At 38.4% G+C, this 121,896-nt stretch overlaps 1 protein-coding gene and 2 pseudogenes across 1 annotated transcript; all 3 read right to left on the reverse strand.

Annotated features, from left to right (window-relative positions):
* Positions 1–11,207: 11,207 nt before the first annotated feature.
* On the reverse strand, positions 11,208–101,229 carry LOC134739828 (zinc finger protein 283-like). The gene is made up of 4 exons (XM_063667143.1): positions 101,121–101,229; positions 51,351–51,427; positions 27,169–27,312; positions 11,208–13,059 (listed from the first exon to the last, which is right to left on the reverse strand). Exons 2-4 carry the CDS (start codon positions 51,406–51,408, stop codon positions 12,914–12,916), a joined length of 348 nt encoding a protein of 115 aa, XP_063523213.1. The 5' UTR covers positions 51,409–51,427; positions 101,121–101,229; the 3' UTR covers positions 11,208–12,913.
* Positions 59,025–60,004, reverse strand: LOC134739827 (zinc finger protein 32-like; annotated as a pseudogene).
* A 7,418-nt stretch (positions 101,230–108,647) lies between the features above and the next one.
* LOC129040875 (large ribosomal subunit protein uL14-like) lies at positions 108,648–109,071 on the reverse strand (annotated as a pseudogene).
* Positions 109,072–121,896: the final 12,825 nt, after the last annotated feature.

Below are 121,896 nucleotides of genomic sequence, written 5' to 3' on the forward strand. Positions count from 1 at the left end.
TAACTTGTAGGGCTGTTATGAGGATTGAATCAGATGTTGTATTTAAAATGTTTAACAAAATACCTGGAACAATGTGTAGGCCTGCAGTAAATGTCAGCTCTGATCGTTCTTAGCTCCCAGTAATATGTTGGGAGGCCATTGACCTTGAACTCATTTCTCCTCTAATAGAAGTAATTCCTAGAAGACCTTTTCCACTTTTTGAATCTTGCAATGTGTCCCCAAAATACTCAGTTCCTTCAGGACAAAACATTAAAACAGACATATTCTAAATGGTGGTTTCACAAGAGAAAAACCGTTGGTTGTTTTTGACCTGTCTGTGTAACAGATTTCTTATTTGCATTTTTCATGACACTTTGAATCCAAACCTCAGATATGTTTTGCTGTATTCTCTTGAATAGTGAAATGGCTCTAATTATTATTCAAATGTAAAAGCAAGGTAGGGACTTCCCAAGACCTCATAGTTATCATCTATACACGTTCATTCTTCTTGCTCACATTTTCCCAAAGTGGAGTTCTGTCATAAGATGCCACTTTTTAAATTTACTTATTGATTCTAAGAAGCTCAAAGTACTTACAGACATCTCATAAATTTGTGCAACATTTCTGTGACTAACAAATCAGTGAGGAAGAATAAAGTTGAAAAACAATGAGGTATAGAGACAGCAGATGTTGACCAAGTTACCGGATGAAGCTATGCCAAGGTGGGGTGGATACCTGCCAGGTCACTGAGCCTTTCACCTGAGCCTCCACTGTGGCTGGGTAGTGTGGGCATTCCCAAAGTATGTGGCTATCTGATTTCAATATTCCTCAAAGTCCTTCTTATCATGACTCCTGCCTGTGCATGATGACCTCAATTAGGCTAAGATAAGAACTGATTTTACTTATTTTCTCCAGCCCACCATTAGATAGGCTAGAAATGTTTGGTTTTGTCTGTTTTTGCATGATGAAGAAAGCAAATGAACAAATTTGAAAATTATTGGATAGATTGTTCTCGTCTCTATAAGGATAAACTCTTGGGATTCTTGCCCATTTTTCTCCAAAAAGGTGGGAAAAGAAGGGTTTTGTTTTGTTTTGTTTTCATTTCTCATCATCATTTTAAAAAGATCTTTTTGTGATAATCTTGTATTTTCTGACTATTTCCAGCCTCCTTATCCCAGAGATACTACACAAGAGTGAAAGGAAGACAGCAATTATGTTTAGACAAAACTGGGCTTAAGTGCCACTTTGTTGGGCAGTGGTCTTAATAGCACTAACCCTTGGTTTGTTGTTTGAAACTTAAGTTTGGTGGGATAATTAAATGAGATAATTTGAGGCAGGCACACCCAAAAAATCACTTATGAATAGTCTCTTCATTTGCTCATTTTCCGTCCTCTATTTAAGTATCACTGTTTCATTTTTTTTCCCCAAAGATCCTCTAATTGTATTTATGCTTGGATCAATCCATTTGGTTTTTGTTTGTTTGTCTGGGGGTGGGGGAGGAGGAGGGAATGCTTTTATCTATTTAAAGTGGCATTGCCACCGGGCGCGGTGGCTCACACCTGTAATCCCAGCACTTTAGGAGGCCCAGGCAGGTGGATCACGAGGTCAAAACATCAAGACCATCCTGGCCAACATGGTGAAACCCCGTCTCTACTAAAAATACAAAAACTAGCTGGGCATGGTGGCAGGTTCCTGTAGTCCCTGCTACTTGGGAGGCTGAGGCAGGAGAATTGCTTGAACCCGGGAGGCAGAGGTTGCAGTGAGCCAAGATCGCGTCACTGCACTTCAACCTGGCAACAGAGCGAGAATCCGTCTCAAATAAAAAATAATAATAAAGTGGCATTGCTTTCTTACAAAAGTTATGCAGAGCGCCAGTGACCTGGAGGTTGAACCTACAAATGTGAAATATTTATTTTGGAACAATGGTGCTTATAGTCTGATTTGGCTCTAGGCAGTCTTTTATAACAGTCATTGTACTATTAATTTTGGCATAATGATGGGCAAAAAATAGGAATCATCTCATTCATGAGTAAGAGTCATCAGAGATGGTATTATTTTTCCCCTCATCCTATTTTAATGTTGGTAATTAAGAATAGGGTGGCATAAGGCATTTTGTCCTGTCAAATTAATTTACAGATTAACAAAGCCTTGAGAAACATTGTTTTACAGCAATAATTACACTTTGGACAGAACTAGCAAAAATGAAGAACCAGGTATTTGAACTTCTGTGATTATGTAAGTAGGAAAGCAAATTGACTAACTTCTTTCCTGTGAACAGCGTCCTCCTTGGGCAAGGAAGATGTTAGCAGTCATAAAACAAGGTGAGCGGATGGATTTTTCTTTTTATAGTGGCACATCAAAAATAAGACAACTTTCTCTTTTCTGTGGCTTTGGGGTGGGGTACTGTTTCCATCTAATGGAATTAGAAAGTAAAAGTATATTCTTTATATCATATTTTAAGCTCTAGATGAAAGTTGCTATGTCAAGATAATTGATAATATAACCTGAGATATTTCTTTCTATTGCTTCAAATTTTTGGGAATGCCCAGCAGGAAATAAATAAATAAATCTGTTTTTCCACTCATAAAATACCTTGAGTCTAATGCAGTTCTTTTCTTCATTTTTGGAACCTCAATATTTCCATCTTTGTTCAGGCAATTCCATTTCACTGCTCATCCTACAAGTCATTTAGGACACAATGAAAAATATAAATTTACAACAACTTTGATCTTCATAATTTTTTTTTAGAAAGTGGTGTAATTGGTTAACACCTAGTAACAAGTTTTAGGGCCAAAACCATGGCAGAAAATTTTATCTAAAATGAATTCAAATTAATTTACACATTTTTATTATAAACAAATTGTGGTGGATACCCCTAATCCAAAAGACCAAGCATTCAAAATGTTCAGATTGAGTCAAACCAACACCTCTCCTAAAAATCAGTGAGACCCCCTCCCCTAAGAGAATTCTCTTCTCTTAGAAGGAATGGCATTATAGGAGCAAGATCTACAGGGAATTCCTTTTTCTGCTTCCATCAGCTTCTGATTGGCATAGCCAGAGCTCAATGCAGCTTTGTTTGCTGCCACTGGTAATTATGACATCTATGACTAAAATGTGGAGGTTGACCTGCCTCACTTACCTTCAGTTAAAAAGCCTTCCTCAGGAAATGCCACCAACTGCACACATCAGTTTGTGAAAACTTACATGATTCTGACCACAAAATAAGCTATTTCTAAATATTTGGCTAGAGTTAGGCCAAGTACAAAATCTGAATATAAAGATGTACTGAATTCTCTTAATAAAAGAAACTGCTCTCCCAGAAATATGAAATGTGTGACCACTTTTTTTCTTCCTTAATCACCTAGAGGCTTGTGTTGAATTTGCACATGTGCCTGTCTCCTCCTGGGTCTGTGTTATACCTGCTTGCTACTTATTTCTCTCCTCAGGTTGCATAATTAACTTTTTTATTCAGCAAAATTATTATATTTTTGTTATTCTAAAGCCCCATTTCAAATAAGAGATGCTAATGGTGCTCAGAATTGCCTAAGCTGAGCTCTCATGCACTTTAACACAAGCAGTTTTTTTTTTTTTTTTAATACTTTTAAGTTCTGGGATACATGTACAGAATGTGCAGGTTCATTACATGGTGGTTTGCTGAACCCATCAATCTGTCATCTACATTAGGTATTTCTCCTAATGTTATCGCTCCCCTAGCCCCCCACCCACAACAGACCCCAGTGTGTGATATTCCCTTCCCTGTGTCCATGTGTTCTCATTGTTCAACTCCCACCTATGAGTGAGAACATGCAGTGCTTGGTTTGCTGTTCCTGTGTTAGTTTGCTGAGAATGATGGTTTCTAGCATCATCCATGTCCCTGCAAAGGACATGAACTCATCCTTTTTATGGTGCATAGTATTCCAAGGTGTACATCTGCCACATTTTCTTTATCTAGTCTATCATTGATGGGCATTTGGGTTGGTTCGAAGTCTTTGCTATTGTGAACAGTGCTGCAATAAACATACAAATGCATGTGTCTTCATAGTAGAATGATTTATAATCCTTTGGGTGTATACCCAGTAATGAGGTTGCTGGGTCAAATGGTATTTCTGGTTCTAGATCCTTGAGGTATCACCACACTGTCTTCCACAATGGTTGAACTAATTGACACTCCCATCAACAGCACAAAGTGTTCCTATTTCTCCACATCCTCTCCAGCATCTGTTGTTTCCTGACTTTTTAATGATTGCCATTCTAACTGGCATGAGATGGTATCCCATTGTGGTTTTGATTTGCATTTATCTAATGACCAGTGATGATGAGCTTTTTTTCATGTTTGTTGGCTGCATAAATGTCTTCTTTTGAGAATCTAGCAAGTCAGGCCAACATTCAAATTCAGGAAATACAGAGAACACCACAAAGATATTCCTCAAGAAGAGCAACCCCAAGGCACGTAATTGTCAGATTCACCAAGATTGAAATTAAGGAAAAAATATTAAGGGCAGCCAGAGAGAAAGGTTGGGTTACCCACAAAGGGAAGCCCATTAGACTAACAGTGTATCTCTTGGCAGAAACCCTACAAGCCACAAGCCACAAAAAACCCTACAAGCCAATATGCAACATTCTTAAAGAAAAGAATTTTCCACCCAGAATTTCATATCCAGCCAAACTAAGCTTCATAAGCGAAGGAGAAATAAAATCATTTATAGACAAGCAAATGCTGAGAGATTCTTTCACCCCCAGGCCTGCCTTACAAGAGCTCCTGAAGAAAGCACTAAATATGGAAAGGAAAAGCTGGTACGAGCCACTGCAAAAACATACCAAATTGTAAAGATCATCAACACTATGAAGAAACTGCATCAACTAATGGGCAAAAATAACCAGCTAACATCATAATGACAGGATCAAATTTACACATAACAATATTAACCTTAAATGTAAGTGGGCTAAATACCCCAATTAAAAGGCACAGACTGGCAAATTGGATAAAAAGTCAAGACCCATTGGTGTGCTGTATTCAGGAGGCCCATCTCATGTGCAGAGAGACACACGGGCTCAAAATAAAGGGATGGAGGAATATTTACCAAGCAAATGGAAAGTCAAAAAAAGCAGGGGTTGCAATCCTAGTTTCTGATAAAACAGACTTTAAATCAACAAAGATAAAAAAAGACTAAGAGGGCCATTGCATGATGTTAAAGGGATCAATTCAACAAGAAGAGCTAACTATCCTAAATATATACACACCCAATACAGGAGCACCCAGGTACATAAAGCAAGCTCTTAGAGACCTAAAAAGAGACTTAGACTCCCACACAATAATAGTGGGAGATTTTAACATCACACTGTCAATATTAGACAGATCAAACAGAAAACTAAAAAGGATATTCAGGACTTGAACTCAGCTCTGGACCAAGTGGACCTGATAGATATCCACAAGAGCTCTCTACCCCAAATCAAAAAAATATACATTTTTCTTGGTGCCACATGGCACTTACTCTAAAATTGGTCACATGATTGGAAGTAAAACACTCCTCAGCATATGCAAAAGAACTGAAATCATAACAAACAGTCTCTCAGACCACAGTGCAATCAAACTAGAACTCAGGATTAAGAAACTCACTCAAAACCGCACAACAATGTGGAAATTGAACAACTTGCTGCTGAATGACTCTTGGGTAAATAATGAAATTAAGGCAGAAATTAAGAAGTTATTTGAAACCAATGAGAACAAAGAGACAATGTACCAGAATCTCTGGGACACAGTTACAGCAGTGTTTAGAGGGAAATTTATAGCACTAAATGCCCATGGGAGAAAGTGGGAAAGATCTAAAATCAATACCCTAACATCACAATTAAAAGAACTAGAGAAGCAAAAGCAAATAAATTCAAAAGCTAGCAGAAGATAAGAAATAACTAAGATCAGGGCAGAACTGAAGGAGATAGAGACACAAAAAAACCCTTCAAAAAAATCAATGAATCCAGGAGCTGGGTTTTTTCTGGAAAAGATTAATAAAATAGACCACAAGTCAGACTAATAAAGATGAAAAGAGATAAGAATGAAACAGACACAATAAAAAATGATAAAGTGGCTATCACCACTGATCCCACAGAAATACAAACTACCATCAGAGAATACTATAAACACCTCTATGCAAATAAACTAGAAAATCTAGAAGAAATGGATAAATTCCTGGACTCATACACCCTCCCAAGACTAACCTGGAAGAAGTTGAGTACCTTAATAAACCGATAACAAGTTCTGAAACTGAAGCAGTAATTAATAGCCTACCAACCAAAAACAGCCCAGGACCAGACAGATTCACAGCTGAATTCTACCAGAGGTACAAAGAGGAGCTGGTGCCATTCCTTCTAAAACTATTCCAAACAATAGGAAAAGGGGGACTTCTCCCTAACTCATTTTATGAGACCAGCATCATCCTGATATCAAAACCAGGCAGAGACACTTCAAAAAAAGAGAATTTCAGGCCAATATCCCTGATGAACATCAATGTGAAAATCCTTAATAAAATACTGGCAAACCAAATCCAGCAGCACACTAAAAAGCTTATCCACGACGATCAAGTCAGCTTCATCCCCAGGATGCAAGTGTAGTTTAACATATGCAAATCAATAAACGTAATCCATCACATAAACAGAACCAACAACAAAAACCACATAATTATCTCAATAGATGCAGAAAAGGCTTTCGATAAAATTCAACACCCCTTCATGCTAAAAACTCTCAATCAACTAGGTATTGATGGAACATATCTCAAAATAATAAGAGCTATTTATGATAAACACACAGCCATTATCATACTGAATGGGCAAAAGCTGGAAGCATTCCCTTTGAAAACCGGCACAAGACAAGGATGCCCTCTCTCACCACTCCTATTCAACATAGTATTGGAAGTTCTGGCCAGGCAATCAGGCAAGAGAAAGAAAGAAAGGGTATTCAAATAGTAAGAGAGGAAATCAAATTGTTTCTGTTTGCAGAAGACATGATTGTATATTTAGAAAACCCCATCATCTCAGCCCAAAATCTCCTTAAGCTGATAAGCAACTTCAGCAAAATCTCAGGATACAAAATCAATGTGCAAAAATGACAAGCATTCCTATACACCAATAATAGAGAAACAGAGAGCCAAATCATGAGTAAACTCCCATTCACAATTGCTACAATGAAAATAAAATACCTAGGAATACAACTTACAAGGAATGTGAAGGACCTCTTCAAGAACTACAAACCACTGCTCAAGGAAGTAAGAGAGGACACAAACAAATGGAAAAACATTCCATGATCATGGATAGAAAGAATCAATATCATGAATATGGCCACACTGCCCAAAGTAATTTTTGAATTAATACTATCCCCATCAAGCTACCGTTGACTTTCTTCATAGAATTAGAAAAAACAACTTTAAATTTCATATGGAACCAAAAAAAGAGCCTGTATAGCCAAGACAATCCTAAGCAAAAGAACAAAGCTGGAGGCATCACGCTACCTGACTTCAAACTACACTACAAGTCTACAGTAAACAAAACAGCATGGTACTGGTACTAAAACAGATATATAGACCAATGGAACAGAACAGAGGCCTCAGAAATAACACCACACATCTACAACCATCTGATCTTTGACAAACCTCACAAAAACAAGAAATGGGGAAAGGATTCCTTATTTAATAAATGGTGTTGGGAAAACTGGCTAGCCATATGCGGAAAACTGAAACTGGACCCCTTCCTTACAACTTATACAAAAGTTAACTCAAGATGGATTAAAGACTTAAACCTAAGACTTAAAACCATAAAAACCCTAGAAGAAAACCCAGGCAATACCATTCAGGACATAGGCATGTGTAAAGACTTCATGACTAAAACACCAAGAGCAATTGCAACAAAAGCCAAAATTGACAAATGGGATCTTATTAAACTAAAGAGCTTCTGCACAGCAAAAGAAACTATCATCAGCGTGAATAGGCAACCTACAGAATGGGAGAAAATTTTTGCAATCTATCCATCTGACAAAGGGCTAATATCCAGAATCTACAAGGAGCTTAAACAAATTTACAAGGAAAAAAACAAACAACCCCATCAAAAAATAGGTGAGGGATATGAACAGATAGTTCTCAAAAGAAGACATTTATGCAGCCAACAAACATGAAAAAAAGCTCAATATCACTGATCATTAGAGAAATGCAAATCAAAGCCACAATGAGATGCTATCTCATGCCAGTCACAATGGCAATTTTTAAAAAGTCAGGAAACAACAGATGCTGGTGAAGCTGTGGAGAAATAGGAATACTTTCACACTGTTGGTGGGAATGTAAATTAGTTCAATCATTGAGGAAGACAGTGTGGTGACTCCTCAAAAACATAAAACCACCCAGCAATCCATTACTGGGTATATGCCCAAAGGAATATAAATCATTCTACTATAAAGATACATGTATGTATATGTTTACTGCAGCACTATTCACAATGGTAAAGACATGGAATCAACCAAATGCCTATCAATGATAGACTGGATAAAGAAAATGTGGTACATATACACTGTGGAATACTATGCAGCCATAAAAAGGAATAAGATCATGTCCTTTGCAGGGACATGGATGGAACTGAAAACCATTATCCTCAGCACACTAACACAGGAACAGAAAACTAAACACTGCATGTTCTCACTTATAAGTGGGAGCTGGAAAATGAGAACACAGGAACACATGGAAGAGAACAACACACACTGGGGCCTGTCAGGGGGGCAGGGGGAAGAAGAGCATCAGTATAAATAGCTAAGGCATGTGGGGCTTAATACCTCGGTGATGGGTTGATAGGTGCAGCAAACCACCATGGCACACGTTTACCTGTGGAACAAACCTGCACGTCCTGCACATGTATTAACTTAAAATTAAATTAACTTATTTAAAAAGGAAATTTTTGCTTAATACGTGGAGGTTATTATTTTTAAGTTAATAATGATAATTTTGTATTCCAACATCCTACTTCAGTGTATAAAATTCCTCTTCAAAGAACAACCAGGCACTCAGAAAACAGTACAGTACTTGGTGGGATTACCGTAGATGTGAAATAAAAGAACAAATAGGGGAGCCACCCTATAGGAAAAGATGAGAGGTCTGATTTTTATTTTTCCTAGTACTTTTATTTTTCATGTTTGAGCTGGTTTCACACTTGTCCTCCCACACACACACGCATGCACACACACACACTCACCAAATTCATAGATGATGAGAAGGCTGTGGGTAGTTTAACAGGAATTACTGACTGGTTTATTTTTCCATGATGCTAGTTGTACATACTGAGTTGAGTGACGTGAGTTATAAACACTAAATTGCCTAGAAAGTACAAGAACCTTGGCTAATATTCACAGAGTAGAGTACAATGCTTTAATACAGCTAAATGATTTAATGACAAGTAGGGAATTACTATAAAATATAACGCTGGGGAAAGGCTGCAAGCAGCGCCTGCTGGCTACACTAAGAGATCCAAAATGGATTCCAGGAAGAGAGCACAATGCCCAGCTGCTGCGCTGGTTGCCTGTTCCTCCTATACTGTTATTACTGTTCAACAGTCCTGAAATCTGAATGACAGTGGCCTGAGCCCTTTCAAACAACAGAAAGAAGGTCAATTTTTGTAATGAGGAAATGGAAGTGGTGGCGCCGAAGATCACTGACCCTTACAGTTTCTTGTGTGATGAAGGAGCAGTGAAGTGCACCAGGAAATTATGGTGTAGGGAAACAGTGACACCACCATCACAAAACACAGAACCAAGAAACAAGTAACAAATGCACTAAAATGTGCATAAATCAAATAGATGCTATCAACCCTGGGTTTATTCCTATTCTCAAACTGTGAAAAATTGGGCCCAACAGTTCTGCAAAGAAAGGACAAGGCAAAGGGCCAAAAATTAAGTTCGAGAGTGTAAAATGATAGTCTTAACCAGGGATATATTTAAAATATTGGGCAACTAGATTGTCTAGGTACTGACGGATCAGAACAGATGCTGGTTGAGATGCTAGAGCAGGATCCATGAGGCCTACAGCCCTGCCTGGGATCACCTTGTTAATTCCCAGATCTAGGCTTGTTTTAGTTAGGGGTTCAGGGAGAAGCTGAGGCAGCTCAGGCAAAGAGGTGGTGGTGAGTGCACTTGGTGCTGGGCTAGTGGTTGCTCACCAATGGGTGCAAAATTATTTCATTATTTTAATATCTAGTACCGGCTACCAGTGCATTTCAGTGGAACATCAGCCACTATTCTCACTTCTCGTTACATCTACACCAAACCTACTCAGACATTACTTTGTGGTGGAAAGCAAGGGAAGCATAGCTTCTTAGCATGGCTAATTGAAAACTTGTGTTTGATATCTCATTGCCTTCTTCATGTTTCACATTCTTTGGCGTTATGCTATCACATCATCCTCATATTCATAACCCAGGAGTTTCTAAACAAGGCAGGAGATGTGCTAAACTTGCTAACATAATTAATGAAGTTTATTTCACAGGGTAAGAATCTGATGCTTGATTATATGATGATTCAGGGAGCTCAAAAGACTTTTTTGTGAGGGCATCCTATACTTCTCTTGGGAATAAAGCAGAATTGTAATTCTGACTAGGTTAGATCAGACCTAACAACATTTATGGAGTTGACAGCTTTACACTTTTATTTAATTTTTATTGACCTAATAATTATGGTAATTTTAAGGGACAAAGTGGGAAATGTTGGCAAATGGGACATAGCATGAAGATTTGGAAATATCAAGACTTGTGAGGGGGTCAGCCATGGTGGCTCCTGCCCCACCTAGCATGCTCTTCCTAGCACTTTGGGAAGCTGAGGCAGGAGGATCATTTGAGCTCAGGAGTTTGAGACCAGCCTGCCTGACATAGTGAGACACTGTCTCTATTTTTTTTTTAAGATAACAGAAAAAAAAAAAGAGTTGTAAGGGACATAAAGGCCAAGTATTAGTTATCTTGTAATATGGAGAAAACGTGATCACTTCAAGATGATTCTACTGACAGTGGCTAAGACCTTAAGAGAAGCCTGGAAGGATAAGGAAACTGTAACAACAGCAATGATGTCCCTGAATTTTTTTTCCCCATGTGACAATGGAGGAAAAGCCCAGCCTAGTTAAAAAAAAAAGAAAAAAAAGGAGACACCCAGTCACCAAGAGGAAGCCAGGACACACGGCAGCAGAAGGACACAATGTACCACAAGCCTGGAATTTCATTCATAAACATCTAAAAGAAAGATTTAATGCCATGAGCTGAGCTTCCAAGCAGGTAAGTTTTCAACAGGAAAAAAAAGGTTTTTCAGGCTATAGACAGATGAATATTTCAGCCTAATTTTCAAAAATCTTTATCAAATCCTTGGAAAATGCCTTATGGAGCTAGACACTATCTTTGACTTGAAGTACAATAAGCAAATACAGAACAAGCATAGGGGTCGGTGGTGGAAATGGGTGAAGACATCATGTATACCTTCATCTACCTTGCAATGTACTAAAAATCAAAGTTTTTTTTTTTTTGAATAGTCAAAAGAAGATAACCTGAAGTTTAAACTTCTTTGAAATCTTAGCCTTCAAGAGGCATCTTCTCTGAGGCTACTAATAAAAGGAGGGACAAAAATGACCATGAACTTGAAAAACTAGGTACCCTCTCACACATTTCAAGCTGACATCTTAAATTAATCATAAGTGAGAAGAGTTGTAAAGAATGTAATATTGACATTTTAAAATACAATTTTATCACTCTTTTCAATAAATTCAATGGAATATAAATGCCACAGTGATTTCACATCTACCAATGGATCACTGAAAAATAGATTCAACTAATTCTTTTAAACAGTTGCCAATTTTGCATGATTCTTTCTTTCTGTTGAAATTGGGTTTTCACTCCTCTTTTTGCACACAATTTTATCTTACTGTAATAAGTGTTTAATATTTGAAAGCCTTTCATTGATTATGTTATCATATGTCTCTGCAACAACAACAACAACAACAAAAATATACACTGAAATTTTTAACTTAAAAAATGGCCTGCCATTATGAGGCTCTAAGCATTAGAGCCATCTGGATAGTTTTTATTGAAAGTATTAACAATATTCAATTTAACAAAACAATATAAATACTTCAAAAATATTGTTAGAGATTACTAAATATAAAAAATAAAATTTTATTGGGAGTGCCTCTCCTTAAAAAATGGGGTCAATAATTATGGAGTCTTAATCCGAGCAGGCTTCTTCCATACACCAATAGATAAACTGTCCCTTTGGATGGTACCCTGGGAATTTTAAACCCTGGAGCCACTGTGATGTCTACAACTTTTTGGTGTAATGTAATCCCAGCACTGTGTTATTGAATGCCCCACTTTCCAGCACAGTTTCCAGTGCCCAAAATGTGCACATTGATTGTTGGTTTTCTGGGTCTTCCACTGTTAGTTTTCTTGGTCTTCTTGTTTCTCATCCTTCCAGTTCCCATCCTTGTTGGGGAAACCACTAGCCTAACAACTATTCCATTTCCAAGGGCTTAACTTTAATAGGTTTTCTGAGATAAACAGGTATACATAGAATCTTCTCTTCATGTCACAGCATTTTCGTTACGGCAGGAAACAAAGATTTTTTTTAAAGGCTTATAGTATCGATGCACATTTAGTTAAGTGGTTAATGCAATATATACATATAAATTTCTAAGTCCAATTCTACGGAGAAATCAAGGAGTTCCATGTAAGAGCATTTAAATTATGACATTCATGGCAAAAATACACTACCGTCAAAAGCTCTATTTCTTTTCCAATGTTAAATGCTTACGGTATGTCAAGAAAGTAGAAACTGCACTTGCATATACAATACCTGAAACACTTGATTCATTTTAAAAGCCACAGATGGTGTTTCTGAAAATCTACTTTACCATTAGCATAAGTAGATGATGGTTTATTCACATGCAATGACTTCTGTGGCTACCCCTGCCTGAGTGTACCACCCACTACTGACACAGTCTGATTCTACACCTCTCCACTGGTCTCCCAATCTCTTGTCAGATGGTGAAAGGCACTCTCCTCTGCAGCAACATTTTTCAACTGGAAAAAATAATAATAATAATAATAATAATGGCTTATTTTCTTTTTTTAACCATAGATTATTTACCACTATTTTTTTTTGGCTATGATATTTCTGCTTCTTTTCTAAAGAAATGTGCAAAGTATTTAAAACCCCTTTAAAAAATAAATAACATTTTGTTTCAAAATACAGATGTTAGGAGAAGTTCTTTGTAAAGGCAAACTATTGCATTTTAAATGTCTTTATTTGTTAGAAGCCTTAATATAGCAACTCTGCAGTAATTGCTATTTTATAATCTCCTGAATATTGAACTCTTTATTATGCAAATTAATACTCTTTGGAGTATGCACTCGCCTAGCCATGGAGTTCTTTTTTGTTTACATATTTTACTTTTGCAGCTTTTGCCAGTCAGTGTAAAGAGGCATCTTGATATTTACTGATTCCAGGCATAAACAGATTTCTGCCAGACATGTGGCAGCTACGCTTCATGTTCTTTGTTTTTAAATTAAAGAAAGACATATGGCAGATTTGCAAAATGAGAAAGAAAAAAAATTTTTGGTAACAGCTACAAGTTTTCAGCAGAATTTTACTCTCATTATGACTGCAGAGCTCTGGGGCCATGCTATGACTCTGTAACCCACAGAAGACTGTGGTAGCATTAGAAGATGTATGAGATTGAGCCATGTAAAACTGTCATTTCGGGAGTCAAAAGTGGCAAATGGTATGATATCATATGCCTCAACCTAATAGTTGCTACATATGTGCCCTCTCCTCAGAGGACACTCCACAGCATAGACTTCCTCAGGAGACTGCAGAGGTACCACCCACCCCTCCCGCCAGGAAATATTTTCTACATTTGGTGAAACTTCATAATACAATTAATTTAAATAGTTTCAGTATATTCTACCCAATCATTTTATGAGTATAGACTTGGTACGGACAGTTTCATATATTCTACCAAATCATTTCATGAGTACAGACTTGCTGTTAAAGTAGGTATCTGTTTAATCCTGCACTGTCTTTCTTCTCCTGGGAGGAACAGACCCTTCCACAGTTCAGGAAGCCTCAATGAAGGGTCAGTGATGCTGACCTCAGGCCGAAGTTTGAAGGACTAAACAAAGCAGAATGAAATGAACTTACAAAAAAAAAAAAAAATATGTTGAACTTCTTGAAGCCTGGTTTGTGATAGCTTTACTGGCCTAAAATTAATTCTTTGCATTTGTAGTAGCACACCCAACAAGGTAAGCAAAGTGTTCTATTATTCCCATTTTACATATGAGGACGCTAAAGCTCCAAAATATTAAGCAACTAACTCGGTTACCAGTGAGGAAATGGCATAGCTAAGACTAGGATCCCATTCTGTCTGTCTCATAGTCGATTTCCTTGGAAAACAGTACTTGAACATTCAAAATACTGAAAAGAATACACGTCCAACTTCTTCTTTTAGTCCTCCTTTCTATCCTCCCCTCCTTAGTTCCCTGCCCACATGCTAATAAGGGAAAATGACCTCATTAGCGTGGCAGGCTGGATGGGACTCCACAGAGTCAAGCACTTCTCTACTTCTATGATAAGGCAAGAAATAAAAATGGTGAGAAACATATATTTCTTAGGAGAGAAGAGAGGGTAAAATAGAAAGTAAGCCTTTTATAGACCTCATGAGAATGAAGATCAAGGATTTTTGTATCAGCGTCAGACAAAGAAAGGAAGAAAAGACCCTTTCCCTTTGGCAGAGAGAGCCACAGTATGAAGTTTCCAGGTTTTATTTCCATCATAGTAACATGAGTTTAGTCTACCCTGTGGACAAAGCCCTGTGATATAAAAGAAATAACACACACCCTCACTGACCTAAGAAATGAGCTTAAAGAAACAAATGAAGAAATGCAAACCAAAGAAACATATGAGAGTTTAAATACTTGGGATGACAGATGTCATAAGAGATTAGCCGTAAAAACCTGAATAGAAATTGGCCCTCAAAAAGCTGAGAATTCTAAAGAGATGCTTAAAATTTCATATAATTGTCAAATACTGGAGCAAAGCAAGATCAATACAACACACTTTTCTTTGAGAAAAAGTGCTTACCTGTTTGAGGTGCCAAGTGGCCTGGAAATACCCAACAATACTTAACTTTAAACTCTATTCATCTAGCTTCACCATAACATAACTGTCAATAAAAATAACCTGAATTTGTGTAGTAACTTTCCTTGTGGACTCAAAGAAAAACACAGGAGAAAATGGTAGAATGTGTTTTAAATAAAGTCCATTACCTCTATCAAAAACATGCGGTAATCAGTACTTCCACTCCAAAGTGCCTTTTTAATTTTGCAATGATGTATAAAATTCTTGTCACATGTCGGAGTTAAATTAATTTTTAAAGTCAGCTAATTCTAAAGGCAGAAGATTCTCATCCTGTTGTCTACTTTTCTGTAAATATGACAGTTTTTGTTAGAAAGCACATTTACCCAGAATCCTATGGCTCCATGTTTCTGACTTTTTGTCCTAGATCAGTTTGTGTAGCCAGCTGTGTTTGTATGGATGTGGATAATAAACTTGACTCTTACCAAGAGAGTAAGATATGAAAGCTTTTGAGTTGTAAGAAATTTGTTTAAAAATAATATGCGGACTTATCCTGTCTCTGAAAACTCAGACAACCAGGCCACTGAAGCCTATGGAGAGAAAACAGCTCCTGACCTCTCCAAGTTAATCTCTGGGTGGGCACAGGAGTTCAGGGATTTCGTGTGGGTCTCCTTTTGTAACCTGGCACATAAATCCAGAAAATATAAATATGCAAGTATTCCAACCAAACTTAGACCAACTTCAGAGTTTACTAAACGGAGAATATCAGACAACTTGAAAATCTTAAATGTGTGTGAAACAATAGAAAATGTATTCATGCTTTGAATGTTTTTAAGTGGTTCAAGTGTCACTTCTAATTTTCATTGTGCACATTACCAAACTATTCTTGGCCAGAGCATTCTGGGGACCCTAAAACAGAGGTGAAATAATAAATCAACATTCTTCTTAGGTATAATGCAAAGGCCACCAGAACACCAAGCTTATATGTCACATCATGTATAAGTTCTTTTCTCTCCTCATTCATCAGATCTCAGTAATGTTCCACTGTGGGTGTCTCTCTCTCTCCCTTTGTGTATATCATAATCAATGCACACATATAATTTTATTTTCACTAGTCATATCTATCCCTCAGCCTAGTGTATTAAATTCCTAGGGCTGCCATAACAAAGTACCACACAACAGGTGGCCTAAAAAACAGAATGTTATTGCCTCCCAGTTTAGAGACTGGAAGTCTGAAATCAAGGTGTTGGCAGGGCCATTCTCCATCTAAACCCTGCTACTTGCCTCTTCCTGGTTTCTGGTGGTTTGCTGGCAATCCTTGGTTTTCCGTGGCTTTTTACATGCATCACTCCAATCCTTTGTCTTTACATGGCGTTCTTCCTGTGTGAGTGTCTGTTCAAATTTCCCCCCTTTAATCAGGACACCAGTCATGTTGGATTAGGTACCACCCTAATAACGTCATCATAATCTGGTTAAATTTGCAAAGATTCTATTTCCAAATAAAGTCACATTCTGAGGCTAGAATGCATTTTTTTAGGGAGGGACACGATTTAACCCACCACATCTGGAATCAAGTGCTCATTTAAGAAGTAATTCACTATCTAAATAATCCATAACCTCTTTAATGGCATAGTCTGTATCTTCCTCTTTGATTCTTTATGCCCAGTATAGTAGTTTGCATAAAGTAGGTATGTTATAAAACTTTACTGACTGCATTGAGAATGGGAAAAAAAATAATTCCAATGTTGAGATCCTAAATTCTAATCTCATAGGATGCCTCCCACTTCATGAATTCAGCATCGATTTTCAAATAGGTCAATGTACGGAACGGCTGGAGGGACAAGGAAGAATCCACGTCATGAGTCCTCACTCAGTGCAATCTCTGTTTCTGGTAGCAGCACCAGTAGTGAATATCCCACAGCACTGAATAATAATAGCTACCCATTATTATAGGCTTGCTGTTAAGCCAAGCATATGATTTATCATCTACATACAATTTATCATCTCATTTTATCCTCAGAATAACTCTAGGTGGAAGAAACTATTATTATTATTGTTCTCATTATTCCAATAAAGAACTAGATCTCAGTGCTAGAGAGCATTGGAGGCAGAGGGCAAACGCAGGTCTGTTTGCCTGTGCTCCCGCCCAGCAGGCGCGCTGCCTACTGCATGAAAACGGACCCAGATGGGACTTGAAGAGCTGTGTCAAGACCCTTCTTGAAGAAGCTGCCATAGCAGTTAACAGAGGCCTCGTGGAATCCCCACGGCAGGAATCTGTGGTGATAGCAACTGGATTCTTTAAAGCAGAAACAATGCCCTTCTCATCTGCCCGATGGAGCACAGTCCTGAGTTGATCTGCTGTCACCTTTACCTCCAGCTCAGGCCTAACAACTTCCTCTTTAAATCCTCAGCTGCCAGCATGTCGATGGTCTATGACCAGTCTTAACCCAATTTTATTTATTTTATTTTATTTTATTAGACAAGGTCTGGCTCTGTCCCCCAGGCTAGAGTGTGGTTGCACAATCTTGGCTCACTGCAACCTCCACCTCCCGAGCTCAAGTGATCCTCCCACCTTAGCCTCCTGAGTAGCTGGGACCACATATGTGTGCCACCACGCCCAGTTAATTTTTTGTATTTTTGGTACAGATGGGTCTCATGTTGGCCATGCCAGTCTCAAACTCCTGAGCTCAATTGATCCTCCTGCCTTGGCCTCCCAAAGTGCTGGGATTACAGGTGTGAGCCACCGTGCCCAGCCTGTCTTAACTCAATTTTAAAATGACATAAGCTCCTGCCAGGAGTGAGTGGCTGGAGATGCTGGCTCTGTCTTCTTCACCACGGTCACCATTTAACTTACAAACTCTAAATCAATTTTTAGAGCCTCAGTATGTCATCTAACAGGAGAGTGTTCGCGGTGAAAGAGACACATTCAGTTCCAGCCATTTCTTTAAAATGGAGGGAATCAAGGTTTAGAGTTAAGTAACTAGCCTGAGATTAGCAGTGTCAGAACTAAAATCTAAGTATCCCCAATATCATGCAAATTCCCAGAGATGATGAAACATCAGGAGATGTTTCTGATTCTTAGTAGAATCAGAGGAGTTAAATTAGTATCATTACAACAGGCCTGCACCAGCCTCTCAATGAATCAATCAACCAATCAGGTAATATCTTTTGATTGCCTATTATGTGTAAGACACTTTGTCAGATGGTGCAGATGATGCCAAGATCAATTTGACATTTTTAGCCCTGGAAACCAAACCTTCAGTTAGGATCCTAGGCTGGAGTTTGGAACAGCTCCCCAAAATCTAATATGACCCATCATCATAACCCATGTAATGCAGAGTCTTTTGACAGTACCAGCTAAGCCTAGGTCACTTAATGAATTTGCCCCTACTTGGTCAAGTCTGGGACCATGCAAGCAGGAAAAATAGAACAGACTTCGAAGGTGAACTGGATGTGAACCCCAGAACCATCACTTGCCCAAGGTAAGTTACCTACCTGTCTGAGTCCCTTTTCTCATCTATGAGAGTGGCGTATTAAATATCAACTATGCAGGATGACAAAGGCCCTGAGATAGTTCTGTAAAATGCCTAACATTAAGTAGGCATTTAATAAAGAGCAGCTGTGGTATCATTGCTGTTATCATCAATAGCACCCAAATCAAATCCTAGGTCCAGTTCTGAAACATACAGGTCTCTTGGGGCCCTCTAGATTTAAAGGGAAATACTCACGTTTGTAGAGACTTGAAAGAAGACTAATGGACAATTTCTATGGTAGGCTGGAACAAGGAGCAAGGACTGTTTTTCTCTCCATGTTCACAACTTCAACACACTCTGCTGGCAGGTTGTGTTAACAGGGATCTTGCTACCTTTTCAAGGCTGGAAAGCAATCCTTCCTGCTTCTGAGCCAGGTCCAGCTGTCATTACATGCTGTGGCCAGTGTTAGTTTTAACATCTTACAAGGATCATGGAGCTATTAGAAAGGTTTACAGAAGAGCATGCTGATTTAAGGATTAAAATGTGTCATGGTGATAGTTAATGTGTCAACTTGACTAGACTATGGGATGCCCACATATTTGGTGAAACATTATTTCTGGGTGAGTCTGTAAAGGTGTTTCAGGATGCGATTTATATGTGAATTGGTAGATTAAGTAAAGCAGATTGCCCTCCCCAGTGTGGGTGGGCCTCATTCAGTCCCTTAGAGGCCTGAATAGAATAAGAGGCTGAGTACGAAAGAATTCTTTCTCTCCGCCTGTCTTCCAGCTGGGACACTGATCTCCTGCCTTCAGACTCAGACTTGACTGAAACTTATATCATTGTATCTCCTGCTTCTTAGGCCTTTGGACTTGGACTGGAATTATATTATGGGCTCTCATGGGCCTCCAGCTTGCTGACTGCAGATCTTGGGACTTCTCAGCCTCTCACACAAGCCAATTCTTTTTTGTTTGTTTGGTTATGGAGACAGGGTCTCACGCTGCTGCCCAGGCTGGAGTGCAGTGGCGTAATCATGGCTCAGTGCAGCTTCGACCTCCCAGACTCAAGTGATCCTCCCACTTCAGCCTCCTGAGTAGCTAAGACTACAGGTGCACTCCATCATGCCTGGCTGATTTTCATGCTTTTTGTAAAGATGGGGTTTTGTCATGTTGCCCAGGCTGGTCTCGAGCACCTGAGCTCAAGCGATCCGCCCACCTCGGCCTCCCAAAGTGCCAAGTCACTGTGCCCTGCCAAGCCAATTATTTACAGTGAATCAGTTTCTCTGTCTCTCAACTGGGGTGTGTGTGTGTGTGTGTGTGTGTATGTGTATGTATGTATGTATGTATATCCTATTGCTTCTGTTTCTCTGGAGAACCCAGACTAACACAGTCAACTGTGAAAAATGGCAGATTACATATTCCAGGAAACAAGCAACAGGTCGCTTTGCCAGTGAGGCACAAAAAGTGGAAGGTGTCTGTATGGGAGCAGCCGAGCAGTTGAGCACCATGAGGTGGAGGAAATGGGTTTAAACACCACAAACTAGCCAGAAGAAAGAGACCTGACAGCAAGAGTGATTCAGTGCTGCATCCCACTAACAAGAGTTAGCTTGTAAGGGGATACCAGATCTGGAAGAACTTGGGAGAACAGACCATTTTTTGTTGAAAATTGAAGGGGGGATCTTGACTAGAAGTAGAATTTGAGCTGAATCCCTTCTTGAGTTTCCTTCTGATACTAAGATAGGTTTATTTAGCCATTTGGAAGTCCAGGGAAACTTCTAGAAACACTTAAGTGGAATGATTAAATACAGGCAAAAGAAGGAAATACTCATATAAATAAAAATCCAGGAGTTAGACAATTTGCTATCACTGGCCATGATTATTCTGTATTTATAAATAAATGTATACATCACTCAGACCAGAGGAAAGCACAGCTCAGAGAGTTCATTTTCTGGGAGCTACGATTCAATCACAGAATGCTTTACATACACTCTACCATTTTTCAAACTCTGCTGTTTGTACCTTAGGAGTCACTGTAAGGTATCTTTCCTGGAGGAAGAGAATTTAAACGGAATTGGTGGCCCTTGTGGAGAGGAAGAGTTGGTATCCCCTTGGGTCTTCTAGAATTTGCATAGAATGACAAGGTAGAGAATGAGAAATACCCTTAGCATAGCAATTTTCATGTTCTACTTGTAGGACAGAAGGGTTGTATTTTAAATTTTTCTAATAGACTGGTTCTCCTAACCACCTTTGTCCATTATTCTATTCATGTAATCCATCTTCAATGAATATATGAATATTTATGTGTCACTCTAATATCTATAGCACTTTAGCAGGCAATTCCCTTAAAGACTGCTGCAGTGTTCTATGAACAAATATCAGTGGGCTCCCATGACCCTCTTCTAGGCCAACTTTTAACCTGATTAATTGGAATTATAATATCACAAGGCAAAGTATAGTGGAGAAACAAAAATATGAGGCACAGTACCAAGACAGTGAGTTATGGACACAAGTGTGAGCCAGAATTCCAGCTGCCTTAACTAAGAAAGTGAGTTTCATCGATGTGGTTCAGCGGAGGGTAAGATAAAAAAAGTTAGCCTTAATACTAGTGGATTATTCCAGGAAATTCTTAAAGGTCTTCTTTGTTTTTACTTTCTATCTTAATGAACATCTAAAAACTTTATATTGCCACGAGATGAAAGCCCAAGATTTTTGCTTCCCCACATTTTATGTACTGTTATTTTGTTTCCAACAATTTTATGTTTTATCAAGAGTTATATGTAGACATCAGAGAAAGGGTTATATGTGTGCCCCCTTGTCCTCACCTTTCCTCTCCGATTCTATAGAAAACAGAAGCCCAAGTCACTGAACTAAAATATGATTGGTAGGAAGAGGGCTCCAATCAGTTATTCCCATTTCCCATCCAAGGTCAGAACAAATTATGACAAAAAAGGAGACTGGCAGATGGAGAATCCCTTTTCAAACTGTCAGCTTCATTACTGATCCATCACTGAAGAACAGTGCTAAGATGTGTGAGCACTGCTGGATTCCTATATTGCAGTCTAGAATTTGGCCAGGCCGGTTACCAGGTACTAGCATGGGGGCAGATGGTTTTACTGCACTGCAAATAACAGCTGAATGTGCTCAGCCTGTAGAAGGGAAAATTCAAAAATGGGTGCTTGGTAGGGATGAAACCATATAGGTATGCATCTATAGTTCATCAATTCCATGTGTCCCTGTCAGCCATATCTCCTTTGTTGGAAAAATGGAAATGGAGGGGCAGAGAAAGGTCAGGATTGTGTCTCTAAACTAGTGGTTCTCAAAGTGTGGTCCAAAGACCAGCAACATAAGCAGCAGCTCAGCACTTATGAGAAATGCAAATTCTCAGGCCCCACTCCAGGAATTTAGAACAGAGTTCTGTGTTTACAAGCCATCCAGGTGATTCTGATGCTTCCTAAGGTTTGAGAACCACCACTCTAAAGAGTGAATTACTTGGAGCCTTTTTAAATGTCCAGTTGCCTATGCCCTATTCCAGATGAATTAAATCAGAATCTCTGGGATAGGACCAGGTGGTGATTAAATATGAAGGCTTTCTGAACATAGCAGATATTTGAAACTAGCTGAATCATGCGCACATTTGTGAGTCTGAAGAAACCTTTCCCCCACCTACATTGCCAGGAATCTCTCTCCAGCAGTTGCTTAAATGAGTAGTTCTCAACTCTGGGCAATTTTGCCCCCCGCCCCCAGGGTACATTTGGCAATGTCCGAAGGCAGTTTTGATTAGCATGACTGGCAGAGAGTGTGCAACTGGCACGCGGCAGGAAGAGACCAGGAATGCTGCTACAATACTGCAATACACAGGCTAGCCTTCTGCACAAGGGAGAATTATCCAATACAACATGTCAATAGTGCTTGGGTTGAGAAATTCTGTTCTATGGCATATATTTCCGAGCCTACTAAATTGTACATATCAACATTTGGATGTAATAAAACTGCATTTTAAAATGATTTACAAAACCCTATCCTATAAATCAAGCTAAGTTTTCTCTGTTTAGGGTAAATGAAAGAGGTTATGGATCTTTAATCAACATTTTTTTCGGTCATCCCCTTCATGATTCCATTTCAGTGCAGATGTCTAGACTACAGGCTGACAAGGGCTATCTGCCACGTCTCTTTTCTCACTTTGTAAAACACCTTACACAGTGGCCCATGTAGACAGGCACTTGATAGATGCTATTTGATAATTACTAGATTGGCATTTCCTAGTTGGAAAATGCAACTCTTTTAAATGCTAGTGGCACCTTATGTCCTCTTAGTATAATTTCAAAAACATCTCATTATATGCAACCTTTCTATGCCAGGGTTCTGTAATTCTGCAGTTAACATTTCTTTCCACAACACTGGAATTCCAGAGTGGCTTCCTGTCAAGTGTTCTCAGGTGATCTCAATGTGCTGGGCTCCCTGAACATATCTTTCTCTTCTCTTTCATTTAACACTTTCAGGAGAATATTGATAGACTTCCTGCTAAATGTATTCTATTTAGGGTTGCCAGATAAAGTACAAAATTCCCAATTAAACCTGAATATCATATAAATAATGAAAAATATTTTAGCATAAGTATGTCCCAAATATTTCTTGGGACATATTAACACTTTAAAAAAAAATCACAGCTATTCATTGTTTATCTGATTTCCACATTTAACTGGGCATTTTGCTTTCTTGGTCTTTTTAGCTTTTTTGTTTTATTTGTTTTGTTTTGCTAAATCTGGCAACACTAAAGATATTCAAAATTTCATGGACATTTTATGACTTCTCCTTTAGTATATATCATTTCTTTGAAAAAATTTCTGTTATTTTTTCAGTAAAATTTCTAAATACTTTTATATTAGGATATTAGGATAAGAGCTGATATTTAGATGGTACACTCCAGAATAGCCATACTAGTTGTTAAAATATTAATATCTCCCATACATATTAGGGATAGACACTGCTCTGAGTATTTTAAGCGGCCTTTCAACTACTTCTTTTGTGTCAGCACTTAAGGGTTAACACCTGGCACTGGGCGGGGCATCTTCGAGACCCGGCTCAGGCACCTCCCCTGATGTCTCTTCTGATTGGTCAGTGCCCAGACAAACTATTGTTACATATTTTTCCTATCAGTACTAAGTGCAACTCTTAATTTAAAGCACATAAATGATTTCCCAAAAATAAAAATCCCAGTGCAGTCATACTTACATTTCATATATATATTTGAATAAACATATTTTCAAAGTTATGTACACCTTCATTTCCTTTTACCATCAAGTTTTCTCCCCATCTTTCTCCTTTCTAAGTAAACAGTGATGGTCCCTCCTTTTTCGAGGCTGCTTTTGCTACCATAACAATTCTCCAGCTTTCCCAAGGGATTAGCCATGGTGCGATTTACTTTTCAAGGAGGGCCGATTTATCTTCTCCCTGACAAATTTCAACACATGCACAGCTCTAGCATGAACATTTCTGCAGATTAATCCCTCACCCTTCTCAAAGAGAAGAATTATTCTTAAACAATCTATTTCAATACAGAGTTCCTGGTGTGAAGTTAATTTCCACAAACCTTGTGAGCATGCCACCAAAACACCATCTCAGTTATTCACTGAGAACAACAGAAGCCCTCTGGCTTGTAGTTTTTCATCCTTATTGTTTAAATGTAAACAGGAAAGACAGGCCAAAGCATGCTTTTTAAAAAAAATCAGTGTTTCCTACAAGAACTTGGAATGGTTTCTATGTACAACAGCCTGTGGTCATTAACTATCAATAAATATTTACTCAGCATCTACTATGCAATCTCTACATGTACATAACATGCTATGAAATGAATAGTGATAGTTTACTTATACATATAATCAGATAATATGTAGCTTTGGAGAAGAGCTATGCAAAATCAGCTATGTGTTCAAAACAGTATGCTAAAGACTCAAAGAGATAATAGTGCTTTATAAAACATGCCCATATTTTGCTGTAAGAAGATATTAACACTTGATTATTAGGAACAGCTAAAAAATATTTAATAAGGTAAGTACAGAGTAATATACTCTGAAAAAATTATCAGGCACCATGAATACATGATGGGGAACAGCAAGTATGAACAAATAAAATAGAAAGAGAACTAATGGTTGGCCACAGCCGAATATGAATCAGCAATTCAGTGCTATTGTGATAAAAGTCAATATGATACCAGCACAAATCAATAGGAGTAAAGTAGGCAAGGCTGAAACATAATTCTTCTCTCCTCCCCATTAGTCAAAGGGAAGAAACTATCCTGTTTTGGACAGCACACTGAAAAAACTGCAGAACCCAACCGCATTCAAAGAAGAGAGAGCAGACTAGCTAAAGGGATGAAAAAGGAGTCGGGCAAGGTGAGGTCAAGCACTTTTAAGAAGTGGCTCCAGGGTGACTCAAAGGCTGTTTTTGAGTATCTAGAGTTTTTGAGGATCATTCTGGCCAGGGATTCTGATGATAGTCATTCAAATAAGGAAATAAACTATTATTCTAAAATGAACCATAGAGGAATTGCTGCTAGACACAAAAACTCTTACCTGGACAACAGGACAATGAAAAAGACAAGTAGAGATTGCCCCCAAGAAAAAGATTGCTGGGTGGTCTCTTTATTTCTTGAATTTAAGATGTTTTAATGCTAATCTTTATGAGTTAATTATTCACATGAAGGTTAGGTGATCCCTTACAGTCTTGTTCAACCATATTATAACTGTTCACAGACTATAAGACTCACACATCTGCATGTTAAATGAAACTTATAATGAAGTGCCTGGAGTCCCATAGAGCAAAGGCAAGCTGGGAAGAGCTGGAATATATTCTACAGCAATTTCTCAACAAACACATATCACTAATATAAAAGCAGGCCATGCCCCTCTCCTGTGGACACCTACATATTCCCAAATTCCCCACTTCTGTTCCTGACCCAGGCACCCAGCCATACAATAATAGCATAAGAACTAGATCTAACTATGTTCTAGATCATCTGGCAAATTTGCCATTGGTCAAGGAAATTATGTGTGATCAATGTTAATATGTGGCATGCACATTTTTGTTATTGCGTAATAGAAAAATCATGCTCATAAATTGACTTTCTGGAAAATTACTTTTTTATGGTTCAATTTTATAATTTCATAGATGTTAAGACCACATTAAATAGGGCAGCAAGAAGGTGGTCTGTTATGATGTGGCCACAGCTTTTCTCTTCAGGAGTCCCTCAAAGATCTTTTTTATTATTATTATTTATTTTAGCATTCATTATTGTACTCTTTATTTTAGACAATCTGATAGGTGTATAGTGGTTTCTCATTATGTTTTTCTTTTCTTCAACTTTTATTTTAAATTTGGGGGTCCATGTGCAGGATGTGCAGGTTTGTTACATGGGTAAATGTGTGCCATGGTGGTTGGTTGCAGAGATCAACCCATCGCCTACGTATTAAGCCCAGCATCCATTAGTTATTCTTCCTGATGTTCTCCCTCCTCCCCCTCCACCCTCTGACAGGCCCCAGTGTGTGTTGTTCCCTCACATGTGTCCACATGTTCTCATCTTAAGAACATTTTTAAATATCATAAAGAAAATAATAGCACCTTCATCTTCCATTTTATTTTTCTCTCTTCTTGAAACTGCCTTAATTTTACACATTATTATGTTCATGTGAATATTAAGATACTCATACAAGGATTGGTAGACTCCACAGCCTGGATCATATTTTTAAGGTGATAGAGAATGTTATTTTGCTGCAGAGGATTGTACCAATGATTGTGCATACCACTTGCTAGAACCTAGCAGGTTTATATATAGCATATACTTGCTAGAACCCTAACAGGTTTTAGCTAGAATATGCTACTTCACATTACAAGCTCTTCGGTATTTGAGAATTCTGCCTAGTCTTAGATAAAATGAGCTAGGAATTAGCTCAAATTTTATCTGCACTAATATTTTAACACATACTTGTTATTTTGGCACATAAGGTCTGTTCTTGCAGTAATCTCACACATACTCATCCGACGGTCTAAGTAACAATCCCTTTCTAACCTATTGTGGTTTGATATAGAACAGCTGCATGTGAAGAAGTGGAGCAGTAAGAAATATCCTGCTCTTCTCCCATTTATACTTCCACTCTTGTTTTCCCGGAGCTTCCCAAAGAAACATCTTGGCAACTCCCATATGCCAGCTACTGCTGAGTATTAAAGAGAACTCAGAATTAAAGCAAGTAACTCAGAATTAAAGCAAGTGGGCATAGTGACTACCTGTACCCGGCAAGTACTGAATGCTTATGACAACGGTTCAGACATTGTATTTGACACCCTGTGAAGATGCAAAAATAAATCAGAAATAGATTCAACCTGAACAATTTGAATTCTGGTATTTGAAATACTGATTTTCAAAATTAGCGTTTAAGCCAAGCGTGGTGGCTCACACCTGTCATCCCAGCACTTTGGAAGACTGAGGTGGGAGGATTACTTGAGCCCGGGTGTTTGAGACTAGCCTGGGCAGCACAGTGAGACAACGTCTCTTCAAAAAAAAAAAAAATTTTTTTTTAATTAAAAAAATTACCTGGGCCAAGTTGTGCCCACCTGTAGTCCCAGCTACTCTGGAGGATGAGGCAGGAGAATCGCTTGAGCCCAGGAGCATGAGGCTGCAGTGAGCCATGATCGTGCCACTGCACTCCAGCCTGGGCCACAGAGCAAGAACCCGTCTCTAGGAAAAAAAAAAAATCAAAATTAGCATTTTATTTTCAACCACATTTTTCATGCTTATAATAACCTACATTTGAGAGTGCAAATTATTTGTATCTTGAGATAACCTCAATTCTCTTAACATTCAGATTTTCATATAAAGTATTCCCAGTTCAAAACCTATATACAAATAATAAATGTTTAGAAAATACTATGGGCAAATAGAGTTACATGGTATTTTTCTCACAATATCAAATTATGGAATTATATTTATTGGGAAAGATATTTCTTTTTACTCACCAACCTTCACCATTGAGAATCTTAATGGAGGATGTGTGAAGCCAGCAGTTGGGCTCACATATTGTGACTTCCCCCTGAGCAGTAGCTGGTAAAAATAGTGTAACATATGTTTCTGCATCAATGTATAGAATTTTCCAGACACGTCTCCTAGTGTGGTCCATCCTCTTATATCTTATAGAAAAGACATAAGACCCATAAGGGGTTAAATAAGGGGACACTTACTGAAACTATTGGGTGACAGTATCCTGGGTCAGAGACTGAACTGCAAGTCCTTGTATTTTCAACTCTTTCCCTTTTATTCACTTTTGCATTTTTGTCATATTCTGTCTCATAGGTATATACTTTTAAAAATCAGGTGCAAAACCATAATTGTCAGCTAAGCTTTCCCAATTAGCCCTTGCTACAGTTACTTCGGGCAGCTCTTTCAAGCACCAAAGTACCTAAGCCTGAAGTTCTGGTCAACAATTTAGTACATTTTTATTTTCAGAAAAAAACATCACACATTGTCATTAGGCAGTAAATTCTGAGTTCTAACTCTGGGATTGTCAACCTAAATGTATGTCACATTGGCACAGTCCTAAAATTCAAGCTATGTATTCTGAATGCACAAGATAGAAAGACTTTGGTCTGCAAATGAGTTAGAGGAATCAGTTATACTTTGTAAATGCAACATTCTAAACAGAGATTTTAATTTTCAATCCGAGAACACATTTTTTTCCTTGTTTTCTCATGGTTCAGACTAGTGACAGATCTCCACTTAAAATCATTTCTTTTTTATTGTTCCCTAAGATCCATTAAAAAACAAAATTTCCTGAAACCAACTCATCAAACCACCATGTCTTAGTTTTCTACTGCTGCTGTAATAAATTTCCAAACACTTAGTGGTTTCAATAATACAAATGTATTATCCTACCGTTGTGGAAGTCAGAAACCTGAAATGAGGGTTAAATTCAAAGTATCAGTAGTGCTGCATTCTTTATGGAGGTTCCAGGGGAGAATTTTTTCCTTAGCTTTTCCAGCTAAAGGCTGCCTACATTCCTTGGCTTATGGCCTCTTCTACCCTCTTCAACACTTATCACTTCAGCCTCTGCACCCACCATCCCATCTCCTTCTGCCTTTAATCCCCTGCTTCCCATTTATAAGGACCCCTGTGATTACCCACCCAGATAATCCAGGATAATCTCCCCATTGCAGAATCTTTAACTTAATCAAATCAGCTGTATTAGTCTGTTTTCATGCTGCTGCTAGAGACAGATCTGAGAGTAGGAAGAAAAAGAGGTTTAACAGACTTACAGTTCCATATGGCTAGGGAGGCCTCACAATCATGGTGGAAGGCAAGGAGGAGCAAGTCACATCTTACATGGATGGCAGCAGGCAAAAAGTGAGCTTGTGCAGGGAAACTCCACCTTATAATACTGTTATATTTCGTGAGACTTATTCACTATCATGAGAACAGCATGGGAAAGACTTGTTCCCATGATTTAGTTACCTCCTGCCAGGTGCCTCCCACAACACATGGGAATTCAAGATGAGATTTGGGTGGGGACACAGCAAACCATGCCATCAGCCAAGTCCCTTTTGTTATCTAAGGCAACACAGTCACAGGTTATGGAGAATTAGGACCTGGACATCTTTGATGGGTTATTATTAACCTACCACATACCATTTTACTTAAAATGCCACCCCTTTTTGGGTATTCTTCAGCTACTAAATTTTAATTGACATTTTGAGAAAAAATCACATACCAAAAAAGAACATACATTACGTATATGTTCAGTTAAGAACAATAGAGCAGCCATGTTCCTACCACCAGCCAAACACAGAGCATTACCAGGGTGCTTGAAGATACCTCTGTGATGTCTTGGATCTCAGCCTTTTTCCTCTCAAACCAGAGGTAACCTCTATCCTACCTTCGCTCTTTCTTATATGTTTCTTACCTTTGTGTATAATCCTTAACAGTATAATGTTTAGTTTTAGAATCATGCTATGTATGTTTTTTTTCACTTATGCTTTTTTTCACTTGACATTTTATGAAATATATCCTTGTCACTCTGGGTAGCTGTTGCTGGCTCACCCATTCTTTTACCGCTTTCCAGTGTTCCATTGTGCTATTTTATGATAATGACTTGTCCCTTCCTATTACGGATGTACATTCAGGTAGTTCCCTTTTTTCGTGATCATGGATCATGCTGCTGTGGACATATTTCTGTAGGACTCCTGAACACATCTGCAAGGCTTTCTCTAGGGTAGATGCCTAGGAGTAGAATTGCTGGGTCATAATATCTCACCTTTACTAGGACAATCAGGCAGGTTCTTGATAGGAAACAGAGGCACAGGCAGGGTTAAAGAACTACAAGAGATGTTGATAAACCTAATGGGAAAATATGGGAAGGAATTACCACTGCTAGGCCTGAAGATGGTAATTCAGGTCTAGTGGCAGTAATTCCAAAGAAAAGAGAGATTGTTGCTGAAACTCAGTGACACCTGGACCTTTGAAGAAAGGGGCCATTAGCAAAAGATGTAAGTGAAGAAAGACAGACGTGGCCAGATGAAGGAAAACATACTTCAAACTGTCTTCTGCCCTCTGGTCTCCTGCCATTGCTTTCCATTAGCCAAGACCAACCAGAAGCAAAGCAGTCCAGCTGATGCAGTCCTCAGCATCAGCCTTCCAGAGCCTAGAGCAGAAAAAAGCAGGGCAGAGAATGAATCTGACAGTAGAGAATAACCAGCACATGAGCCAAATAGCTTTCCAAAGTGATTATACCAATTTATACTTCCACCAGCATTGCATGATAGTTCCCACTACCACATGGCTGTGGACTGAATTGTGTGCCCACCACCCCGAATTCAAACGTTGAAGCCGTAGCCCCCAATGCAATGGTATTTGGAGGTGGAGACTTTGTGGGGTAATTAGGTTTAAATGAGTTTATGAGGATGGAGACCTCATTGTGGGGTTAGTGCCCTTATGAGACGAGAGCCATGTGAGGACACAGCAAGAAGGTGGTTGTCTGCAAGCTGGAAAGAGGGGCCTTACCAGCAACTGTCCATGCAGGCACCTTGATCTTGGATTTCCAGCCTTCAGAACTGTAGGGAAAAAAAATTCTGCTGTTTAAGCCTTGCAGCCATACAGATATTTTGTTATGGCAACCCAAGCAGTCTAAGACATATACATACCTGCCAGCATTTTATATTAAAAAATATTTGGAGGCAGGCACAGTGGCTCATGTCTATAATTGCAACACTTTTGGAGGCCAAGGCAGGAGGACTGCTTGAGCACAGGAGTTTGAGGTCATCCTGGGCAACTTCAGGAGACCCTGGTCTCTACAAAAAATTAAAAATAATTAGCTGAGGCTGCAGTGAGCATGATCATGCCACTCTGCTCCAGCCTGGGGGACAGAGCGAGATCCTGTCTCAAAAAAATAAAAATAAATTTAAAAAAAGACCAGGCACAGTGGCTCACACCTGTAATCCCAGCACTTTGGGAGGTTGAGGCAGGTAGATCCTGAGGTCAGGAGTTCAAGACCAGCCTGGCCAACATGGTGAAACCCCGACTCTACTAAAAAAAATACAAAAATTAGACAGGCATGGTGGTGTGTGCCTGTAGTCCCAGCTACTCGGGAGGCTAAGGCAGAAGAATCACTTGAACCTGCGAGGCAGAGGCTGCAGTAAGCCCAGAACACACCACTGCACTCCAGCCTGGGTGACAAAGCAAGACTCTGTTTTAACAAACAAACCAACCAAATAAAATAAAATAAAATAATGTTCAGAATGTTTCCAATCTGGTGAGTGTTAAATGATTTCATTGTTGCTTTTATTTGTATTTTCCTGGTTTCTGATAATGTTAAGTATATTTTTATATGTTTATTAGCTAATCCTCTTTCTATTCCATAAAAAACTTATTTCTTTTGCCACTTTTCTATTTGTAATTTGTATTTTTCTGATCAATTTGTGAGTGTTCTTTATGTATTTTATATATTATTCTTTTTTTTAATTAGGGTTTACAGTACACAGGGTTAGATTTCTTTTTATATATCTTTCTGGGATATGTTTGGACTTCCTGAATTTAAAGATTGGTGTGTCTTATTGTCATAGCCATTATCTCTTGGAATATTGTTTATTCCTCATTTTCCTCTCCTCTCTCATAGACCTCTGATTAGATCTATATTAAGCCTTCCACTCTTTCCAGTATGTCTCCTAACTTCTCATTTGCCCATCACTCTTGGTAATTTATTAAGACTGAGATTTCAGTTCAATAATTTTATCTTCTGCTGTGTCTAATCTGATTTTTAACACAAGTGTTCTCTTCTAGTCTCAATTTTTACAGTTTTCATTTTTAGAAGTTCTACTTTGTTCTTTTTCAAAAGTGTCTGATTATTTTTCTTTTATTTCTTCATCGTACCTTGAGAGACTTTTATTATTTTTAATGTATTAATCTTTTGTTTCTGCTCATTCCAAAATCTACACTTTCTGTGGGTCTCTTTGGGTAGTTTTTATTTATTATTATTATTTTTTTTTTTTTTTGAGATGGAGTTTCACTCTGTTTCCCATGCTAGAGTGCCGTGGTGAGATCTCGGCTCACTGCAACCTCTGCCTCCTGGGTTCAAGTGACTCTCTTGCCTCAGCCTCTTGAGTAGGTGGGACTACAGGCAGCCACCACCATGCCTGGCTAATTTTTGTATTTTTTTTTTTTTAGTAGAGACAGGGTTTTACCATATTGGCCAGGCTGGTCTGGAACTCCTGACCTCAGGTGATCCGCCTGCCTTGGCCTCTCAAAGTGCTAGGATTACAGGCATGAGCCATCACGCCTGGCCTATTTATTATTTTTTAATGCAGACTCTCATGCATAGTGGTTTGTTTTGTTGTATGCTTGTGATTATTATGAGCTCATATTTCCTGGAACTTTATTTATGGGAAATATTATGGTCTGGATTTAAATTTTGTTGCTCCAAAATGTATTCACATTTGTCTCTTCCAAGAAAAACAGACCCTCTCAGCCTGGAATCCCTTTAAACTACAAGTCAGCCCAAGTTTTTATCTTTTTTTCCCCCCACAGTAGTGTAATAGTATAAACTCTGGCCCTAAAGCCTTAGGAGGATGGGCTTGTGAGAATCAATTCTAAAAGGAGACTTTCTTTTTAACCCTTTACCTAAGGCCAGGATCAATATAGGCAAATATCTCTACTTCCTCCCCCTGGGAGACACCGTTACAGGTCAATCTGTGAACACCCTTTTGGTGTTCCTTCACCAGTCTCCAACCAAACTCTCATTGTTCTGTCCTCAGACGTTGCCTCTCGTCTTCCTACAGATGTAGTCCCAGCTCCCATGCCTGCAGAGATCAACTGATGTCTCAGGGCAGACTGGTTTCAATGCTGCCTCTATTTTTAGCATCCTTAACTTATCTTTGTTCCTGGCCTCCAAGGACTTTTCTTACTTTCCATTGAATCAAGCCATGCATTTAAATTATTATTTTAAAAAATTTATCCAGCATTCTTATAAGTTCTCTACTAGGAAAATGTCTCCAAATCGTTAGGCCACCTTAAATTAAATCCCTTAAAATCAAACATAAAAGAATAAGTCTTTAGATTTTAAAAAGTGCTTAAAATGTTGAAAAGCACGGTAGATAAATATGTATATAATCTATGTAGATACAGGTACTATATAGATATAAATATGTAGATATAGATGTAGATATAAAATAAAAGTGTACAAAACAGTTCTATCAATTATAAAGGGCATAACATTAAGCAGCATTGCCTAAGACAAACTAAGTGTTTTATTGGTTAATTCTAAGAATTTATAAAGAGGGAGAGAGAGGGAGAGAGAAATAGCCAGTAAGAGAGAGAGGGGACAGACAGAACTCAAACAATTACAAAGCCATTCAACAAGGGATTGAGTCCTAAACAAACTAGTCAACAGATAAGCTGAATATTCAGCAAGTGGATGTTAGATGATACAGTTGTTGGTGAATTGACAGTGAGCTGTTCTATATAGAGGTTTTCGTTGCATCTTCCTTCTGTATTAACTTTCATCTTAGTAGTTTATTTTTTTTCAAAGAAGTGTACACAATTATTTTGGACTGAATGACATGCAGACCTGCCCCACCATTCTATTGAATAAAATCCATTCTTTCCTTCACCAAATACAATAAATACTTGGAAAACCCCACTATGAGATGATTAATAAAAAATTAAATTTTATTTTACTTTTATATAGCTAAAATATAAAATATATATTTATTTTATATATGTATTATATATATTCACTGATAATATATATTCCCTAATAATATTTTAAACATACCAGCTAACTTCTATAGCATTTAATTTGATGATAGTATTGTTAGAGATACATGATTGCTATCAACAGAGAACTATTAACTTTCTCAATAACCAGCATCATAAAACAACTGGCCAAGCATCTATGTCATTCAATGATTCTGGCTCCCTCATTTTGAAATTGCATTTGAGTATTCAATGTTGAAAGATGATTGACCATAAGAGATGTTGAAATCTAAAAATACATAATGCAATTGATTCATAAAGCCAAGGTTGCTAATTGGGTAATATTGTGCCTGCCTATAAATTGGCTGTCATAAATCTGACTAAGGCACCTTAGGATATTACATGAGTCTTTTCACCCGTAAAGTATATTTCATTTAATTGGACATCACCTAGAACATTTTGTATATTACAGTTTAAACAAAACTATTATATTACCACACAACTATTTCTTGAGTCACTTAGCCAGCTACCACAAAACTCACGGACACAAAACACAAGTCATTACAATAGGAAATAAAAAACTGATTAAAATGCCAGAGTTCTGTGCCAAAATGTTTTTTTTTCCTAATGGCAATATTAGAGGTCTGACATAGTTTTCTCTTATTTGTTTCAAAAGATTTTTAAAAACAGCTCTCCTCTTACTTACACTGCCATAAATGAAAAATCATTTATAAGCAACATGCAGAAATTACATACTATTTTAATAGGATATTGTATTTTCTTTGCTCCTTCATTAAATATTGATTTGTACACTAACTTCTTTTTTTGTGCCAAAAGAAGCTAAGCACCAACTGCCTATGAACTGGTTACAGATATAAGCACTTCCATGTTTCCAAGTCGCTTCTACAGTTAGTGACTATTCAAAAAGTATATGTATCTCCAAATAAGGGGCATTATTGTTAGGATCCAAATAACTTAATGTGAAAGACAAGAACATATAACATAAATTCGCTACATCAGAAGATCCTTAGGAGCCAAGACTGTTCTCCCTTGGCTGCCTTCAGCATAGTGCCTTACATATAGTTGATACGTAGTGCATATCATTGTAACAAACTACTTAATGTTTAATATGGAGGAGCCAGTTCTTTAAAGCTTACTGTGTATTCATACACACACACACACACACACACACACACACACACACACACACAGGATTAGGTTTCCATATTTTAAAAGTATGCTCTCTACCTCAACCTCAGCTAACCTTCTGTAACTAAACCAAGACTGAAGAACATTTCAGTAATTTTTAAAAATGCAAACATCAGACATCCATCTTTTAAAAAGTGATCCTAGAATTCTCCCAGCAACAAATCCCCATTAAAACAGCTCCAATGCCACAGAAAACTTTATGTCAAAAAAAAAAAAAATTAACAAGGTCTATTTCCTATTAGCTAGAAGAAATTCATGATGAGCATCTGTGGCTGCTCCCTATTGTACCTCACTGTCTTTATTTGGGGAGGGGTATGCAGAGATGGTCAGAGCCATGGGTCTAGGGACAAATTTAAGACATATTATTCGTTTCTCACCAAAGACCCAGTCGTGAAAGGTTTCAGAATAGTGTTGTGAGAATCTACTTTGAAAATGAAAGAATGTTTATTGAATCTCCAATACAATAATCATGTGTTTTCTACCAGCTCCTCAACGGTGAGGAAGTGACTACTTCTTAAATTCAATGCGTGTGTCCAAATGACTCATGAGTCTGGAGACAAGAATATCAGTGTCTTAAGAACCACTTTTTGAAAGTCTCCCTGAGGCTACCCAAGTGTATTAATAGCCAAGACATGTGCTGGGATACTGTCAAATGAGAATTTAAGGTGAAAAAGACCCTATTTATCTTACCTGAAAAATGACTTTAGAAGACTAGTATTTAGCTTCATTTATTGACTTTTTGAACTTTCTAACAGCTGGTGGACTTCTTGTGCCTAGTTTTGCAATTTTCTGCTCTTTCTTCCAACCTTCTAAGCACTATATTTTTATAAGATTATTATTTCTCTGAGCTGAGATTGGAAAATGTTTTATTGAGAAGCATTTTCAGTTGCCTACAACTTGGTGAAAAGGTGCTTACTCTTGCTGTTGAAATTTTGTACTGATACGATATTTGGAGAAATATTGATTAATATGAGCATATTTTAAAACTGCTTAAGGTTCACCACAACTTTTAACCTTTCTTTAGGTTGCAGTCCCATAGCAAGTGCACTAAGGAATGATTTTTGCTACTACTTCTCCTCGTTCCTCCAGCTTTTTCTTTTCTACACTTTTTTACTTAAAAAAAAAAAAAAAAAACCTTTAAATTTTGCTTACAGACCCAGAGCAATCTGAAACAACCACCACAACCAAAATAACCACAGTAAAATAATAAGAAGTATGTGTGGGTTTATAGTTATTTCAAGCATTTCATAGACACTTTCCTGAGGTTAACAAATATACACAATGAACAATACGTGGTAAATTTGGATGAGTCATTCCTGTATATAGAATCTCTGGAAATCTCAACCACTGTTCTTGTCAATCATCAGCTGATTTAATTCTCATAACTCCTGAAGAAAATAATTTTAATTTCTACCATGAAAAATATGTTGCACGAAATGCATTTGCATGAACAGAATGGACAAGTTAGTAATAATGCATGAACATTAATCATGTAATTTACCTTTTACATTTAAACACTGTACTAATGAAAACATCTGTCATTCCCTACTAAGTTATATGTCACTCTCAAAATCAGGGAATTAAGATCCTTCTAAAAACCCAGAAGAATCTGGAAATTAACAATGCATCCTTTTTCTTTATTTTTCTATAGGCTATCACAAAAATCTCACTTAAGAATCAGAACAAAAGCTGTACTCTCAGTGTCTCAGTTACCCTTTGCTGCATAACAAACTACTATGAAATTTGGTGAATTAAAACAAAAAGTCTTCTCTGGGCTTTGTCTGAGCTCACTTATGTGGTTACACTCAGCTGGAGGATCAGATGGGCTGCAGGGTCCAAGGTAGCCTCACTCAACTGTCTGATACTTGGTGTTGGCTGTCAGCTGGGAAGCCTCAGTTCACCTAATGGCTTTTCATCCTCCAGTAAGCACAAGTTTCGTCACATGGAGGTCTCAGGGTAGCATTCTAGGAATGCAAAGGAAGAAACTGAAAATTCTGTTAAGTCCCAGCCTCCGGAACTCACACAACATCACTTCTGGCACATGCTCTTTGTCAAACAAGTCACATGATTAGGCCTGCATCTAGGTCTAAAGGAATAGACTCCACTTCTGGATGGAAGGAACAGCAAAGTCATATTGCACAGGGGCCTGGATACAAGGATTGGAGAAATGTGTGGCCATTAAATAGTCTACCACACCTGGTTACAAAGGCCAACTTTTCAGTTCGTAGAACAGATCGACATCTCATCCCAAGCATTTGAAATGGCAAATGTCCAATGTCAGTGTGCGTCAAGCATTTGAAAAACAGCTTGTATAACACTTACAAATATTCCATACAATTTTCAAAAAGACAGAAGACCAATCCAGAGCCATGTATGGTAAATAATGTTTTTCTGATCAAACCAAGAAGTTGACATCATTAGCATCAAGCTTTATGTGCTAATACAATATTTCCTATTATGTGAAAGCAACCTTGGTGTCCTGTAAGCAAGTGCAGTTGCTCCGAATTCACCAAGAGCTCACCATGGGCCCTCTGGGCTATCACTTCTAAACTGAACAGCACTGTAAATATTCTTTTAAGCAAGTTCCATATGCCAACAACTGTGATAGAAGTTTTTTCCTTAGATGGAAAAAATATATGAGGGGCATAATGAAATGGTAAAAATTTTCCCTGAGTGCTTTGTGAGGACGGAGGAAGGGAGCCTCATCGCCCCTAATCTGGAAGATAACTCCACTGAAACAATGATTTAACCACCATGAAGATATATCTTCTTTCTCTATTATCACCCTTTTTTTTTATTATTATTATACTTTGGGTTTTAGGATACATGTGCACAATGTGCAGGTTAGTTACATATGTATACATGTGCCATGCTGGTGTGCTGCACCCATTAACTCGCCATTTAGCATTAATATTATCACCCTTTTTACTATATTTTTAAATTTTAGATGATGTTCTAGAAAAACTACAAGTAAAAAACAAAACTTCTTTTCCCAAAATGATGTAATCAGAGAAGGTTGGGCAAAATTCAGATCCACTTTACGTTATTTAAATTTCAGCAATAGCATCTACATTTACAGCTTTTAGTAAGCTTTCACTAGCTATGTCTTGATGTATATAAAGACAGATAAATAACAAAATTAATAGTAATTATTTTGTCTCATTCAAAGATCTCTATTACTTGTGCTATAAATAACACTGGTCATTAATACTTGTCCACAAACCGTAAGTACTTTTAAATTGTATCTCATTACAGCAAACACCTACAAAACATAGCTTCTTGTCCTTTCCTTCTAGGTAAAGAATTGCTAGATTACAAAGAGGTTCATCTCCTACACATATGCATATGTCTTTGTCTACTGAAAGTGGAAGATTTCTTTCAGTTTTAAATGTTTCCCTTGGACAATGATCAATTTTTTTGTGAGTGGTGTTTTATCTTTTAATTTATTTTAACTGCTTGAAATGGACCAGCTGCAGAGTGGGAAGTGTGTTGACATTTATCTGAAGTCTTATCGTTATTAAATCACTTGTATTATTATACTACATAAACAACTTAATAAACACAGCAAATACTTATCTAACCGGAGTCAGTAAGTCTATTGAGCCAGCCAATTTACTCTTAATTTTCTGAAAAAGATAAAACCTCCTGTATCAGCTGAGTCACTGGGGAAATTAAGTCTTCAGTTATCAAATCTGTTACCAAATCCGAAGTACCCCCCATGAGTACCTGAAGTGCTTTTGATTCTTTCTTTTCTATAGACACCCAACAGAACTGGATAGTGACCTTTCTACTCATTCCACTTCACAAATCTAATTCTTTTTCCACCCTCCCCCAATACCTCAATAACTTTCAGTTGTCCTTTTGCCATACTAAAGGATGTTATCAAGAGATTGTTTAGTTTTCTTCAAATATTTATAGTCACATTCATAATGAAAGAACAATGTGATGGGATCTTCCCAAAGTGAAGTCAAACGGAAGGTTTAAAATGTTCTCTGTGGTCTAACACTAGGCTGTCCAATATGGTAGCCACTAGCCACATTAGAATTTGAATTAATTTAAAATGTAAATTAACTAAAATGAAATAGAATTAAAAATTCCGTTTCTCAGTCACACTAGCCACGTTTGAAGTGCTCAGTAGCTATTTGTGGCCTAGTACACAGAGACAGAATATTTGCATTATCACAGGAAGTTCTACTTTCAATTGCATGTTAAAGTACTTTTGTTGCATTTTTTAGTGCAAAAAAAAAAAGTCTATTGAAGCCTCCTTTGTCCCTCTCTTTAATTTCCTTCATTCCCCATGGGAATTGCTGTCATGAAGTTGAACATCTTTCCCACCCATGTTTTTAAAATAGATATTTTTCCTGGCCAGCGCGGTGGCTCATGCCTGAAATCCCAGCACTTTGAGAGGCCAAGACGGGCGGATCACGAGGTCAGGAGATCAAGACCATCTTGGCTAACACGGTGAAACCCTGTCTCTATCCGAGTAGCCTGTAGTCCCACCTACTCGGAAGGCTGAGGCAGGAGAATGTCCTGAACCCGGGAGGCGGAGCTTGCAGTGAGCCGAGATCGCGCCACTGCACTCCAGCCTGGGTGACGGAACAAGACTCCGTCTCAAAAAAAATAAATAAATATGACAAAGCTGACAAAAACAAGAAATGGGGAAAGGATTCCCTATTTAATAAATGGTGCTGGGAAAACTGGCTAGCCATATGTAGAAAGCTGAAACTGGATCCCTTCCTTACACCTTATACAAAAATCAATTCAAGATGGATTAAAGACTTAAATGTTAGACCTAAAACCATAAAAACCCTAGAAGAAAACCTAGGCATTACCATTCAGGACATAGGCATGGGCAAGGACTTCATGTCTAAAACACCAAAAGCAATGGCAACAAAAGCCAAAATTGACAAATGGGATCTAATTAAACTAAAGAGCTTCTGCACAGCAAAGGAAACTACCATCAGAGTGAACAGGCAACCTACAAAATGGGAGAACATTTTCGCAACCTACTCATCTGACAAAGGGCTAATATCCAGAATCTACAATGAACTCCAACAAATTTACAAGAAAAAAACAAACAACCCCATCAAAAAGTGGGCAAAGGACATGAACAGACACTTCTCAAAAGAAGACATTTATGCAGCCAAAAAACACATGAAAAAATGCTCACCATCACTGGCCATCAGAGAAATGCAAATCAAAACCACAATGAGATACCATCTCACACCAGTTAGAATGGCAATCATTAAAAAGTCAGGAAACAACAGGTGCTGGAGAGGATGTGGAGAAATAGGAACACTTTTACACTGTTGGTGGGACTGTAAACTAGTTCAACCCTTGTGGAAGTCAGTGTGGCGATTCCTCAGGGATCTAGAACTAGAAATTCCATTCGACCCAGCCATCCCATTACTGGGTATATACCCAAAGGACTATAAATCATGCTGCTATAAAGACACATGCACACGTATGTTTATTGCCGCATTATTCACAATAGCAAAGACTTGGAACCAACCCAAATGTCCAACAATGATAGACTGGATTAAGAAAATGTGGCACATATACACCATGGAATACTATGCAGCCATAAAAAATGATGAGTTCATGTCCTTTGTAGGGACATGGATGAAACTGGAAATCATCATTCTCAGTAAACTATCACAAGAACAAAAAACCAAACACCGCATATTCTCACTCATAGGTGGGAATTGAACAATGAGAACACATGGACACAGGAAGGGGAACATCACACTTCAGGGACTGTTGTGGGGTGGGGGGAGGGGGGAGGGATAGCATTGGGAGATATACCTAATGCTAGATGACAAGTTGGTGGGTGCAGCGCACCAGCATGGCACATGTATACATATGTAACTTACCTGCACATTGCGCACATGTACCATAAAACCTAAAGTATAATAATGATAATAATAATAATAATTAAAGAAAAAATAAATAAATAAATAAATAAATAAATAAATAAAATGAAATAAAAATAAAATAGATATTTTTCCTAAACTGGATTCATTAAGGAATAGTAGCACTTAAACTTTATATTAATAATAATCTCACTTAAATTTTTTACTCAACATTTTAATTTAGAAATTTATGCAAGTTAATAGTTTGTTTAGTATTTCAGATAGGTAGCTAGGTCTCAGATCATTTTGTATCCCATTGCATGAATATACCCTATTTATTTAGGCATATATGATTTTATTTATATTTTTATAATATCATCCCTCTCACAAATAGTCATTGTTGTGGTTAGGTGATCAGTATAGAAAAAGGTAATGAAATAAAAGTCATGTGGTTAGGTGGTCAGTATAGAAAAAGATAATGAAATAAAAGTGATTATTTCATTTGGCAAGTAGCTACTTCTCTCTCCTATTCCTCACAGCCAAAGCGCACTACCAAAAAGCCTAGGTAATCAGGTGCCGTTAAACATAAAGGCTTCTATGTTTCTCTTCCCCAAACACTGTTTATTTCAAAGACAGTAAACTATTACAGAGATTAAAGGTATAAGATAATTACAGCTGTCAGTGAAAAGAAAAAATTGATAATGTTATCTTGTCATACTTTTTTGTTTTTGTTTTTTGAGACGAAGTCTCGCTCTGTCGCCCAGGCTGGAGTGCAGTGGCATGATCTCGGCTCACTGCAAGCTCCGCCTCCCGGGTTCACACCATTCCCCTGACTCAGCCTCCCGAGTAGCTGGGGACTACAGGGCGCGTAGCACCACGCCCAACTAATTTTTTGTATTTTTAGTAGAGACCGGGTTTCACCATGTTGGCTAGGATGGTCTCAATCTCCTGACCTCGTGATCCGCCTGCCTCGGCCTGCCAAAGTGCTAGGATTACAGGAGTGAGCCACCGCGCCCGGCCGTCATAGTTTTAAGTAATGCTACTTACATTTACTTTTTATTCAGATGGAGGATAGGAATATGATCTCTCACATATGGCGGAAGGCACTTGAATAAATCACCGATGCAAGACTAAGGAATAATCATAGTGTAATCAGTAGGACTCAACTCACCCTCTTGGAGAACAGCAACAACAAAAAGTTAAATATTTATTTTTAATGTTCAAATTAGCCACTTCAGTTCCTGTAGTATCAAGTTAGCCTCTGCCTCCTCCCTGTGAATTGTGCAAGAACCAGATGAGTTTTCTTAGTTTGAAAATGGAACTACTGTTTCCAGTTGTGTCTCTAAGAGAGCTGGAGAATATGCTGAGTTTACCTCAGGTCCTGTTCACCTCTTCCTGACTTCCATACACATTTGGCAGCCATGTTGCAAATAGGCCATCCATACGATGAGAGACTGTCGGTTTTAAGTTTATTTTATACCAAGTATTTTACATATCTTATCTTATTTAATCCTTATAATAATTCTCAAAGGAATGTATTATTTTTATCCCCAGTTCACCTGTGACAAAACTAAGGCTCAGAGAAATGAAGAAATTGGCAAAGATTGTGCAGGAAGGAAATAACATTAAATTTGAGACATTTGTCTGAAATCAAAGCTCTTTAAACTGCATTTTATTCAATAAATAGTTACTGAGTGAAATATTTTATTAAATAATTCAGAAGAATTAGATTCTAGTCTATTTTGACCAAACTAACTACGTGAACCTGGCAACAATGTTAATAATTATAGGTCTTTCTAGTATTTTATAAAAAAACTTTATTCCCCTTAGAGCCTACATTGTCTCACCTATATAATTCGAAAATTAAATTAGATGATCTCTAAAGCCTCTTCCAAGGTTAAAATTGTGTAAATTTAAATGACAAAATCATTAACAAGTGCTGATTAAGAAGCATTTGTTGTAAAAAGACCTGTACAAAAGATAGAAAAACTTCCTGTTCTCAAGGATCCAGTAATCTAAAAAATGCCCACCAGTCACAAATACAAAATTAAAGATAAAGTAGACAGAAAGACAAATATGTGATATACCTTTAAAATCTAATGAATGCTAAAACTACAAATAAAAATAAATGCTGGAAAATATTAATTATAATTTAACTTTCCATTACGCATCATCAAATTTGACTTGTTTTTAACAAGTGAGACTGCAAGCTCCCTGAAGGCAAGGGATATTTCTTTTCGATTTGCTCCTCTGCATCGTATACCCAGGGCTTAGAATTATGACTCACATAAAATGGTCATTCAATAAATATTTGTTGATTGGGGAAATGAATAAATGGATAGACTTTATTAAATTAATGGGCAACAATATCTTAATTCATTGCCTTTTAGGGCCCTAGGTAGCTTGTTGGCCAGCAGAAAATAATAGTCAATAAAAGGCTGAATTATTAATGCCAGTTTACAGAGGTTATGAGATTGAGTTTTACATCTGTTCATTTACTTATACAAGGGAGATAAGAATAGGTACCGTAATGGACTTTTGGGAATGTTTTAGATGTTGTTTTGTTGGTTTGTCTGTTTTTAAAAGGTCAGATCCCATGTCCTCCTGCAGTGTGATATGGAGAGGAGCTAGAAGGTAGTGTATGATTATGGAGGATTATAGGCTACTGAGAGGGTCTACCTGGGAGAGCTTACCTGAGAGGTCTACACAGGACTGAGTTCTGTCACTGTGGTGGCATTGGTGAGTGCTCTCAGTACCATGCAGTGCCTGCCAGGGGGTGTGTCTTCATCAGAAGTTCTCACCACTGTGGGGTGAGAACCTGCTTTCCCAGTTTTCCACCTACATCTTCATGCATTGTGAACCAAAGGATCTGCACCTCTTCTCTGACATTTTGCTGAGCTCTATACTAACTACACAGAATACCATCAGAAAGCACATCCCTCAGAGGGCAGGACATGATAGTGTGTTGCTTAAAGCCCACACCCCAGGTACTGGGTGGGACCAGTGGATCAGAGAACCCACCTCAATTCCATTAGAGTTTCTAGATCTGAAATATTTCAACAGATAATCTATACCAGTGGTCCCCAACCTTTCTGGCACCAGGGACTGGTTTCATGGACAATTTTCCCATAGATGGGGGTGCAGGAGGGATGGTTTGGGAATGAAACTGTTCATCAGGTCATCAGGCATTAATTAGATTCTCATAAGGAGTGCACAACCTAGATCCCTCACATGTGCAGTTCACAATAGAGTTTGTGCCCCTATGAGAATCTAATGCCACTGCTGATCTGACAGGAGCTGGAGCTCAGGCAGTAATGCTCACTCACCACCACTCACCTCCTGTTGTGTGGCCTGGTTCCTAACCACAGATCAGTGCCAGTGCCGGGGGTTAGGGACCCCTGGTCTATACTACATGCTTGGAAGAGAAAGGAGACAAAGCCATAGAAACCCGACATGTCCATTCATCATGGATTGACATAAAATATAATATTATTAAGCAAAAATTTCTATCATGAAAAAACAGTTTGCAAAATAGAATGATGTTGGGTGTTTATTCTAAATTTTTTATTTGCTTTTATGGCTAATTGTAGTCAATATTTTTTAAATCCCAATATAGCGTGGGAAAATTTTAGAGCAATAACTTGACATAGAAAAATACCTTAAGAACCACTGCCCATTTCCACATTTTATGAACAAGAAACTAAGGTCTGATCAAATTAATGAAATAAAGCGAGAAAACAAGGTTAGAGAAAAAAAAATTAAAAAGAAATGAACAAAGCCTCTGAGAAATATGGGGCTATGTGAAAAGACCAAATCTATGTTTGATTGGTGTACCTGAAGGTGACAGGGAGAATGGAACCAAGATGGAAAACACTGTTCAGGATATTATCCAGGAGAACTTCCCCAACATAGCAAGGCAGGCCAACATTCAAATTCAGGAAATGCAGAGAATGCCACAAAGATACTCCTCAAGAAGAGAACCCCAAGACACATAATTGTCAGATTCACCAAGGTAGAAATGAAGGAAAAAGTGTTAAGGGCAGCCAGAGAGAAAGGTCGAGTTACCCACAAAGGGAGGCCCAAAAGACTAACAGTGGATCTCTCAGCAGAAACCCTAGAAGCCAGAGGAGAGTGGGGGCCAATATGCAACATTATTAAAGAAAAGAATTTTCAACCCAGAATTTCATACCCAGCCAAACTAAGCTTCATAAGTGAAGGAGAAATAAAAATCCTTTACAGACAAGCAAATACTGAGAGATTTTGTCACCACCAGGCCTGCCATACAAGGGCTCCTAAAGGAAGCACTAAACATGGAAAGAAACAACCGGTACCAGCCACTGCAAAAACAAGCCAAATTGTAAAGACCATCCATCCTATGAAGAAACTGCATCAATTAACAGGCAAAATAATCAGCAAACATCATAATGATAGGATCAAATTCGCACATAACGATATTAATCTTAAATGTAAATGGACTAAATGCCCCAATTAAAAGACACAGATTAGCAAATTGGATAAAGAGTCAAGACCCATCAGTGTGCTGTATTCAGGAGACCCATCTCATGTGCAAAGATGCACATAGGCTCAAAATAAAGGGATGGAGGAAGATCTACCAAGCAAATGGAAAGCAAAAAAAGCAGGGGTTGTAATCCTAGTCTCTGACAAAACAGACTTTAAACCAACAAAGATCAAAAGAGACAAAGAAGGCCATTACATAATGGTAAAGGGATCAATTCAACAAGAAGAGCTAACTATGCTAAATATATATGCACCCAATATAGGAGCACCCAGATTCATAAAGCAAGTCCTTAGAGACCTATAAAGAGACTTAGACTGTCACACGAAATTAATGGGAGACTTTAACACCCCACTGTCAATATTAGACACATCAACGAGACAGAAGGTTAACAAGGATATCCAGAACCTGAACTCAGCTCTGCAACAAGCAGACCTAATAGACATCTACAGAACTCTCCACCCCAAATCAACAGAGTATACATTCTTCCCAGCACCGCATCCCACTTATTCTAAAATTGCCCACATAATTGGAAGTAAAGCACTCCTCAGCAAACGTAAAGAAACAGAAATAACAACAAACTGTCTCTCAGGTCACAGTGCAATCAAATTAGAACTCAGGATTAAGAAACTTACTCAAAACCAGACAACTACATGGAAACTGAACAACTTGCTCCTGAATGACTACTGGGTAAATAATGAAACGAAGGTAGAAACAAAGATGTTCTTTGAAACCAATGAGAACAAAGACACAATGTATCAGAATCTCTGGGACACATTTAAAGTAGTGCTGAGAGGGAAATTTATAGCACTAAATGCCCACAAGAGAAAGCAGGAAAGATCTAAAATCAACACCCTAACGTCACAATTAAAATAACTAGAGAAGCAAGAGCAAACAAATTCAAAAGCTAGCAGAAGGCAAGAAATAACTAACATGAGAGCAGAACTAAAGGAGATAGAGACACAAAAAATCCTTCAAAACATCAATGAATCTAGGAGATGGTCTTTTGAAAAGGCCAACAAAATTGATAGACTGTTAACAAGACTAATAAAGAAGACAAGAGAGAGGAATCAAATAGACACAATAAAAAATGGTAAAGAGGATATCACCACCGATCCCACAGAAATATAAACTACCATCAGAGAATACTATAAATACCTCTATGCAAATAAACTAGAAAATCTAGAAGAAATGGATAAATTCCTTGACACATACACCCTCCCAAGACTAAACCAGGAAGAAGTTGAATCTCTGAATAGACCAATAACAGGCTCTGAAATTGAGGCAATAATTAATAGCTTACCAACCAAAAAGAGTCCAGGACCTGATGGATTCACAGCTGAATTCTACCAGAGGTACAAGGAGGAGCTGGTACCATTCCTTCTGAAACTATTCCAATCAACAGAAAAAGAGGGAATCCTCCCTAACTCATTTTATGAGGCCAACATCATCCTGATACCAAAGCCTGGCAGAGACACAACAAAAAAAGAGAATTTTAGACCAATATCCCTGATGAACATTGATGCAAAAAATCCTCAACAAAATACTGGCAAACCAAATCCAGCAGCACATCAAAAAGCTTATCCACCACCATCAAGCTGGCTTCATCCCTGGGATGCAAGGCTGATTCAACATACGCAAATCAATAAATGTAATCCATCACATAAACAGAACCAACAACAAAAACCACATGATTATCTCAATAGATGCAGAAAAGGCCTTCGACAAAATTCAACAGCCCTTCATGCTAAAAACTCTCAATAAACTAGGTATTCATGGAAGAAATCTCAAAATAATAAGAGCTATTTATGACAAACCCACAGCCAATATCATACCGAATGGACAAAAACTGGAAGTATTCCCTTTAAAAACTGGCACAAGACGAGGATGCCCTCTCTCACCACTCCTATTCAACATAATGTTGGAAGTTCTGGCCAGGGCAATGAGGCAAGAGAAAGAAATAAAGGGTATTCAATTAGGAAATGATGAAGTCAAATTGTCCCTGTTTGCAGATGACATGACTGTATATTTAGAAAACCCCATCATCTCAGCCCAAAATCTCCTTAAGCTGATAAGCAACTTCAGCAAAGTCTCAGGATACAAAATCAATGTGCAAAAATCACAAGCATTCCTATACACCATAACAGACAAACAGAGAGCCAAATCATGAGTAAACTCCCATTCACAATTGCTACAAAGACAGTAAAATACCTAGGAATCCAACTTACAAGGGATGTGAAGGACCTCTTCAAGGAGAACTACAAACCACTACTCAACGAAATAAAAGAGAACACAAACGAATGGAAGAATATTCCATGCTCATGGATAGGAAGAATCAATATCGTGAAAATGGTCATACTGCCCAAAGTAATTTATAGATTCAATGCCATCCCCATCAAGCTACCAATGACTTTCTCCACAGAATTGGAAAAAAAACTACTTTAAGGTTCATATGGAACCAAAAAAGAGCCCGCATTGCCAAGACAATCCTAAGCAAAAACAACAAAACTGTAGGCATCACGCTACCTGACTTCAAACTATACTACAAGGCTATAGTAACCAAAACAGCATGATACTGGTACTAAAACAGATATATAGACCAATGGAACAGAACAGAGGCCTCAGAAATAACACCACCCATCTACAACCATCTGATCTTTGACAAACCTGACAAAAACGAGAAATGGGGAAAGGATTCCCTATTTAATAAATGGTGCTGGGAAAACTGGCTAGCAATACGTAGAAAGCTGAAACTGGACCCCTTCCTCACATCCTATACAAAAATTAATTCAATATGGATTAAAGACTTAAATGTTAGACCTAAAACCATAAAAACCCTAGAAGAAAACCTAGGCAATGCCATTCAGGACATAGGCATGGGCAAGGACTTCATGACTAAAACACCAAAAGTAATGGCAACAAAAGCCAAAATTGACAAATGGGATCTAATTAAACTAAAGAGCTTCTGCACAGCAAAATAAACTACCAGCAGAGTGAACAGGCAACCTACAGAATGGGAGAAAATTTTTGCAATCTACCCATCTGACAAAGGGCTAATATCCAGAATCTACAAAGAACCCAAACAAATTTATGAGAAAAAAACAAACAACCCCATCAAAAAGTGGGCAAAGGATATGAACAGACACTTCTCAAAAGAAGACATCTATGCAGGCAACAGACACATGAAAAAATGCTCATCATCACTGGTCATCAGAGAAATGCAAATCAAAACCACAATGAGATACTATCTCACACCAGTTAGAATGGCGATCATTAAAAAGTCAGGAAACAACAGATGCTGGAGAGGATGTGGGGAAATAGGAACGTTTTTACACTGTTGGTAGGAGGGTAAATTAGTTCAACTATTGTGGAAGACAGTGTGGCAATTCCTCAAGGATCTAGAACTAGAATTACCATTTGACCCAACAATCCCATTACTGGGTATATACCCAAAGGATTATAAATCATGCTACTAAAAAGACACATGCACACATATGTTTATTGCAGCACTATTCACAATAGCAAAGACTTGGAACCAACCCAAATGTCCAACAATGATAGACTGGATTAAGAAAACGTGGCACATATTCACCATAGAATACTATGCAGCCATAAAAAAGGATTAGTTCATGTCCTTTGCAGGGACATGGATGCAGCTAGAAACCATCATTCTCAGCAAACTATCACAAGGACAGAAAACCAAACACTGCATGTTCTCACTCATAGGTGGGAATTGAACAATGAGATCACTTGGAAACAAGGTGAGAACATCACACACTGGGGCCTGTTGGGGGGTGGGGGACTGGGGGAGGGATAGCATTAGGAGAAATACCTAATGTAAATGATGAGTTGACGGATGCAGCAAACCAACATGGCACATGTATACCTGTGTATCTAACCTGCATGTTGTGCACATGTACCCTAGAACTTAAACAATAATAATAATTAAAAAAAGAAAGAAACTAAGGTCTACAGGGTGTTAAGTAACTTGTGGTATGGTCGAGAACTAAATTCTCCCTTTGGCTATATACTTGACATTTCTCTTGCTAGGAATTCCTTTACTGCCCAGCTAATAAAGGTGTGTAATCCTCCAAAGATCTCAAAAATTTCTGACTGTGAGTCATTTTGATTCTGAACTCATCAAACCATCTCTGTTTTTTAATACCATAAATCATGAGATATTTCTATAATAAATAAAGCAATTACTCCTCTACTCCCAAAATGCATGGTACCAACTCATGGCCACTGAGCATTTTTTAAAATTCTAGCTGTGTTGTTCTGATTCCAATTATACACAGTTTTTAAAAAGTCTTTGCTTATAAGAAATCTAAGCCAGGAAAATTTTTGGTAGCTTTAAATAGGAGATTAATAAGACTCTTAGAATGACCTGAGTATGACCCCAAACACTTTAGAATGGCACCTTTAAATATCACTGCCAAACAAGCTTTAAGAAATGATGTCCTTAAAGTCATTCATGAACATCTCAAAGAATTAAGAAATGGGTGAAGGAGGTCCTTGTCTTGATTCCCATTAAAGAAAACTCTAGCTATAATTATAGTCTTTTTTCAGACAGATAGAAATTGATTACTCACTTCTATCAGAATTAAATGTGTGGGCACAGGAGGCATCAGGCTTAGGTTGGAATTATGGAATCTCAGCACTAATGCATCTAGCTCAGCGACCTCAGGCAAGTTACAGCATTTCTCTCAGTTTATTCAACTGTAAAATGAGAGTAATAATAATAACTTCCTCTCAGGATTAGTGTGAAGACTAAAGGAGTCATCTGTAAGTGCAATAGGTTGAATTGTGTTCCCCTCTTCCCAAAATGTATGTTGAGGTCCTAACTCCTAGTCCCTGTGAATGTGACCTGATTTGGGAAAATTAGGATCTTTGCAGATGTAATCAAAGTAAGATGAGATCATTCTGAATTAGAGTAGGCCCTAATCCAAGATGACTGGTGTCCTAATAAGAGAAGACACATGGCCGGGCGCGGTGGCTCACGCTTGTAATCCCAGCACTTTGGGAGGCCAAGCTGGGCGGATCACGAGGTCAGGAGATCGAGACCACAGTGAAACCCCGTCTCTACTAAAAATACAAAAAAAAATTAGCCAGGTGCGGTGGCAGGCGCCTGGAGTCCCAGCTACTCGAGAGGCTGAAGCAGAAGAATGGCATGAACCCGGGATGGGGAGCTTGCAGTGAACGGAGATCGCGCCACAGCACTCCAGCCTGGGTGACACAGCGAGACTCCATCTCAAAAAAAAAAGAGAAGACACACACAGGAACGAACACCATGTGAAGATGGAGGCAAAGACTGAAATGATGCTGCCAACAAGCCAAGGAATGCCAGAGGCTACCAGAAAACGAAAGAGGCAAAGAAGGATCCTCCCCTAGAGATTTTGGAAGGAATTTGGCTCTGTTGATGCACTCGTTTTGGTCTTTAAGCCTCCGGAGCTCAGAAAATAAATTTGTGTTGTTTTAAGCCACCCAATTTGTGGCACTGGGTTACAACAGCCCTAGCAAACTAATGCAGGAAGGTTCTAACATAGAACTTAGCACATAATAAGAGCTCAATAAATTATTATTATTACTACTACTCAAGAGTGATGTTATATCAAGGTGTCAATAGAAAAAAGAGTGATGTATGTTATGCTTTACACAGCAAGGGATAAAGATACATTATAGATCATATCATAAGCTTCAGGACCTTTCTTTAACACAGATTTCTTAGAAGGCCCTACACTACACCTTATTTTGTATTCTGAAAGTTGTATAAGCTTCAGGCCCCACAAAATCATGATCCACTCCTTCCTCTGACAGTTTGGAATTCCTGACTTTGAATTTTGCTGTTTCCAGTAAAAGCATGGGCAAGCTGCCTTTTCCCTGCTTTCAAGACTGATGAAATCTTATGGCCCTAGCCTTGCCCTTGCTGTCTCTTGTGAAGCTGCAGCTCTTTAATCACTTACCAGTACCATGGGTAGGAGCTAAAACCCCTGGTTTGGTGTCCTTGCCTCCGAGTCTCATGAACTTGCTTCGTTGACTCCTGTGAAGAGAAAAGTAAAATGGCCCACAGAGAGTCACATTTTCAGCCTCCAGTGCTCTTAAGATTTGTCTCATTTCATCGAAGAAGTACGACTATGAGTCTGTTGTTATGTAGTATCAAGGGCTGGAGAATCCCTTTCAGCCCATATTTTCCCAGAAAGTCTATTTCTAGCTCATTCTCAAATTTCTCATAACCATCATGCCCCCAAAACTACCAGTGCTGCTCTACAAGAAGTGCTAGATTCCGTAGTTATGTAGAAAATTCACATATCTGTTTGTGGCTGCAGGCCCTTAGCTAAAACAAACCGCTCCCCGTTCAGAAGACCCTTAAACATTTAAAATATAGAAACTCCTTCAGAACTAAGCAAATGGATGTAGCTTTCCTTTGGTTTCTCACAGGCTCTCAAGGGGGTCATTATTTTGTTTTTTTTTTTAAAAAAAAGGTTAAATTTGGATTTTCACATACAGAGTTTTCTTAAAGCAGGTCGATCTGCCCAGAAGCTCTGAGAAAAAATTTATATGAGTGTCTATCTTGCTTATTAGGGTACACATGTATATGATTAAAAATATGTAGAAAAGCATTTGGGGATGAATTGTTAAGTCTTTCCTCTATTCTTTTAGTTTTTACAATTTAACATTGCACAAGCCAGTAACCTTAAGTTGGGGGGGATTACCCAAATTTGAATGCAGTATTCCAAGGCAATCCCAGCCAATCAGCTTTGTTCACCAATTAACAAGGCTGCATCTTTATTGCATGGTCCCAAAGGAAACACTGAAGAATTCGATCCCTTCTCCAATACATTTTGCAAATAACAGAGATTCCTTGGAAATTGCTAAATCACCTCTTAACTAATATCTTTCTTGATTAAAATGTGAAAATTTGTTTTACCACATCACTTTGTAGGTGAGTAGGGAAGACTTATAGAAAAGTACTTCCTTCACTAGGAAGTTTTGGGATAGAAAAAAAGGAACACACAAAGGATTGGAATAGTATCTATGTTCATCCCAACCCCTGTTTATTCTACCACCTCCACAATGAGACTCCACATTTATTTCACATGCAGAACTTCCTTTTACTTCAAAGGGAATTCCACCTCTTCCAGGAATAAAAAGGGATAAGCCAGCAAGGTGCAGTTGCTGTGATGATGAAAACACATCCTAGAACCATGATGTAGTACCTAGAAGTAACGCAAACTTGATAGCACTGGTACATGCATTTTCATTTCAGGTCAGAACACCAAGATGAAGTTCTAATTGTGTTCCAATTCATTTTGACCTGAAATAGATTAGCAATTGGATTTTGAAAAATGTGTGCCATGCTACATTGTTAAATCACTGTAAATCAGAGGATGATGAACTAACCTGATGATAATTGTGAATATTGCTTCCAGGCCTCATTTCTTTAACAATGTGGAACTATGCTTTATTTTCAATAGCTTTTCCAATATGCTTAATTGCATATTATAAGTGAAAGCTCTCTGTAAAATTCTAAAGCCTTATCTATTAAACTTTCTTCCATTATTATTATCTACATTCAATTTTCACACAGAAAATCTTCCCATTTACTACCCTCAAATAAAACCTTAGTAATTGTCAGTCTTTCTAATGTAAATATCTTTACAAAGCCCAATAAACTCCCCTCTCTCTCCTTTTTGATTCATAGAGATTTTAATCTGATAATACAACTCAGAAGGTATACACTTTAATAAGTACTGAATGTAAAACACAGAAACTTTCATTGTTAGAATATTCCTAAATCCTTTGATTGAAAAGATCCTAATACTAAAAGCATTTTCAAAGGAAACGAGGAAAGACACAATCCCATTATTACATTATTTTATTGGCATTAAAAAAAAAGTTCCATGACCCACTTTATTAGTGGTTTTCCTAGTCAAGCTTATAATGATTTCTGGCCTCTGCCCTTGGGTGCTTTCCGAGGGATTTAGAGGCATATATCACCTTGACTGATATGCGATATAACTATTTAGTACAGCTATGAAATTAACTGTTCACCCTTTAGCCTGGGGCTTAATGGAATACGGGCTGGATATCACGGGCATTATTTAATAACTCACACTTTATCCCTTCCCTTTATGAAGTTCAACATTTTAACAAATGATGACCACTTGTTGCTTTTGCTGAGATTCTCCTATGTTAGCCTGACAAAGAACATTCTTCCTTTTCATTCATGAATTCATTCAACAAATATTTGGTTAGTACCTACTGTGTGCAGGGTGCTAGGTGCAGGAATTAATGGTGAACCAAAGAAACCCACTCTTCATGAAGCTTACAGTGAGAGCCTTTCCTAAAAATTATGTAGCATTCAAGGCCGGGTGTGGTGGCTCACAACTCGTAATCCCAGCACTTTGGGAGGCCAAGGTAGGCAGATCACTTGAGGCCAGGAGTTCGAGACCAGCCTGGCCAACATGGTGAAACCCCATCTCTACTAAAAATATAAAAATTAGCCAGGAGTGGTGGCGGTCACCTGTAATCCCAGCTACTTGGGAGGCTGAGGCAGGAGAATTACTTGAACCCAGGAGGTGGAGGTTGCAGTTAGCTGAGATCATGCCACTGCACTCCAGCCTGGGGGACAGAGCAAGACTCCATAAAAAAAAAAAAAAAAAAAAAAAAAGGCATTCATACTCTTTTAAGGTTCCTATATAGTCTCACCTACCACATTTAGCTAGTCCTTGTTTATCTGAAATTCTGTGTTGTTTTTTCAGTCATCTCAACTTCCTGTGTTTACAATATAGTATTATATTTCCATGGGAGAAAAGTTTAAAAAACAGTCCAAATAATGCAGTTTGTTGTGAAGACTTTGCATTAGATGTGAAACCATATTCCTACACCAAGCATTTCCCAGACAGTCTCAATTTATGAGACTGCATTGAATTCAGTGTTGATATTGTGGTGTTTTGGAATCATCATCTTGTTCCATGACTTTGCCTCACTGTTTCTCATGAATTGGAGGTGGCAGGGAGGCAGGAGAGAATTAAGAAAGTTAGCAACTTTGTTTTAAGGTATCACAAGCATTTTTTGCTATGTGTCCCCACAGTACTTAACATATGAATCTGTATATTGCATATTATTTTCTATAACCTGCCTTTTTCATTCCAATTTCCAGTTCCTACCCTGTAATTTCTAAGTACACATAATTACTGCTTCAGGTGCTAAATTCTACATTCACAAGTATCTACACCCCAGCCCTCCAAAACAAAAGACATCAGCTAGCTAAATACAATTACCATATTATAAAATGTACAAATTTCAGCAATAACCATGGCTTAAGAATATTCAAACATAGACACTCTTCCTCAAGGATTTCTTCCTAGTGAAATATAGGCTTTAACAATTTTGACTTCAGGATACCTCTTTAATAAGTGGCCAGTCTCCATGACTGGGGACAGTGGCTCACACCTGTAATCCCAACACTTTGGAAAACCAAGGTGGGAGAATTTTTTGAGCCCAGGTGTTCAAGACCAGCCTGGGCAACATCATGAGACTCCATCTCTGCAAAAAAAAACTTTAAAAATTAGCCAGGCATGGTGGTACATGCCTGTAGCCCCAGCTATTTGAGAGGCTGAGGCAGGAGGATTGCCTGAGCCCAGGTGACTGAGGCTGCAGAGAGCCGTGATTGTGTCGCTGCACGCCAACCTGTGTAACAGACCAAGACCTGCATCTCTAATAATAATAATAATAAACAAGTGGCCAATCTCCAAATGTCAGGAAACAGAAAATAGATGTAACAAGAAAAGTAAGTGTGACTATATGAATATTTACAATTTTTCCTTTTCCTGGTAGGGAAGACTCTATATTTCAGTTCAATATTTATATATGTATTCAGCAAGGAAATATTTAGTTACCATTACCAGACATTTTTCTAGATGTTGAAGATATTATTGTGGGGAAAAAGAACAAAACAAGTTCCTGCCCCCATGAAGTTTACCTTCCAAAAGAAGAGGCAGATAAGCCCCCTGTTTGGTCACTTTTTCAGCTACATCAGGAAGGAGCTCTACGTGATGTTAATGTTGATAGACAATATTTAATTTTTCTTTGTAATGAATAACATAACATATTCAATATACTTAACATGCAGTCTAAATATAGCACCTCTATGACTACAATTCACCAGTGGTCTCAGGTAACATTTTATTGGTAATAACGATTATTTAAAAACCATCGAGAGTTAGCTAATTCTATAAATAGGAATAGTAATGGAAAACTATAGTACCTGTCCTCATAACTTATTTAAAGGAGGACAATCAATTACATCTTTGAAGAGCAGTTTGACAATATTCTCATTTGACATGATATATACATACGTATATATATTTGTGAATGCATTGAACGTGTCTGTGGCAGGATATGCAAGAAACAGGTAGCTGGCTGTCTTCAGGAAGATCTTAGGTAGCCTATTACCTAATACTTCCAGCTGTCTACAGCCAACATCCATTCTGATGGATTGGAGTCTGTGCCACACTGATTGTTAAATGCCCAAATATCACACTGGCAAAGCTTATCAAAATTTTAATTAAACGTATTCTTAAACCCAACAATTCCACGTATGTGTATATCCTAAAGATATACTTGCATATGTAAGAAATAATCTATGTAAAATGATATTCATTAAAATATTATTCAATATAGCAAGGAATTGGAAATGACCTCAATGTCCATCAATGGAGGACTGCTTAAATAGATTATGCTACATTGATAAAATATTATGTAGTTTTTTAAAAGCATGGAACAGGCCAAGCATGGTGGCTCATGCCTGTAATCTCAGAACTTTGGGAGGCCAAGTGGGTGGATCACCTGAGGTCAGGGGGGTTCGAGTCCAGCCTGAACAACATGGAGAAACCCCGTCTCTACTAAAAATACAAAATTAGCTGGGCGTGGTGGCATATGCTTGTAATCCCAGCTACTCGGGAGGCTGAGGCAGGAGAATCGCTTGAACCTGGGAGACAGAGGTTGTGGCAAGCCGAGATCGCACCATTGCACTCCAGCCTAGGCAACAAGAGTGAAACTCCATCTCAAAAAAAAAGAAAAGGCATGGAACAACTCTGCATGCAATGATATTAAAAAAACTCTTCAAAAAGCATTATTAAATGAAAAACATCAAAGTAGAAGACACTGTGCAACATGCTATCATTTGTGTATGTGTATGTGTTGAATGCAGGTGCGTAATATATATATATACACATACACACATATTTACATACGTATATGTATTTGTGAATGCATTGAACGTGTCTAGGGCAGGATATGCAAGAAACAGGTAGCTGGTTGTCTTCAGGAAGATCTTAGGTAGCCTATTACCTAATACTTCTAGGAGGGAGGAGGATTACTTTTTGCCTCAAATCCCTTTTGCTACCTTTTAAACTTATTACCATATGCATGTATAACTTTTTATACTATTTTTTCAAAGAAAATCAATCAAATAAACATGGTGACCCTTATTTTCTTTATACCTAGAGAAAATTTTAGCTTCCTAAACATTAAAATGGGGAACAAAAAAAATCAAACATTCTCAAGTAGCTTCTACTCTAACCAGAAAGTATGGCATACATATTCACACTGTGGGGTTTTTCCCTCTTTGTCTTTAATTCTAACAAAATGTCATTAAACTGTATATTTTACATCTTTTCACTATGTATATGTCAGAGGATTGATAAGCAATCTGCACATAGTTTAGAACCAGTGTCTGATTTTCTTCTTTTGGGTTTAATGTTGTCAAATGGGGTATAAAGTTGCCTGCATTCTCCTCAGTAAAAGTTGGTTCTTGGGGACTCTGCATCAAGATGAGGCTTATTACTCATCCCTTGGCATATCAATTCTCACTTTCTACTCAGAGACATACAGAAAAGACTTCCACATATTGGGCTAGACCTCTTGTTCTCAGAAAATTCAGAATTTCTTTAGAGGGCACCAAGGTAGATCCTTGCAATGGCTTTAAAAACAAAAAGAAAAGAAATGTAATTCAATTATTTTAAGGGCAATGTCTTTAATTTTTCACTTTACTTATTGTCAACCACTGATGCATATTGACATAAGTATAAATAGATTATTTTCAAAGACTGTCAGGGAAGATTTTTAATCTATAATAAACAAAGAAAAGTTCGCATCTCCAGAAAACTAATGAAACTTTGTGTCAAGATGAATTTAGCACATTAAATTTGTTGCAGATTTAAATCAATGCAGATAGTGCCAAATAAAACAAAACAAAAAAAAAAAAAATACAAGGGAAGATTCAGAAACATTGATCATGGCCAAAATACGCCCCAACACTGTTAAGAGGTTTACTTCAGTAATATCTGTGGTCATTGACTAGATCAATGAAACTCATTCTCTCAAGAGCATCCAATTATCAGTTTACTGTAGAGTGAGCATTCTAATAAATCAGCATACTTTACATAGAATTAGACAAAGCCAACATGTAGGTTAATAACACCATGCAAAAAAAAAATCTAGTATGCATTCCCAATAAGTCCAGAAAAGTAGTCTTGTGATAAATTATTTTATTTAAGTTTGACTCATACATGCAAACATTTCCAAGCCATGCCATTCTGACAGGTAGTTTATGGCTAGCAGTATTAACAGAGTTTGATTAAGCACTTAAGAGATCAATATACCTCTGTCATATTTACCCAAAAAAACCCAGCATGTTCAGTGAGTGCAAATGAACATGAATTGAGGTACTATATTATTCAGAAACTTAACAGTAATATTTTTTACAATTGCTTTGGTCATTTGGAAAATGGCCCTTCCTAATAGAATTCAACAGCTTAGATGCAATGAACTGAAAAATGAATAAAGTAAGAGAAATATCAGAAACAAAATAAATCAAGTCAGTTAATATTGGCTTGAGATTTTTTTCCCCAAGAAATATCCACTGATTATAGGTAAAGAAGATTTTGTTGACAGCTAAGCAAAATACTAACAATAACAAATTGTCTAGGACATTTTCAGTCACTAGTAGGCCAAAAGAGAAAATTCAGATGTGAAACTAAATTTTGTTCTGGAACATCATAGTCCCTCTTATAAGGTGCATTAACAGTTAAAATGCATTACAAGAAATGTTTTGTTAAAATTGAAATCTGGGCCAGGCGCAGTGGCTCACGCCTATAATCCCAGCACTTTGGGAGGCCGAGGTGGGTGGATCACCTGAGGTCAGGAGTTCGACACCAGCCTGAGCAGCATGGAGAAACCCCGTTTCTACTAAAAATACAAAATTAGCTGGGCGTGGTGGCACGTGCCTGTAATCCCAGCTACTCAGGAGGCTGAGGCAGGAGAATTGCTTGAACTCAGGAGGCAGAGGTTGCAGTGAGCCGAGGTTGTGCCATTGCACTCTAGCATGGGCAACAAGAGTGAAACCCCGTCTCAAAAAAAAAAAAAAAAAAAAAAAAAATCTGATTTTTATCCAGTCAGCCTGCTGGATATGATGGCCAATTCTGATCATTTACATCCCAAAGTGACTGAGACACAATGTACTGATTAATTTAATTCTTTTTTTCTATGATAATAAACAAGACATTTATTTTTCATACTCTTTTGGGGGAAAGGAGAAAAGTCAGTTTGCCCTACCTGATGACGGTCTTTCTGAAAGATTCTGCATTCATTCCATAGAACTGGATAGTTTGCTTCAACTCAGAGGATTTTGTACTCTTAATTCATAAAGAGAACTTCTCTTCAAGAGAGTAGTCAAAGGGTGAGCCTCTGTGAGCAGCTTCGCTGGTGCACGGCCAGACTCCCTCTCTGGGTAAAGCTTTTTCCACATTGGCCGCACAGATAGGGTGTCTCTCCTGTGTGGATTTTGCCATGCAGAATACAATTCCCCCTGGTGTGGAAACTGTTCCTGCACTAGGTACAGGCATAGGGCTTCAGGCCTGTATGGACTCTGATGTGAACAATTAAGCTCCCTTTCTGACTGAAGGCTGTTCCACACTGATCACATCTATAGGGCTTCTCACCACTGTGAACTCTCCTGTGAACACCAAGGTTACTCTGATTCCTGAAGCTTCTCTGACAAACAGCACATTCATAGGGTTTCTGTCCAGCATGGAGTCTCTTGTGGACAGTGAGACTACCTCATTGGCTGAAGCTTTTCCCACACTCCTTGCACTGATAAGGCTTCTCTCCCGTGTGTATCCGCTGATGTGTAACAAGATTGCCTTTGGCCCTGAAGCTTTTTCCACCGTGGGTGCACTCAAAAGGCTTTTGACCAGTGTGGATTCTCTCATGTAACGTTAGACTACCTTTTTGCCAGAAGGATCTTCCACACTCCTGGCACTTATAGACCCTTTGTCTCACTCCAGGTGAATCTTCCTGTAGTGTCTTCAGATCTGGGGATTTTTGTTCCAGCTTGTATCCAGAATTTTGGATATCCCAGCTTGAGGATCCTGTAGCCTCAGAGTGGTCATATTTGTGGTGGGCTTCAGTCATCACATTGAAGAACGCTACACTCTGGGCACATCTTCCATGACAGTCCAGCAGGGTAGCTGTTGGAAATCCAAACATGTCCACTCCTGCTTACGACCTCAGTCACCACCTCTTCATATGATTCTTCCATGGGCTGTTCCTGAGCACCCTGCTCTCCGGTCCACGGGATCCTGCTCTGCGGACCGCCGACCTCTCCGCTCGCAGCTGGCATCCCTTGGGGCCCAGGTCGGCCAGGCCTGCTCATTTCTGTGGCAGCCGCTGGCATAAGGCAGCCACATGGAGGGCCCGGGACAGCGGCCTGATGGCGCAGCCCCACCTTGCCCCGGCGCTCTGATGAATTTAATTCTTGATGATTCAAGACAAATATTTCCAGAAGAGAAAAACAGTTTCTAAAAATGAACACCAAGAAGCTCATGGTAATTGCTGTCATTCCTCTAGGATTGGAGGCACTGGAATGCTCCCAGGAGCTTAAGGGTTTGGCCTTGAGGACTTGGACTGGAAGACACAGTCTTGGTCCCAAAAAGTAATCCAATAGAACTGGCTCATGACTATATTGAATCTAAAATTTAGGAGCTGAAGTATTAGACAGAAATGCCAAATTCCAATGCTGGCTTTGCCCTATATAAGCAGAGGATCTGATATTGGGAAGGGGGTGAAAAGAGACAGCTTTTGAAAAGCAGTAACAGTAGAGTGGAAAGATTATGAACTCTGGAGCCCAAGAAATCTGGGTTGATTCCACTAACTATATTCCTGTCATGCCTCAATATTCTCATCTATAAAATGGGGATGGATACTAATTCCACATTTTTGTAATGTTATAAATGTTTAATGAGTGTGTATGGAAAATATCTTACCAATGACAGGACTCAAAAGTGGATATTATTTAGGCAGTCCACATGTTTTCTCAGACTATGACTCAGAGGTACAAAGGAAATTTAGTTTCATTAATGCCGTGTAGTTGGCCCTGTAAATACTGCTCTTGGTATTAAATGAGATGTTGGCAGTTTTCCAATGTCGTAGCCATATTTTTCATTATTTTGTCTTTATACATTCTCATAACTGGAAGTAAAGAGAGAACTGAGAATAGACCAATTTGTTTTAAAATGTGATGATTTCAAGAATTAAAACCAATGATTCTCATCCATAGCTACTTCTGAGCTTTTACAAGTATCAATGCCTTGTCTCACTCTAGATTAATTAAATCAGAATTTATGGGAGTAGATCCCTGATTTCAGTATTTTTAAGCTCCTCAGTTGAATGTAATATACCATAAAAATGGAGAACCACTAATTTATATAGTCTCTATAAGTATTTTTTAGTCATTTGAATTACTTAGACACTCAAAAGGCTGGGCACAATGAATGCCCCACAGTCTGGATTCTGTTAGCAAGATTAGAAGCAGAGAATCACTGTTGGGTAGACAACCAATGCCATCTGCCACATTTGCTAACCATTTGGTAAAGCGATTACCAGTGTACTCTAGCATCCAAACCTGATTTTAAAGACCATTCCCAATGCTGCTCTCTCCTGCTTTGGGGCAACTAACCTTATGACATAATTTTGGAGGCAGATGTCTGCAAACATGATTTAAGAAGAAATTAAAATGCATCAATTTAATATTTGCAAAATTTTATTCCCTACACAACATTTTAATACCAGCAATGGGAACCATGGCAGCTAGAGTCTGTGTGTGTGTGTGTGTGTGTGTGTGTGTGTGTAAGTACACAAATAAAAGCACGTTTTTGTCACATTTCCCCCTTTATTCTGCTGCCCTATTTCCTCTGACAAACCATGAGAGCAGTATGCTGTTTGTAGATGCAAAAGTTGCTGTACAGTAAAATGCTTTAAGAATTAGAGTTAAAATTACAGGGTACAAAACTCAAGTACTGTGGTCATTCTGTCAAGTATTAGGGAAGAATGCAAATTATTTAAAAACCAGAACAATCAATTAAAATTGATCTTGGTTTGCTCCCCCATTGATTCCCTGGCTGAAACTTGGACAAGAGGGAGTGCCTCCAGGACAAAGTAACTATGAAATAGTGTTCCTCCCACTCATATTCCTGGGTGCTGTGGTATATTGAACTCCCTTTATAAATGGCAGATACTTCAAGATGCAGATCATTTAAATGTGGAAAAAAAAAACCTTATCTGGAAAAAATGCAAGAAAAAGAGATGGTTCCTGTGAGACAATATTCAACAATATTCCACTCTATTAGTAATCTATCACTATTATTTATATGGTAAGAGAAAACCAGAGATAACATTACTAGCTAAGAGAGGTGTCAATTGATATGATCTGATATTTGACTAGTTTAATGTATCACTGACCTGTAGATTGTTATTCTGTAAAGAGCTTGTTGCTGTTGTTGGTTTAGCCTCTTATCCAGGTGGTTTCTTAGGCTTAGCTACTTCATCTCTGACAGCCAAATTCTGCAAGGACTACCTTCAATTATTATGCTCTAGCATCCACACTCTTGGTTTCACTACTTTGACTGTCCCTGGGTTAGTCTCTCTAGAATATCTATTGTCATCCCTGCATCATCTGGGAACTTGATAGAAATGCAAATTCTTCTGGCCAAGCTTAGATCTACTGACACAAAAAACTCTGGGGATAGGGAGCTCCGCAATCTCTCTCTCTCTCACTCTCTGTGTGTGTGTGTGTGTGTGTGTGTATTTGTGTTTTGGGACAGGGTCTCACTGTTGCCCAGGCTGGAGTGCAGTAGTGCAATCTTGGCTCACTGCAACCTTTGCCTCCCAGGCTCAAGCGATCCTCCTGCCTCAGCTTGCCACCCATAGCTGGGACTACAAGCATGTGCTATTATGCCCAGTTAATTTTTATATTTTTTTGGTAAAGATGGGGTTTTGCCATATTGCCCAGCCTGATCTTGAACTCCTGGGCTCAAGTGATCCGGCTTGCAATCTGTGTTTTAACAGGTGGTTCTGGTGCATGCTAAAATTTTAGAACCACTGCAATATAACAAACTTTTCTCTGAGATCTTTCTGTGAGTGGCCATCTCTTTCCATTTGAGGGTGAGTGTGGATAGCCCTGTGAATACTCCTCTTGATGTCACATGAGATTTTGGCAGTTCCCCCATGTTATAGTCACATGATAGATTGGCTACAATTGCTGCTCTGTAAACCTTTACTTTAGGCTGAAGATCAATGGAAAATTAATAATACATTCCTGTATCTTGTGCTCGAAAAGACATTTTGAACTTCTTTTCTTTTTTCTTTTTTCTCTTTTCAAGATAGGGTAGGGTCTCCCTCTGTTGCCCAGGCTGGAGTGCAGTGGTATGATCACGGTTCACCACTTTTTTCTTTTTTCTCTTTTCAAGATAGGGTAGGGTCTCCCTCTGTTGCCCAGGCTGGAGTGCAGTGGTATGATCACGGTTCACCACAGCCTCCATCTCCCAGGCTCAAGCAATCCTCCCACCTCAGTCTCCCAAGTATCTGGGACTACAGGTGCACACCACCATGCACAGCTAATGTTTACTTTTGTTTTTTGGTTTTTGGGTTTTTTTTGTAAAGACAAGTTCTCACTATGTTGCCCAGGCTGGTCTCGAACTCCTGGGCTCAAGCAATCCTCCTCCTTCTTCCGCTTCCCAAAGTGTTGGGATTACAAGCATGAGCCACAGCACCTGGCCCTTTTGAACTTCTTAATATAAATTTGTCTTTGTCTCTTGGATGGGTGACAAATGGTTGATGAGTGGGCATTAGTGGAGAACTAACATTGCATGATTTGCATATCTCCTTGTATAGCAGATGGAAGGGTTAGATTATCAGCAAGCAAAAGCTTCCAGATAATTGTCTCTAGAACTTCTCTTGAAGACTGTAATGTATAGAACTGAAAGAGCTTGCCAGAGAATGAAAGGCAGCTGCCAGACAAGTCTTCCAGGTAACGTGGTACTTCCTCAATATAAGCTGTATGAACTAGAACAGCTAGGACTATCATGTCACCCTCATGCTTACAAAGATGGTCAAGTAAATCAGGAAATATAAGAGATATAACTTTTGCCTTAATTTCAATCATGACACATAGGCTGCCTGTCAAGAACAGCTGATGTCAGTCTGGGTGCAGTGGCTCGCATCTGTAATCTCAGCACTCACCTAGAATAAGTAAAACTGTGCTCACCTTATTTACAAATAAAGCATGGCTTTCATGGAATGCTGACGGCAGGAATCCAATCAGCCACATCTTTAAGCAATAGACTTTGAAACTGCATGGGTCACCTTAAACTCCTAAACATAAAATCAGAGGATTTGGGGACTACAAGGAATCTTAGGCCGGATGTGGTGGCTCATGCCTATAATCTTAACATTTTGGGAGTCCAAGGCAGGTGGATCATTTGAGCCTAGGAGTTTGAGACAAGCCTGGGCAACATGATGAAACCCTGTCTTTACCAAAAAAAAAAGAATCTTAGTAAATATAATGCACTTCCTTCATTTTATAGGCCTGGCAACCAAGGAGCAGAGATGTTAGAGTTGCTGAGATCATGCAAGTAGATAATGAACAAGCCAAGACTAGAACTAGAATTCTGTCTTTTACCCATTGTCCTAGCACTACACCACGCTGAGACATCTGAGACCAGCCAGGACACAAAACTGCTTGTGCTGAGGGAATGCTCTTATTAACTGACATCCTGACATCAACTGTTCTTTTTTTTTTTTTTTTTTTTTTGAGACAGAGTCTCACTCTATCACGCAGGCTGGGGTGCAGTGGTGCAATCTCAGCTCACTGCAACCTCCACCCTCCAGGTTCAAGCAGTTCTCGTGCCTCAGCCTCCCAAGTAGCTGGGAATACAGGCATGTACCACCACGACAAATCTGTTGTCATCCAGCATTTTTTTGTATTTTTAGTAGAGATGGAGTTTCATCATGTTGGCCAAGCTGGTCTGGAATTCCTGACCTTAAGTCATCCGCCCCTCTCAGCCTCCCAAAGTTTTGAGATACAGATGTGAGCCACCGCACCCGGCCTGACATCAACTGTTCTTGACAGGCAGCCTATGCGTCAAGATTGAAATTAAGGCAAAAGTTGTATCTCCTATATTTCCTGATTTACTTGACCATCTTTGTAAGCATGAGGGTGACAGATAAAACACTGAGCCAATTGCTGCCTAGTAATTTCTCTTCTTAGAATAGAGTCTGAGAAAATTTTTCAAAATGTGAACAGTGATTTATACCTTTAAACGTGGAAAATATTATAGTTGTGAGACAATAGAAGGATGATTACAGAAATTTTACAACTTCTGTAAAGAAATTTTTAATGATATGGTTTAAAAAATGTTTAAGCATAATGACAAGTAAAGAAAAATAAAATATAAAAAACTATATATAATACAATTTCAATCATATTTTGAATTATATAAATTTATATTTTATATTTAGAAAAATCCTAGAAAGAAATACATAAAAATATTAATACTGTTTATCACAGTTGTTTAGAGGGATATTTTCTTTTTACTTCATGTATGATCTACATTTTATAATCTGAACATTTATTACATTTATATTTATAATAAAAATCTTAGGAGGGAGAAAATGTGAGTAATTATTCTCACATTGGTGTTTTTTTTCTTCCTTTTTTTTTTTTTTGGAAATGGAGTCTTGCTCTATCACCCAGGCTAGAGTGCAGTGGCATCATCTCAACTGACTGCAGCCTCTGCCTTCTGGGTTCAAGTGATTCTTCTGCCTCAGCCTCCCAAGTAGCTGGGATTACAGGTATGCGCCACCACGCCGACAAATTTTTGTATTTTCAGTAGAGATGGGTTTTGCCATGTTGGCCATGCTGGTCTTGAACTCCTGGCCTCAAGCAATCCACCCACCTCAGCCTACCAAAGTGCTGGGATTACAGGCGTGAGCCACTGCACCCAGCCATGGGCGTTTTCTTAATTCCCTTACAGGAAAATAAATGTATCTTCAACTTAAACATCTATGTGTCCACCACAAAGCAGCTTTTTAAAAACAAATAAATAAATAAATTTAAATTACTCTCAAAAGTGCCTTTTAAAAGTCCACTGAAGAATTTAAAGTTTAGTCTTCCGAGATAAATCAAATTCCGAAACTTAAGTGGATGACTAATTATGATAAGACAAAGACAGCCTGCAGGAGCTTCTCCTTAGCCTTAGGAATTACATGCCTTAAATTAGAGAAATATAAAATTTCAGAAGTCACACATGTGATTGTTTATACTATTGAATACAATTTTTAAATTAAGTAATGACATACCTACAGTACTTCAACAATTGTTTCAATATAAAAACGCTTCTGGTAGGTTTACCAGTTGTATATGCATGAGTTATGTGCCCATAATTTAAAACCCTCCTCCAATATTTTGGCTGGCCACTAAAGAACTATAATGTAGTCACAGTTAAGTGTCTAGAATCTTCTCTGGAATAAAGTAGAGTATAATTAAATAACAAAATATAGGGTTTTTTTTTTAGATAGTCCCATGCTATAACTGAGAAGAAATTAGTTCCTGAGAGAGGCAATTCTGAAGAAGTAAAAGAAAGTTCAGATTAGAAATATCTCTAACAATTATATCATCATAAATCACTAGGTTAAGGGAGAAAAAAGGAAAAAGAAGAAATATCTCTGTATCCTGAAATCTGTTGTCATCCAGGCATCTGGTGGGGTGGAGTGGGATCACATGGGTAATCCTGGTGGGGAAGGGTGCTCAGAGAGAAACTAGATTCAGAATGAAGCCAGATTAAGAGCAGGTAAAGATATGAGTATTGTAAGATCATCAAGGCTGAAAAATCAGGGGCTGCTCAAGGAAGAAAAAGTGTGAGTCTTAACTTCAGGGATTCTCTGTGAGTGAAATGAAGGAAACTTCATTGCTGCATGTATTCCACTTACTCGAAATTTATTAAATGCCTACTCCAAGCGCTGCCATATGCTGAAACGTTATGTGTGTGTGGTGTGGAGAAGTTTGGATAGGAAATAGTAGGTAGGATTCTTCTGAGACTAAAATAACTGAACTTAAAAGATCATGTTGGAATTGCAAAGAACGAGAAGGAAACATAGCAGCCTATTGTGGCCACCCATACCGTGCAGTGCTTTGTGGCTATGAAAAGTGACAAGGAAGGCTTCTAAACTCTGTGGTGGAGGGAGCTCCCAGGGTATATCATTAGGTGAAATAAACAAGGGGCAGAAGAGTATATGTATTACTGACTACCTTTATGTAAGAAGAGGAAAAGATATTCATGCACTTGGTAGGGTGTGTGTGTGTGTGCACGTATATGTATGTGTATTTGTGCTTGCTAAAGAAACTGTGGAAGGATAACCCAAGAAACTAATAAAAATGGTTACCTACATGAGAATAGAAAGAAAAGAAGAGAACTAAGGTGGAAGTTAGAGCTCTCTAAATTATTTTTATGGTTTTGACTTGGGAAGTATGTAAGTTTTTTACATAATTTAAAATAAATTTTTTTAAAAGGGAGTCATTTAAAATTGAAAACATAGTGAAACAAATGAATCTAGCTATACATTATTATGATAACATAGTCATGTTAATTATTTCAAATGACTTTAAAGTGAAGTAAATGATGATACAGTTCTAGTAATATATATCAAAAAAACAAAAGGAACCATAATAAAATATTAAACTGCATTCAGTTTACGAGCTCCTTACTGCATTCATTTTAAGAGCTCCTTACTAAGAGCTGCTAGTAGAAATATTATATGTATGTATTTATATATATATATATATATATATATACACATATACATATGGAAGGAGAGAGAAAAAAGAATAAAGCAAATAAGTGATTACGGGTTATGTCAATGTTATTAGGAAACATTTTCTGTTACAAGAAAAGAAATACAATCATACATTTTTTTAAAAATCAGTTTAAAAACTGCAATTTTATATTTGGATTGAAAATAATAAACATTTGTAATGTATTTCTCTCTTTCTTAAAAACATATCATATCTGCCTATTAAAAAGATTAGAAGCAATGACGTACAACCAGTAGCAGTAAGCACCCCTAAGGCCCAGATTGTGATCTTTAAATACCACTTCCCAATAAAAAGGAACAAGGGCTGATTCCAGGACTGGTATTACACAGAATGTGCCTATGATATCTGAAAGCAAGGATACTATCAAAGTCTACTAGAGTTATATCAAAAGTACATAGCAGTCAACCTGAAAAGGGTCTCCCAGCTGAAAATGGGCCAATGTCAGTATGGAAAACAATAATAGCTACAATGCACTGAAAGCTGTTAAAATGCTACCAAAAGAATTTGAGTTATCTTTAAAAGTTACTAGAACATCAAATTCATTACTCTGAAAATTGGTAGGCAAAAAATCCACCATTTTAAATATTTTCTTAACAAACTGATTCAGATCAATTAAATAGTTGATGAGTAAAAGCTCTCCTTTATAAAAGAAATCTAGCTAATAAGTGCAGAAGGAATGACTGAATTAGAATATAACCATTTTATAATCCCTGATGAAATAATTGACCTTGCAACTATCCAATGGCAGCTGAAGCCATCAGGTAAAAGGTTGATGGGGAACTTTATAATGGAGGTTTCAGACTGGAAATACTTGAACTCACTGATAAATCTTATTCACTAAAAGCAGGATAGCCAGGCATTATGTACCTCCTGCTGTGATACAGTAGAAAATACACACACCTACAAAGAATGCTTGCAAAAAATCAAAATCCATAGTAATCAACGGCCTAGATCTTATTGGCAAGTTACAGAAAATACAGAGAATAGAGAATATGCTAAATGTCAGGGGATTATAAGCAGCCAAATATAAAACATGGGTAATTCTATAGGAGAAATAGCCCCATAGTTTCTTCAACAAATAAATAGCATGATAAGAGGGAGGGGGCTGATATATATCAAAAGAAACATCAGAGCCACATGGACCAAATGCAATGCATAAACCTTATTTGGATCCTGATTCTAATAAGCCAACTCTAAGACTTTTTATACAATTTGATAATCATATTAATAAAGAATTTTAAAAATTGTATTAGGCATGATAATGGTTTGTGGTTTTGTTTTTTAAAAAGCCCTTTACAATTAATAAATCAAGTTATTAGATTATGCTTAAATTTATCTGCCTAGAAAGGTCTTATTATTCCAAGATTTCTCCAAAGGCTGGCAAAGTACTTTTGCACATTAAAAGGTTGGGATGCACTGGAGAATGGTGGAGTTTGAAAGGAGAAAGGCCCACGGATCCCAGGACATCAGGTTGTTAAAATTATACCCATGAGGCAGGGCGCAATCGCTCACGCTTGTAATCCCAGCACTTTGGGAGGCCAAAGCGGGTGGATCACTTGAGGCTGGGAGTTCGAGACCAGCCTGGCCAACATGGCAAAACCCCATCTCTACTAAAATTACAAAAATTAGCCAGGTGTGGTGGCACACGCCTGTAATCCCAGCTACCTCGGGAGGCGAAGGCATGAGAATTGCTTGAACCCAAGAGGCAGAGGTTGCAATGAGCTGAGATTGCATCACTGCACTCCAGTAAAGATGACAGAGTGAGATCCTGTCTCAAAAAAAATGAATAGATAAAATAAAATTCCACCAATGGTAAACTGGACTAGTCATCCAGGAAGACTCCAACCTGGGTTGGTCCCAGGACAACATTCATGCCAGTTTTGATCTATTCACAAATATTAAGACCTGGAATGTGCAAAGTTTGGCTTACTAAGGGTAACACGGGGAATCAGCACCAGAGAAACTGCTTTTGGCAGTATTGTTGACCTGCTTTTACAACCTTTAGAAACTATGAGTGAAGGGTATGGAGAGGAGCCAGGTAGAGGGGACCTCCTATTTCAGGCATTAGAGCAAGCCTTAGCAGCCTTGACTGCACTTCAAAATCACCAGGAGCGCCTTTGAAAGTACCCATGCCTGCAAGGACTTCATGTCTAAAACACCAAAAGCAATGGCAACAAAAGCCAAAATTGACAAACGGGATCTAATTAAACTAAAGAGTTTCTGCACAGCAAAAGAAACTACCATCAGAGTGAACAGGCAACCTACAAAATGGCAGAAAATTTTCGCAACCTACTCATCTGACAAAGGGCTAATATCCAGAATCTACAATGAACTCCAACAAATTTACAAGAAAAAACAACAACCCCATCAAAAAGTGGGCAAAGGATATGAACAGACACTTCTCAAAAGAAGACATTTATACAGCCAAAAGACACATGAAAAAATGCTCATCATCAATGGCCATCAGAGAAATGCAAATCAAAACCACAATGAGATACCATCTCACACCAGTTAGAATGGCAATCATTAAAAAGTCAGGAAACAACAGGTGCTGGAGAGGATGTGGAGAAATAGGAACACTTTTACACTGTTGGTAGGACTGTAAACTAGTTCAACCCTTGTGGAAGTCAGTGTGGCGATTCCTCAGGGATCTAGAACTAGAAATACCATTTGACCTAGCCATCCCATTACTGGGTATATACCCAAAGGACTATAAATCATGCTGCTATAAAGACACATGCACACATATGCTCATTGCAGCACTATTCACAATAGCAAAGACTTGGAACCAACCCAAATGTCCAACGATGATAGACTGGATTAAGAAAATGTGGCACATATACACCATGGAATACTATGCAGCCATAAAAAATGATGAGTTCATGTCCTTTGTAGGGACATGGATGAAACTGGAAATCATCATTCTCAGTAAACTATCACAAGGACAAAAAAACCAAACACCGCATGTTCTCACTCATAGATGTGAATTGAACAATGAGAACACATGGACAGGAAGGGAAACCTTATACTCTGGGGACTGTTGTGGGGTGGGGGGAGGGGGAAGGGATAGCATTAGGAGATATACCTAATGCTAAATGACGAGTTAATGGGTGCAGCACACCGGCATGGCACATGTATACATATGTAACTAACCTGCACATTGTGCACATGTACCCTAAAACTTAAAGTATAATAATAATAATAATAAAAAAGAAAGTACCCATGCAAGGCCCCAGGCATTTCCCCAGAGATCACGTTTTATTTTTAAAATTCCGCCAAGTGATTCTAATAAGAAGCCGGACTTTAGAACTATAATGATCAAAGATATTGGAATAAAAATATCACCAAGTCTCTTTCAGATACCAGGTTTAAGAAACCAGCTTTTGGGCCAGACCACCTGAGCTTGAATCCCAGTTTCACTATTAAACAGTTATGTGCTCTTGGACAGGTTATTTCATCTTGGTGCCTCAGCTTCCTCATGTGTAAAATGGGGATCAATAAGCAAATACACAACATTTTGTCTTCATGAGATTGTAAGATTAATTTATGTAAGCATGTAAAGCATTTAGAACAATGGCTGGTATAAAATTAGGGCAATTATTACATCTTGCAGTGTCTCTAAAAGAGAACCACCTACATCTCTTTAGCTTATTTAGCTACTTAGCGTGGGGATGGATTTTAATCATGGACATTAAATACTCTGATGCAAGCAGAGGAGACTAACTACTCCTCAACTTTCTAGGATGCTTTAACTGATCTCTTCCACCTCTCAGGCTGGGTGAATGTCCTTCCACTCTGAACTCTGCAATTTGCCATTTGTATTTCTTACAATATTCTGAAATACTTCTTTTCATGTCTAAATCATCTCACTACACTAAGTTCTTTGGGGCACTCTAGGGTGAACAAAATGTTAATAAAATCTAGAACTGGCAATAATGTAGAGAAATGAATACATAAAAATCAACCAATTGACCCCTTAGTTATCTGTCCCTGCAAAAAATAGAGAATGAGAGATTGAGGAATAAATTATAAAAATAACTGTTAATGGCAGAGAAAGAAAAGAAAGAGGAGAGAGCAATTGAGAAAAGAGACTACTAATACAAGCTAATTTAGGACATCACCAAGGAGAGGAGTGTGTTCACAGAAAGAGTGAGGTTGATGACAGGGACAAAAAGGTAAACCTATTATTCTTCGCAGTACTACAAAGGGTGCATAGATTCCATTTCTCCTAATGTTTTAGTTAGAAGTTTACTTAGAGCCCGAATCTTGCATAGCTAGCTTGAATATGATGGAGGGTTAAAAAGTCAATAAATCAAAACAGCACACCAATAAATTAATACCCATCTTCAATTATCTCAACTGTGAATGTTGTCACAGAACAGATATATTCAGAGGAGGGAGCAGTTCACAAGCAGAAACCACAGAGACACTTGGTACCATAAAATATAATTCAGACTGCATGCTTTTTAATTAATGAGCATATTTCTCAACTTTTTGTTTAACCATCACCATAGATCCTGTATGGAGAGTAGCATGATTGCATGTGATTTTTTTCCCCTAAGTTTTACTATATGCTTCATCGGAATATTTCTTTTTACTTAGGCAGCGGCATAAACTTGCATTTTTCTTTTTAACCATGCTACAGTCCTTACCTCATCTCATGCATAAAAAATAATATGGAAACTCTGAGTTCATTGCATCTTTACGCATTTCACACATTCATTCATACACATTTTTAAAATGAATTAAACTTAATTCAGAGTGAAAACTGGAGATGATGACTATCAATACAATTTACTGCCAGGCACGGTGGCTTGTGCCTGTAATCCCAGCTACTTGGGAGGCTGAGGTGGGAGGATTGCCTGAGCCCAGGAGTTCGAAGTTGCAGTGAGCTAAGATCATGCCACTGCATTCCAGCCTGGGTGACTGCGAGATTCCTTCTCAAAAAAAAAAGTTTAAGATACAAGTTATTGCCTGATATGTATTTTTACTATTGATAATTTGTTGATGTCTTCTGTGGTTTGTTTTCTATAACACTCTGTAACATGTTGGGAAATGTCAATTATCAATATCGATTTTCTATAGGGAAGGCTGGCCACACTGAATGAAAGCACAGAGCACCTTTCCTGTGCATCACTAGCAGAAAGCAGTGACTGTAGAATAACTAGGAAGAAGAAAATCAGATTAAATAATTAGTGTCAATTAGCTGCAGCAAAATCATTCTATAAACAATTGGTCTCCAGTGCCCTGCTTAATTATGTGAGACTTCTATGTTCCTTACCAAGCCTGCTTTGATTCATGTTGACTCTTGAGTTTCCCAGAGGAATAATTAATTATTGTCTTGTAAATAAACCCTTAGTAATTAATGGCGGCAGAAAGCAATATAGTACCTTTTTTAAAAAAGTATTCAAGGAGAGGACCTTGACCAAGTGAATAATCTTTGCAGTATTTTTCAGGGGAGACCCATCATATAATTAGAATAAATGGTTGGGAGTTATAACAGAAAGCTGACAAGTAAAATGCATCCTTCCTACTTTACATACCAGCAAAGAAAACACTTTATGTTGTATCACTTTCGAAAATGTTTGTTATTCACTAGACATCATTTTAATTTGATCTTGGACCTAATTAAAATACATTTTAAACACCCAGTTTAAATCATTAAACAATTTATTTTGAGAGTCTTGAGATAGCACATTCACAATCCACAAAACAAAAAGACCGAAATTAAAATATCATTCCATTATTCAGGTGTACTCTAAAAGCTGGCACCTGGCATCATCAGCTCTTAAATGGCATTCTAACCTCCTCCCAAGAATGGTAGATGTCAACCAGGTTATCACTCTCAATAAACATAGCTCAGTATTTTGTACATCAGTGATGGTCGTTTCTTTCATGTGTATTTCGATTCTATAAAATATTACCCTGGGTTTTTTGTTGTTGTTGTTCTTAAAAACATTACAATATCATATGGGAGTTCATTTTTAAAAGAACCCTTAATGCTTCCAATGTCATAGGACATTAGACACATAAATCCAAATATTGGAAAATTCCAAGCCATGGTCAACAATATACAGTTGTCATAGTAGGACATTTAAGGAAGTTTTAGAGCTCTGGCCAGATTACTGATTGGCATGTGTACTCACAAGAATCTAAAACAAGTACAACATGGAACCTACTCACTAGATTCCTGCAGCCAAAATTTTTATTTTAAGATTGCATGCAATGTGGTCGTATTTTTCTTGTCATGTCCTCCCTTGCAACAACCACTGACTTTATGGCTGAGATCTTGGCCTCTAGTTCATTGCATCTCATAAATCTTCTGTGACTAGGAGAGCTTACTTTTAAGTGACAGTGATAAAGCATGATTATATCGAATTCCATGTATTAGATAACAAATAAATAAATAACACGAAATGATAAATTATAGCTCTTTAGTTTTGTACATGGAAATATTTTATTTTCTTAATAAGTTGTCAAATTGTATTCAATAGTAATAATATTAGCAAATTTAGTTTTGTGAAATGAATTAATAAAAAAATTAAATAAAACTAGAAGTCAAAATCATAGCTCTTATGTTTTTAGATAAAGGCTTGATTATGTCCAGAAAAATCAAGGTAATAGAAAAATAAATTTCTGAAGCAGAAACACCAAGCATTTCATCATTTATTATGTCTGGTATATTTTTCCAAATGACATGGAAATGTTTGCAATAACAATTTTTTTAAATGGCATTCCAATACATGATAAAATTATGAACAATCTACTTCAAGTCTCAGTTTTGCAGTTAATATTTGCCCAAACCTTATCCACTTTAAAAATGGATACTATATAAGCAGATAGTAATGAGAAAACCACTGAAGAGAGAATGATGAGAAAACATTTCTTGCAAATATGTACTGTGAAAGTTATAGTTTAATAAGAGTATTAATAACTAAGAGTATTACAAATTAACATGGATTGAGTTAAGAATTTTGATATTTTTTCCATGTCACATCAGATTTTTAAGACATATATATATACATATATATAAAAAATTAGGGGAAAGAATAATTCAAAAGAGGAAGAGTTTTCTGGTAAGTTTTATTTTATATAGTGTGGGGAAAACCCACTAAAAAGTCAAGAAACATTTTTTGCCCCCAAACATTAAATAATTTATACGAAATGCCTAATGTGTCTGAAAAAAAGTAGGTCTACATAATGGAAAATGTATAGCAAAAGGAGTAAGAGGGATGCTTCTGTGTAGAACTTAGTGGCATAAGAGATACAACTTTGAAACTCCAGGCTGTGCACAGTCAAAGCAGACAGCAGGCACAATGACATGTTAAATTACCCACATGATGTATAGCTTAATGAACCCCCTTGTGTTGATCACGCTTGGCATTAATCAAGAGCCATGAACAGATTCCCTTATTTTCTCAATGCTGCTCTGATAAACTGCAATTTCATTTAACCTTGGACAGCAACTTTAATAGCTTCCATGGGACAACTGTCGATATCTTCCTGGGTATACAGTGATTAAACCGCAACCCAAGATGCATGTCATGAATTTTCTTCATTTGAAATTAGAATTTGTATTCTTAACGACTATTTGCATAAAATATGCTGAAGACACTGAGATGTGTAAAGATTTGCATTTATCTGAAGTCTAAATTTTCCATGCCATATTATAAAATATAATTAATATTATATTCATGAGCATTTTCCTGGTGTGTTTGTTTTACTTCTTTCAAACAATCTGCCCTGGACAGAAGAAACAGAATGAAGAAATTCAGAGTCAAAGTTAACTTTGAAGCAAATTCCCTCAACTGATCTACTGTGCCCAAGACATATCTTCCAGGTAGATGGAGACAAACGGGCAGATCTTCCCATCAAATTCAATTAGGAAGTGAATGATGCCTTCCCTTCCTTTAAACTGCACATATAATGGCCACACCATATGAATAAATCTGACTAAAGATGGATTGTAAAATAAAACAAAGCTCTCCAGTTTCAATTTCCCTCCTTGATCTCAAATTTATATTTGTTTGCTAAACTTATCTAATGGCGGCCGGGCTCAGTGGTTCACGCCTGTAATCCCAGCACTTTGGGAGGCCGAGACGGGCGGATCACGAGGTCAGGAGATCGAGATCATCCTGGCTAACGCGGTGAAACCCCGTCTCTACTAAAAATAAAAAAATCAGCCGGGCGTGGTGGCGGGCGCCTGTAGTCCCAGCTACTCGGGAGGCTGAGGCAGGAGAATGGCATGAACCCGGGAGGTGGAGCTTGCAGTGAGACGAGATCGCCCCACTGCAGTCCAGCCTGGGCGACAGAGCGAGACTACGTCTAAAAAAAAAAAAGGGAAGAGATGAAGAGATTAACATCTACCATAGGATAAACTATGCCAGAATTTGATTCCCTCTATAAGGAAGGAGAAAATTAATGAGTTGAAAGATACATAGGGTGAACAGGGTGGGGGCAGAGGGCAAAAGAGAGTAAGAAAAAAATAGGTATGGTCACAGAATATACATATTTCTCTATTTTATGAGAAAATACTTATATCGGTCAGTGCATTGTGGCCAGTATTTTCACAATTTAAAAACTGACACCTGTGTCTATAAATTGCATTTCAGGTATTCAAAATGAGCAGTTTTTTATGAAGTATTCCAGATTAGATACAATCTTATGAATCATTTTGTTTTCAATAATTTTTTTCTTTTTGATATTGGTATAAAAATTTGGTTATTTAGGGGCCAGTAAGGCTTAATGGAAAAGGCACTGAATTGGAAGTTAGGTTACTTGGTTCTGAGCCCAGCTAACCTCTGACTAGCTGTGTGACACTAGACAAGTCATTTAATCTCCATCCATAGATAGAGTCGTTTAACCTGTTTGGGACTGCCTATCTATAAAATGAGAGGATTTGATTTCATTATCTTAGAGCTTTTTCTGGAATTCTTATTCTATGATCTATGACTAACTCCTTTGAAAGTCCTTGGGTTTTGGTTTGGAGTTGCATTTTTTTTTTTTTTTTTTTTTTGAGACGGAGTCTCACTCTATTGCCCAGGGTGGAGTGCAGTGGCCCGATCTCGGCTCACTGCAACCTCCGTCTCCCGGGTTCACACCATTCTCCTGCCTCAGTCTCCTGAGTAGCTGGGACTATAGGTGCCCACCACTGCACCCGGCTAATTTTTTGTACTTTTCGTAGAGACGGGGTTTCACCGTGTTAGCCAGGATGGTCTCGATTTCCTGACCTCGTGATCCGCCTGCCTCGGTCTCCCAAAGTGCTGGGATTACAGGCATGAGCCACCGCACCCGGCTGGAGTTGCATTTCTTTATCATGAAGGAGATGAATGTTCTATAATAGAGTTCTAACTTCCCACTGGGAATATGTATGACTTCCACTGTTCAGCATTGGATTTCACGCATATGCTCAGACCCTAGATCATTTGTGCCACTGTTTAAGGCTGTGGCTGGTTGGTTGTCAATATTTTAGAAGACATCAAAAAACTGAATTTAACATCGATTGCCTCTAAAGCTCAGCTGCTGTCCTGAAGGGAAATTATTTTGTCCTTCTCTATGCAAAAGAAAGGAAGCCTAGACCAGGATCAATGGCATCTTCATAGTTCTTCCGGTTACTTTTTATTCTGTGCTCAAATTCTTACACTGCTAAATAGAAATTGTAGCAGTAGTGGAAGTTTTTACTAGGGAGACAAAGTTATTCTGCTGTGGCTCATGTGCCACTCAGATTCCAACAAGAAATCTCTTAAGAGCAGAAATTCCTGAGTCCAATGTTGTGAAATTGGGCCTATGCAAATTGGCAGGGGAAGGGTTGTATACTTGGAAGCCAAGCAGAACTGCACATAAGCCAAATCCTGGCTTTTCAAAGCACAGGCAAATAGCTTTTCATTGACCAGCCAGGTTCACGAGTTAGCCTGGTCAAGGACTCCAACACTCCTGGCCTTCATCCATATCCTTGAATATGCCAAGCTTTTCCTGCACTGGAGTCATTGCGCATGCTATTTTCTCTGCCTGAATTGCTCTTTTCCTCCTTCTTGGGCTAATTAATTCCTTCTCAATTTTCAGATCTCAGCTTCAATGTTATGTCCCCAAAGAGGTCGCCTCCTGATAGTCACACTCCCACACACCCAACCACCAATCAAATCTAAATTATTTACAAGATAAATAAGATGTATTTTAAAGAAACAAATCAGTGAAGTGTCTCGCTGGAATCCATATAATGATTTGAACAGGGCACTAAAGACTAGTATCCATAAAATAAGGGTATTCATTTACAAAGGCATGATATTAAATCAACTCAACAAATATGTACTGAGTTTGTAGTCAACAGTCAGTGGAAGGTGTAAATTGGTTCTGCTTTTTGGTTAAATATATTATTATAAGTAGAATATTGATGTATTTTGGGGAACAGGATTGTATTTTGCATGCAACATAAAACAAAACAAAAAAACTCCTCAAATATGGGTATTCAAGATGACATATCAATTTTAGTCACTTAGACTAGAGCTTTCTGTTTGACTTCAATATTTAAAATACTTGAAGTTGCAACACATTTTATTTAAATCATAATTTTATTTTTTAGTTGAGGCCTATCAAGCAGCAGTTAGAATACATCATTCTAAAATGTGGATACTGGCTGAGCACAGTGGCTCACGCCTGTAATCCTAGCTCTTTGGGATGCCAAGGTGGGAGGATCTCTTGAGCTCAGGAGTTTAAGACCAGCCTGGGCAGCAGAGTGAGACCCCATTTCTACAAAAAATTTAAAAATCAGCAGTGGCGTGCACCTGTAGTTTCAGCCACTTGGGAGGCTGAAGCAGAGGATTGCTTGAGCTCAGGAGGTCGAGGCTGCAGTGAGCCATTTTCATGCCACTGCACTACAGCCTGGGTGACAGAGTGAGACTTTATCACAGATACTAAGTTGTTAAAATATTAATTATGTTGGCCTGGCACGGTGGCTCATGCCTGTAATATCAGCACTTTGGGAGGCCAAGGGAGGCGGATCACGAGATCAGGAGATGGAGACCATCCTGGCTAACACGGTGAAACCCCTTCTCTACTAAAAAAAAATACAAAAAAAATTAGCCAGGCGTGGTGGCGGGTGCCTGTAGTCCCGGCTACTCGGGAGGCTGAGGCAGGAGAATGGCATGAACCTGGGAGGCGGAGGTTGCAGTGAGCCGAGTTCGCGCCACTGCACTCCAGCCTGGGTGACAGAGCGAGACTCCGTCTCAAAAAAAAAAAAAAAAAAAAAAAAATTAATTATGTTATGTTAATGAAAAAACAAACACTTTTTCCAACACCAAAGCTTAGATTCTTTGAATATAGTAATAGGAGCCCAAAGGTTTTTTTCACACAGATGAAACCCTCCAGATCTGCACTAATGAAAAAGAGAAACAGGCCGGGCGCGGTGGCTTATGCCTGTAATCCCAGCGCTTTGGGAGGCCGAGGCGGGTGGATCACGAGGTCAGGAGATGGAGACCAGCCTGACCAACATGGTGAAACCGTGTCTCTACTAAAAATACAAAAAATTAGTCAGGCGTGGTGGTGGGCACCTGTAGTCCCAGCTACTCGGGAGGCTGAGGCAGGAGAATGTCGTGAACCCGGGAGGCAGAGCTTTCAGTGAGCCGAGATCGCGCCACCGCACTCCAGCCTGGGTGACAGAGTGAGACTTCGTCTTAAAAAAAAAAAAAAAAAAAAAAGAGAAACAGAGAAAAATTTCTTTAAATCCGAAAGTAACAGTAAAACACATACTTAAATAATTTAACATTTAAATTCTATTGCTGGAGGAAATTATAATCTATAAAACAATAACAGAAAAAATTTTCTACCTTCTCTGTATAATACAAATTGATATTTACTGGGCATTTTCAATGTGTTAGGCACTGTACTGTAGGTACATTATAGCCAATGTTTGGTTTTATCTACATAAAAACGATGATACAGATATTATATGATGTGAATGCATATCTTTTTTTTTTTTTTACAGATTAGGCTGATTAAGTATGCTTCCTAAAATCATACTGTTAATAAGTTGCAGAATCAAATTTTCAGCCAGAGCCTGTTTCCAAAACAACGGCTCTTAATCATAAGCAGTACTGCCTATTACCTTCCTTCCATCATTGAGAAAGAGCGCTAGAAAAAAGAAAATCCAACAGAATTCAGATGGCTACCTAAATTATCATATATTATGATTTAATGAAGGACAAATCATGCCAATTTGCCACATAACTAAAATCAACAAGGCAAGTTTTCAAAGGAAAACACCAGATCCCAAAAGTCAACACATGGAATTTCTAGCCAATTGCAAGTTGTGCCTGTAGTCCCACTGCTCAGGAGGCTGAAGCAGGAGGATCACTTGAGCCCATGAGGTTGAGGCCACAGTGAACCATGATCATACCTGTGAATAGCCATTATACTCAACTCACTGCACTCCAGCCTGGGCCACAAAGCGAGATCCTGTCTTAAAAATTAAAAGTTAAAAAACATAAATTCTGTTCTCCCTTATTCCCTTATGCCTACTGACTTATTAATTCATCTTAAAGAGATTGGTTCTCAGATTGTACAAATGTTTTTCCGTTCATTCAATAAGAATAGTGGTAAATATCTTTCAACTACCTTACAGGAAAGTTCTGAAAATTAATAATGTCTGAAAAGGCTTTCATTTCTCTGAAGAAAGAGATTATATAATACTATATATTTTTATCCCAAGCAACCAAAGTGAGTAGCAACAAAAACTCATTTTAAAGGTTTAGAATTGTCACTGCTTTATAGTATGCTAAATTAAGAATGGAAAATTAAAGGATGAAATTCATAACCCATCAGTAAGAATTGCTCGATGGTACGTTAGCAAACTTAAATACCAACCACACCCATAAAGAATCTGAAAGAATGCTGGCTTGAAAGGCTATCTGACGGTCCAATTAAATATCATCAAGATATAGATTTTTTCTACTTTGATATTTACCAATGACCTATATTTATATTGTGAGATGTCTTAACTTTTATTTTGTCCTTTCTTATTATTGATTCTATTGAGATTTTAGCATTACCTTAACTTTGTTAATATATTAAATAAATAAAAAACATTTTTATAAAACAATTCATGGTTTATTATAAAAAGTAATAATTTTAGCATACTTTTCCTTTTCTGATCTTAAACCTTCTCATTTAAAAATCTCTATTAGGTTTTAAGCTCTAAAAAAAAAAATCTAAAACAAGTCTTGTATTTCTTATTTATGGGCATTATCTTACTTTTCCCTTCTGTATCTATGACATTATTCAAATGAATCAAAACAGTTTCTGTCATGTTCAGCAGAGGTGAAAAGAAACTAGATTCCCCCAATTTCGTTTTTTAAAAATTTATTAATAAATAAATGAAAGAAAAGTAAAGGAAACTTACTACCAGTCAAATTGCATACATCACTCACTTTTGAAGTCACAATAATTTGGCCTGGTCACTAGAGATCCACTTAGTGTCCTGGAAGAAGTAATTAAATAAATGGGCCCTTGTGGCCCAAAGAAGCTAATAGAGCTGCCTTTTCAATAATAAAACATACCATTTCATCCTGACAACATAGCAGTTAATTTCTAATCTGCAAAATAGGAGCTGCCAGAGTTGGCTGTGTTGTTCCTTTCAGACATGTTGTTGATGACTCAGAATTACAGTTTTTTATCCAACTTACCTGTATTCAATTTTAAACTCTTCGCTGAGTTTAGATGAAATAGAAAATGTGAAGACGCAAGAGATCTGTATTTCTAAGCTTCCGACTCCATTCCTTTAATGCCACCACATGATAATTTTCTGCTTTTATGCTCTACATATTTAATTTACTCTGTTTTAAGGAGTAACCGCCATGCCTGGGTCTGGTCCTGGCTAGTGCAATGTTGTCAAGTAATTTAAGCTTTGGGGCTTCAGAAGGAGGGAATGAGTTATTTGGTTGCTTTTGAATCTAAAATTATCATAAGAGTCATATTAAACCCTGACAATTGTTTCTGGCATGACATTCCATACCTTTTTACATGGTTAGTTTCTTCTCATTCTTCAGGTATACATTATTCTCTCTAGGAGAGGACTTCCTTGACTACCCAATTTACAATATCATATACGCAAATACCCAACCCTCAGCCCTCCTTTGCCGCATATAGAAAACATGCATTCATACACAGACACACACAGGCATGCATGCACACACTTAATTTTTAAGGCCAATCACTCTGGGCACTTTTCCTTCATGGCACTTATCAAAATATATAGTTGTTTTCTTTACCTGTTCACTCATTTTTTTTCTCTCCTCTACAAAAAATATAAGCTCCCTGAAGGCAGAGAATCCACCTATCTTCTCCACAGATACATTGCTGGAGTCTCACACTGCCTGGCTCATGAAAGACCCTCAATTCTTTATTCAATGAATGAGACAAACATGAAATCACACAGCACATATTCTAAAAGCAAAGTTCACATCTCCTAATCTATGAGGAATCCACGTCAGCAGTATGCATGTGTGGATGTGTGTGTATAAATAAAACATTGTAATGAGCATTTATTGAACACTTTTGATGTGTCAGGCACTAAATAAATGTTCTGGATAAATTAATGAATTAATTAATGAATCTCAGAATTTCAGTATGTCACCATAATCAGGCAAACCAGACAGAATTCTGAAGACTAAGCTGTAATCAAATGTTGCCTCAATTTAGGCTTAAGTTTCTTAACACGAAGTCATCAATTATTACCTTTGTTTCCTTTCATGTACATTATGGTATAAATATGTACAAAAATTTACAAGATCTCTAGTTAGATATCTTACATTGACTTTAGTGTATGTGGGCCATTGTCTTTGGTTACATATTTTTAGAGCTAAAACTTCATAGTCACAATATTTTAAAGTTATCAATAAAATTTTAAAAAAAAATTTTTAATTAAAAATATAGATGAACAAACCAAAAATGTCACGAGGCCACAAAAAGTCTCAAAAATTAATCTATGAGGAACAATTATTCTATTAATAGTTTATTCTATTAATAGAATAAACAATTATTCTATTGTTCTATCCTAGGAACAATTATTCTATTAATAGATTCTAATTAATCTATGAGGAAAAACTAATCTATGAGAAACAATTCTTATAAAACTATCAATATTATACAACTTTATACTCTGAGTTGTTCTCATTTAAATGCAAACAAAAAGGAAAAAATATGACATAATGACATAATGAATAAAGCAGAGGGCACTAGTTAATTCACTGACTTTTCAGCCCATCACTAAATTGATCAATAGCTGAATACACAGATTCACTGGTTACTTTATGTGTTCTTTTAAAAAAATCATTAAAAATATTTTCATTGCCTTATATATCAGCACCATTTTGTAAAGAGAAGACACCTGGTTCTCATACTTTTCATAGCATCCTTCACAGAAACAAATCTCTTTCTGTCCTATTTTTGTTTCAAATAAGAATTCAGCTGTCTTTCATTAGAGATGTTTAACTGACTGGCTGTATATATGTAGAGTTTTACATGCTTAATAGAAGATTTTAATACAGTTTTAGCTCCTACTTGAGATAAATCAAACTCAAAGTGACAAATAAGCAACTGTGCCTGCAAGAAGTGGGGGGGTTGTCTGATTTAAAACTCTGAGAGGTTTAGAAAGCTTTCAATCTCAAGTTGCACAAAATACACATTTTATTCAGCAGGACATGATAAATGCTTTATTGCAGGTTGTTCTTTTTTAAATTCAGTAGATGCAACTGAGAATAATCTGAAGCTATAGTATATTAATAAAATTAGCCAGAAATGGAGAGAGAAAACTAGTAATATAAGTAGTATAATTTATCAATTGCTTTAGAAATTTTACATAAACATTTTCTAATCTTAAATGTCTTATCCAGTTTCCTTGTTTTCATTTTTCTCTTCTATTATACTTGGTACCAAGCTGGGTTTTTTTTGTACAGTCCAAACATTTTCCTGATTATTATGGTGCATGATTGTGTATAAATGCAAAGCAGTTGGAGATTATGCAGGGGAAAATTGTTGATGCACACATTTCACTTCATAGACCTAACTTATTACCATCTTGCTGCTTGATGAAAAATTCAGGGTATTCTTTGCAATAGCTTTGTTCTTCAATGGGGTTATTCTTTTCTTTTGCTTTTCCAGATTAATTACCTGTAATAACATTTTGCCTTTCTGGTTGTCTACAGATGTATTAATTCCCTAAAATAAGCTCTTATATGCTTTTAAAAATAATCACTGGTAAGAATTTCTGCTTGATCAAATTTTTAAGAATCAACATTTGGCAGCTAACACAGTGATCAGTGATTTAGGCTAAAATCATCAATAAATGCCATAATCTCTGGGTAAAAGTTGGGAACACGATCCAAGTACCTCCTCTTGGTTTACATATTAACTACCAAAGGGAATAATATCTTTAAAGTAGAGACAATAGTAAACACCTCCTTAAGGAAGTGATAAAGTTAGCATCACCAGTAATGGGATAAACTGGCATCGCATGACACTTGATAGGATACTCGGAAAAGAACACACTACTACATATATAGTACTCTAACAAAAATGCACACCCTGATTGTAATCATGAAGAAACCACCAAACACAAATGATCAAACACAAAACAATTGGCTTGTTCTTTTCAAAATGTCATGAACAACAAAAGGATTGATGAGCTGATCCAGATTTAAGACTAAAGAGGCTAAGCACCATATGGAATACTGAATCAACTCCTGAACTGGAAAAAAAAAAGAAAAGTTTTTTGTTTGTTTTTCTCTAAAGGGCATTATTGGGACAATTGGAAAAAATATGAACTATATATTATGTAATTTGTGTTGTACTAATAATGTTAAATTTCCTCAATTTGACCATAAGACTGTTGCTCCAGGCAAGACTATAAGGACACATATGTTGTATGTATTTAGGGGCAATTTATTCTCAAATAATTCATCATCATAAATAAATTAGTTAGATGGATGATGTGTACATATTCATGGAGAGATAAAGCAAATGTGAGAAAATCTTAACAATTGGGTAACGTGGTGAAGTGTACACAGGTGTTCATTACCCTACACTATAAAGTCTTCTATTACTTTTTTGTAGATTTGAAATTTTTCAAAATAAAAATTAAAAAAATAAGACAAATTTCTGCAAATCATGTAACAGGGAAAAATATTCTTAAAGAAAAGGAGAAAATCAAGGTTAAAAAATTAAGCATTCTATAATTTAGTGAATTTATTAATCTTCCTGCTACATTAAAATATATTGTCAATACTAAATATTTTTAATATATTTACTTTTTCTGTAAGAGTTCAAGAACTTTCCATTTGTTCAGCCTGGCATGTAAATTAAGATACCATCTTAACTGACAAATCTCCTAATTTACTTTGGCCAATTATGAATTATACTTTACGATCACATACTTGAACATCTGAGGCACTTTTCAAACATGTTTTCTCAAATCCTGTTTCTTTCATGGAGGAAGGTATCTTTTCCAAAATAGTGAATTTCAATATAAAAATAAAGTTTGGTTAACATTTTATGTCTTTACAGAATCTTTTTTCACCTCCATCCATCCATTTGTCATTCTTAATTCTGTGTTCATGTGCATGTGTCTGTGTGTGTTTCAGAGAGCTTTAACATGATTACTTTCTAACCATTTGGAGAAAATATTGACATACCCCTAGGTTTGGTTTGTTCTTTCATTTTTACTCTTCACTTTAACCTAAGAATCCAAAGAAAAACACCTTTAACCATGCTTTTCCTCAAGTCTAACTACTGTCATTTCTTTGCTAACTTTCCTGTGAATCCTTATAAATTGACTTAATTATGAGAAGTAAATATTTTGTTCTAGAAAAATTTCATTTTTTTCTTTTACTTTGGAATCAATAAAGAATGAATGAGAAATATACAAAAGGAATTATAATATGCTCTCTCTTCCCAAGAGCCAATTATTATACTAAAATGTTTTACTTAGTAAAGGAAGAAACTTCAGTTTGAGCTGGCTTCATTATAAAGATGGAAGCTGCCCTAAACCGTACTGTTTATTCAACTGGGAAAGTGGGCAAATGACTAATAAACCCCAAAATACTCTATACTTTTTTGTTCAGAGATAGGGCTTCACTCTGTTACCAAGTCTAGAGTGCAGTGGCATGATCATAGCTCACTGTAGCCTTGAACTCCTGGGCTCAAGCCATTCTCCTGCCTCAGCCTCCTGAGTATCTAGGACTACAGTTGCATGCCACTATGCCCAGATAACTTTTTATTATTATTTTTCTAGACATGGGGGTCTCATTATGGTGCCCAGGCTGGTCTTCAACTCCTGGCCTCAAGTGATTCTCTTGCCTCAACCTCCCAAAGTGCTGGGATTACAGGTATGACTAGCTGCCTACATTTTTCTATTAAACTCCAACTTCAAACCAGCAATGCTTTCACTAATCCTTAGCAGCACTACAATGTAAAAAGATTTTACATTATACTGAGCAGGTCATGTTTCCTAGATGTGAAAAGCAAAAAATTATTTTTAATTATCTTAGTTAATACTAATTTTTCTATTTTTAAAAGAGATAATGTCATAATTCATGAAAAGCTACTAGCATAGTGTCTGTCACATGACTGATACCCCATAAACGTTAGATAGTATCCATTGTTGTTATTTTTCACTGTGTTTGCCTAATCTCAGAATTATTTTTCTTTCCATCCTCTTGCATTTTTGATAGCTCAGCCTCCAAAAATCACATGCACAAATGTATGTAGTACTGATATTTGGTAAATTCTCTTCACCAAATTTTAAGTCATTACTTGAATTTGTGATGTTTGCGTCAGCTAGTTGCATAATCAATCACTCTAAATTCGCAGTTTGAGCAAACTTCATGGTTTTTTTTTGTTTTTTGTTTGTTTGTTTTTTCTGCAAGCTGGCAGCCCTTTTGCTGATGCAATTCCTCTGGAAGTTTGATAGGCTTTCTGTATGTCAGATTATAGTCTACTCTATTTAACATAAGCCCAGTAGATTGTTGCAATAATGGTGCCAACTTTGTTCGCAATTCTCTGAACCCATCACTTCCTTCAATGTAAGCCTGGGGGTAATTCCCTCCCAAACTCAACGCCGGTCTAGACTTAGCCATGTAACTTACTTTGGCCAATGTGACAATAGTAAATGTAACACAAGTAGAGAGTTGAGAAGTATTTGTACTTTGGAGCTTCTCTTCTCTGACTGATCTTGGAATCCCGGCGACTCCTACTGTGGGAGCAAGCCCCGACTAGCTGGCTTGATAACGAAAGACATATGGCCTGGTCTCCATGTTATCCCTCTCAACAGCCAGTCAACACCTGAGGCCAAGCCTCTTAACTAAATGTTAAAGACTACAGATTCTAGAGCGAGCCCACCCAAGACCAGCAAAAGTTCCTCTTTAATTAGCTCAGCCCAAATTTTCCAACCCACATACACAAATGATTGTTTTAAGTCACTAAATTTGGGGAATGCCTTGTTTGCAATGATAGATATTTGAGAAAGACATTGGTACCTAGAAGTGGGGCGTTTCTGCAACAGAAACCAAAAACGTGGCATTTTGGCTTTTGAATGATGTGATGTGGCTGGTCGAAGCTGGAAAAGCAGCAAAGCAACTATGAAGCCTTGAAAAATGGTAAGCACACTGTTAGCAGAGGCTGCAAAAGTAGCAAAGAAACGACTATGGCAGGCTAGAAAAATAGTTATTTGAGATTGGTAGTTGTGGAACAATTGGTAAAATGTTACCTGCGGCAACTAATGAACTTCTGGATTTGATGAATGGAGACAGCCTCACAGAAAGTTAAACTTGTTAATTGCCTTCTTTTAGCTGCCTATGATAAAGTACTAGAAAGGAGAGATGAGCTTTAAAAAATTCTGTTTATAAGCAGAACTTAGGAGAAATATAGAGGGGCTGGACCATGCTGGGAAGAAAATAAATTGTTCCTTATCTCCAATCTTCCCTGTCAGTAAAAAATTGTCAAGGTAAGAAATGGCCTCAGGGTAAAGATCAAATCAAAGTGTGACTGTAAGTCCCTTTGTTAAAAACTCTGAAAAATTTAAGATTATACATAGTAGACACTCAGATAAAAATGGCTTTTAAGATTTTTAAAGATTGTTTTCCCCAGCAGGCTGACACACCAAAGTAAAAAGTCTCTCTCGGCTGGGCTCGGTGGCTCATGCCTGTAATCCCAGCACTTTGGGAGGCCCAGGCGGGTGGATCACCTGAGGTCGGGAGTTCAAGACCAGCCTGACCAACATGGAGAAACCCTGTCTCTACTAAAAATACAAAATTAGCTGGGCGTGGTGGCACATGCCTATAGTGCCAGCTACTCGGGAGGCTGAGGCAGGAGAATTGCTTGAACCCAGGAGGTGGAGGTTGCGGTAAGCCGAGATTGCGCCATTGCACTCCAACCTGGACAACAAGAGCGAAACTCCATCTTAAAAAAAAAAAAAAAAAAAAAAAGTCTCTCTCAATAAAAATTATGGATGTGGCTTCTGGGGTACGGATGAACCTGAATCTGCCTTGTAGGAAGTTCTAAAAACACTGAAGTCAATTGTGCCAACAAAAGCACCACTATCTTGGACTGAAATATTCACGTCAGCTTGAAACAAAAAGAGGCTTCTGGGCTCCCAACATTCTACAGGAATGAAGGTTGAGGAAGGTATTCAGCTGCATATAGAGGCCATTTCTTATTAAAAAGGAATGACATTTCAGAGGACAGAGTCAAGAACTGTGATGCACAATGGACTACAATACTACTTCCAGAGAGCAGTAGAAAATAAGACACTGGAGAAACAGCTGCCAGAAGTGGAATCTTAGCCCAATCAAGGAAAATTTTCTCACCTTGAAGTACAAGGATCTGAAAATCTATGCCCGGCTAGGTTTCAGAATTTCTTTTTTTTTTTTTTTTTTTTGTGAGACGGAGTCTCGCTTTGTCGCCCAGTCTGGAGTGCAGTGGCGCCATCTTGGCTCACTGCAACCTCCGCCTCCCAGGTTCACTCTGTTTTCCTGCCTCAGCCTCCCGAGTAGCTGGGACTACAGGTGCCCGCCACCACGCCCGGCTAATTTTTTGTATTTTAGTAGAGATGGGGTTTCACTGTGTTAGCCAGGATGCTCTCGATCTCCTGACCTCATGATCTACCCACCTCAGCCTCCCAAAGTGCTAGGATTACAGGCATGAGCCACCGCACCCAGCTCAGGTTTCGGAATTTCTATGAACCAGTGATTGCTATGTGTTTCCAATTTTCCCTCCTTCCAATAGCAGTGTCTACTGCAGTTATCATGTGTTTGTCTTCTCACTGCATGACTTATCTTTTTAATGCAGCTGGATCAAGAGGATCTGCATCCAAAAAGTCACTCCCAAACATAATTATCAAACAAGAGATCCTGCACGTTGAGTATGATGCTGTGATTGGATGAGATTTAGGGGGTCTTGGGAGGAAATATATTATGAATGCAGAAAGGATATAAATCATCAACACTAGAGGCCTTCTGTGATAAGACGTGGCAGTAATAGACCCTAATCATTCATGACTGCCTGTATCCATATGCTTAGTTTTTCCCCACACTCTGGACTAGACCAGATGACTTGCTTGAAACAATGAGACAATTGCAAAGTGACACCAGCAGAATCTCAAAAAGTGCTCGCACATGGGAGCTTGCCTGTTTTGGCTAATCCTAGAACCAGCATGTGAACGAGCACAGGTTAGCCTGCTGAATGATGAGAGACACATGGCCGTCACCTTTGTTGCCCTAGCCAACCACCTCCCAGAAACGGAGCCAACTAGCTGACCAATAGTTGACCACAGTTGTATGACTGAACCTAGTCAAAAACCACCCAGTTGAGCCCACCCAAATTGCCAGCCAACAAATGGCAAGCTAAACAAGTAAACGGCTGTCATGTTAAGCCACTAAACTTGTGATGTATGGTAACATAACAAAAGACAATGTTCTCATTCCTGATCAGCAAACCACAGCACTCAGACCAAATCCAGTCTACCTCCTTGTTTTTGTACAGCCTACAAGCTATAAATGGTTTCTGTATTTGTAAACAGTTGAGGAAAAAATCAAAAGAAGAATAATATTTTGTGATATTTAAAACGTATATGAAATTCAGATTTCAGTGTTCATAAATAAATGTTATTTGAACATAGCCACACCCATTGGTTTACATCTATGGCTGCTTTTGCACTTCAGCAGCAAAGATGGATAGGTGCAAAAGGAGTATCTTGCTTGCAAAACCTGATATATTTACTATCTGGTCCTTTACAGAAAGAGTTTGATGATCTCTCTTCTAGCTATGGTTCAGTTGTTTACATGTGGTCAAAAACAGCACAGCCAAAGTTTGGCAGGAAGAGGGAAAGAGGGTGTGCCATGTCTTGGCAGCCCAGGCACAAGGTTCAGGCCACCATCCACACTCCCCTGAAACTGCCCATATACTAACTCTGAAATTTTATCAGAAGAGCAAAGGTGTACAACCAGTCACCAAGGACTCTCCAGCAGTGACCAAAAACGTATGGAGAAGGAAGCAAGACACAAATGACCTAAGAATCTGTGTAAGGATTTTGTGTTCGGGCTGTCACTAGCTCTTTCTCCCTCCTTAAAATATTGTAGCTGTAGCAACACAAGTATTAGCAGAACTCCAGCTTTAGCAATTCAACACAGCTACCTACTACAGGGAGGAAGTCTAAGTTCCATCAAAACAAGCAAACAACTAAGGTTTCTAATCCCATTGAAAGTATTCCACAAGCATAGGCACAGTCAAAGAGAAGACAGCCGACTAGAAACAAATGACTGACAACTTTTAAGGCCTTCATTTCGTTTGTTGTTGTTGTTGTTGTTGTTGTTTGAGACAGTTTCGCTCTTATTGTCCAGGCTGGAGTACAATGGTGCAATCTCGGCTCACCGCAACCTCCGCCTCCCAGGTTCAAGTGATTCTCCTGCCTCAGCCTCACTTGTAGCTGGGACTACAGGCACACGCCACCACGCCCAGCTAATTTTTGTATTTTTAGTAGAGACAGGGTTTCACCATGTTGACCAAGATGGTCTTGATCTCTTGACCTCGTGATCCGCCCGCCTTGGCCTCCCAAAGTGCTGGGATTACAGGTGTGAGCCACCGCGTTCGGCCTCATTATTTTCATAGTAGTATCTTTGCTTATGCATTTTCCCACGTCCTCCCTTTTCTCTGACTCTCCCTTTTGATTGCCCTTAGAAAACAAAACTGATAGAAACTCATTAAACTTGAGTTTGACTAGCTATGAAGAAGAAAGGGGGCAGGATATTTACCACCAGGTGCTCTATGTCCCATTGTATTCACCCTGTTCTCTAACAACTCACTGTTATAGATATGGAAATAAGAGCCAACAGAAAGGACAGGCAGACATAAAATGAGAGAAAGAAAAAAGAGGAGGACGATGAGAAAGAAAGGATGAAAACTGAAAAGCAGAATCCTATTCCAACCTATTTACACAGGATCAGAAATAGTACAGAGGAATTTCAGCTACCAAAAGGAGGACAGAAGGTCAGATGCGGTGGCTCATGCCTGTAATCCCAGCACTTTGGGAGGCCAAGGCGGGCAGATCTCCTGAGGTCAGACCAGCCTGGCCAACATGGTGAAACCCTGTCTCTATGAAAAACAAAAAAAATTAGCCGGGCGTGGTGGCGCGTGCCTGTAGTCCCAGCTACTCAGGAGGCTGAGGCAGGAGAATCGCTTGAACCAGGGAGGTGGAGGCTGCAGTGAGCCAAGATGGCACCACTGCGCTCCAGCACGGGCGGCAGAGGAAGACAGAAATGTCATTCTCTATATTCCCAGTTTCAGAGGATGCCTCAGATCTGAGTACAGAAAGGATGGCAACAAATTAAGACCAAAGTCACCAGGAATTTTAAAGCACATTGGTCACTTACATACCTGGAATATCTTCTAAGTTGGTAGAAAACAGCTGGAAAGAGAGTGACAAGCTTCTGATGGAAGTTGCCACAACATATGCCTTATTTTATTTTTATTATTTATTTATTTATTTATTTTTATTTTCAGTTCAGTTTTTGAGACGGAGTCTCACTCTGCCGCCCAGGCTGGAGTACAGTGGCATGATCATGGCTCACTGCAGCCTCGATCTCCTGGGCTCAAGCATCTTCCTGCCTCAGCCTCCCACGTAGCTGGGACTACAGGTGCACAACACTGCACCCAGATGTATTTTTTATTTTTATTTTTGTAGAGACTGAGTCTTGCTATGTTGCCTAGGCTGCTATCAAACTTGCAGATTCAGGTAATTCTCCCACCTCAGCCTCCCAAAGTATTGGGATTATAGGCATGAGCCACCGTGCCTGGCTTATTTTAACTTAAAGCTGTTTGCTGATTTCCAATGACAGATCAAGGTGGGATCGTGGAAGCACTCAGCCTGGGCACCTGAGACACATGAGTCGCAAATATTAAAACAATAGAAGTGAGTAAAAATCAGTCTGTTCTTTATTACCAGCATGCATGGAAAGCTCTAAGTGATATCCATGATAAGATATTCCTTTCTACCAAAGCAACTCACCCAACCCAAACACATTCCGCCTCTTAGTACTCCACTGCTTATTTTAACCAAAACTCTAAAAGATTTCCGCTCTTTCAAACCCCTGGACACTTTAAAGCCAGCTTCACACATACATTCAGAACCAAAAACAAATATAAACACTCCAAAAGCACTGAACAACTGAATTCTACATGAGGCTCTGTTGGGAGGCTAAAAGAGGAGTTACATAATGGACAACGTAACCAATCTTTTTTTTCTTTTAGGTACAATTCCCATTTTCTTTTTCTCCAGAGGATAATTTTTCATCAGTCCTTAAGGACTGAGCTCCTTACATGGGCTTTGGTGGGGGTCATGGGGCAGCACCCGCAGGTCTAAACTGGGGTGAAGGTGTTCGGTCCTTGCAGGCTTCACAAGATCGATTCCTGACTACCTTGCTGTGAATGGCACAACTCACAGTGCAACATAACTTCCCACACAGCTTGGGAAGCACTTCGCTGTTGAAGATGCTCACTTTAGAAATGTCCCTGACAGCTGTGGCCTCTACTATGTTTCGAATGATGAACTTTTTAATAGCATTGGGCATGCATTAGGCACAATTTGTGCAGCAAATAGGCTGCACATGGCCATGGCCCTTTTGGGCACCACCATTGTTCTTTCTTTTCTTTGTCGTCTTGCAAGCAAGGACCTGAGGGAGGGAATCTTTTAAAAAACCCTTTCTCCTCTATCTCTCATCTCCTTTCTCCTTTTTTGAAATCCCTCAGGTTCTCTTCCCTTATCCTGTTACATGAATCTTTTTCCTTTTTTCTCCTCAAACTCTTAGTGTCTCTGTCCCTTTCTTCTTTGAAGAAATGTCCCAAATTTGTACCTTCACCCACTAGGCCCCTCCACAAACAAATGTAATAAAAATGTTCCTGGGATTATATGCCATTCTTAGAGAGTCTTAAAAGGCCAGGATGGAGGGAGGGTGTTTGTGAATAATTAATAATAATGTAACACATCCAGTTGATAAAATAATAAAAATGTGAGCAACTACATTGTCAGATATGTATTGGGTGAACTATAGCACTCATTTAAATATATTATAAAAAATCATCAAAGGACTAAAGTGTGAATGGAAAGTATTTTCTAAAGGCCTTTCCTTTTATTTATATTACACCTTCTACTATGAAAATAACACATATTTCAATTATGTTGGTTTAGCATTTGTGGTGTCCAATCTTATAACATCTATAATATCAAGGCAAAATTCCTGATAAATTAAAAGAAGGTTTGCATTTTGAGACTATATAGCCACCTCAGGTGCTTACCACAGAGCATGTTTTTCTATAGTATTCTTCTTTATACAAATTGCTTATCGTGAAATTCTCCAATAGTAAAATGGAATAGGAGGCTTAAATTGCTTCAGCACAATTCAGCAAGGTTTCAATCCACTTACTGAAATGCACTTTTGCCTACAAGCACGTGCCCCTGTTTAATGATGCACTCACCATACACTGTACAGGTGAGAAGTGCTTGTACTAAAATGTTCCCTCTCTGCTTTCCCAGAGAGCAAGAATGAGAAAAATAGTGGGTTCCCTTCCTGAAAGCTACAATGACCAGGAATCTCTGCTGGATGAAGTTTAGTTTCTCCTTGCTAATGTTTCTCACAGCATCAGCCCAAAAAAAAAAAAAAAAAATGAAAAAGTATAATTTTTAAAAAGTAATTTTGTCAAGATGGTTTATTTTCAAGATAGAGAGCTAAATGTCAATTTAGAATATAGAAGAAAAAGATAATCTATTAAGAAATTGCTATCCTTTGCAGTCTATGCTAAATAGAATTCTCATAAGGCACCATACATGTATAATTATGTTATTTTAGAGTAGACTCTAACAATATCAACTTCAAGTGATCTGCCAAAAGACTGATCTAAGCCAGGACCCCATTCTGTCATCCAAGAAAGGCCTGAAACACTATGTTCCTGCTCTATAGCCCTGTCACCAATGGGCAATCAGAAATACATTATTTCCCACACAATGACAAACATGGAAGATACTCTAAAAGGTCCTTGAGCTAGGCACAGTGGTTCACGCCTGTAATCTCAGCACTTTGGGAGACCAAGGTGGGAGGATGGCTTGAATTTGAGAGTTCAAAACCAGCCTGGGCAACATGGTGAAACTGTCTCTACAAAAAATTAAAAATCAGCCTGGTGTTGTGGTGCATGCCTGTAGTAGTTCCAGCTACTCAGGTGGCTGAGGCAAGAAGATCACTTGAGCTTGGGACGTTGAGGCTGCAGTGAGCTGTGATTGCACCACTCTACTCAGGCCTGGGCAACAGAGTGAGACCCTGTCTCAAAAAAAAAAAAAAAAAAAAATTCTTGATATTCTAGAATTTTGGTCTCCCAAGTTTTTAGATAATACATTCCATTAGTAAAAAATGTCCAAGTATGAACTGCAAGTAGTTGTAAATTTTTCATTTTAAAATCGTAGGCCAGGCACAGTGGCACACGCCTGCAATCCCAGCAACTTGGGAGGCCAAGGCACGTGGATCACCTGAGGTCAGGAATTCGAGACCAGCCTGACTGACATGGAGAAATCCCGTCTCTACTAAGAATACAAAAATTAGCCAGGCATGGTGGCACATGCCTGTAATCCCAGCTACTCAGGAGGCTGAGACAGGAGAATCGCTTGAACCTGGGAGGCAGAAGTTGCGGTGAGCCAAGATAGCGCCATTGCACTCCAGCCTGGGCAACAAGAGTAAAACTCTGTCTCAAAAAATAAATAAATAAATAATAAAATTATATACATGTGCTGTCATATTAGGTATATCTAAAATAAAAAAGAAAATTTACCAAATAAAATAATAAAGCATACAGTATTTTATTAGGTGATAGTATTTTTAAAAACACAACTCTTGACCAGGCACAGTGGCTCACACCTGTAATCTCAGCACTTAGGGAGGCTGAGGTGGGCGGATTGCCTGAGGTCAGAAGTTTGAGACCAGCCTGGCCAACATGACGAAACCTCATCTCTACTAAAAACACAAAAAGTAGCCAGGCGTGGTGACGGGCGCCTGTAATCCCAGCTACTTGGGAGGCTGAGGCAGGAGAATCGCTTGAACCAGGGAGGCGGAGGTTGTAGTGAGCCGAGATCGCACCACTGCACTCCAGCCTGGGTGACAGAGCGAGACTTCGTCTCAAAAAATAAAAAATAAAAAATAACTCTCATTAAAAATACAATATTAATGGCCGGGCATGGTGGCTCACGCCTATAATCCCAGCACTTTGGGAGGCCGAGGCGGGTGAATCACCTCAGGTCGGGAGTTTGGGACCAGCCTGACCAACATGGAGAGACCCCGTCTCTACTAAAAATACGAAAAAATTAGCTGGGAATGGTGGCACATGCCTGTAATCCCAGCTACTCTGGAGGCTGAGGCAGGAGAATTGCCTGAATTCGGAAGGGGGCTCAGTGAGCTGAGATCGCGCCACTGCACTGCAGCCTGAGCAACAAGAGTGAAACTCTGCCTCAAAAGAAAAAAAAAATACAATATTAATTAAATTAATACAATAATATGTTTGAATAGTTTCACAAATTTTGGTTTAACACCTTGTGACAGGATTTGAAGTTCTGCTTCTAAGTTCAGTTTCTTTTGCTATGATTTTTTAATGATAGGTGAAAAAGATTTCTCATAAATATATATAAATCCCAAATGGAAGAACTGCATCATTTGGCTGTGCTTACTAAATCACGATGCAGTTATTTTTTTTGTTTTTTTTTTGAGACATGGTCTCGCTCAGACTAGAGTGCAGTGGCACAATCATGGCTCACTACAGCCTTGACCTCTGGGCTCAAGCCATCCCGCTACCTCAGCCTCCCAAGTAGCTCAGACCACAGGTGTGTGCCCTGATGCAGGGCTAATTTTTAAAATCTTTCATAGAGACAGGGTCTCCCCATATTGCCCAGGCTGGTCTCAAACTCCTGGGCTCATGGGATCCTCCCACTTCAGCCTCCCAAAGTGTTGAGATTACAGGTGTGAACCATCTGCCCGAACGTGATGCTCATATTTTAATCCCTCACCCAAATATGATGATTTTTGGTGAAATTCAGCCAGTAAATTTCCATTTTCTCTAATGTCCAATCATTGTTGCAAACTAATCATAAATGTGTTCAAACACATAAAAATTACTAACTTGGAAGAAATGAAAAAATATTTTTAAGTTCTGGTTCAAAATTTATTTTTTTTAATTTATGGTTCAAAATTTTTGAAGTGTGCCAAAATAAACAATTTCTTATGTAACACATCATTTTCTGCAAAATCATATAACAATGGAAACATTTCCCATCATTTATTTTTAAATGCTCCTTAACAAAAAAAGAAAAAAAAGAAACATTCTCACTTACTGTGAAAACTGCTGCTATTTTGTGGGTACAAAGGAAGTGAGCAAGTATGTGTGTGTACATGCCTATGTTAATTTTCTACTGGGTAGCATTCTACTCACAGCTACTTATCACACAGAAAGGTCAGCCTACTTGGAAACTTGTATTTTGTAAAAGCAATGTGAACTATTTGTCTTTAAATTTGACAATTCCAAATGTTTTGTCTCAAAGTAACCACTGAACTGTAAGTAAGGCATAAGAGATTTTCATGGTCAACCCCCCATCTTATGACTAAACACTGAGAAGATTCTATAATATAACATATTCTATAGTATAATCCATAGATTCACTTAGGATAGACACATGTAAGCTAGGTGGCTCTGAAAGGAATGAAAGGAGAGAATGTCCACTCCTCTTTACGTTAGACAGTCCCTTTTATTTGAAGGATAACATGCTGAAAAAATCACATGAGCACCTAATACACAGGATATCAATCATAGTCAAGCATAATTTCTTTATAATTTTTTTAGACCAAAGAAATACAGAAACAGAAATTCTAATATTTTCTTCATACTTGACAATAAATTTCTTGAATAATCCCTGGGAGTACTTCAGAGTAATGGTCCTGAGTGTGGTTCTGAAAATACTACCTGGCATTGAATTATTCCAGGACCTTGTTAAACTAGCAGATTCCCAAGCCTCATCCAAACCTATTGAGTCAGAATCTCTGCAAGAGGTGCCAAGATCTCAGCATTAGTAACAAGCAGGTCATGTCAGTTATTTACCACTGCATAAACAACCATTCCAAAATGTAATGGCTCAAAATAATGACTGGTTTTTTTTCTTGCAATTCTGTGGATTGGCTAGACTTGTGCTCCACAGTGATATCAGCTGACTTCACTTAGATGGCTGCATTCTGCTGGGAGCTCTACTGGACGGAATTATCCAAGAGGGTCTCACTCATGGCACTTGGTGCTGACCATCAGTGGGGCACCAAAGTCCTCTTCCATGGGGAATCTCTCTCTCTCCTCTAGTCCCTCCCCATTCAGTAGTCTACTCTGTGCTTCTTCACATGGAAGCTGATTTCCAAGATCATAGACATGAAAATTGCCAGGTCTCGGCCGGGCGCAGTGGCTCACGCCTGTAATCCCAGCACTTTGGGAGGCCGAGGCGGGCGGATCACGAGGTCAGGAGATAGAGACCATCCTGGCTAACACGGTGAAACCCTGTCTCTACTAAAAACACAAAAAATTAGCCGGGCGCGGTGGCGGGCGCCTGTAGTCCCAGCTACTCGAGAGGCTGAGGCAGGAGAATGGCATGAATCCGGGAGACGGAGGTTGCAGTGAGTCGAGATCATGCCACTGCACTCCAGCCTGGGCGACAGAGCGAGACTCCATCTCAAAAAAAAAAGAAAAGAAAATTGCCAGGTTTCTTCAGAGCTAGTCTCAGAACTGACTCAGAGACTCTTCTGCTCCTTTCTGTTGATCAAAGCAAGTCATGTGACCTGACCAGATTCAAGGAAAGGGAAACAAGACTCTACCTTTTGATGGAATGGGCACCATGAATGTACAGGGTTAGGAAGAGCTGTTGGTAGCCATCATTGGAGACTAGTACTACACAGATGATAAAATTTGAGAACAGCTATTTTAAAGTGATAAATCCAATAAAGACTGTTGAATTTAACATAAGAGCAGTTTTTAGTATTCTTAATGAGTTTTTGCATCAAACTAACTGTTACTAATAAGAGTAACAACCCTAGACTGAAATATATGTACACACAATGTAGAATACTTTAGAAGAGTGGTTTCTTTCTCATAATGCTAAATTGTATTATAGTAATTAATTTTTAGTTTTTTAATCATTCATTCCTGAGACATTGGTTTCATCTTTGCAAAATATAAAATTGTAAATAAATAGAGTATTTGGATTTAAAAATTGTTAATGAAAGAAAATATCAAAACTGTTTCAATATCATGGTTTTATCTTAATCAAACCAGCCACGTGTATTGAGGAAGCTGGCAGGAGCTGCTCTCAGTGTAAGACCCTACCATTTAAGGCCTTCTACCTATCATGAGATTAATCCCTTCAGTTGGTTTGTTTTGGTTTTTTGGGTTTTTTAGAATGAGAACAAAAAGGACCACAGAGAACTTTCCAAATCAATGAGAGTTAACCCAGCTTTCAAATACAGGAAATATTGGCTGTAAGGATATCAGGCAGTTTCCATCAGAGATCTTGAGACCCACGGCTTAAAGGAATGTATTATTTTTCTAAATCCTGAATTTGAATCATGTAGTTACAAAGAGCAGTGTTAAGGGCTGAGCATGGCTGGCTGTCCAGCATCTGCTTTTAATTCAGCTTTGCTGCACTCTACTTCTCACGACTAAATTTTATAGGAAGGAATTAAATGCTTTAGATCAGAGGTCAAAAGCTAAAGACCCACAGGCCAGATACAATGACAGATGTATTTAATTTGGCCTGGATGTTTTTTAAAAATTGAAATTAGTTGTCATCATTAAAGAAAAAAAAACAATACTTCAAACTTCTCAAAAAATAAAATCAGGAACACTTAATACTGAATTTGCATTCCCCTATGACATCACAGGACTAAAGCTGATTATGAGCTGGCCCCTGAAGATAGGTCATGCGCTTTCCAGTGAACCATAGTCCTCACTCTTCTCTGTTGTCTTCCTCTAGAATTACACCATTTACATTCTCTACATGACATTTGGAAGTACTAGATTTTTAGTTTTTTTGCAGCCAAAGCACTATTTAGAAATTCAGGGATTTGAAAAGTGACTAAAAGATTCATTTGTAAATATTTATAAATATCACAGTTCTACTCTATTTCAGGCTAAACTTCCCTGATATATATCCTAGCACATATTTTGATATACCTTGCCTGCACTGCAAATTGAAACCCATTTTTATTTCTTTTTAAAGAAATTAAGTCATTTTTAAAAGCTGTCATACATTAAGAAGAATAATAGCATTTCTAAGAAAAAATCAAACTAATGAAATTTTTTATGTAGAATCATATTTTGGGTTTGTTTTCCCAGTTGAAGAGAAAAAGGGGGTGGGGAAAAATACTCTGAAATAACACAAAGAGCAAAATATTGATGCAGCAAAATTTGTTAAATTTTTTTTCTATCACACAGCTATCCTACTTAAGGGCTGCTATCATCATCACAAAATCTAAAACAAAACACAGGAATTTGTCCACTTCTTGATATAGCACTGTCATTAATATAATTTCCGTGCTTACTAAAACTGTCCTACCAATACACAATTAATATTTTTATGTAAAGGATAGTAAGAGTACCAAAAGAGCACTCAAACTGGGGTAACCAGAAGACACGTGGATGCAAATTCCAGCTCTACCAGTTACTCTCAGCAGATTTTGGGCAAGTCAACTTACCTCCATATACCAGTGACATGATACAGCTGAGACTCAATATTTAACATCCAACTAATTCTTATCTTGTAAGATTTTAAAATTTATTATTCTAAGAAACTTTCTCCCAATCTGACTTGTGTGTGACTCTCTCAGAGTTTTACTATAACACCTTTAAGGAACTGAATTTAGTTACTGATCTACTTCGACTTCCTCAAAAGAGAGCTCCCCATGTAAGTTAGTGTTTGTATTAGAATGGGGCACAATATTTTAAAGATATGGCATTGGGGAGCACAGCATTGGCATTAAAATAAAATAACATTAAGCTCTAATATGAGATTTGAAAAACACAGTCTGGGCAGAGGGTCCAGTGAATCTTAGCAGGAATAACCAGTCTTCAGCACTATCAGCTTAGTGCTGACTGAAGAGTCATTTGGCTACATGTGATTTTTACACATCTGTTAACTAAATCAGAGCTCCAAATGAAAAATCTGGCACATAGAAACATTATGGGGATTTGTGAGTCCCCCTGGAGAATTTTGGGTCCATAAACCAATGAATAGATTACTATGACACATAAATAGAATATTTTCATCTGTGACAGACATAATCTCGCCCTGGTACTCTTTGTGTCATGTTGCAGAAAACTATACTCACTGTCCTCAGACCTGCTTTAGACGCCCATGCTAAAAGATGAGTGACAACATTAAATACGGAAAACATCGGACGGGCGTGGTGTCGCGCCTGTAATCCCAGCACTTTGGGAGGCCAAGGCGGGCGGATCATGAGGTCAGGAGATCCAGACCATCCTGGCTAACACGGTGAAAACCCGTCTCTACTAAAAATACAAAAAATTAGCCGGGCGCGGTGGCGGGCGCCTGTAGTCCCAGCTGCTCGGGAGGCTGAGGCAGGAGAATGGCGTGAACCCGGGAGGCGGAGCTTGCAGTGAGCTGAGATCGCGCTCCAGCCTGGGTGACAGAGCAAAACTCCGTCTCAAAAAAATAAAGAAAGAAAGAAAAGAAAAGAAAACACCTAAGGTTAAAGAACGGAACCACTTTTGGGAAGACCTAAATGCAATCTCTGTCAGTACCACTAACTGTGGCCTCTGAGTTAGCCCACTAACTCCAGTCCTAATATAAGTACATTACAAATCACTTCAATGGTCAAGACCTCATTCATCGTCCAGCAAACCTGTGCCATAACAGGTTTTACTAGTACAAAAACTGAGGCTCACTGTGTTTGTAACTTACCTAAAGTCACATAGGTGATAAAGGTGTCCCTGAATCCAAATCCACGTATTCTTTCTATTGAGACAGGCAGGTGGGAAGGGCTCCCTGGCAAAACTCCAATCGGCCAGTGCACTGGGAGGAGGGCGCACTGGGATGGAGCCACAGAAGTTCGCGCGTTTGCTGCGGGAGGAGCCTGGCCCCTCCTCTTCCTGGGTGGAACCTGGGATTCGATCTGTGAGGCGGGAAGCCCAGTGGCAGGAAGCACACTCTCTCGCTTTGCTAAGAGTCTCTGTTTCCCCGTTTCTTCCATTTCACCCAATAAACCCTGCCCTCCTCTCGCTTCAAATTGTGAGCCTAATTTTCGAGGCCATGTGATAAGGAACCCTGTCTTTAGCTGAACTAAGGAAAAAGTCCCACAACACTATCATGCCATAAAATGTCTTTAATCTATAAAATTAGAATATAGCAAGTCCTTATTGAGTCATGAATTTCATTTATTTATTCAAAAAATATGCTTATAACTTGAATGACTCAAAACATGGGTATATAAAAAAGAGGAATTTACATGTCTCTAGAAGAAAAAGAAGAGACTGCAAGGGTAATATTTAGTGTCCTTTTGAAAGTACATTAGTGCCAGGCACTACAGAAGTCTTCCTGAAGGTGGTAGTACAGGCAAAGCATGCACTTCAAGCTTTGGGAACAATTTTTAGAAAAATTTTTGAGGTCTTTATAAAAATTGTCAAGGAACTGTTAACATAATGACAGTAACATATACAAATGTCTGGAACACTATCCCATATTTTAAATCTATTTTTTGATATAGATCTATTTGGAAATATTATGTCAGCCTTTCAAGAAGTATATAATTTTGAGATTGAATAAAATCAGGCTGTCTCCATGTTTACTTGAATTAATGAGATGTTTGATGTTGTCCATCTTCTCCCTTGTTGTCCAAACCCTAGTCAGTGCTCTGACTTGAAAGCCAAGTTCTCTGTGTCTGTAACCGAAGAGAAAAGCTCATCACCCTGGTTAGACAAAGTTCACGGCAGCCACAGCCTTCTGAAATGCCACACTGCCTCCATCAGTGTTCCTTCTTGTGTTCTCTTTGTGAAGAGTATGTTTGGAGTTCCTGCAGTTTTTGGTCATCAGTGAATGACGATATATCTTTAGAAAGTCTCTGTAAGGGTACCCAGGGCTCCCTGAAGATATGTAAAGTCTCTGCACAAGTTTGAGCATTCTTAAGGAGCAAATTACTAGTATTTTGTATTTTTACATTTGTACAATGAGAAAACTTTCTATAGATTTGATATTCTTTCCTGGAAATACTTCCACAAGAAAACAGTATATGGAAAACCCATTTTTAAGGCAAGTTTATGTTTTTACATTAAACAACAATTGAAAATAAAATATTTCCATTGGAATATTGGGATCTTGACTTTAGTCCGTTTGTCAATTTAATAATTAATGACAGAGCTTAGCAATGACATACAGCTAACAGCAAAATGCTTGTGGCAGTACCCTAATCTTCCCCCTTCTCTCATGCTAAAGAATAAAACAACATATTTCCCAAGTTAATGGTTCCAATTTGGGGCCAATTTTATTTTCAAATAATTACAGAATTGCAAGAAGTTGCCAAAATAATACAAAGAAGTCCCGTGTGTATTTCACCCATTTTCACCTTCAAAGATAACATCTTACATAACTAATACAATATCAAGACCAAGAAAATGATGTTCGTACAAGAACAGTCTTATTCAGATTTCACCAATGTTGACAGGTACTTGTGTGTATGTGCATATGTGTGTGATTCAGACAATTTTATTACATGTAGATGTGATAAGGGTACAGATCTGGTTCATTACCACAAAGATCCCTAATAGTTCTATTTTATAGTTATACCCATCCATCTCCCTCCCAGAGACCATCTCTATCCTCTGGCAACAACTACTCTGTTCTCCATCTCTATAATTTTGTCATTTGGAGAATATTATAGAAATAGAATAATACAGTATGTTACCTTCTGTTTATAACCTTTTTTTCACTCAGCATAATTGCCTTGAGATCCATCCAACTTGTTACATGTGTAATAATAGTTGATTCCTTTTTGTTGCTGAGTAGCATTCTATAGTATGGATGCAACACAGTTTGACCATTCATTCACCCATGGAAGGGCATCTGGGTTGTTTCTAATCTTTGGCTACTACAAATAAAGCTGCTATAAACATTTGCATATACATTTTGGTGTCCATAAGTTTTCTTTTCTTTGGGCTGAATGCTCAGGAGTATCATTGCTGGGTTGTACAGTAAAATGTGATTAGATTTTTAAGAAATGGCCAAACTATTTTCAAGTGGTTGTACCATTTTGCATTCCCACCAGTAATGTATAAGGGATCCAATTTCCCTGCATTCTTGCCAGCATTTGGTGTTACCACTTCTTTTTTTAAAAATTTTAGTCATTTTGATTTCAACTGGATTGTTTTACTACTGAGTTGTTGTTGTTGTTGTTGTTTGGTTTTTGTTTTGTTTTGTTTTGTTTTTTGAGACGCAGTCTCACTCTGTCACCCAGGCTGGAGTGCAGTGGCACTATCTCGGTTCACTGCAAGCTCCGCCTCCCGGGTTCACACCATTCTCCTGCCTCAGCCTCCCCAGCAGATGGCTGGGACTACAGGCACTTGCCACTGCGCCAGCTAATTTGTTGTATTTTTAGTAGAGACGGGTTTTCACCATGTTAGCCAGGATGGTCTTGATCTCCTGACCTCATGATCCACCCGCCTCGGCTTCCCAAAGTGCTGGGATTACAGGCGTGAGCCACCGTGCCTGGCCTACTACTGAGTTTTGAGAGTTCTTTATCACATATATGGTTTGGAAGTGGTTGACAAATGTTTTCCTTAAATCTGTAGCTTGTATTTTCATCTTCTTACTAGCATCTTTCATTGAGCAAAAGTTTTTAGTATTGAAGAAGCCAATTTATTTGTTTTCTTTTATAGAATTATAATATTGGTGTCATGTCTAAGAATTCTTCACCTAGCCCGAGGTTCTGAAGATTTTCTTCTATGTTTTCTTCTAAACATTTACACCATATACCATATCTCATGGGCTAATGCTTTTACCCTAATTCATATCCCATATACTTAAGGTCTCATTAGAAACAAATGACACCCTCCAACAGACAATTAGATAAAGCTTAATAAAGTGACCATTTACAAAGTTGCGGGAAGAGAAAAGAGAAACCAAGAAGGGTGAAGCACCCTAGGGGTAGCAAAGAGGGGCACTATTACCACTCCTAGGCCTGACTGGGCAAGAGGGAGAGGAGGTACCAGGGAGCTATAGCTGCAGAAGTCCTCACAGCAGGAGCTGTGGCCTGCCTAGCAATCCACTGGGGAGGAGCCAAGAGAATACAAAGCTAAACTTTCCTCTCTTCCTTCCTATCAGTTGGCACCAGAGAACACAACAGCTTGTTTACATACTTCAAACAAGACATGGTATCAAGAAAAGTTGGATTTTAAGAAAGGTACCAGAATCCCTACATTTACATTCTTAAAGTACAAATGTCAATAAAAAGAAAAAAAAAAAGAGAAAGAGGAAAAGGGAAAATCAGAAATTCCAGTGTCAGCTTATTTGATCATACCAATGCTGCATTTGAAATAAAACATGTAAAATACAAGAAATGCTTACTCTAATAGCAAAGCAAGAATTTCAAGCTTTGCTGAAAGTACTAACTATCCACTATGTTTTTCTTTCTTCCAAAGGCAAGCGATCCTGATCAGGGAGGTGTAATGGCATTGCCTTCTCCAGCCTTCCAGGACTTTCTGGATTGTCAAGCAGTAATTATCTTGGTTGGGGGTGGGGGGTAGGCAGAGAAAGCTGGGAAGGAAAGAGAGCCAGTAGATGGCAGATGGTTGTCATTTAGGCATTTTTGTCCATGTGGAACAGGATCCTTGCCAAGGGCAGGCCTTCAGTTCCCAGGCTGGAGAGAAGGAGGGTGTTAGAAAACAAGCAGTGGCATAGTCCTAAAAACTAGGACTAATAGAGGAGAGCAAAATGGTGACCTGAGATCTCTGCAGAGTCTCAAGTTTATTTGGGAGCAAAGGATTCCAAATCCCCGATTTTAGGGCCGGCTGCAAGATTCTGTCTCCTGATTTGCATAGGGACCTGCAAAACCCAGGGCTGGGCTGGTGACCACCATCTGAAGGGAAATCTGAGGCTGTTAACATATTTGATTAAGTTTAGTTTGGTCAGGAAAATGGGTGGCTTGAACATACATGATTCAGTGTGGCAGCTGAGGAAAGCAAAGATGGGGTGTTGGCCCAGAGCTTTAAAAGGTTACTACGGAAGGGAATGTTTTGTTGTTGTTGTTGTTGTTTTGGGGACGGAGTCTCACTCTGTTGGCAAGGCTGGAGTGCAGTGGCACGATCTCGGCTCACTGCAACCTCTGCCTCCTGGGTTCAAGTGATTCTCCTGCCTCAGCCTCCTGAGAAGCTGGGACTAGAGGCATGCACCACCATGTCTGCCTAATTTTTGTATTTTTAGTAGAGACAGGGTTTCATCATGTTGGCCAGGCTGGTCTCAAACTCCTGACCTCAGGTGATCCACCCACCTCAGCCTCCCAAAGTGCTGGGATTACAGGCATGAGCAACCACACCTGGGAATGTTTTTTATTCATTCAGGAAACAAATATTTATCAAGTTTGTTCAAAGAGCCAGGTCCTGTGTTGAGTCCATGGGACACAGGGTTAAGTAAGGTCCAGTTCTCCTAACCTTAAAATGGAACTTAAAATTCAAATAGAAAATGCCATCAGGCCAGGCATGGTGGCTCACGCCTGTAATACCAGCACTTTGGGAGGCTGAGGTGGATGGATCACTTGAGGTCAGTAGTTTGAGACCAGCCTGGCCAACATGGCAAAACTCTGTCTCTACTAAAAATACAAAAATTAGCCGGGGCATGGTGGTGTGTGCCTGTAATACCAGCTACTCGGGAGGCTGAGGCAGGAGAATTGCTTGAACTCAAGAGGCAGAGTGTGAGTTACATGGATGTGCTTTGGTCAAGGATAGGCCAAGGCAGACGTCAGGCCTGCATGCCTCAGTGAGTCTGGTGCACAGGCGCACACCTCCACTTGTTATATAACCTGTCTGTGTAAGTTCATACTTGGCCCTAAGCCACTATTGTCTGTAAAAGGTATAACTGTCCTGTTGACGCTCTACAGGGGCTCTTGGCTTGGTTCCTGGGGCTCAGCTCAGCTCAACATGGCTTGACATGGCAGGCACGCTGGCACCCAGAGAAAGAGAGAGAGAGCCAAAGCTGTCCGTCTTGCAGACGGACAGAGGGGAGCCACAGCACAGTTTGTGCTAGTACCCAGAAAGAGAAAGAGTTAAGCTGCTGACCCCGAAGGCAAGGGAGAGCCCGCGGTGCAGCTGCAGGCATGGGGGTGGCAGGAGCCTCAGAGCCGGAGCAAATAGCTGAGACAAAGGTGGACAGTGTGAGAGAGCTAATGTGAGTATGCTACTGATGAGAAAGCTGCTGAATAAAACTCCATTTCACCTGCCTACGGCCCCCCAAGTACTCTTTCTGCCCATCCATCCACTCCCCTCAGACTTCAGCATGGGCTGAACCCAGACCCCGGCATTTGGACCTAACACAGAGGTTGCAGTGAGCTGAGATTGTGCCACTGCACTGCAGTCCAGGTGACAGAGCACTCTGTCTCAGGAAAAAAAAAAAAAAAAAAAAAAAAATGCCATCAAAGAAAAAGAGAAAGGAAAGATAATAATCTCTAAAGAGTGATAAATGCTATGAAGAAAACAAAAGAGGGCAATTTGATAATAGCTGAAGCGAGAGATGAGAGAAATGGTACTCTAATTTCATAAGACCTCTCTGAGAAGGTGACATTAGAGTTTAGGCTTATTGACAGGATGGAGCAAGCCCCTCACAGGAAAATCTAGGAGAAATGCAAACAGCTGGAGCAAAGGACCTGCGACAAGAATGATTTTGGCCTATTTAAGTAACAGAAAGAAGGTGGTGAGGCCAGAAGAGAATGAGCCAGGAAGAAATCATTTAAGACAAAATGAGAAAGGGAGGAGGCTGTCACCAGATTTTAGCCTAGAAGAACTGAAACTCCTAATTTGATTCAAACCTCAGCTGCAACATCAGCCTTAGGTGCTGACCAGGTGTAACTCACTGAACAACGCCATTGTTGCCTCTGACAATTACCACCACCAAGCTGATGAATTTGTAGTCAAGAGGCTCCCTAAATCAACACCATTATGCCTTATTACCTCCAAGCAAATCAGCATAAAGGGATAGAACAGACCATTAAAAATGAGCCAACGGTTTGCTAGGTGACTGTTCAATAAGATTAGTTAGCTCTTGTGTGGATCAGCTTCCTGTATGTTCACCATTAGGAGCCTGTCCCATTTAATAATTCTGGGGGCTCTGCATCAAGGTTTGCCTCCATCCTGACCATGTCGATTCAGAGCCAGGACAAAATAAGAGTGCACTTTGAATGCTGCTCTTAAGAGAATTAACCAGGTTGGGTGCGGTGGCTCATGCCTGTAATCCCAGCACTTTGTGAGGCCAAAGCAGGTGGATCACTTGAGATCAGGAGTTCGAGACCAGCCTGGCCAACATGGTGAAACCCCATCTCTACTAAAAATGCAAAAATTAGCGAGGCATGGTGGCAGGTGCCTGAAATGCCAGCTACTTGGGAGGCTGAAGCAGGAGAATCACTTGAACCCAGGAGGTGGAGGTTGCAGTGAGCCAAGATTGTACCACTGCACTCCAGCCTGGGCAACAGAATGAGATTCCATCTCAAAAAAAAAAAGATGAGAGAGAGATTTAACCTGAAGACTTGGCTTTTGCCCAGATCATACATCTCTCACTGTGACTGAAGGGTATGAGACTCACCAGCTGTGGACAGATGTGCTGGCATCAGGTTGCCATGTCAATACCCTCTCTAGGCATTCATCGTAGGGGGCCATGGAGAAGCAGAACCACCTGACATGCCTCCTTCAGTGTTCTCTAGTGGTGTTCCTTTGACCAGAGTTCCTGAGCACTGAAAAGAAGCAGAATATGAAGGAAGAAATATGTCTTCCTTGGCCACTTTCACTGCTTAAGGTAGTCATTGGACTCACAATCATTTAATCATCACACAGAGCAGTTTCTTAAACACATACTCTTCTTTTGGCTAAAAAACTCAGAGAAATGGTCATGCCACATAGACAAACATGTCTATTGGTGTTAGGATAAGAGTTTTTTTCCCTGTGGATTATTTTAGCTGCAGGCTACTCATGAATTCCCCTCCATTCTTGCCCCAGAGCTCTCCTACTTTTGAATGAATAGTGAAGGTTTAACAATTACCTGGTCGCTGTTGCCTCAGTCCCTCAAAAATAATTTTGTAGGACATTAAAATAACATAAGTATTTACAAATCGGCTTCTATTAAAGTGTTTTGACACTACTCTTTTTTTTTTTTTTTTTCTGGGAACAAATACTTTTTAATGGGTTTAAAGTTTTTTTGTTTGTTTTTTTTTTTTTCTTTTACAAATATACTGGAGAATCACGCAATGCTGCCAGCATTGGACACAATCCAGGGGCCACAAGTCTGCACACTCCTTTGCTACTGGTTCTGTAATGGCAGAACCTTTTATCTGGCCTTTATTGCTCACTAAGACCACTGCATTATCTTCAAGAGAAAGAAACACGCCATCTTTTCTCTGGTATGACTTTCATTGTCAAACGACCACTGTTGGATGTACCTTTTTTCTGAGCTCTGGTTTGCCTTTCTTGACTGTAGCCATCCCCATGTCACCCACACCAGCAGTGGGAAGTCTGTTCAGCTGTCCCTTGATCCCCTTCACGGAGATGATATACAGGATTTTGGCTCCTGTGTTGTCAGCACAGTTGATCACAGCTCCCACCGGAAGACCCAAAGAATTCCGGAATTTCACACCAGAGGACCCACCACGTCCTCGCTTCCACATCTTGAATGCTGGAAAGAAGGAAAAAGGACATAGATTTTGACACTATTCTTAAACAAATTATAGGCAAATTTATCATGTTTAAAAAAAAGAATAGAGTTCTCACCTCTACGACCAGCAACTCCACATATTCAGAACTTTGAATATCTTTGCCAATTTGTTAAAATATAAGCACCAGAAATAGGCTCATGAGAAAAAAAGTATGTGGCTAGTAACGAGTCTAGTAATATTCTTTAAAAATTCAAAACTACAGTATTCTCTAGTACTGAATATTTGCAACATGTTCATGAAAAAAAGACTTATACAATCTAATATGATTAAAACACACTTCAAGATTAAAATATTCATTTAAATGGTTCATATTGCCTGACCTTCCTTTGGAAAGTCTAAGGCTTTTTATGGAAAAGCCCTTCTTAGAACTCCCTAAATTGAGTAGTCACCGTTGAATAGCCATTTTCTACATTCCACTCAGAGTCAGGTTGGCCTGAGGTTTTCAGATGTCATCAGCTTGTCCGGCAAAAACATGCCTCTTTGGAGTGCTCCTTCCTACTCCGTGAACATGTAAAGTTAAAGCCACCCTTTCAATGAAGCTTTCTTCTCTGGGAAGGTTGGCCTGGTCCCTTTCCTCCCTAAGGGCAGGACTATCACCACCTGCGAAGAAAGATGGAAAGGGATAGGAGAGGGAAAAAGAAATTCCCTGCCCCAGGCCTACATAAGGGAGGGGAAAATTTCTCTTTTCTTAGCAATTCAGAGATCCTGACTGGCATCACCTCCCAGGACTCCAAATGCTTCCTTTCTTGTTATAATCCTCTTAAGTTCTTTTTTTTCCCATTCCCCCTGTGATTCTGTCAGTGTTTCCCACTCATTCTCACTGGGCTTGGCGCCCCTCCTCCACACTGCAAACCTCACCCAGAAACAGGGAAAGAGGCCTGGGGGCTTTCAAGTTTATGGCCCATTATAGGTGCATGCTGGGAGGTGTTGAGCAGGGCTGCGGAACTAATCAGTTATCTTAACACTGCGGACAGTAGGGCTAGCATTTGTGGATTACCAAATGTCACTGCTTATTTCAACTGTGGAAAAAAAAAATCAGCTTTATGAATTACTGATCAGTGCTTTGAATCCCCCCCTCAAAAAATCTACAAAATCACCTACCAGCGCTAACCAATTAAAGAAAGAAAGAAAGAAAGCAAAACTCAAAAGAAAATTCTTTGCTCAGTGAACAAAACTAAAGGCAAAGTAAATCAATGCTATTGCAGAAATTGTAAATGAAACAAAGAGACGTGCTTTATGTTCCAATGAGGCTCATATGAAACCGACACTAAGATTCCATACTCAGGGTTAATCACAAAACCATAGAATATGAATTAAGCTACTGTGAAAGGTAAAATACAAAGCAACAGAACAGAGAAATTTTAAACAGGAACAAAGATCGCCATAATCCCCAAATGGGTTTGTTTTTGAAAGAAGAGACATTTGTAGAGGACAAACATTCTTAAAACAATAGGAGTGGTGTGTAAAATTAACCCAAGTAAGATCTAGGCTAATGTTTGGGTGAATCAGGGTAGGTACTTTCTACAAGTCACGTGTTTGGCACAAGACTAACTCTATGCATCTGTTCAGTACGGTCTAATTTTTCTAAAATTAGAATGTAGTTCTTTGAAGGCAAGAATTTCTTCTTTATGCTTTATAGCTTTTGGTACCCAAGGATTATCTAATTTTAGAAAATTAGTTCACTCTCCTAATACTTTTTTTTTTTTTTTTTGAGACGGAGTCTTGCTCTGTCGCCCAGGCTGGAGTGCAGTGGCGTGATCTCAGCTCACTGCAACCTCCGCCTTCCAGGTTCACGCCATTTTCCCACCTCCGCCTCCCGAGTAGCTGGGACTCCAGGCACCCGCCACTACGCCTGGTTAATTTTTTATGTTTTTAGTAGAGACGGGGTTTCACTGTGTTAGCCAGGAAGGTCTCAATCTCCTGACCTCATGATCCGCCCGCCTCCGCCTCCGAAAGTGCTGGGATTACAGGTGTGAGCCACCGCACCCGGCAATACTATCTTATTTTTTTTGGACATCCTTACAGTATTATTATTACCGAAAAGCTCCTCTTCCGCTCGTTTTTTTTCCTGAAGATTGGTAGAAAATTCCACATAAACAGTGCAAAAATAAAAATCATAGGCAACTATAAGAAATAATTAGTTTGATAACAATCACACCAATTCAACGATAATAACAGAGCATATTATGAGAAAAAATAAGATTTGTTTTCTTTTCCTGAGAAGAGACAATATGTTTGCAGGTATCTTCTCACCAACCAAAATAGGCACACCTCTGTGGGACAAACAAGCTCATTTTGTCAAGAGACTTGTTTATAGAATCATTGTTAAAAAAAAAAATTAGGATTACTTTTTCAAAGAATATTTCCAACATTTTCTAGAATCTTGGATGGAAAAGCCAGTACTACAATAAACAAATGTAAATTTTAATGTAGCTTTTTTTTCTTCTTCTTCTTCTTTTCTTTTTTTTTTTTTTTTTTTGAGACAGAGTCTCACTCTGTTGCCCAGGCTGGAGTGCAGTGGTGCGATCTCAGCTCACTGCAACCTCCACCACTTGGGTTCAAGCAATCCTTCTGCCTCAGCCTCCTGAGTAGCTGGGATTACAGGCATGCACCACCATGCCTGGCTAATTTTTGTGTTTTCAGTAGAGACAAGGTTTTGCCATGTTAGCCAGTTTGGTCTCCAATTCCTGGCCTCAAGCAATGCACCCACCTCAGCCTCCCAAAGTGCTGGGATTACAGGCATGAGCCACTACTCCCGGGGTTAATGTAGCTTTTTCTATAAGAAAAAGAATAAATTCTAAGAAATTAACATAACTTGTGGGAAACCAGTATGTTAGCAACATAGGAAATTTGGTAAGTTCCAGACAAGAAGCTAAAAATGTGTAACTATGTAGATCATGGTAATGAAAGCATAGGGTTTAACTATATTATTCATTTCTGTGACAAAGTCTGTTGTAATTATCATCACATTTTAGTCAGCTTAGCAGATCACACTTTGAACTCTCTAGGATAGGCTAGAAAAGTAAACTGCAAAGTAAAGAACAGTGTCTTTGTAAGATGGCCAACTGCTTGTTGAGCCAATACACATAATATCCTATAAAGAATGGACGGCTGACCGGGCGTGGTGGCTCACGACTCTAATCCCAGCACTTTGGGAGGCCGAGGTGGGCGGATCACCTGAGGTTGGGAGTTTGAGACCAGCCTGATCAACACGGAGAAACCCCATCTCTACTAAAAATATAAAATTAGCTGGGTGTGGTGGCACATGCCTGTAATCCCAGCTACTCGGGAGGCTGAGGCAGGAGAATTGCTTGAACCCGAGAGGCGGAGGTTGCAGTGAGCCAAGATTGTGCCATTGCACTCCAGCCTGGGCAACAAGGGCGAAACTCCGTCTCAAAAAAATAAAAAATAAAAAAATAAAAATAAAAAAGAATGGACCGCTAACACTTAAGTGATAATAATACTGTAATAATAAAAATCTTGCATTTATAGAAAGCTTTACACTTTTCAAGTGCATTTGTTTTAGCTTATTTGATATCCCCAAATCATGAGTATTTGTCTTTGAATGCTGAGGAAAATGTATTCTTCGTTCGAAAGACTCTTGGGCTATCTTGCTTTGTGCGAGGAAACAGTGCAAGTCAGCGAGTACTTTACTCCCAAGCATGAATTTTGCTTTTCTCATAGCACAATATAATAGGAATCCAACAGAATATGAAAGCAGGTTTAAATTGCTATGAATCAGTGAAAGAAAACCCTTATTGAAATCACAAATTATTTATCTTAGAGATACAATTCTCCAAATGAACAAAATAATATATTGGATGGAAACTGCTAGCTGTCTACCAAAATCTATTTTCCTTCTTTTCCTGGGCATATGACTACCAGGGTAGATCACATTTTCCAGCATCCTTTGTGGTTACTTGTTGCTATAGAACATGAGAAGTAATCAATTCTACTACTTGGCCTGAGCTGTAGGGCACAGGGTATGTTTCTTCCTGTTCTCTTTTCCTTTTTCACTTGAAGGAGATGATTGGCAATCTCACTTTGCCATGCATATGGCAACAGTGCCCTAGGGGATGGTTGTGCAAGCTGATGGAAGGTACCTGAGTCTTTGACTGATATCAGGGAGCCAAGCTGCCCTGGACCATTCTCTGTATACAGTTAGTAAAAGAAACTTTTGCTTTCTTTAAGCAATTGTATTTAGCATCTGTTTGCTATATCAGCTTATCTTTACTCTAATATGTTTTCCTTAAATAGAAAGATTTTTATCATGAGAATGAATGTCGTGTATCTGTGAAGATGTAGATAAAAAGATAAGGGATACAGCTCATCCTTGTCAAATGGAGCAAAGTTCACACATCCATGGTGATATCCAAACCATGCTTAATAAAAACCAATTCAGTTAGTCATCTATGAGTGCTTATAAGTTTCAGTAATAGTAATAAGTGAATTTGTGTCATCTTGAGCAATTAAATACGTAGTGTATGAAATGAAATGAAACCAAGAAACAAAGGGAATAACATGTTATAAACGTCTCACATATTGAAGAGATTTGGATTTCATCTGAAAATTCCTAACATTTGGTAAGTTGACAGAGTTAAATAGTCAGTCAGGATTTTTACAATGACCTTCACATTTATCCAGAAAGTAGCCTGTAAAGATGTAAAGCCTCAGAGATAACACCACACATCTACAGCCATCTGATCTTTGACAAACCTGACAAAAATAAGAAATGGGAAAAGATTCCCTATTTAATAAATGGTGCTGGGAAAACTGGCTAGCCATATGTAGAAAGCTGGAACTGGATCCCTTCCTTACACCTTATACAAAAATTAATTCAAGATTGATTAAAGACTTAAATGTTACACCTAAAACCATAAAAACCCTAGAAGAAAATCTAGGCAATACCATTCAGGACATAGGTATGGGCAAGGACTTCATAACTAAAACACCAAAAGCAATGGCAACAAAAGCCAAAATTGACAAATGGAATCTAATTAAACTAAAGAGCTTCTGCACAGCAAAAGAAACTACCATCAGAGTGAACAGGCAACCTACAGAATGGGAGAAAAATTTTGCAATCTACCTATCTGACAAAGGGGTAATATCCAGAGTCTACAAAGAACTTAAACAAGTTTTCAAGAAAAAAACAAAAAACCCCATCAAAAAGTGGGCAAAGGATATGAACAGACACTTCTCAAAAGAAGACATTTATGCAGCCAACAGACACATGAAAAAATGTTCATCATTAATGGTCGTCAGAGAAATGCAAATCAAAAGCACAATGAGATACCATCTCACCCCAGTTAGAATGACGATCATTAAAAAGTCTGGAAACAACAGGTGCTGGAGAGGATGTGGAGAAATAGGAATGCTTTTACACTGTTGGTGGGAGAGTAAATTAGTTCAACCATTGTGGAAGGCAGTGTGGCGATTCCTCAAGGATCCAGAACTAGAAATATCATTTGACCCAGCGATCCCATTACTGGGTGTATACCCAAAGGATTATAAATCATGCTGCTATAAAGACACATGTACATGTATGTTTATTGCAGCACTATTCACAATAGCAAAGACTTGGAACCAATCCAAATGCCCATCAATGATAGACTGGATTAAGAAAATGTGGCACATATACACCATGGAATACTATGCAGCCATAAAAAAGGATGAGTTCATGTCCTTTGCAGGAACATAGATGAAGCTGGAAACCATCATTCTCAGCAAATTATTGCAAGGACAGAAGACCAAACACTGCAAGTTCTCACTCATAGGTGGGAATTGAACAATGAGAACACTTGGACACAGGGAGGGGAATATCACACACTGGGGCCTGTCGTGGGGTGGGGGGAGGGGAGATATACCTAACGTAAATGACGAGTTAATGGGTGCAGCACACCAACATGGCACATGTATACATATGTAACAAACCTGCACGTTGTGCACATGTACCCTAGAACTTAAAGTACAATAATAAAAATTTAAAAATTTTAAAAAAGAAAAAGGACCCATTCCAAATGCAAAAAAATAAAAAGAAATTATTCTATATAAGCCTACTTCATAAATAATAACATCAGCTAATGTTATTAATTATTAATATCAGTAATTATTAAATAACAACATTATTGTTAATTATAATAGCAATAATATAATTAATATTAAATACTGGGGGATTATTAACTGCCAGGCATTATTCTAAATATTTTACATGTATTGATTCGTGTTATTCTCATAACATCCTTGTCAGTAAGTGGAAGAGCCAAGACCCAGTCCAGACAGCTGGGACTTCTTAGCCACAACCCTATTCTGTATTATAGGGAATAGAATATTAAAAATAATAATATTAAGATATTATTTAAAAATATTATATATTAAAATATTTTAAAAAATAATAATTATACCTTGTTATACATTGCAGAATGCTTTCAGATCTCATATTAAGCTGAATTCTCACAGCTTCATTAAGTAGAAAATATTATATATATTTCACAGATTAGAAAACATTTGAAGAATTCCATCATTTGCCCAATGTTATGTAACAAAAGAGCGACACACCAACAGCATAGAATTGGAACCTACATTTTCTAACCCAACTCTATCCTCTTTCATTTCAACAAGTTGTCAGAATTTTATTTGTCCAAAATGTAATGTCTGGTAATTAATATTTTTTCTTTTTGTTGTTGTTTCCTGTGCACATAACATAGTGCCTGGCACATAGGTGAGAATCAGTAAATATTTACTGAGGCCGGGCATAGTGGCTCACACCTTTGAGATGCCAAGGTGGGAGGACTGCTTGAACCCAGGAGTTTTTTTTTTTTTGAGATGGAGAGTCTCTCTTGTTGCCCAGGCTGGAGTGCAATGGCATGATCTTGGCTCACTGCAACCTCCACCTCCTAGGTTCAAGCGATTCTCCTGCCTCAGCCTCCTGAGTAGCTGGGATTACAGGCATGCACCACCATGCTCGGCTAATTTTGTATTTTTTAAATAGAGACAGGGCTTCTCCATGTTGGTCAGGCTGGTCTTGAACCCTCAACTTCTCAGGTGATCTGCCTGCCTCGGCCTCCCAAAGTGCTGGGATTATAGGGGTGAGCCACCACGCCTGGCAAGCCTAGGAGTTTTAGACCAGCCTGGGCAACATGGCGAGACCCCGCCTCCTCAAAATATTTTAGAAAAATTAGCCAGGCATGGTGGCACACACCTGGAGTCCTAGCTATGCAACAGGCTGAGATGAGAGGTTTGCTTGAGCCCAGAAGATCAAGGCTACAGTAAGCTCTGTTGGCACCACTGCACTCCAGACATGATGAAAGAGCCAGACTCTATCTCAAGAATAAATAAATAAATAAATAAATAAAATATTTATTGAATGAATGCATGAATGAATGAATTGGGCCTGGAAGGTTGAGTAGAATTTTGACTTAACTTGCCCAAGTTTGGAGGCACAGGCTAAAGGGGATAGTTCTCAGAACTTACAGAAGTGTCTTAGTCTGTGTTTGTAGAAGCTGTTTGTTCAGCATCTGGAAAAGAGGCCTACAGATATACTCAAATGAAATGAAAACATTTGTCCTCAAAAAACCTTGTACCTGAATGCTCATAGCAGCATTATGAATGACACACCGAAATAAAATAGCTGATTCTCACCTATGTGCCAGACATTATGCTATGTGCACAAGAAACAACAAAAAGAAAAATAATAATTATCAAACATTACATTTTGGACAAATAAAATTCTGATAACTTGTTGAAATGAAGGAGGATGGACTTGAGTTAGAAAATTCAGGTTCCGATTCAATGCTCTTGGTATGTCATTCTTTTTGGTTAAAATAACCAAAAGTTCTGGTCCGAGTTGCAGTGGTGTTTATAACAAATTGATTACAACCAGTCACAGATTTCTTTCCTTTTTTTTTTTTTCTTAGATGGAGTCTCACTCTGTCGCCCAGGCTGGAGTGCAGTGGCGCAGGATCTCCGCTCACTGCACCCTCCTTCTCCTGTGTTTAAGTGCTTATCTTGCCTCAGCCTCCTGAGTAGCTGGAATTACAGATGTGTGCCACCAAACCCGGCTAATTTTTGTATTTTTAGCAGAGACAGAGTTTCACCATGTTGGTCAGGCTGGTCTCGAACTCCTGGCGTTGTGATCCACCTGCCTCAGCCTCCAAAAATGTTGGGATTACAGGCATGAGCCTCCGCGCCTGGCCCCAGTCACAGATATCTTTGTTCCTTCTCCACTCCCACTGCATCACTTAACTAGCCTTAAAATTTTTTTAAATAAAATTTTAAAAAAACAAAAGGTGGAAACAACCAAAATGCCCATCAACTGATGCATGGATGAGCAAAATTTCATATATCCATATTAATATTATTAATGGAATTAATATTAACAACGTTATTCATTCATTAAAGGAGACAAAGTACTGATACGTTATACAACATAGATAAACCTTGAAAATGTTATGCTAAGTGAAAGGAACCTGTCACAAAAGCCACATAGTATATGATTCCATTTATTTAAAATGTCCAGAATAGGCAAATCTAGAGATAGAAAGTAGCTTAGGGCATAGGATGTAAAGCATATTTTATATCGCATGTCTGGCATGCATGCATTTATTAGGCGGTTGTATTCAGTTCCATTCATTTATTGTTGGCTCTGCAACAAGTGACAGGCTTGATTTTGTGACATGACAAGACATTTTTTTAAAAAAATGATTGCTTTGGGCTGGTGGAGATGGGAAGATGAGGAATTTGCATGGTGGTAGCTAAAGAGTATGGGTTTTTTGAGGGAGATTAAAACATGTCTAAAATTGATTGTGATAATGGTAGTACAACCCTGTGATACATTAAAAACCATTGAATTGTGTGAGAAACAAACTCACCTGTCCAAACCCAAAGAATAGACTCAGAGAACCAGAGACAGCAAAAGTGAGACTTTTAATGATGGTCTTGCAAGATCAGGTGTCTGATGGACAGGCACACCAAGCACGGTTTCAACAAGCAGTGTATCCCCTAATGCACAGGTCCCTCCCCTAGTTCCTCACAGACCGAGTACTATGGGGTTACAATCTTCCCGGATGTCATCGATTGGTTGTTGGATAGGGGCTTTAGGTGTTTTCTTTAGGGTTGTCCTGATGCATTTTGTTGTAGCCCACAATACATTGCAATCCTAGTCAACTCAGGGGCTCTTAAGTATTTGACTGATAACCTAAGTAGCTGGGCAGGCTGATAAGAACAGACAAAGTGAGCTATCTTGCAGGCTAGTAAATGTTCATCTTAGACTAAACTTCTTTGGTTAGGCTGAGGGCAACTAATGGGTTGGGGGGTGGCGGGGGATGACAAGCAGGCATTGGTTATCCAAGTAGGGGCCTAGTATATCTTGTTTCCTCTGTAGTTTGCTGACCTGAGCCAATTTAAGGCACTTTGTCTTGAAAATGGACCACTATATACATTATTTCCTTCAAATTGTATGTTTTATTTTATTTATTTATTTATTTATTTATTTATTTATTTATTTTGAGATAGGATCTTACTCTGTCGCCCAGGCTAGAGTGCAGTGGAGTGTTCACGGCTCACTGCAGCCTTGACCTCTGGGCTCAGGTGATCCTCCCACTTCAACTTCCCAACTAGCTGAGACTACAGGCATGTACCACCATACCTAGCTAATTTTTGTATTTTTTGTAGAAACAGGGTTTCGCCATGTTGCCCAGGCTGGTCTTGAGCTCCTGGCCTCAAGCAATCCTCCTGCTGCAGCCTCCCAAAGTGCTGGGATTACAGGTGTGAGCCACCAGTGTTCGGCCTGAATTGTATACTTTAAATGGGTGAATATTATGGTACGTGAGTTATAGTTCAAAAAAACTATTACATGAACAAAAGAGTTGATTAGGAAAGTCCAAGGAAAGGATAGAAGTAAAAACAATCCTTTTTAAAAAGTTTTCTTTAGCTGTCCTTTAGGAGGTCACATTTCTGAAGAAATGCCTCATTTGTTTTCCTTTATTTTACAAACTCTCAGAAACCTAGTTTGCTCTAATCTCTTAAAATACATTTAAGAAGAGCAAAATAACTTAGAAGATTGCTCTAAACTAGTAGTGAGATTGATGTTTAAATGATATTTATTCAAATATTAAATAATAAATACAATTATTTTAAATTTTAAAAGGAGCAATTGCAGAATAAATTTTACTTTTTTAATGCTTTGATTAAAAATATATGTATTTCAAATTAAATGATAAGACCATGACACAAAATACCAAAATCAAAGTCAACAGCTATTTAATTGGCTACATAAATTGGCTTCCCGTTGCTCTGAGAACATAAAAAGTTTAAAGTGGATTTTGATAAACTTGTACATTCCATTTGAAATGACAATATTATGGTTAATGCAAAGCCACAGCGTTCATTGGCTTCGATAGGTCACTTTACAAATAAAAACTACTGGTCTCTCAGCAAAACATAGACGGTACAGTGAAAATAGATCAACACTTCCTCTGTGTCACTGGCTGAAGCAGGAACTTCTGAGATTCTCCTCCAAAGGTCTCATGAAGTATTTGGTTGGAACTGCAAAATCGTAGCCAGGGATCTGGCAATAATTCAGAATAGCTTTACGAAGGATTATACGTTGGGACGAGGCTAAATTTTTTGAAAGATTGTTTTTCGATCCTGAGATATGCTCAGTCACTTTAATCTAGCCTCTATGTCTTAGAATTTGATTGCTGTGGTTGTTGCCACTTCATTATAAATGAGAAAGGTATTCAGTCATGCTGAATGAGGACATTTATATGTAAATAGAAGATGTTTTGCTTTGGCAATACCACTATTCCTGGGATTGAAGTGCATATGATTTTCCAAGTGCTACACTAGCCACTAAAAAAAAAAAAAAGAAAAAATCATGATTTAAAAAGAACCAAAAACACTATGTATTTTGAATATTAATGTCTTTTTATTTTATGTCCCATAGTTAGTGTTTGGAAAGGAACAAAAGAATTAGAAGCAGTCTGCCTTACATAAATGATTACATATGTTCATCCAAACCATTATTTTACAATTATTATTTAAAGAGAAATATCTTCATCAAAATATTTCACCAAGCATGTCTTGTCGACAATCCCAGTGTTTAATTAGGTTATTTTTCTAAAACAACGTGATAAACCTTGTCTAATTTTGCAAATTAACTCAAAGTCTGATCTAACAGCTTAACCAGAAGTGACAGAAGTTAAAAGTGATATGGATAAGAATTATTAGACTCTGATTTAAAAATTAAATTATAGGTCATTACAGATCTCAAGTTCATCATGTTCATTCAATTCATTTGAATATTCAATTAGTATTTTCCATGTCCAAGGCAAGATAATGTATGGTAGGAAGAAAATAAAAAAGCATAAGACACTGTCATACTCTCAAAGAACTTTCAAATCACCGACTGGGCGTGGTGGTTTACGCCTGTAATCCCTGCACTTTGGGAGGCCAAGGCGGGTGGATCACGAGGTCAGAAGATCGAGACCATCCTGGCCAACATAGTGAAACCCCATCTCTACTAAAAATACAAAAATTAGCCGGGCATGGTGGCGCATGCCTGTAATCCCAGCTACTCGGGAGGCTGAGGCAGGAGAATCCCTTGAACCAGGGAGTTGGAGGTTGCAGTGAGCCGAGATCGCGCCACAGCACTCTAGCCTGGCGACAGAGTGAGACTCCGTCTCAAAAAAAAAAAAAAAAAAAAAAAGAACTTTCAAAACAATGGAGGAAACAAGCAAGTAAGTTCTAGAAGATGGATAGTCTTCGCCTCTACGTAATTCTCCAAACACTATCTTTGACTCATAACATTTTGTTTTTTTTTTTGAGACGGAGTCTCACTCTCTCAGCCAGGCTGTAGTGTGCAGTGGCGCGATCTCGGCTCACTGCAAGCTCCGCCTCCCGGGTTCACGCCATTCTCCTGCCTCAGCCTCCCGAGTAGCTGGGACTACAGGCTCCCGCCACCACGCCCCGCTAATTTTTTTGTATTTTTAGTAGAGACGGGTTTTCACCGTGTTAGCCAGGATGGTCTCGATCTCCTGACCTCTTGATCCGCCCGCCTCGGCCTCCCAAAGTGCTGGGATTAGAGGCGTGAGCCACCGCGCCCGGCATCTTTGACTCATACTTACACACATCATGTAGAACTCAGATATACTTTCATGGGAAGCAAATATTTCAAATTTCTATGAACTATTTTTTCTTCAAGAGTTATTTTAACCACTCATGACAAATTTTGTTTTAAAAATTCTTAGAACAATATAAAATATCTAGTATCAAAACGTAAGTAATCAAATGATCATTTGTAGCTGAAATTTTAGAGTTAAAATATTGGGATTCTAATGGAGTTTATGACTAAGATATGCATCATTATTCAATGAAAATATTCTACATTGTATTTTCTTAATAATAAGTTCCTTTTTGTACTTTCAGGGTCTCAATAACCCTTACTTTGTTTACATAATAGAAAAAACATATATATATCATTTTACATATATCATTATATATAATATATATCACCATATATAATATATATCATTATATATTATATATCATTATATATCATTATATATAATATATATCATTATATATATCATTATATATCTCATATATATCATTAAATATATATCATTTTATATATATATCATTATATATATATCATTTTATATATATCATTATATATATCATTTTATATATATCATTATATATATATCATTTTATATATATATCATTATATATATATATATCATTATATATATATATATATATATATTTTTTTTTTTTTAA

The sequence above is a fragment of the Pongo pygmaeus genome, chromosome 6, assembly GCF_028885625.2.
Source record: "Pongo pygmaeus isolate AG05252 chromosome 6, NHGRI_mPonPyg2-v2.0_pri, whole genome shotgun sequence".
NCBI lineage: Eukaryota > Metazoa > Chordata > Mammalia > Primates > Hominidae > Pongo > Pongo pygmaeus.

Bases quoted from the DNA above. Each gene is read 5' to 3' on its own strand.
- LOC134739828 (XM_063667143.1), bottom strand. From the start codon at position 51,408: ATGAGACTCGGAGGCAAGGACACCAAACCAGGGGTTTTAGCTCCTACC. The intron at 27,313-51,350 runs GTAAGTGATTAA...TTTTTTTCCTAG, and splicing joins AGCTCCTACCCATGGTACTG to AGACGGGTTCTTGCTCTGTG. The intron at 13,060-27,168 runs GTAATTTTTTTA...TATTTTTTCCAG, and splicing joins GTGGGCACAACTTGGCCCAG to TTGAAAAATGTTGCTGCAGA.